Here is a 144179-nt window from a genome sequence, read left to right as displayed (position 1 = left end):
CTGCAGGACAGTGTGGGCAGCAGGCGGGCACTGGGTAGACTGAGCCTCACGTTCCTCCAGGGACCAGAGGGGGCTGGGAGTGTGGGATCAGGCTGCCCTGCCATCCCAGGTGCAGCCCACCTTGCTCCCTGGGCTGCCTGCCTGCTCGAGAGGCCCTGTCACCTGCCACCCCACCGCACACCTGCTGCCCACCGTGGGAACTCAGAAACCCCACTGGTCAAGGGCCAGAGCCAGCTGTCGAGGGTCACGTGTCAGCAGGGGGCCGATGGCATAGGGGTTAGTGGCAGACTATATGAGCTTGCTTGCGGAGGAAAGCAGAGGAGGGTGGGCAGGCCTGTTGGAAAAGCCATGGGCTCAGGGGACGGATGCCATGTGCAAATCAGTACCTTGGCACTGTCCACTTGGTGACCCGCAGACCCTGCTTGGCCGTGGAGTGGGAACCGGGGAGTGAGCTGGGCTCTCCGGCCTATGTGCTATTGGCACTCACCCCTGCACTGGCCTAGCCTGCACCCACAGCCCTCCCCCGAAAAAGGCACTGCCAAATTAACCCTCTTGTCCCTGCTTTGGATGAAGGTTGTGGCCACACCCCTGGGCAAGTGAGCCAGGTCTGCCTGGCTTAAGTACCAGTGCGCATGATGCAAGAAAGACATGTAGCAGTCACCCAGTCTGCCCCTCCAGTGATTGGAGAGGAAATGGAAGGATGGAGAGGACAGGGCCAGTAAGCGGAGGGTCAGCGGCTGGATCTGCTCCAGACACTGCACCTCCCAGAGGAAGTGACACCAGCAACTGATATTAATCATGTGCCAGCTATCTTTGTACATTTGTTCTTCTACGTCCTCACACTCCCCTCACACCTGTCTGTGGTATGTGTCACTTACATGCCCTTCTTATGGTGAGGGAGCTCAGGCTTGGAAGGCTTTAGGCACCAGCCATCAAGCGGCAGAACTGGAACATCTTGGTCAGCAGAACGTGGTCTTGCCTGTGATCAGGATGGGGACAGGGGGAGCATAGGGAGGGGCTGATGGTGGGGCGATGAGGGTTTGAGAACTCATGTCCCCAATTCTTGGGATCAGACTGGCAAGACATGTGTCTCTACTTCCCCAGGCTGGGCACCGGGGACACGAGACCTGGCACATAGTAGGTGCTCAGCATTCACTGACACAGCTGAACAGCACTCAGTTTGTGCCTTCTATGAGGTTTGTGAGGGTCTTCCTCTAAGTCTGTTCTCTGGGACCTCCAATTAGGCCACAGCTCTGGTGGGTAGAGTGAGGGTCTCCCATAGCAGGGGCATGGAGCTGGACATGAGTGCAGTGGGTGTTTGATGAACCCAGGCAACATATTCCAAATGACTCAGGAGTGTTCTCTTCTGGCCAGCTGTGTCCCACCACCCTTTCCTGTCCAGCTGATACTTGCTCAGGGAGTGCAAACCTATCCCCACAACTAGTCATTGGTATAAACTGCAGAGGTATAAACCCACCACAGGGGAGCTCTGGGCTCTGCCTGCCCACCCCAGCAGGAAAGGGACACAAACTAGTATGTGTTCAGCATTGTCCGTGGAGGAGCGAGTGGAGGCCTCAGCAGCTCCAGCACGGAAGAAAAGATGCCAGCCCAGGAGAGGCTGCTTGGGGCGGGGAGCAGTGGTGAGAAGAGGAGAAGATGATGGTGGTGGAGTGATCGGGAAAAGGGGCCATTGGGGACTGAACTGTGTCCCCTCCCATTCAGATGTTGAAGCCCTAACCCTCAAGATGACTGTGTTTGGAAATGGAGCCTTTAGGGAGGTGATTCAGGTTCCGTGAGGTTAGTAGAGTGGGGCCCTGGTCTGATAATATTAGTGTTCTTGTAAGAAGAGGAAGAGACACAGAGGACCCCTCTCCCTGTCCCCAAGTGCGCAGGGAGGAGAGGACACAGCAAGGAAGCAGCCATCTGCAAGACAGGAAGAGAGGCCTCGTCAGAAACCAACACTGCCAGCACCTCAATCCTGGGCTTCCAGTCCCCAGAACCATGAGGGGAGAAAGTCTGCTGTTTCAAGCCTGGTCTATGCAGTTGTGCTGTGGCAGCCCTAGTGGGAGGATACAGAAACAGCATCCCAAGATGGGAGGGTTGGGCTTGGCACACAGAGGGTGCTAGCAATGCAGATACTTCCACTTACAAATGCAGTTGAAAATAGAGAAAATGATTTTATTGTCCAGTTGTGAGAATCATGCTCGGCCTGTGTTATGAAGCTGCAGGTCTTAGAGCCAACACTTAAAAAGGCCTTAATGTGAGCGGGGGTGCCAGCTACCCGGAATGTGGGCTTCCAGGCGCCCAGGGCTGAGTGCAGCAAGCATGCCAGGCCACTGCAGGATGTGCCTCTGCCATGAAGCCGGGCCCTGTGCACTCCTGTTCCTCTCCCCTTCCCCAGCTCCCTTGGAGCTCATGGCAATGTCTTGGGAGTTAAAGCAGTCAGGCGTGTGTGTGTGGGGAGGGGCACGTCCTTCCCTAGAGCAGCAGTGGGTGGTCCAGAAGAAAGACTTTGTAAGAAAACCATCAATGCATCAAAAAGGAAACATGCAAGTCCTGTTGAGTGCAGTGCGTGGACAGGCCTGGCAATGACACTGTGAAGAGGAGATGAAGGTGCTCAGCAACCCACAGGCTATTTGGGCACAGGACATACACACACACACACACATGCAGAGTCAGGGAGTACCAGGCCTGGTGTGCTTCCCTCCAGAACCTTCCAAACCAGCTCTGCAAGCCCTTCCCAGGGGAGCTTCACAGCTGTCTTGAGCAACCGAGAGTGCCTTTGGAGTTGCTCAGCCTTTCCAGCACCTTTGGAGGGGAACATAATCCTTTGGGAGGGCATGTGTTCTACAGTAAATTAAAATCAACATCATAGTTGCATAAACGATGGAAGGGACACATGGGCCAGGGGGGTCTCTGGAAGGCGGAATCAGATGCCACATTGTATGCATGCCCTTGCATGGGAGCAGAGCAGAACACACCGAACGTCTTGTTTACTTGGGCATGTCCACATGTCCTCCTGAGGCCAGGGACAGAGCATGAAGCCAGGGCAGGCCACTTGTGGGTGGGGTCCTCACATTTCCGTTTCAGAGAAGCTGTGGGCGCGTGGGGCATGGCTCTGCTGTCCATCATGTATTGCTTAGAACATTCCAGGCAGAACTTTCCATAAATCAGGAGTGGAAGAGAAGAAGCAGTGAACCAAGTGTGTGAGGAAAGGGACTGCCAGAAAAATGACCGCTGTCACCTGCTGACCAGAGGCAACCCCCTCCGTTGGCAGGTAAGAATGTCAGAGCCAGACAGACCGGGACTCCAGTCCCTGGCACAGACCAGCCATGTAGCCTTGGGACTTCCTATCATCTTCAAGCTGCAGTTTCTCTCCCCATGAAATGGCAAGGGCCTCATCGAGCTGGGGAGGGATGTGGCACTGTAATGAGAATTCTCCCAATGTCTTGGAATGGCCCTACCACCCTTTGGACATTGCGTTGGCATTCATGGCCCTGCACGGCCAACATGTCCTACCCAGTGACTGTGTCGGGGGATCTTGCTGGGGTTCACACCGGATGGTGCCTGGATTTAATCGCAGTCCTCAAGGGTTTTTAATGCATCAAGAGATGCTAAAATAATTAAGTGGCCTTGGGGATACTGTTTTTCTTTAAGTGAATATGGCACAGTCTTTCCCTTGGCCACCCTCCCCTGGCGCTGGTATCGGGTGCTCAGAGACCCTAATGGAGGGGCAGCCGTCAGGGACAGAAAGAACCATTAGGTTGAGAACAGACGCGTCAACACAGCACAACCCATTAATGTGATCATTGTGGAGCTGCTCCACAGACTTTGCTGAGACACATAGATCTGGAAAGCAAACACTGGTGGGGGGCAGTGGGGACAACAGGAGAATGACATTAATTCAGAGGCTGCTGTATTGGGCTGCAGTTTTATTTGCTTCTTGAGATGGTGCTGACCAAATGCCCTACAGCTTACTACTGACCCGGACAGTTCTGGAGAGGGCTGGGAAGACAGAGGCACAGGGGTCTGGGGCACAGCAGGACAGGTGAGCGGGGGAGGCTTTCCTGCAAATACAAATCAAAGGGAAGGTTGACTGAAAACACGGCCATGAGAGAAGAGAGGGTTTCTAATGTCAAGAGGAAACCAGGCTTGGGCTGGCATTTCGGTTTGTGAGGTGCCTGGCAAAAGATGTTCAAGGAGAATACTACAAGCTTGAATGGCTGGAGACTGGCAGACAAAGTGCAGACAGTAGGACATGAGGTCAAGTGGGCAGGCAGGAGCCACATTGTTTAGGCTGTGTAAGGAGATTGGAGTCATATTGAGGGTGGAGGGTTACAGTGTGGGAGTGACATGATCTGATTCATGTGATTACAAGGTGACTGTCCCTCTGTGTGGAAAATGGACTGCACAGGGACAAGATGGCCGTGAGGATAACCATTAGGAGAATCTTGCAGAAGTCCAGATGAGGGATGAGGATGGAATGGCCAGGTGCTGCAGCAGCGTGCAGGGGGCAGAGGTGGCCCTGGACTAAACATTTTGGAGGTAGGAGAGAGGTGACCTCAGTGGCTGAGGGTGGGATCCAGGATAAGCCTTCGAATTTTTGTTTAGCCATGTGCAGAAATGGTGGTGTTATTTACCAAGATAGATTGTTCCAAGTGCTTTGAGATGTTCTCATGATTGTTAGGTATCCAGCAGTGGTTGTAGTGATAGTGATTTAAAACATGTATCAGTTGATGAATAGGATTCAGTTGTAAGATTATTAAGTCTTATTAAAGGCATGTGAAAACCTTTTGTAAAAATATGAAAACTATAACAATCTGAACTTGCCTATATTTATAAAAATATCTGGCATTTATTGAGCTGTTATTGTATGCCTTGCCCTTTTCTAGGTGTGTGGGTTTTTTTTAAGATTTTATTTATTTGACAGAGAGAGAGACAGCCAGCAAGAGAGGGAACACAAGCAGAGGAAGTGGGAGAGGAAGAAGCAGGCTCCCAGTGGAGCAGGGAGCCTGATGTGGGAATCGATCCCAGAACCCTGGGATCAGGCACTGAGCTGAAGGCAGACGCTTAACGACTGAGCCACCCAGGCGCCCCTCTAGGTGTGTTTATGTAGCAACTCAATAAATTCTCAAAATAACAACCAATGAGAAAGGATTGATTGTTTCCCCATTTTACAGGACAGGAAACTGAGGCACAGAGAAGTTCTTTCACTCTCCCTGGATTCAAAGAGAGCTACCTATCCCAATGTCTATGGAGTAGAATTTTAAATGTGCTGTGATTTCTGACCATTTATTTTTATAAAAGACAAAACACAAGGACATATTTTTGTTTTCAGTTTTCTCTTCTACAGTCCTATAAAATTGCAATTTTGCAGATGAGGCAATTGAGTAAGATAAAGTAAAATAATCAAACTCTCACTGTTTGTAAGTGAAGAACTAGGGTTTAGCCCAACTCTGTCTCCAGAGCCCACACTTGTAGCCAGTACACTAAGGAAGAAGAAAGAGACAACTGTGTCAGCCCAGCCCATGGTCGGTGATGTTAGTCCTGGCCTATATCTCTTTTGGTGGCGTGAAAATGAAAACTACAGGACTACAATGGAGCACTTATGCTGGGCCATCACCAAACTGGGCCTTAATACCTCATAGAATTACATTGTCAACCTCCCCCAGAAATGCTGTCTTAACTTGTGAGTCAGGAATTTTCTAGTCCAACAAGGTCAGAAGGGAACTAGAGTTGCTCATTGCTATTGGGTTGGTTGGTCATTGTTTCTTGTGCTCTTCAGGGCATGGGGCCTATAAATACGTATTACAATGTTTAAGAGAATATACATCGTCTCCTTCCATCCTGGCTGTTTCTCTGTCATCTTATAGGTAATCATTTTTATCAGTTTCTGTCTTAAACTTCCAGTTTAAAAAAATATAAGCAATTACAATACGTATATTAGTTTCCTCCCTGTTTATAGGTAAAAGGTGGTATATTATTCTACACTAGTGCCACGCAACAGGTATTTCTGCAGAAATAAAAATGTTCTGTATCTGTGTTGTCCGGCATGGCAGCCACTAGCTACCTGTGGGTGTTGAGCAGCTAAATTACAGCTACTGTGACTGAGGAAATAATTTTTAATTTCATTGAATTGTAAATAGCCCTCTGTTGCTATGGTTACTGCATTGGACAGCAGTTGTTCTACACATTTTAATGCACTTTGCTTTTCTCACTTAACAGTGTATCTTGGAAATCACTCCATAGCAGTATAGACAGGGAGTCCTCATTGCTTTTCTAGCTGCAAAGGATGCCAGGATGTAGATGTGCCATAGCTTACCACTCCAGCCCCCTGTTGGTGGACAGCTGTCTTCTTTCTATTCTGCCATTAGATATTTGTCTGCAAAGAATGACTTTGTATGTAAGCCATTTTATCTTCTGCATTGCATCTTTGGGATAGATTCTAAGGAAAGAGATTCCTGGTTCTACAGAGAAGTATACATATGTAATTTTATCAGATAAAATCAAGTCCTACCCAGAAGGTTTGTACCATTTTATATTACCTCCGGTAATGCATAGGAATGCTGATTTCCTCACAGGCTCTCATATTGGTAAGAAGAGGAAGTTATTTATTTTTTGTTACATGACTTAGGTTCAGCAATTTTTACATTTTTAAGGACCTTTTTTGTGATTCAGTGCCCTAGAATCTGATAGATTCTCTTGTTTCTAGCTTTGTTTATTTATTTGTACTTTTTTATGTAGACACTACACCCACCCCATGGGACTTGAACTCTCAACCCCAAGATCAGGAGTCGCATGCTGTCCTGACTGAGCTAGCCAGGCACTACTAAGGACCTTTTTTGGGTCAAATGCCTATTTGTATCTATCACTTTTATTTCTCCTCTGGTGTTATTGGGGGATTTTTGCATTCACTTTTTCATGACTCTCTATATATTAGCAGTCGAACCCTTTGTGATGTAAGTTGTAAATATTTTCCCCAACTTATAATTTTTCATTTTACTTTGGTTATGGTTTTTGTGATGTAAATGTAAGCATAACTAGGAAATAAAACTATGTGTATGTTTTTTCATTCTTTTTTATACTCATACAAATTTTTCAGAAGACATTGGGATCACACTCTAGTTATCGTTTCATAATCTGGTTTGAAGAAAAGTTTTTGTTTCTGTATCTAAAATTATGTATTTTCATTGGGAAAAAGTAACCTATAGAAAATCAAAGATGCCTCTCTTTAGATGTGTGTGACCCTATGGTAGGTCCTGTGTAAAATGGGCAGGCTGATACTTACTTCATAGAGCTATTTGAGGAGAAACGAACAAACCAAAGGAAAGTATCTGACATATAATACTGTAAAACTTCAGCAAATATATGTATGGTCACTCCTGTGTTCACCTTCTAACAAAAGGGGTGTGACTTTACCACAAACAACTCATAGAGATCATTGGGATTTTGTGGAGCAGGAAAGGAAATATACACGTATTTATATGCTGGAATAGCTTAGGTGCAATTTCTATGTACATAAGTTTCCTGATTATGGTGAGGAAGAGGAAATAAGTCATCCCCTCATTACCTTTTATTTGTGTGTGTTCAATGTAATAATTTGATATATATATATATATATATATATATATATATATATATATATATATATATAGTGAAATTACCACAATAAGTCTAGTTAGGCTCCATCACCTTACATAGCTGTAGATTTTCTGTGTGTGATGAGGACATGCAAGGTCTGTACTCTTAGACACTTTCAAATATGCAATATGGTATTATTAACTATAGTCACCATGCCGTACATGACATTCACATGACTATTTATAACTAGAGGTTTATACCTTTTGACACCATTTCTCACTTAGCCAAGCCTTCAGCCACTGTCTCAAATCACTATCAATTTGTTCTGTACATCCATCAGCTTATTTTTTCTGTTTGCTTCTGTTTGTTTTCTTAGATTCCACATGTGAGATCATATGCTATTTGTCTTTCCCTGTCTGACTTATTTCATTTGGTATAATGCTTCTAAGATCCTACCATGTTGTCTAAATGGCAAGATTTCATTCCCTTATGGATGAATTCCATTGTATATACATATCACATTTTCTTTATTCATTCCCCTATCAATGGACACTTAGGTTGTTTCCATATCTTGGCTGTTGTAAATAATACTGCAATAAACATAGGAGTACATATGTCACTGTGAATTAGTGCTTTCATTTTCTTTGAGTTAATACCCTGTGGTGGAATTACTGGATCAATGGTAATTCTATTTTCAATTTTTCAGTATTGGGCAATGAGAAGACAATAATAAATATCAATCATTGATGTCATTATATCTATCAAAATGGACCCAGGAGTTTGAACTGTCAATTTTATTATTATATTCATTCACACTGTATGGCATGGATTGAACTTCATAATGTAATATTTATCATTAAGAAAGCATTTTACAAAGCTGTAAGTAAAATATTTCATTTCTGTTCCTGAATATAGTTATATTTGCCTACTAAATTTTCTGTGAAATTATATATTCAAATGGAAAGAGTGCTTATCCATGAATAATTGACATTTAAGGGATCCTAATGATTTTTTCCTTCCTTGCATTTTCCATTTTTATTTAAAACAAAAGCACTTGAGTTTAGAAGTGAAAAATAATGAGAAAAAATAAATATCCCAAAGGGTTCCCAAAAGAAAATGAGTCCATATCCGAGGTAGAATATCCCTAAAGAGAGGGAATTAGGTAATAAGGTGGTTACAGCATTAATTTTTTTTTAATCTACCACATATCCCTATGAGTGGCTTCAGGGATACAAAAGACACCTAAGGAAAGGGCAAGTATGTCACTTAAACAAGCCTTACATTCTTCAGGCTTAGGATGTCTCCACTTTCCAGGAAAAAGTGAAAGTCATGAGATGATTGTATTTTCAAAACATGATTCCTTCCATTCTCTCCAAACAAAGGCCCCTTAAACGGAGAGCTGGCTTATGGATTTAACCTTTCTGTTAGCCAAGCAGTGAACCCACAGGGGAGAGAAAGGGTGAGAGTGCATGAGATTGCCCTCACTCAGCTCACAGCTTCCAGGGGGCAAATGTTTCAACAGCAAGATTCAGGGGAAAGTTTAGTCACAGGCTCCTTTAGCCCAGGGCCCAGGGAAACCAACACATGTAGATTAAAACGCCTCGGAAGTACCTTCCTTATGCAACTGAAATAGTAAAAGTAGAGGAAAATACATACATTCCCAGCTCTTAAAATACAAATCAGCTCAAGATAAAAAATGGGATGCATCCCTAAACCAACCCAGGGAATTGGGTGTTAGTCTGGGCACAGGAAAACAAATTCCCTGCAACATTGTCATCTCTCCACTCTACCACTTCCATACACTTTCAGGTTGCAGTTTAAACTCAGTATATACTGGCATGAGACCTCCAATCTCGGGTTTAGATATGCCCAAAAAGTGGTTTTTTAAGTCATAGAAAAGTGATGGACACAGACGGATTGTTACAGTTAAGTGAAAATTCAGAAAGATGGCAGATTCCATGAGTTTAAGCTCCCAACCTTCATCCTCCCTCCCCTTTGGGTGGTCCCCTGGTCTGAGACTCTCAAAGCTGCCATCCTAAATCTCACCACCAGGTGACATCACATTTATCTCCATTTTTTTTTTAATGAAAAAGAGTACATTTTACAAAGAGTATAAAAATATCATGAAATGGTTTGTTTACTATTTTAACGATTCTCCTGGGAAAATTCATAAGTATCTTAAAAGTAGATCCATTTCCTGTTGACCTCAAACAACATGGTCATCATTGATAGATCTAGCTGTCATCACTGTCAGCTGATGCACAATGTGGACTGTACAGAAGGTCCCTACTACAGAACAGGGCATTCAGTCTCCATCACACCACCCTTGTACAGGCTTTCCAGACCTTCTTCCACCCCGTCAGTCATCCCCTGTCTGTGACATCGGACACAGCAGCCCAGACCTTGTTCCAGTGCCCCAGTTTCTTTCAGTCACCTACCCCCTGTCTGACCTGTACCACTTTTGTAATACCTGCCAGTGACTGCTAAGATACACAACTGCTGCCAGGTGTTTCAATGTCTGCAGGCCACAGAGTATGTGTTTTCACACAGCTGAAAATCTTTTTTTATTCCTAAACGTTTTTTTTTTCCAGACAGAATTAGAATTATTTTATTTAGGCGCAAAACCTGGGTTTGGGGAGATTATTATTTTTTTAGTCCTGGCAGTCTCTTCATAGGCGAGAAGGTTGATGATGGTGGTACTTTGGTGCCATCTTTTGATAAAAGCCTGAACTGCTGCTTGAACATTGTGGCGAAACCAAGTGGGATGAACGGGATGTGACCCTAACCCACCAGACAGAGCTTTCTTCAAGTCAGGATGCAAAGGTGAGAATTTATTTGGTAAAGGATAGTGATGGTCTTTCCCTAAATATTTCATAAAAATTGAATCATACAATAGGTGGCCCTTTCATATTCTTTTTTTCTTAGCGTAATAGTTATATTTATAGCAAATGTATATAAAGACCAACTTCTTTCTCCAACTGGACAATTTATTGCTTTTCACTATAAAAGCATCACAGAGATGGGCATCAGGGCTACTAGACAGCATGCACCTGCTGGTGAAATGAAATTCCACTTGTTAAACCTCTTCTTCCATGATGAGTCAGAGTAGCTTCTCATAAATAATGTTTCATACATTCATGTCAAATAAAAGATAATTTAGAACTGTAAGTAAATGGGGGTGCCTGGGTAACTAAGTCGGTAAATTGTCCGACTCTTGATTTTGGCTCAGGTCATGATCTCAGAGTTGTGAGATCAAGCCCTTCTTGGGCTCCATGCTGGGTGTGGAGCTTGCTCAAAATCCTCTCCCTCCCTCTCCCTCTTGCTCTTTCTCTAAAAAAAAGAAAGAAAAGAAAAGAAATATAAATGAATGAATAAATGGCTGGACATGACAAGCCAGATGAATATAAAATGCAACCTCTATGATCCCACTGACTTAAGTTACAGGAGATCAAAACTAATCTGTTGAAAAAATATGAGTGGTTGCTTGGGGACAGGGCATGGTGAGGGAAACAGTGATTCATGAGTACAGAACTGAAAAAGTGATGTCGTAGGAATATAATCATACTGATATTTAACAATTTCTGATTTGTAAAAGGAACATTGCTAGGAATCATAACAGGACAAACATAGTGGTCATTATTATTACAAAAATTCCAAAGTCTTATAAGTTTTTAACTAACACTTGAAATTTTTCAGGCTCTTAAAAATTTTCTTTATAAAAAAAATTTTCTTTATAGAATGGATAAAGCCAAGGTTCCAGGAAATAATCCATGTTAACATCTCAAGTTGCTAGGAACCCTTCCAAATAACTGCATATTTTTACATTCTTCTGGGAAAGCATAGAATTTGTTAATTATCATTTATACAGTCAGAAAAGCATATGTACCCGTAGTAAGGAGGGCACGTATTGCATGGTGCACTGGGTGTTATAAACAACTAATGAATCATCGAACTTTACATCGGAAACCAGGGATGTACTATATGGTGACTAACATAATATAATAAAATAACATTAAAATTAAAAAAAGCATATGTATATTCATTGTAAGTGCATACTAAAGATAAGGTTTCTTTTTCAGCTCAACAATTCATTCCTTTCAGATAAGGGAGGACTTCTCTAAGATGTGCCTCAGGATGTTCAACACAGCATGTAGTTGCTGAGGGAATGACATTCCAAGCTAAACCTCTTCTCCCATGATGACATCAAAGCAGTTTCTCCACTTTTGGTCTAGTTTGTGAACCTCACAGGAGCTATTCCACAACATTTTTTCGTTCAGATCTATGAACTCACTTGTGTCAGGCATCATATCCCACCAGGAATGTGAAGTGCTGGGGTGCACCTGAGGACTACTGCCCTTGAATCTGAAGTAGACCTTTCAGCAGCCTGCAGGATACAGACCCTCAGAACCTGCCATCTTCATGAAGAGCTGCACAGGAATAGACTGGTCCAGCAGTCGCTGTACTTTACTGGAGTAACTATGTACTCTGCACCATGCTATGCACTAGGTTAGTGAAAGCGACACAGATACAATTAAGTCATAATCATAACAACCAAATGTTATAATGGATGTCTCACCAGGGAATTTTTTTTCCTCCTCATTTCCTCCTCTAACCCCTAAAAAAAAAGTTGAAAAAGAATAAAAAGTGCCTGAATTCATACAAGTATTCACGAACCTGCAGTAACCACAGGGCTATGGGCTTGCTCATGTGTATCACTGAATGTTCTCAGTGATCCTGTGGGTGAAGCGTTCTCATCCCCATTTTACAGAAGGGGAACCTGGGGCACAGAGATGTTACCTGTCTTACCTCTTATGCCCCTGCCTTTAGAGGAAAGCAGCTCCAGGAAATCCCTGGGGCAGGACCCATATGCTCTGGGGTTAGGCAGAACCCCAATGGCTCTAACTACATGAAAGCCAGGTCACTGAGCCCCATAACAGGAAAGAGGCGACTTAGATCTGGACCTTCTGTCTCACCACACTGCAGGAAGATTCAGCCCCCATCCAAGGGATGCATAGCCTTAGCTGAGTTCCAAACATCTGGAGGCAGGACCTACTATTAATGTCAAGTTGCAACTGTCTCTTAAATGTCATCATGGTAGCCACAAAAAGCCACCTTTCTAAGGCAGCTGCAACACCGGTTCCTTCACACCAAAAATGCCTCTCTTCTAGCATCCATTAGTTGCAGAGTCCTCAGATACTGCATTCTCTCAACCACCCAATACCACAGGTTCTGTCAGTTGCATGAAGAGCTCTGCTTTGGGATGTAAAAATCCGTGACTTCCCACCACATGTTTGATACCTCATGCATCCATCCATTCATTCATACATATGTACATACATACATGCATACATACATACATACATACATTCATCCAGTTAACTGGCATTAAGACCAAACTCTACATCATTTGATTAAATTTTAGGCTTCTCCAGAAGTGAAACAAGGAAGTAAGGTATGGAAAGGGTAGTGTGGAAAATTCAGATGTTAAATCCGAGAAGAGATGGCTCCTTCCCATTAAGATTTTAACATGCTCGACAATTTCATTTCTTAAAATTGATGATTTAAAAATATATCTTAATGCCCTGGACCCCTCTCCACATCTCTACTTAATGTCTTCTTTGCATATATTCTCACCTTTGCGCCAAAATTGTAAGAATTCTGTGTACTCAAATCACTCTCCCCTACATGTCCTCTCCAGCTAGGTCTCCATCCCTCATCTAAGAAAGCCACGGTCCCCCATGCTTCCATGTATATTATACTTGCTAATTCTACAACCACCCATTGGTCACATGTACAGATCAGGGATATTGAAATGATTGTTTAAATAGAGAGAAACCAGTATTTCCCCCAAGAGGAAAGATTTCCTTTCCCCAAGAAAGAATTCAATTGCTTGGGCATAGACAAAAGATTGTATTACAGTGTGATCAGTTACACTAAAGCTAGAGTGGTAAAATAACTTCCACAAAGTCAGAGTCAAAGAACTGGAAGGCTATGCTTTAGCCAACGAGCTTACAAATGAAACACACATTTTTTTCCTGACATAGCTCATACATTTGCTTCATTGAAAAAGATTTTGCCAATATGTTTTGTGCATGTTAGCAATAATTTTTTATGATAATTTCTTTTTTTAAGATTTTTACTTATTTATTTGACAGAGAGAGAGAGAGAAAGAGCAAGCACACGCAGGGGGAGTAGCAGAGGGAGAGGGAGAAGCAGGCTCCCTGGAGCCTGATGTGGGGCTTGATCCCAGGACCCTGAGATCATGACCCAAGCTGAAGGCAGACGCTTAACCAACTGAGCCACCCAGGTACCCCTAAGATACGTTCAATAATTTCTGTCTTATTTGTTTTTTTTCCTCGAGGAAACCAAGTATGGAATAAAATCTTGTGACATTATTATGTTTTTACAAATTCTGCCATGCTTAAATATATTGTCTTTAAGTGTTGTCTGATATACCATATTTAGACAATACCATGGTAGTGATATACAATGGTGGCCATAGGGAGCTCTTTTGTTGTTTCCTGAGTGTTCAGTCAACATTTTTATTCTGCACCATGGAAATCATAATGGTAGACCTTCTTTTGGGATATAGCCACTGAAAAACCTCTACAAAACAAGTGTGCACAAATTCATATTAATATAAATGTTTGAATTAACTAAAAATGAGGAACAAGTGAAAAACTGCTTTAAAATAATTTCAAATAATGTATATACTTACATACACTTCCTCTATTAGGTGAACTTTAATTTTGACTCCCACTCCTAAGGGCAGGGCAGAATTAGTGATTTACTTCTACAGAGTAGAATAGGTGAAAGGAAAATAGCTACTGTACACTAGAGAATTTAGACAATCACCACCTGAACCCCGTGATGAGGGTCAACATCTCCAGTGACAGTGATGTCAGGTGAGTTTCACGTCCCCCTCAACATGATGTGACAAGAAGGGCACTTCAACTCTACGGTATTCTTTCTCAAAACTCATAACAAGAGTCCAATCAGAAGAAAAACGACAGACTGTGCCTGTACTCCTCGACACTGTCAGGGTCATGAAAACAGTCTGGCAGTTCCTCAAACAGCTCAACGGAGAGTTACTAAATGACTCAGCAATTTCAGTCCTAGGCACACAGCCAGGACAAATGACAACACATATCTACATAAAAACTAGTTTAGTAATGTACATAGCATCACTATTCGTAATAGCCAAAAGTGATAACAACCCAAATGTCCACCAATTAATGAATGATTAAATGAAAGGTGGAATATTACTTGGTGACAAAGGAAATGAAGTACTGATGCACGCTGCAATATGGTTGAAACTTGCAAACGTTAAGCCAAGTGAAAGAAGCTGAATCCATAAATTGTATGATTCTATTTATATGAAGTGTGCAGAAAGAGGTCATCAATATACTGTATCCACGAAATCCCCTCTTTCTATCCTGACTTACAGAAAGTTCTGTCTCATGGGTTTGGGTCAAAGCCACTCCCTCCCACAATCCTGCTGAGAAATGTTCAAGCTACAGACAAGTTTTGACAAAAAGTGGTACCAATGAACCACCATCATCAAACTTCTCTCCTAAGAAGTGTCTACAAAGAGCACCAAAATTACAATAATCTACAAAAACCCAGGCTTTGTACCTAAACAGACTATTTCTAATTCTGTCTTAAAACAAAACAAAACAAAACAAAACAAAACAAAACAAAACAAAACAAAACAAACAAAAAAAACGCCTGGGTGGTTCAGTTGGTTAATCGTCTGTCAGGTCGTGATCCCGGGATCCTGGGATCCAGTCCCACTTCGGGCTCCTTGCTCAGCAGGGAGCCTGCTTCTCCTTCTGCCTGTCTCTCTCTCTCTCTCTTTGAAAAATAAATAAATAAAATCCTTTAAAAAATAAATTAAAAAAAATCCTGGTAGGTGTAATAGAAGATTGTGGAAAAGTATACTCTGGGACCTGCAGTAGTGGAAACACCAGGTGGCAGTGGTGCAGCGTGGCAGTTGGCGGATGTGCGAATGTTGACGCAGAGCAGAAAAGGAGGGGGTGACTGCGAGATGCGGGGACATCAGAGCAGGGTCTGGGCAGCTGTGTCCTGTGTCACAAACAGGGGATGGCGAAACGGTAGGTCGTAAAAGTTCTGGGCAGCCTGCCCAAGGGTTGGTGGGTTTCCTGTAGGCAACATATAATAGGTACTCTTTTTTTTTAAACTACTCTGATATCTCTGTCTTTTAATTACTGTATTTAGACCATTGATATTGAAATAATTATTGATATAGGGGAATTAATATGTAACCATATTTGTTGCTGTTTTCTCCTTATTGTTCTCTGTTTTTTCCTTCACTCTTTTTCTGTGATTGTGGTTTTTTAAATCAACATTTTTTTGTTCTATTTTTGTCTTTTCTGTTAGCATAGAAAGTACACCTTTTTTCTTCTTTGTTAGTGGCTGCCCTAGAGTTTGCAATACGCGTATACTAATCCATGTGCACTTTCAAATACTATATTGCTTCACAGATAGAGCAAATACCTTTAATAACAAAATAATCCAAATTCATTCCTCCCACCCCTGCTATCATTGCTGCTATTCATCTCATTTCACTTATACATAAAATATATTAGTGTATATACTTATATAAGACCATACATAATCAAATACATTCTTGATGTTCTAATTTCAAACAAAATTGTTTCCTGTTAAATCAGTTAAAAATAAGAAAAAGAAAAATTTTTATTTTACTCTCACTTATTCTTTCTTCAACGCTCTTCTTTATGTAAATCTGAGTTTCTGACCTATATTATTTTCTTTCTCTGCAAAGAACTCCTAATATTTCTTGCAAGCATGTCAACTGATAACACTGTTCCTCGATTTTTGGTTTTCTGAGAAGGTCTTTATTTCTCTGTCTCTTCTGAAGGATAATTTGACAGGTACAGATGTCAAGGTTGGTGGATTTTTTTCTCTTCTTGCTTGTATGTTTTCTGAGAAGTAAGATATGATTCTTATCTTTGCTCTTCTATAGGAAAGGTGTTTTGTTCTTTTGGCTTCTTCCAGCATATTTTCTTTACTTTTGATTTTCTGTAGTTTGAAAATGAGGTGGCAAGGTATAATTTTGGGGGGGAGTGTATATCAAGCTTGGTGTTCTCTGCTCTTCCTGGATCTCTGCTCTTCCTGGTGGCTTGTTGTCTGGTATTAAGGTGGGGAAAATATTATTAGTTTTTTCAAACATTTCTTCTGTTCTTTTTTTCCTTCTCTTTTTGGAATCCCATGACATGTATGTTACCCCTTTTGTAGTTGTCCCATAGTGCTTAGAGATTCTGTTCTGGTTTTGTCAGTCTTCCTTGTCCAACATAGTAGCCATTAGCTACTTATGGCTGTGGAATACCTGAAACGTGATAAATGGGACTGAGGACATCAATTTTTAATTTATTCTAAATTTAAATAATTTACATTTAAATAGCCATGTGTGGTCAGTGTTTACTGTATTGAACAGCAGCAGCTCCACTCAGTTTTCTGCCCCATGTTTTTATCACTAAAGAGTATATCCTGGAGATCACCACATAACGTTATAGGGAAAAAAATCTCATTGCTTCTTAGAACTGCATGGTACTCTAGGATGTAGACAACCTTATATTATTCAACCAGCTCCCTATCGGTGGACACTTGTCTTATTTCTTGTCTTTTACTGTTATGATTTGTTCTCTCAGAAATGGTTTTATGCTTATGCTTTTTTATCTTTTTACCTGGCATCTCTTGGATAGAGTCTTAGAAGTTCCTCATTCCAAGGGAAAATTCTTCTGTCCCAGAAAATTGAAAATTTGAAACAGAACGTGTCTGCAAATGTGGAAGCAAAAAGTAAGTTTTGGTCTTATCTCATCATTCCTCTCATTCCATGTACTTCTGGTCTCACGATCTTTCCAGTTTGACATGGGTAAAGCAATTTCTTATTGAGCCTCAGGAAGAAACAGTACCAAAAACCCCACAAAGAATAATAATGGGTCAGCTAGATAGATGATGAGAGTTATCAAACCTGTGTCTCAGTTGTCAGACCTTTTAACTGACCACAGGACCTTAGGTAAATCCCTCTCCTTTGTTGGTATGTGGCTTGACACAGAACACTTACTTGGAAATGGTGGTTAGGGGCATTCAGTTTGGGGTTTGAAGAATCAGGATTTGACACTGGAAGAATTACTTGCTGGTTCCATGGTCAAGAGCAAGCAATTTATTTCCTATATGCCCTGTAATCTTTGGTGTCTTTTATTATTGTTTATTACTAGTATTAGTAACAATATTCTTACCATCCAACCAACGTGTGATTACAGGAGGGAGATATACTTTGCCAGGTACAACAGTGTTCAATGAGACTATAATTTTATAAATTTTGGATAAAGTGGTTGACATACAGATAAAAGGAAGTCTATAGAGAGTTCAAGAGCAGACCCAAACATGTAACATTATTATACATGGTACAGGTATGGAATTTCCAATCAGATGCATTGATCAAGAATTGTTGTTGGAAACTATATGGCATTAAATAACATCCACTTTAAGCTGGATCACTGTGAAGTAAAAAAAAAAAAGAAAGAATTGTGGTTGGGTCAGCTGGTAAAGGGTTTGTTAAAAAGCAAAGTTTGATCATATCTCATCCCCATCATATAATCCGAAAGATCCGTCTGCTTGTTAGTACTTAAGATAAAAGTTAAAAGAAAAGCCAAAAATAACAAAAATTACAGGGTACTAACTTGTACATATGGTATCATAATACTATATGAATCATGTATGTAATGCATATAGTACATGTGTGTATGTCCATTAACATAAAACCAATACAATGACACAACATAATGTGAATTTCAGTGATGATGGGGTTGCTGGCTATTTATATTTAACCTCCTCACTTGGCTCAATGTTAAACATTTGCTAAAATGAGTATGGATTGGATTTATGATAAAAAGTGTATCTTCTAGAAACTCTGCTACTTATGAAATATCTGATCAACCAGTGAACTAAGTTGGTTAAGCATCTGCCTTCAGTTCAGGTCATAATCCCAGGGTCCTGGGGTCTAGCCTTGGGTTGGTCTCCCTGCTCAGCAGGGAGTCTGTTTCTCCCTCTGCCACTCCCCCTGCTCTCTCTCTCTCTTTTTCTCTCTCAAATGAAAAAAAACTTTAAAAACAAACAAACAAAAAAAACCATAGTGAACTAAGAAATTAACCCAGTTTATAAAAATATTTACATTTCCTTGTTTCTTCCATGGAGATAGTCACTAACTAGATGAGATGATTTTCATTCCTGCACACTACTTTGTGCTTTTACTCCAAATGAGAGTTTCCTTCAAACAAAATATAGTATTGTCTTGTATGCTTTCATTACACAAGCATACACACATACACACACATAAGCACAGTAGGTGTCCTCATCCTCCAACTTCTTAATTTAACATTGTGTATACAAACGTACATTCATGCAAATACATATATAATATGTGTATATATATAATGTGTATATGTGTACACTGTGCCTATAAATAATGTATATCTCTGTAGTATGTACACACACACAGAAACACAGGCACATGTATGTACATACACATACACAGAAAAACCTGATCCTTACTGTCAAAAAAGCCTTGTGAGGAGTTCAAAGGGAACCCTCCCTCTAGCCCCAGCACAGTATTTGGTGCATCACTCACGATGCCAGGTTTTGCTTTTTTTCCATCATGACTACTCTGAGCTTTAACAGGAATGCTATTTCTTTTTTTTTTTTTAAAGATTTATTTATTTATTTATTAGACAGAGAGAGACAGCCAGTGAGAGAGGGAACACAAGCAGGGGGAGTGGGAGAGGAAGAAGCAGGCTCCTAGTGGAGAAGCCTGACATGGGGCTCGATCCCGGAATGCCGGGATCACGCCCTGAGCCGAAGGCAGACGCTTAACTGCTGTGCCACCCAGGCGCCCCAGGAATGCTATTTCTTAACCCATTTATTTACCTTTATCTATTCTTTCCCCCTCTTTCTCATAGTTTAGATTGTGATCCTTTATCATGCTTTTTCAATTGAACAGCTAATTCATTTATTTTCATTTTTATTTATACAGGTTTTGTTTCATTTTCTCTAGTTTATTGAGATATAATTGAGAGATAACATGTGCTAAGTTTAAGGAGTACAACATGATATATATATATATACATATATGACATATACACACACACATATATATATATGTTGCAAAATGATTACTACAATAAGTTTAGTTAATATCCATAATCTCACACAGTTACAATTTTTGTGATGACTTTTAAGATCTGGTCTCTTAACAACTTTCAAATATACACTACAGCATTGTTAACTATAGTCAAAATGCTGTGCAATACATCTCCCAAATTATCTTATAACTAGAAGCTTGTAACTTTTGAGCACATCTACTCATTTCTTTTTTTATTGAAGTATAATTGACATATAACATTATGTTGGTTTTGGGTGTACACCATAATAATTCTATATTTGTATATTTTGTGAAATGGTCACCACAATAAGTCTAGTTAGCATCGATCACCATAGATAGGTACAAAGAATCTTTTTCTGATGCAAGCTTTTAAGATCCACTCTCTTAATAACCTTCCAATATACAATACAGTGTTACTAACTATAAACACCAGGCTGAACATTACATCCCTATGGCTTGTTTTTTTTAATAAATGGACATTTGTAGCTTTTGACCCCCTTCAGCCATTCTGCCCACTCTTCACCCTTCATATAGGTACCAAATGCTTCAAAATATCTTCTGACTGTTGCTTTAGCCAGGTTCTGATATGTTGTGTTTTCGTTATAATTATCCTCATCAAATTTGGCAATTTTAATCTCTATTTGCATTTAGACCCGAGATTTGTTCAACAGTGTCTCATAGAATACATTTTCATGAATATTCAATGTTCTTCTGAAAAGTGTCTTATCTAATAGGATTCACAATTTAGAATCTCTATCTGTAAGATCTGCCCTTGGGATTATGTTTTTCAGTTCTTCCCTATAATTACTAAATATTTCTCCACTTGACCATTTTGGATTAAGGGGAGTGTATTAGAATCATCTTTATTAGTGTGTTTCTTCCTGTTTCTCCTTGTATCTAATGTAGTTTTTGCTCTATGAATACTTTCTCTGTGTGATTGGGTGTATAAGTATTATCTCACATCTCCCTTGTGAATTTTAGACTTCAGCATAAGAAACTGTGCTTTTTATGCTTAACTCACACGTGGAACATAGGGAATAGCATGGAGGACCATAGGGGAAGGGAGGGAAACCTGAAGGGGAAGAAATCAGAGAGGGAGACAAACCATGAGAGACTCCGGACTCCAGGAAACAAGCTAAGGTTTACAGAAGGGAGGGCATGGGGGGATTGGGTAGCCAGGTGATGGGTATTAAGGAGGACACATGTTGTGATGAGCGCTGGGTGTTATAGGCAACTAATGAATCGTCGAACACTACATCAAAAACTAATGATGTACTATATGTTGGCTAACTGAATGTAATAAAAAAAAAGAAATTGCTTTTTTGGTCTTTTTAAATTCATTTTTTTTCAATTCTACTCACTAATATCAAGGTTATATATAACCCCTTGCTTCTTGTTGTTGGCAATTGCCTGATATATATTTCCTTTTTTAAAAAATTCTAACCTAACTGAACTATTTTGTGTTATGTATATGTCTGAAAAAAAGTATAGCTTTGGATTTTCTTTTAATAGGCAATTTGGAAAATTGTTTTTCTTTTACTATGTAATTCAGACATATTTATATTAACTTATATGATCAATGTATTCTGTCACTATAGATAAATTTTCTTTCCTATAATTTCATATGAATGGAATTATATGTGTATTCTTTTGTATCAGTCTTCTTTCCCTCAACCTAATTATCTCTAGATTTATCACTTTGTTGTATATATGAATATTTTCTTCTTTTTTATTGTTGACTAATGTTACATTATGTGGGTACACCACTATTTGGTCTTTCATTCACCTGATAATGGATATTTGGATTGTTTCTAATTTGGGACTGTTATAAATACAACTGTATGAACATTTAGATATAAGTTTTTGCTTGAACATATGCTTTCTTTCTCTAATACTTAGGAGTATTTACCTAGAAGGGTTATAAGATTAACCTTGTTAGAAACTGAAAAACTGTTTTCCTCAGCAGTCACATCATTCTTCATTGCCATCGATTGTGTATGAGAGTTCCATTTTCTACACCTTGCCACAACTTGGTACAGTCAGGTTTTTTCTATTTTAAGCATTCGTAGAGGGGTGTAGTGTTATTACATTTCCTTAATGACTAAGGATGTTCAGCATCTCTTCATGTGTTTAGTTCATGATTCCATATCTTCTTTAGTGAAGTATCTTCTCAGTTGCTCACTCATTTATTAGAGGGTTTGTTTTCTTCTTATTGACCTTTGTGAGATTGTTTTTTTTAATTCTGGATACAAGTCCTTTATCAGATATATGATTTACAAATATATTCTCCAAGTCAGTGACTTGTGTTTTAATTCTCTCAACAGTGTCCTTGGAAGAACTTTTTTTTTTAATTTTTAGGAAATCTGGTATTTCAATTTGTTTATTTACAGTTTGATTTTGACATTGATATCATATCTACAAAATATTCAGTTAAACTAAGATCATAAGGTTTTTTTCCCTGAGTTTTCCTCTAGAAGTTTTATACTTTTAACCTCATCCTATGTCTGTAATTCATATTGACTTGATTTTTTATATGGTGCGATGCATAGATCACAGTTGGTATTTGTGCATATGGAGATTCACTTGTCCTAGCACTTTTTTGTTGAAAAGACTATCATTTATGCACTGAATTGCCTTTGTGCCTTTGTCAAAGTCCAGTTTTCCATATATGTGTGGGTCCGTTTCTGGACTCTTCGTTTTGTTCCTCTGACACATGTTTCTACTTTCATCCTAACACTACACTGTTTTGTTGCTGTGAATTTATAATTAGTCTTGAAATAAGGTAGTGCTTATCCTTCAGCTTTATTCTTGTTTTTCAAAGTTTCTTTTCATAGTCTAGGCCCTTTGCATTTTCACATGACTTTTACGATAAACCTGTCATTTTTTAAAAAATATATGGTAGGTTTTTTACGGGGCTGGCATTGAATCTATAGATCAGTTTGGGGAGAATTGACATCTTAACAATATCGAATCTTCTTTTCCCTTGAAAATGGTATTTCCCTTTATTTATTTAGGTTTTTATTTTTTATTTTTATTTTTTTATAATAATTTTTTTATTATGTTATGTTAGTCACCATACAGTACATCCCTGGTTTCTGATGTAAAGTTCGATGATTCATTAGTTGTGTATAACACCCAGTGCACCATGCAATACGTGCCCTCCTTACTACCCATCACCGGCCTATCCCAATCCCCCACCCCCCTCCCCTCTGAAGCCCTCAGTTTGTTTCTCATAGTCCATAGTCTCTCATGTTTCATTCCCCCTTCTGATTACCCCCCCCTTTCTTTATCCCTTTCTTCCCCTACTGATCATCCTAGTTCTTATGTTCCATAGATGAGAGAAATCATATGATAATTGTCTTTCTCTGCTTGACTTATTTCACTTAGCATTATCTCCTCCAGTGCCGTCCATGTTGCAGCAAATGTTGAGAACTCGTTCTTTCTGATAGCTGAGTAATATTCCATTGTATATATGGACCACAACTTCTTTTTTTTTTTATAATGATTTTTTTATTATATTATGTTAGTCACCATACAGTACATCCCCGGTTTCCGATGTAAGGCTCGATGATTCATTAGTTGTGTATAACACCCAGTGCACCATGCAATACGTGCCCTCCTTAATACCCATCACCGGCCTATCCCAATCCCCCACCCCCCTCCCCTCTGAAGCCCTCAGTTTGTTTCCCAGAGTCCATAGTTTCTCATGATTCATTCCCCCTCTCCCCCCATTTAGGTTTTTAAAATTTCTCTCAGCAATGTTTCACAGTATTCAGAATACAGGCCTTGCACATCAGTGGACATAGATGTGATACATAGATTACCTCTGTGTAGTTCATACTTTTTATGCTATTGTTGATGGTGGTAATTTTTATTATAATTCCCAGATATTATGTTTTCACTGAACCATCAGTAGCTAGTTGCTGTGAATCTTTTTTTTTGAAAACACAAGTTACTCTAGGATGGAAAAGATAATTGCTGCTTAACACTTGTATTAGTCGTGTTCTCCAGAGAAACAGAAACAATAGGATATTGGCATATAGATAGAGCTTTATTTAATTGACTCTTGAGATTGTGGAGGGTTGGCAGAATCTGATAGGGGAGGCTAACCTATTGAAGACTCAGGAAAGAATTACAGTTGGGCTCTGAAAGCTATTTGTTAGACAACCACAAGGGCTGACGATGTAGTGGAGTCAAAGGCAAACTGCTTGAAAAATTCCCTTTGGCTTAGAGGAGATAATCCCTCCTTTCTAATAAGATCTTCACATGGTAAGATGAGTCCCACCAACTCTATAGTTAACTCCTTTACTCAAATTCTATACATTTGAGTGTAAGTCTCATCCAACAACTCTCTCACAGAAACATCCAGAATAATGTTTGATCAAATATCTGGGTGCTGTGGCCCTGCCAAAAGGATGCATATAACTTATCATCACAATATTCATTTGCCTAGATTTTAGATATGATTGGAACTGTACTAAATCCAGGGATGAAAATGACCTACAGAAAAATCTACAGGTCATCCTCAGAAAACCAGTCATTAATATGTAATAGTTTAGTAGCTTTCAACTTTGTTTGGTTAGAATTGAATTAAGGATTTTTGTTTATCCTTAAACAAATGCACCTCAATGAATTCCTGGGTTTTTTGGTGGCAAGAAAGACTGAGAGAGGGGCGCCTGGGTGGCTCAGTCATTTAGTGTCTGCCTTCGGCTCAGGTCATGATCCTGGTGTTCTAGGGTGTTCTGGAATCGAGCCCCACATCGGGCTCCAAGCTTGGAAGCGGGAAGCCTGCTTCTCCCTCTCCCACTCCCCTGCTTGTGTCCCCTCTCTCGCTGCCTCTCTCTCTGTCAAACAAATAAATAAAATCTTTAAAAAAAAAGAAAGAAAGAAAGAAAGACTGAGAGAGCATGTATGAGTGTGTGGGGGGGGTTGGTAAAGCTGTAATATTTCTTATGAGGAATATGTGAGGTGAGAGTTAAGATGGCGGAGGAGTAGGTGTCCCCTTTTTCAGCTGGTCCCCTAAGTCGAGCTGGAGAGGTACCAGACCATCCTGAAAACCCACGGAATCAGCCTGAGACACAGGAAGACACATCTGGATCTCTACAAACAAACATCTCCAGAGCTGAGTATTGAGGTACACAGCGGGAAGCTGTGAATCCACGCACAGATAATGGAAGATAAACGGAAGGGGGAGGGAGCCGCTGCGCTCGGGCGCCGGGAAGCAGTAGCCACCTACACTGGGGAGCGGGCTGGAGTTGCGGACCCAGCACCCACAAGAGAGAGCAGACTGAAACTGGGAGCTTGGGAGCCCATGCACAACCTGACTGATAACCGGAGCTCTGGAGCACACACTCAAACTAGACTGAAACCGAGAGCTTGGGAGCGCTGGCGCGACCAGACTGAAAACCGGCGCTCCGGGCGGTGCCCGAACCACACTGAAACAGAGAGCTCAGGAGTGCATGTGGAACGGTGGCGGCTGGTGGTGTTAGAAACACAAAGGACAGAGACAGACCGGCCCTGGAAGAGAGGGCTGGGACACCAGCTGTGGGGTGCACGACTAGGATGCTGCAGGGTTTTTAGCAACACCAACAGAAAGAGAGTTAAAGAGGTCAAGAGAGCTCAGTGGAGAGCACACTGTGATCTCTCTGTTCTGAGACAGAGGCTAGGATTAAGCCACTGCTGCTCTGACTCTCAGAAGAGCCACAGAAAACTGCCAGGGAAAGCCGCCAGAGAACAAAAGCCCAGAAATACCAGCTCACATTGTGCCCATCCCCATGCCCCCTCGCAGGGAACAGAGAGACTCTACCCAAACAGTGTTGCCTGAATAGCAGCACGGAAGACCCCTCCCCCAGAAGGCAGGCTGAAAAATCAAGAAGCCCACATCCCTAAGGTCCTTATAAAACAAATGCACACTGCCTGGGTCCTGGTCCATAATTTGGGCTCTGGGCAACGCCGCAACCTCTCCTCATCAGAATGACGAGGAGGAGAAATCCCCCCCCCCGGCAAAGAAAATATAATGAGTCTGTGGCCGCTGCCACAGAACTGATGGATATGGATATAACCAAATTGTCAGAAATGGAGTTCAGAGTAACAATGGTCAAGATGATGTGTAGACTTGAAAAAATTATTAACAAAAATATTAACGAGAATATAGAATCTCTAAGGGCAGAATGAGAGTGAATCTGGCAGAAATTAAAAACGCTATGAATCAAATGCAGTCAAAACTAGACGCTCTGACGGCCAGGGTAAATGAGGCAGAATAACGAATTAGTGAATTGGAGGATGGGATGGTAGAAGAGAAAGTTAAAACAGAAACTTGGCTCAAAAAAATCCAATCTCAGGAATGTAGGTTACAGGAGATTACTGATTCAATGAAACGTTCCAATGTCAGAATCATCGGCATCCCCTAAGGGGTAGAGAAAGAGAGAGGTCTAGAAGAGATATTTGAACAAATGGTAGCTGAAAACTTCCCTAATCTAGCAAAGGAAACAAGCATTCGTGTCCAAGAGGCAGAGAGGACCCCTCCCAAGTTCAACCACGACAAACCTACGCCATGTCACGTCATAGTGCAATTTGCAAATATTAGATCCAAGGATACAGTATTGAAAGAGGCCAGGGCAAAGGGATTTCTCATGTACAGAGGCAAAAATATCAGAATAATGTCAGACCTGTCTACACAGACCTGGAATGAGAGAAAGGGTTGGCAGGGCATTTTCAAAGCTCTTTTCGAGAAAAACATGCAGCCAAGGATCCTTTACCCAGCAAGTCTATCATTCAGAATTGATGGAGAGATAAGGACCTTCCAGGATTGCCAGACACTGACAAATTTCGAAACCACGAAACCAGCCCTACAGGAGATATTAATGGGGGTTCTATAAAAGTAAAAAGGCCCCAAGAGTGATACAGAACAGAAATTTACAATCTACAGAAACAAAGACTTCACAGGCCACATGACATCATTAAAATCATGTCTCTCAATAATCACTCTCAATGTGAATGGCCTAAATGCTCCCATAAAACACCACAGGGTTGCAGATTGGATAAAAAGACATGACCCATCCATTTCCTGTCTACAAGAGACTCATCTTGAACCTAAAGATACATCCAGACTGAAAGTGAAGGGATGGAAAACCATTTCTCATGCCAATGGACCTCAAAAGAAAGCTGGGGTAGCAATTCTCATATCAGACAGATTGGATTTTAAACTAAAGACTATAGTTAGAGACACAGAAGGGCACTATATTATTCTTAAAGGATGTATCCAACAAGTGGATATGACAATTATAAATATATATGCCCCCAACAGGGGAGCAGCAAGATACACAAGCCAACTCTTAACCACAAGAAAGAGACATATAGATAAAAATACACTAATAGTAGGGGACCTCAACACTCCACTATCAGCAATAGACAGATCACCTAAGCAAGAAATCAGCAAAGAAACAAGAGCTTTGAATGCCATACTCGACGAGTTGGACCTCATAGATATATATAGAACACTACACCCCAGAACCAAAGAATACTCATTCTATTCTAATGCCCATGGAACATTCTCAAGAATAGACCATGTTCTGGGTCACAAAACAGGTCTCAACTGATACCAAAAGACTGAAATTATTCCCTGCATATTCTCAGACCACAGTGCTTTGAAATTGGAACTCAATCACAAGCAAAAATTTGGAAGAAACTCAAACACTTGGAGACTAAGAACCATCTTGCTCAAGAATGATTGGATAAACCAGGAAATCAAAAATCAAATTAAACAATTTATGGAGCCCAACGAGAATGAAAACACATCAGTTCAAAACCTATGGGACACTGCAAAGGCAGTCCTGAGGGGAAAATACATAGCCATCCAAGCCTCACTCAAAAGAATAGAAAAATCTAAAATGCAGTTTTATATTCTCACCTCAAGAAGCTGGAACAGCAACAGAAGAACAGGCCTAACCCACGCACGAGAAAGCAGTTGATCAAGATTAGAGCAGAGATCAATGAATTAAAAACCAGGAGCACATTAGAGCAGATCAACAAAACTAGAAGCTGGTTCTTTGAAAGAATAAGGAAGATCGCTAAGCCACTGGGCAGACTTATTCAAAAGAATAGAGAAAGGACCCAAATTAATAAAATTATGAATGAAAGGGGAGAGGTCACAACCAACACCATGAAATAGGAAGGATCATTAGCAACTTTTGTCAACAGCTTTATGCCAATAAACAACCTGGAAGAAATGAATGCCTTCCTGGAAACCTATAAACTACCAAGCCTGAAACCGGAAGAAATTGATTATTTAAACAGACTGATTAATTATGAAGAGACTGAAGCAGTGATCAAAAACCTCCCCAAAAACAAGAGTGCAGGGCCTGACCGATTCCCCGGGGAATTCTACCAAACATTCAAAGAAGAAATAATACCTATTCTCCTGAAGCTGTTTCAAAAAATAGAAACAGAAGGAAAGCTACCAAACTCATTCTATGAGGCCAGTATTACCCTGATCCTCAAACCAGGCAAAGACCCTCAAAAAGGAGAATTACAGACCGACATCCCTGATGAATGTGGACACCAAAATTCTCAACAAGATCCTAGCTAATAGGATCCAACAGTACTTTAAAAGGATTATCCATCATGACCAAGTGGGATTCATCCCTGGGATGCAAGGTGGTTCAACATTCACAAATCGATCAGTGTGATAGATCACATCAACAAGAAAAGAGGCAAGAGCCATATGATCCTTTCAATTGATGCAGAAATAGCATTTGACAAAATATAGCATCCTTTCCTGATTAAAACCCTTCGGAGTGTAGGGATAGAGGGTACATTCCTCAATTTCATAAAAACCATCTATGAAAAGCCTACAGCAAATATCATTCTCAATGGGGAAAAGCTGGAAGCCTTTCCCTTAAGATCAGGAACACAACGAGGATGCCCACTTTCGCCATTATTATTCAACATAGTACTAGAAGTCCTTGCAACAACAATCAGACAACAAAAAGGGATAAAAGTTATCCAAATCAGGAAAGAAGAAGTCAAACTCTCTCTCTTCGCAGATGACATGATACTCTATATGGAAAACCCAAAAGACTCCACCCCAAACTACTAGAAGTTATAGAGCAATTCAGTAATGTGGCGGGATACAAAATCAATGCTCAGAAACCAGTTGCATTTCTATACATGAACAATGATACAGAAGAAAGAGAAATTAGGGAATCCATTCCATTTACAACAGCATCAAAAATCATACGTTATCTCGGAATTAACCAGAGAAGTAAAGGATCTATATTCTAGAAACTACAAATCACTCTTGAAAGACATTGAAGAAGACACAAAAAGATGGAAAAAGATTCCATGTTCATGGATTGGAAGAATTAATATAGTTAAAATGTCTATGCTACCCAGAGCAATCTACACTTTCAATGCCATCCCGATCAAATTCCAATGACATTTTTCAAAGAACTGGAACAAACAGCCCTTAAAGTTGTGTGGAACCAGAAAAGGCCCCGAATCGTCAAGGAATTGTTGAAAAGGAAAAACAAAGCTGGGGGCAACACAATGCCGGATTTCAAGCTATACTACAAAGCTGTGATCACCAAGACAGCATGGTACTGGCACAAAAACAGACACATAGACCAATGGAACAGAATAGAGAACCCAGAAATGGACCCTCGACTCTATGGGCAACTAATCTTTGACAAAGCAGGAAAAAACATCCAGTGGAAAAAAGACAGTCTCTTCAATAAATGGTGCTGGGAAAATTGGACAGCTACGTGCAAAAGGATGAAACTTGACCACTCTCTCACACCATGCACAAAGATAAACTCCAAATGGATGAAAGACCTTGATGTGAGACAGGAATCCATCAAAATGTAGAGGAGAACATAAGCAGCAACCTCTTTGACATCGGCCACAGCAACTTTTTTCATGACACATCTCCAAAGGCAAGAGAAACAAAAGAAAAAATGAACTTGTGGGACTTCATCAAGATAAAACACTTCTGCACAGCCAAGGAAACAGTTAGAAAAACTAAGAGGCAGCCCACGGAACGGGAGAATATATTTGCAAATGACACTACAGATAAAAGACTGGTATCCAAGATCTACAAAGAACTTCTCAAACTCAATACACGAGAAACAAATAAACAAATCAAAAAATGGGCATAAGATGTGAACAGACACATTTCCAATGAAGACATACAAATGGCTAACAGACACATGAAAAAATGTTCAGAATCATTAGCATTAAGGGAAATTCAAATCGAAACCACCTTGAGATAACACCTTACACCAGTTAGAATGGCAAAAATTGACAAGGTGGAAAACAACAAATGTTGGAGAGGATGTGGAGAAAGGGATTCCTCCTACATTGTTGGTGCGAATGCAAGTTGGTACAGCCACTTTGGAAAACAGTGTGGAGGTCCCTTAAAAAGTTAAAAATTGAGCTACCCTATGATCCAGCAATTGCGCTACTGGGTATTTACCCCAAAGATACAGACGTAGTGAAGAGAAGGGCCCTATGCACCCCAATGTTCACAGCAGCATTGTCCACAATAGCTAAATCGTGAAAGGAGCCAAGATGCCCTTCAACAGATGACTGGATTAAGAAGATGTGGTCCATATATACAATGGAATATTACTCAGCCATCGAAAAGAATGATTTCTCAACATTTGCTGCAACATGGACGGGACTGGACGAGATAATGCTAAGCGAAATAAGTCAAGCAGAGAAAGACAATTATCAGATGGTTTCACTCATTTATGGAACATAAGAAGTAGGAAGATTGATAGGAGAATAAAGGGAAGAAGAAAGGGGGGGTAAACAGAAGGGGGAATGAACCATGAGAGACTATGGACTCAGGGAAACAAACTGAGGGCTTCCGGAGGTGGGGGAATGGGATAGGCTGGTGATGGGTAGTAAGGAGGGCACGTATTGCATGGTGCACTGAGTGTTATACGCAAGTAATGAATCATGGAACTTTACATCAAAAACTAGGGATGTACTGTATGGTGACTAACATAATATAATTAAAAAATATTATTTAAAAAAAAGGAATATGTGAGGTGAATTACTGTGGGTTATGTCTGTCCTCCTCAGTTCCGAGCACGTTAGGAGACAAGTCAAGATGGTTGCTGTTTATTTTCTCTCAGCTTTCCTTGGCCAGCATGGTTACCATGGTGACTCAGTGACTGCAGTAAGATTTGGTGCAGACTGAAAATCCATTTATGGTTCTTGCCTGAATCACTCATTATTCTGATAGTTGTTAAGTGTTGCTTTTATAATGCTGTCATTCCTTCTAGATTTAAAAATTGACATTCAAGTGTTGAATAGAGCTTTTCATTTCTCCCCTATCATTTATTTATTCATATATTATTTTATTTGTATGATTCTTGGATTCTTATTTTGCTCAAACATTGACCATCTGACATTATATTTATGTATTTTGATGCTCAAATTGTCACAGACAAGTGGTATACACACACACACAATATTCATTTGCCTAGATTTTAGATATGATTGGCACTATACTAAATCCAGGGATGAAAATGACCTACAGAAAATTCTACAGGCCATCTTCAGAAAACCAGTCACTAACATGTAATAGTTTAGGAGACAAGTCAGGATGGTTGCTGTTTGTCTTCTCTCACCTTTTTCTTGGCCAGCATGACTACCATGGTGACTCAGTGACTGCTGTGGGACTTGGTACAGACTGAAAATCCATTTATGATTCTTGCTTGAATCACTCATTACTCTGATAATTGTTAAGTATTTCTTTTTTATAATGGTGTTGTCAGTCCTTCTAGATTTATTCATTGGCACTCGTGTTGGGTAGAGATTTTGTCTTCTCCCATATCATTTATTCATTTCTTCTTGCATTTCCTCTTTTAAAGTTTTTATTTAAATTACAGTTAGTTGACATACAGTGTAATATTAGTTTAAGGTGTGCGATATAGTGATTCAACACTTCTGTACAATACCTGGTGCTCGTGATGACAAGTGCACTCCTTAATCCCCATCACCTATTTCATCCATCCCCCACCCACCTCTGCTTTGGCAATCATCAGTTTGTTCTCTATAGTTAAGTGCCTGTTTCTTGGTTTGCCTCTCTCTTTTTTTCGCTTTGCTCATTTGTTTTGTTTCTTAAATTCTATGTATTTCTTTTATTAGTATGACTCATGGATTCTTATTGTGCTCAAATAGTTATCATCTGACATTATAATTATGTGTTTTGATGCTCAGATTGTCACAGAATTGGCCAGTATTAGCCCCTTCAAATTGGCTTCTATGCCCATTGTCACCTCCCTAAAATTCTTTGAGCATGCACTTTCCTCTGTGAGCCTGAGTATCCCCAAAACTGTATAAAGAAATTAATGTTGTGAGCTTCAGAGCAATGCTTTGAGGATATAAAGAAAAAAAGTCTGAAAATAGCAAACCTCACTGTGTGGCATCTAGAAAGCCCTCAAATTGTTAGCTGCCCATTCTAGCTTTGCCTCCTTCATTCTGTCAATGTGATGCCTCTGATATGAATATCATACCATAACTACCAGAGAGAATACTTGGACGTAGAACAACAAGAAGGGGTAAGCCCCATTTCCATGATGTGAGCTTCAGTGTCACTGCTGTGTGCAGGAAGGGATTGGGGGATGGAGCTGGGGAAAGGGCAGAGCCTCACTGCACAGCTTCCAGTGACTTGAGTGGGGACAGTTAAGCACATGCTTACCTTTTTCCCCTGTGTTTCATGTGTTTTCCCTTCCTTTCACTTTCCACTCTATTCCATGTGCTGTCTGATCTTCTTACTCTCTTTTCTAGTGGAACAGCAGAGCAGGTGTGCACCCAAAGCCCCAGAAATGAGCCAATAGAAAATCAAGTGTGACGTCCAGCGTGCTAGACATTTTTCTCAAGCAAGAGTGAAGAAATCAGGGTCCCATCATTTAAGTCACTGTCTTTTTTCCAGTGTATTCTATACAAGGGAATAACAATACCCAATTCTCTAACAACTCGGGGATATTGTGGAGTTTAGTGTGAATCCACATAGGAAAACAATCTGTGGTCATAATGGAGAGGTTAGAACATGAGAACTTTTGATTAATTATATTAACAGAGACATCCCACATAACACAGAACTGTGCATGGTAGACATTAAATTAATTGTACACAAACTACAGATGTTTAAGTGAGGAGTTTTCCAAGTGTGGTCCAAGGAACACTTCATCAAAATTGGTAGGAAGTGCTTGTTAAAATTGCAGCTGCATGGGCCCACATTAAGTCTGCTGTACCCAAAACTGGGAGGCTCGGTGGGAGGTATTTACATTTTGAATAATTTCTCTTGTGTATGGTGGTATTCATGCAAATTTGAAAATCACTGCTGTGAATTCGCAACAAGCTCTTCTTACTATTTTGAATCATTTAATGTCTTATTTTTGTGTCAATTTGCCCTGCAACTGAGCTTTAAATATCTATGTCTATTCCCAGTAGATCAAAAAGGGAATAATCTTTTATCTCCAGTCATGCTTTTTACTGCTTGATATGGGAGGGACTGAGATAATTTCCTAAGGGTCCCATAACAAAGTACCACAAACTAGGTGGCTTAAATACTAGAAATTTATTGTCTCAAATTTCTGAAGGCTAGAAGCCTGAAATCAAGGTGTTGCCAGGGACATCCTCTCTCAGAATACTATCGGAGTATCTATACATAACTTCTCCCTAACTTCTGGTGGTTGGCTGGCAATGTTTACATTTCTTGGCTTGCAGATGTTTGATTCCAATGTCTGCCTTCATCGTCACAAGGCATTATTTCTGTTCTGACTTCACATGGCTGTCTTCCTATAAAGACAGGAGTCACATTGGTTTAGGGACACACCCTACTTCAGTATGACCTTATCTTAACTAATTACATCTGCAATAACCACACTCCAAATAAGGTTTCTGATGTACTAGGGGATAAGACTTCAAGATATCTCCTTTGCAGTGATGCCGTTCAACCTATAGCAGTCACTGAACTAGTTCCTAGGGACCCAACACAGTGAACAAGACAAGGCAGCATCCATGGCACTTTGTTTCTAGCATGGGAAAACCGGCAATAAGCATATAAGCCAATCACTACTCATGAAAACCGTATATGAAAATGACTGCTGTACAGTAAATGAATCCATTGAGCAGGAAATAATGGGGATGGGATTATTATCTTTATTTTAGAGAGAAAGAGAAAGCACAAGTGGGGGGAGGGGCAGAGGGAGAGAGAGAGATGCAAACTCTCTGCTAAGTGCAGAGCCTGACATGGGGCTCAATCTCAAGATCCTGAGATCATAACCTGAGCCAAAACCAAGAGTTGGATGCTTAACCGACTGAGCCACCCAGGCACCCCAGGATGGGACTATTACATATGGGATTGTCAGCGAAGCTTTTTCTCAGGAAGTGACATTTCAGCTGAGTTCTGAAGATTGAGAGGAAACCAGGTCTGGGCTGGCCTTTGGTTTGTGATGTGCTTGACATAATTTGTTCCAGAGGCAGATGATGGGCTCCAGGGGCTGGAGCCCAGCAGACAAAGCGGATGGTAGGAGATGAGGTCAAAAGGGCAGACAGGAACCACATCGTTCTGGAGTCATTCCGAGGCTGGAGCGTTACAGTACGAGAGTGACATGATCTCATTCATGTGCTCAGATGACTCTGGCCACTGTTTGGAGAATAGAATGGACAGGGACAAGATGGCTGTGGGAATGACCATTAGGAGAATCTCGCAGAAATCAAGGGAGGGATGAGAGTTGATTGTCCCAGTGCTGCAACAGTGTACAGGGGACAGAAGTGGCCCTGGACTGAGTATGATGCAGATAGGACAGGCAGAAACTGCAATGGTGGATGCTAAGGGTTTGTGATAATGGAGTGAATCCAGGATGAGCCCTCGGCCTTTTCCTTAGTCAGGTGCAGAAATGGTGGTTCCGTTTCTTAAGATCTGTTGTTTCAAGTGCTTTTGAGATGTTCTGATGAGAATTAGAGTTCTTAGGCTCCAGGTAGCCCAAAATAGTGTCTCAACGTCTCCTGAACGTAAAACAATTTCCCTTTGTCCAGGTCTTATTTTCCAGCTTTCATTCACACTGTTACTCACCCTGGCCTGTACATCCAGATCATAATCTGTGCCATCCTGATGAGAGACAGAAATGATTGCATGGAGTTTGTTTTCCTCCTCCAGACTAACAGTCAAATCCCTAGGTCAGTTCAGGGGTTCATTCTATTTTGAACTTGAGCTGGTTCCTATTACAAGTGTTGGGCATGTGTACATTTTACTTTTTTTATTATTTTAGTCACACAAAGAAGATCTTCCAGAAATGTTTTAATCCATGTGTGTTGGTTGCCCTGGGCCCTGGACTGTAGAAGCCTGTGAGGAAACTTTACAATGAATCCCACTGTTGAAGCATCACCCCTCTAGGAGCTGTGGGCTGAGTGCTGGGCCATCTCATGCACCCCCCTTCCCTCCCCTATGGGTTCCCTGCTTGGCTAACTGGGAAATTAAACCCAAGAGCCAGCTTTCAGTTCAAGGGTCTTTATTTGAAGAGAACAGCAGGAGCATGTTGTGAAACTACTTTCTTCTCTTGCCCTTCACTAAAACTTAGGATTGGAGAGGTCACAGAACTAACTAAATATGCAACTAAATATGAGAGTGGAAACATCATAAGACTGGGAAATGTAAAGATTATTTGAGAGACATGGTTGCTCTTCCCCTCTGCATCTGTTGTGCCCATGAAGTTGGGACTGTCATGTGGTAGATTCAAAAATTTATGCAGTGGGGGCGCCTGGGTGGCTCAGCCGTTGAGCGTCTGCCTTCGGCTCAGGTCATGATCCCAGGGTCCTGGGATCGAGCCCCGCATAGGGCTTCCTGCTCAGCGGGAAGACTGCTTCTCCCTCTCACACTCCGCTTGCTTGTGTTCCCTCTCTCGCTGTCTTTCTCTGTCTGATAAATAAATAAAATCTTTTTTAAAAATTTGAAAAAATTTATGCAGTGACCTCCTTACTAATTCCCTTGCTTTAGGGTTGTTGTGCATGTGACAATGACTCACTCTCCTATGAGAACTGTTGGGGATATTTATTTTTATCTTGTTATCTTTGTTACTTCTAAACCCAAGTGCTTTTGTTTTTTAAAAAAGATTTACTTATTTATTCAAGAGAGAGAGCATAGGGGGGAGGGGGAGAGGGAGACAAGCAGACTTTCCACTGAGCAGGGAGCCAGATCATGACCTGAGCCGAAGTCAGACGCTTAACCAACTGAGCAACTCAGACTACCCTCAAGTCCTTTGGTTGTAAATAAAATTGGAAAATACAGGGAAGGAAGAAATTATTAGAAGCTATTAAATGTCTATGTCACACAGATAAGCACTGTTTCCATTTGCATATGTATTTTTCAGAAATTTTACTATGCAAATGTAACTATATTTAAGAAAAGAAGTAAAATAATATCCTACTTATAACTTTGTAAGCTGCTTTTTTATGACAAATATATTTTGCAGGTCAGTACATGCCATACAATATAAATGCACACGGTTAGCCCAGTGATGAGTATTAAGGAGGGTGTGTATTGCATGGAGCACTGGGTGTTATAAGCAAACAATGAGTCATGGAACACTACATCAAAAACTAATGATGTACTGTATGGTCACTAATATAACATAATAAATAAATAAATAAATAAATAAATAAATAAATAAAATCCACGTAACAATAAAAATGACACTCGAAATTTTAAAGGTCCATTGTAATATATTAATGATAATATGATTAGTATTTACTGCTGCCTCCCCCTTCCCAAATGCTGTTGTAAGTGCTAAAACTGTACTTAATAATTAATCCTCACCACAACCTATGAGGAGGAGCTATTGTTGCCTAGCTTCATACATAAGGGAACTGAGGTACAGTGAGGGCAAGACTAGCAAGTTTCGAGGCTTAGTTGTAAACACAGGCTGTGTGGCTCAGAAATAAATATATAATCAGTATATGCTATTGCTACATACATATGCATATCCTTAGACACTGCCTTATTGCTAATCACAACAAAGCAACAAATCCAACAAGGAAAGAAACAGAACTAAGGTACTGTAGCTGTTTCTGTGAACTGCTACAATAACCTACACAAATTAATGGCATAAAACATCAGATATTGAGTTTTTCACAGTTCTGGATATAAAAGACTGAAATCATGTCATACGCAACTAATGAATCTTTGAACACTACGTCAAAAACTAATGATGTACTATATGGTGACTAACTGAACATAAAAAAGCTGTACTTTTTAAAAATGAAGTTTTTTATATCTGTTAAAAAAAAAAGACTGAAATCAAGGTTTAGGAAGAATCCTCCTTGCCTCTTTCTGGCCTCTGGTGCTGACCATCAATCCCTGATGCTCCTTGCTTGCAGCAACATCACTCCAGTGTCTGTCTCTGTCGTCACATGTTCTCCCTGCACGTCCCTGTCTTCAATGGCATTATCACCTCTTTATAATGTCATAAAATATATGGGGTTAGGACCACCCTAATGACCTCAGCTTAACCTGATGTGTCGGCAAAGACAGTATTTCCACTCGAGGTCCCATTTTTATAGGTATCTGTAGTTAGAACCTTGACATACTTTTGACAGGACAGTACAACCAAGCAACAGGTATGACGATTTTTCCCATGTAACTAAACAGAAAATATTTCTTAAAAAACCCAGAAGATGAAGTTTTCAAAAATCTAAAAGGAAAGTAGTGCATAGTTTCCTCTGACTCATTCCACTATGCTTACAGACATGATGAAAAGCAATGTAATAAATGGTCTTTCTATAATTCTTTTATTTATTGATTGATTTTTTATTTATTTTATTGAAGTATAGTTGACATACAATGTTATATTAGTTTCATTTATACAACATATGAGGCAGTTTTATACATTACTCAATGCTCACCCAGGTAAGTGCAGTCACCACCTGTCACCATACAACGTTATTACAGTATTACTGATTACATTCCTTATGCTATACTTTCCTTCTTCATCACTTATTCATTTTAAAACTGGAACTTGGTAACTCTTAATCCCTTTTATCTATTTTGTCTATCCTTTCACCCACCTCCCCTCTGGCAACCACCAGTTTCTTCTCCATATTTAAATGTCTGTTTTGTTGTTGTTGTTGTTGTTGTCTTTTGTTTGCTTGTTCCTTTGTATTATTTTCTAGATCCACATCTAACTGAAATCATATGGTACTTATCTTTCTCTGTCTGACCTGTTTCATCTCAATCCACTCACATTCTCATACATGGCAAGATCTCATTCTCTTTTATTGCTGAGCAATATTCCATTATGTGTATATACCACATCTACTTCCCGTGATTCGTATCAGTGAATGGATCAATATGAAATTTTCAGACTTTGTCACAAGCAATGTCCCGTTACCACTGTTCTTCCCATTTAAGACTATGCTGCAACAAGGATTCAAACTATTCACATTAGATGCATCCTGTGTGAATTCTGAATCCTGGTACTTCTTAAATACATTTGGTCTTCAGAGCTTTTACTCTGATCCTGAGCCAAGATAATGCCACTGACCATTCACCAGTGATGCAGGAGCAGATGACTGGAGCCACCATGGCCGTGCCTGCAAATACCAGTGAAGCTTTCAAGAGAATGTGGGAAGCTTCAGAGCTGAGAGTTTGCCAATGGGTACTAGACGAAATGGAAGAGGAGCTCGGGGCTGAAGACTGGTGACTCCAGTAGTGAAAATTAGAAAAAAGAGAAAAAAACATAAGCTACTAATAACATACAAAACATAGCAAAAATTCAGTCTGTGGAAAAACAGTTGTCAATTATACCTAATTATTATGTGCACTCAGTATGACTTCTAACTACAAGAAACTCTTGATTTCATGGGATTCAAAGACCCTGCATTTTACTGTTAAGTTTTTGTTGGTGTTTTTATACCTTTCTTTACACAAATATGCATTTCATTATCAAACATGTAGCAACTATGGATATGCAAAACGAAGCTTTCTCTGTTGTTCATTTTGAGCCTACAGAATGACAGACAGAGGGGCGCCTGGGTGGCACAGCGGTTAATCGTCTGCCTTGGCTCAGGGCGTGATCCCGGTGATCTGGGATCGAGTCCCACATCAGGCTCTTCCGCTATGAGCCTGCTTCTTCCTCTCCCACTCCCCCTGCTTGTGTTCCCTCTCTCGCTGGCTGTCTCTCTCTGTCGAATAAATAAATAAAATCTTTAAAAAAAAAAAAAGAATGACAGACAGAACAGATGTGTCAAAACCTTATTCAAATGAGCTTTTTTCAGAGCAAATACCCAGAGCCAGCACAAACTTAGCAAACATTCTGTACTGTTTAATAGCATCCAGTGAAAATCAGTGACCTTGAGACCCTGCTGGATTCTCAAGTGCCTTTAGGATCATCAAAGACAGGTTAAACAATGTGAAGTCTTGATCTGGTGTTCAAAATATATCAAATCTATTGACAAGTCATTGGTGCTATACTGTGTATAGCTATTCAGTAAAAGAAAAGAGCTCAGTTCCCAGTTACTCTGCGTGAGACAGAGTTTACATATGTATGTAAGAAGGGAGAGAGGGTCATTGCTGGCTGACGCATAGTTAAGGGTTGCCCTGGAATAATTCTATTTGGATCATCTGTCCCAAGGAAAAGGCAGGGTGCTATTTCGGTACCAAGAGGAGAGTGTAATTTGCATGTTAAATGCTGTAATCAAGAACAAACAACTCTTAACTCTACAAATTAAACCAACTTTTTTTTCTCTTTAATATTTTTTTGTATTGACACTGCATGTATGTGTGTTTCCGTGTCCTCTTCCAGCTCTACCACCTCCATACACACTCACAGTTGCAGCTTTGCTCTTAGTCCGGACTGGAGCTGGACTTCCAATCTCAAGTTCAGATATCCCAGAAACAGTGTTTATGTTCTAGAAAAGTGATGCATACAGAGGGTTATTCCAATTAAGGGAAAATCAAGAAATCTAGCTGATTCCATGAGGCCAGCCTCCCAACCTCTATCCTCCCTCTTCCTTACTGTAACCCTTAGTCTGGGACTCTCTGAGCTGCCATCCTGGATCTGACCACCAGGTGCCATCTCATTTCTCTGCATTTTTATTGTTCTCTTTTCATTGAAAGGAGTACACATTACAAAGAGTAAAAAAAAAAATCATGAAGCGGTGTGTTTATTATGATACCAATTCTGCTTGGAACTTCATATGTATATTAAAGCAGTTCCATTTGCTGTTGACCCCAAACTTCAAACTTCATCATGTTCATTGATTTCTCTCTTCCCTCATCACTGTCAGCTGATGTGCAGTGTGGACTTTACATAGGGTCTCCACCAGAAAACAGGGCGTTCACCCTCCTTTACCCCACCCCTGTACCTGCTGGCCAGACCTTCTCCCACCCCGTCTGTCATCCCCTGTCCATGACACGGGACACAGCTGCCCAAATCCCGCTCTGATGGCACATCCCCTCTTAGTCACCTACCCCCTGTTCTGGCATGCACTGCCCTCACACACCTGCCACTCAATGCCAAGCCATGCCACTGACACCTGGAGTTTCAGCGTCTTCAGGATCTAGAGTGTATGTTTTCACAATCCTTTTTTCCACCTAAAAGTTCCTTCAGGCAGCGTTATAATCATTCTGTATACATACAAATCCTGGATTTTAAGGGAGTTTGTTTGGGTTTGTTGTTTTGTTTTTGTTTTTTTCTTTTACTCCTTGCAGACAATTCTTGAAGCAGAGTTTAATGATGGTGGTATTTTGGTGCCATCTGGTGACAAAAACAGGAACTACTGCTTGAACACTACGGAACAAAAAAATTGGGGGGGGGGGTGTTGAGACACAAACTCACCAGACAGAACTTTCCAGAAGTCAAGATGGAAAGTGACAAATTCCTTGAGTAAACCATATGGGTGAACTCATCCTGGACATTTTAAATGAAATCATACAATATGTGGTCTTTTGCATTTTTGGCCACTTTCACCTACCTTAACATTTTCAAGTTTCATCCATATTGTAGCACATATAAGTACTTCCTTTCTTTTTATCGCCATATAATAGACCACATTTTCTTTTTTCATTTATTAGTTGGTGGATATTTAAGCTGTTTCCACATTTGTGTACAAGTTTGTTTTTATGTAGACATATGTAGTTGTTTTTCCTGGCTGTGTACCTAGGAGCAGGATTGCTGTATCATATAATAACGCTGTTGAAGTGTTTGAGGAACTGCCAGACTGTTGTCATGACCGTGACAATGTTGAGGAGTGCAGCAGAGGCTGTTTTCTCCTTATTAGCTTGTAGTTATGAGTTTTGAGGGAAAAAATGATAGAGTTGAGGTGTCCTTCTCATTACTTCATATCTGAGAGAACATGATACCCATGAGACATCACTGGATCACTGGAAATGTTGACCCTCATGGCAGGGTTAAGACAGTGTTTGTCTACTTTCTCCAATGTACAATAACTATTACCCATTCACCTATTCTATTTTTTAGAAGGGGAACACTAAGTCTGCCTTGGGCTCAAGGGTGGGAGATGGAAATAAGGTTCACTTTATAGAGGCATGGTATATACATATATTATTTGGAATTATTTGATAAAGACAGTTTGTCTCTTATCACTCATTTTTATTCAGTTTTTAAATTTATATTTATTTATGTATTTAGATTCATGCATACTGTTTTGTTGATTTTCTTTTTCATGGATACATACCACAAGAAAGTCTAGCATCATGGTTTTTATGATGCAGAAAAAGAATTTTAACCAAACACTCAGAAAACTGCAAAAGTTCTCTATCTCCACCACTTTATATCACCATCATTGTACTGTCTGAATGTGGTATATTAAAAAATACATTTAGACAATATATTTAACCATGTCAGAGTTTGGAACAACATTATAATTTCACATGACTTTATTCCATACTTGGTAATCCCTTGAGAAAGAAAAAAGCAAACAACAACACACAGATAAGATGGGTGTTCCTAAAGTGACAAAAATTATTGCTAACATGAAAAAACATATTTACAAAATCCTTTTCAAGTGAAACAAAAGTATGAGATATGTTGGAGAAAATGTGTGCTTCATTTCAAAGCCCGTTGTCTAAAGCACAGCCTTCCAGTTATATGACTGACTCTACGGAAGATATTTTACAACTCTAGCTTTTATGTAACTCATCACACTGCATTACAATCTTTGTTTATTCTCAAATAATTAAATTTTGTTCTGGGGCAAGGAATTCTTTTTTCTTGTGGAAATGCTTGTTTGTCTTCATTTGAATTATAATTTCAACATTTCTGATCTGTACATGTGACAAAGAAGTGGTCGTTGAGCTGGCAAGTGTAATTTTCAATGAAGCATGGGGGACTATGGTCTCCATAGATGAGGGATGAAGACTGAGGTGGAGGGGGATGTGAATTAAGTATCTAGAATTCTTAGTATTTTGGTGCAAAGGTGAGAATATATGTAAAAAGGACAGCAATGTGGGGATGTTAGATGTTAGAGATGTGGAGAGGGGCCCAGGTCTTTAAAGCATATTATTAAATTATTAATTATAAGACACTTGAGCAGGTTGAAATCTTCACGGCAAGGAGCCATCTCTTCTTCAATTTAACATCTGAATTTACCACCCCACCCTATCCATACATTATGTCCTTCTTTCTATTTTGGAGAAACCTAAATCTTAACCAAAGGTATGGTGTAGAGTTTGGTCACAATGCCTGTAAACTGGATGGATGGATGGATTCAGGAGATGTCAAACACACCCTGGAAAGTCATGAATTTTTACGTCCCAGAGCAAAGCTCTTCATACAGCTGACTAAAGCCACACTGTTGCGTGCCTGAAAGGATACAGCTTCTCAGGACTCAACAACCAATGGTTACAAGATGGAGGACATTTCAAGTGTGGAAGACTGGCATGAGAGTCACATTTACCAGAGAAACCTGACATCATCGTGGAGACCTTGATGACTTTTTAGTCAAAACAGATGCAGCCTGGAAGAGCAACCTTTAGGTGTTTGGGACCCAACTGAGGGTGTGGGTCCCTACATTGGGGGCTGAACTATCCTGGGGTCTCAGGACACAAAGGGATGAAGATCCAAGTCACCTTTTTCATTCTTTGGCGCTCTGTGCCCAGGTAGTCTCCTAGGTGAAGACATTGAGGTCCTGCCCTGCCCCAGTGATTGTGGGTCATGCTCCGGGAATTTTCTGAAACTCTTTTCATCTAAAGGCGGGGGTACTAGAGGTATTACAGTTAATGACCCTCTCTGAGCCCCAGCTTTTCCCTCTGTAAGATGAGGATGGGAATGCTTCACCCACAGGATCGCTGAGAACAGTCAGTGATACACATGAGCAAATCCATGTCACTGTGGTTACTGTGGGATTGGGAATGCCTGAATAAATTCAGGCCACTTCTTACTTCTTTCAACTTTGCTGTTAGGGGGTAGACTTGGAAAGGAGGTTTAAAAAGACCTGTAATGAAGCCCATTGAAACATGTTTCAACCACGATGGAATCGTATCAATGTAATTGTCACTAACCTGGTGCCTCATGTGGTGCCAGACAGTTACTCCAGTAAATCATAGTGATTGCTGGATCTGTCGTTCCCAGTGCAGCTTTTCATTCTGGTGACTGAGCTCCAGTCTGGTGCCTGAAGGAGGCAGATTCTGTGGATCTGTGTTCTCATGGCTGCTGAAAGGTTTACTTCAGACGCAAGGGCAGCAGTCCTCAGGAAACACCAGCACCTCACATTCCTGGTGAAATATGATACCTGACACAAGTAAGTTAATAGGTCTGAACAAAAGCATGTTGTGGAATAGCTCCCATGAGGTTCACAAACTAGCATAAAAGTAGAGAAACTGCCTTGATCTCATCATGAGAAGAGAGATTTAGCAGATGGACTTCCAGTCCTTTAGCATGTAGATGCTGCGTAATAGCCCTGAAGCCCATCTTAGAGAAGTCCGCTTTTGTGTGAAAGCAATGAACAGTTCAGCTCGACATAGGCTTGCTCTTCAACAGGCACTTGCAATAAATACATATTTATATTTCTGAACATATAAATAAAAATAAATCATATATTCTCTCAGAAAGATGTGAAAATATGCAGTTAGAAGGGTTCCTAGTAATTTGAGATCATAACATGGATTTCCTCCTGGTAACCATGAGGTTTTATCCATTCTGTAATGAACATTTTTAAGAGCCTAAAATTTTCCAGGCGATGGGGTTTAAGGAGGGCACTTGTTGCGATGATGAGCACTGGGTGTTATATGCAAGTAATGAATCATGGAACATTGCATCAAGAACTGGGGATGTGGGGCACCTGGGTAGCGCAGTCGTTAAGCGTCTGCCTTCGGCTCAGGGCGTGATCCCGGCGATCCGGGATCGGGATCGAGTCCCACATCGGATTCCTCTGCTGGGAGCCTGCTTCTTCCTCTCCCACTCCCCTGCTGTGTTCCCTCTCTCGCTGCCTGTCTCTCTGTCACATAAATAAATAAAATCTTTAAAAAAAAAAGAACTGGGGATGTACTGTAGGGTGACTAATATAACAAAATAAATATTATTAAAAATTAAAAAATAAAAAATAAATTTTAAAGATCTGTGAAGGAAAGATAGGAAGCTGGCAGTGGAGTAGGAGGACCCTAGGCTCATTGGTTACCAGAGGGGAGGTGGGCAGGAGGAGGAGTGAAACAGGTGATGGGGATGAAGGAGTGCACTTGTCGTGATGAGCACCAGGTGGTATACGGAAGTGTTTCATCACGTTGTACACCTGAAACTAACATTACTCTGTATGTTAACTGGAATTTGAATAAAAACTTTTATAAATGAAAAAAATGATATTTACCTATCAGATAACAGATATTTTTAACACTTCCCATAATTTGGCTATTGTAGTTAATGCTGCTATAAACATCCAGATGCATGTATCCATTTGAATTAGTATTTTGTATTATTTGGGTAAATACCTACTAGTGCGATTGCTGGATAAAAGGGTTGTTCTATTTTTAACTTTTTGAGGAACCTCCATACTGTTTTCCACGTGTGGCTGTACCAGTTTGCATTCCCACCAACAGTGCAAGAGGATTCCCCTTTCTCCACATCCTCACCAGCACCTGTTGTTTCTTCTGTTGATTTTTTTTAATTTTAACCATTCTGACAGGTGTGAGGTGATATCTCGTAGTTTTGATTTGTATTTCCCTGATGATGAGTGATGTTGAGCATCTTTTCACATGTCTGTTAGAGATCCGTATGTCTTCTTTGGAAAAATATCAATTCATGTCTTCTGCCCATTTTTTAATTGGATTATTCATTTTGCTGGTTGTTGGGTTTTATGAGTTCTTTATATATTTTGGATGCTAACCCTTTATCAGATATGTCAATTGCAAATATCTTCTCCCATTCCATAGGTTGACTTTCAGTTTTGTTGATTGTTTCCTTCACTGTGCAGAAGCTTTTTATCTGGATGTTGTCCCAATCATTTACTTTTCCTTTTGTTTCCATTGCCTCAGGAGACCTATCTAGAAAGAAGTTGCTAAGGTCAATGTCAAAGAGGTTACTGCCTGTATTGTCCACTAGGACTTTTATGGTTTCAGGTCTCACATTTAGGTCTTTAATCCATTTTGAATTTATTTTTGTATTTGGTGTAAGAAAGTGTTCCAGTTTCATTCTTTTTCATGTTGGTGTCCAGTTCTCCCAACACCATTTGTTAAAGAGACTGTCTTTTTCCATTGGGTATTCTTTCCTGCTTTGTCAAAGACCAATTGACGATATAGGTGTGGGTTTATTTCTGAATTTTCTATTCTGTTCCATTGATCTATGTGTCTGTTTTTGTGCCAGTACCATACTGTCTTGATCACTACAGCTTTGTAATATAACTTTAAGTCCACAATAGTGATACCTCTAGCTTTTCTTTTCTTTTCTTTAATTTTTTTGAAGATTTATTTATTCATTAGAGAGAGAGAGCACAAGCAGGGGGAGGAGTAGAGGGAGAGGAAAAGAATTTCAAGCAGACTCCCTGCTGAGCATGGAGCCCTATATGGGGCTTTATCTCACAACCCTGAGATCATGACCTGAGCCAAAATCAAGAGTCAGACACAAACAACTGAGCCATCCAGAGACCCCTGCTTTTCTTTTTCAAGGTTGCTTTGGGTATTCAGGGTCCCTTGTGGTTCAATATAAATTTTAGGACTGCTTTTTCAAGCTCTGTGAAAAATGCTGTTGATATTTTTATACGAATTGCATTAAATGTGTAGATTGCTTTGGGTAATATAGACATTTATAGTATTTATTCTTCTTATCCAAGAGCATGAAATGTTTTTCCATTTCTTTGTGTCATCATCAATTTCTTTCATCAGTGTTTTATAGTTTTCAGCGTACAGGTCTTTCACCTCTTTGGTGAGGTTTCTCCCTAGGCATCTTATTATTTTTGGTACAGTTGTAAATGGGATTGATTCCTTGATTCCTCTTTCTGCTGCTTCATTATTGGTGTGTAGAAATGCAAGAGATTTCTGCACATTGATTTTGTATCTTGTGACTTTACTGAATTCATGTATCAGTTCTAGCAGTTTTTTGGTAGAGTTTTTCAAATTTTCTATATAGAGTACCATGTCACCTGCAAATAGTGAAAGTTTGACTTCTTCCTTGCTGATTTGGATGCCTTTTATTTCTTTCTCTTGTCCGATTACTGAGGCTAAGACTTTCGGTACTATGTTAACTAACAGTGGTGAGAGTAGACATCCCTGCTTGTGCCTGACCATAGAGGAAAAGCTCTCAGTTTTCCCCACCAAGGATGATATTAGCTGTGGGTTTTTCATATATGGCCTTTATTATATCTAGGTATGTTCCCTCTGATCTTACTTTGTTGATGGTTTTTATCATGAATGGGTATTGTACTTTGTCAAATGCCTTTTCTGCATCTATTGAAAGGATCATATGGTTTTTATCCTTTCCCTTATTGATGTGATGCACCATGTTGACTGATTTGCAAGTATTGAACCACCCTTGCATCCCAGGAATAAATCCCACTTGATTGTGGTTTTTGATTCTTCCAATGTATTGGTGGATTTAGTTTGATAGTATTTTGTTGAGAATTTTTGCATCCATGTTCATCGGTTATATTGGCCTGTAGTTCTCTTTTTTAATGATTCCTTTATCTGATTATGGTATCAGGATAATCCTGGCCTCATAGAACTAATTTGGAAGTTTTCCTTCCATTTCAATAGGGGTTTGTGCTGGTCTTCTTGAGGGAGAGGCTGGCTGTGCTGGGACTGAGACAAGCATGACTGACAAGGGCAGTCCCACCAGAGCTCGGGAGGGGGGTGAGACTTGGTGTAAGCAAGTTAAGCCGCCAGTGTGGGTGCTGGGCTGCTTTCCACAGGTGATTCTGTTCTTGTGCTAGGGGATGGTGGAGGGATATGGCACCAGCCACCCCCTTTTCCCCAGGGAGGCATCTTCATGAATGCTGCCCCTCAGGGATATGCTCTAAGAAGAGTAAATAATCTCCACACTGTGTGCTGCAGGCATTCTTCATATTGCTGTTTCCATGCCATCTGTGCCCAGGTTGTTTGCCTGCCTTCTCTCCAGAATCAGCACAGTGCCCTCCAGGCTCTATACCAACAAGGCCACTGACCTTTATAACTTCAGGCTTCAAGCCTCACTTGTCGCAAGAATTAGAGAAATTCAGCCCCTCTCCTTTTCCAAGACATAGGCTTTGGGGAAATGTTCTCCTTATGCATTCCCCTGTGTGCTCCTCTCTCTCCCACACTTCTCTGTGACCACAGATCCCTCCCTTCACAGCAGTTGTAATGTGTTTCTCCCTTCAACCTTGTCTCCACACTTTCTATCTTCTTCAGTGTGGCCTTTTCTGTCCCTTCAGTTATGGAGTTTGTTCTGTCAGTCTTCAGGTTGATTTCTAGGGTATTTAGGATGATTTGATAATTATCTAGGTGTGATCGTGGGACAAGATGAGCCTAGGGCCCTCCTACTCTGCTGCCATCTTCCAAATGCTCTTAACTATTCTTTTCCATCTCATTCTTATAGTTTAGGTTGTGATACTTCAACATGTTTTTTTTAATGGAATGTTTAATTCATTTATTTTCATATCTATTTATATAGGTTTTCTAGCTTTAATGTTTCTTCTAGTTGTATTAAGATAAAATTAACATGGGGCACCTGATTTGCTCAGTTGGAAAAGCATGCAACTCTTCATCTTGGGGTTGTGAGATTGAGCCCCACATTGGGTGTAGAGATTATTAAAAAAAAAACTTAAAAAAAGATAAAATTGACATGTAAAATTGTATAAGTTTAAGGATTATAACATAATAATTCGATATATGTATATATTACAAGATTATTACAAGAAATTTAGTTAATATCTATAATCTCAAATAGTTTTTTGTTTGTTTCTTGTCATAAGAACTTTTAAGATCTACTCTCTTTTAAGATCTACTCAACTTTCAAATATACAATGTATTATTTTTTTTAAAGATTTTATTTATTTATTTGACAGAGATAGAGACAGCCAGCGAGAGAGGGAACACAAGCAGGGGGAGTGGGAGAGGAAGAAGCAGGCTCATAGCGGAGGAGCCTGATGTGGGGCTCGATCCCATAATGCCGGGATCACGCCCTGAGCCGAAGGCAGACGCTTAACCGCTGTGCCACCCAGGCGCCCCACAATATATTATTTTTAACTATAATCACCATTACACCTCCAGAACTGGTCTGTCTTATAACTGGAAGTTTGTAGCTTTTGACCATTTCTACCCATTTCTCTTTTCTTTACTAAGGTATAATTGACATATAGCATTATACTAGTTTTAATTACATGCCATAATGATGCTATATTTGTATATTTTGCAAAATGATCACCACAATAAGTCTAGTAAACATCTATCACCATACATAAATATGAAACTATTTTTAATGATGAGACTTTTAAGATCCACTGTCTTAGTAACTTTCAAATATATAATACAATATTGTAGTCACCATGCTGTACATTACATCACCATGACTTATTTATTTTATAAGTGGAAGTTTGTACATTTTGACTCCACTCACCCATTTCACCCACTTCCCACCCTAAGGTAGGTATTTAATGCCTCAAAGTATCCTCTTGCAGTTGCTTTAGATAGATTCTGATATGTTTTGTTTTCATTATCATTATCCTCATCAAATTCAGCAATTTTAATCTGTATTTCCGTTGGGGCTCAAGATTAGTTTAACAACTTCTGACAGAATCCATTTATATGAATGTCCCATGCTTTTCTGAAAAGTAAGTTGTCTTGTCTAATGTTCAGTATCTCTGTCTTTAAGATCTGCCTTTGGGATTCTGTTGTTTAAGTCTTCTCTATAATAATTAAATATTTCTCCATATTGATATTTACCTCAGAGAACTATTGCAAGAAATGAACAAAACTTTAGAAGCATCTGATACATAACATTTCAGCGAGTATATGTATGGTTTTTCCAGTGTTCGTCTACCCACAAAAGATAAATAAATACAATTTACTTAAAAATAAATCTTGTAGCAATCTTTCAACTGAAACAGAAGGAAAGGAAATGTATACATGTTTATAAGATTGGTAAGCTTTGGTGGCATATCTTTCTAGAATGAGTTACCTGAAGATAGAAATAAATAATAATTTATTAAGATAGTGGAAGATTTGCTTCTTCATTTCTTCTATCTATGATCTTTTTACCTTCTATTTAATATTGGAATAGCAGCCTCCCATTGATCCCCAGAAAGGAGACAGTACAAAAGAACAGAGTACCAAGATGGGTCCACTGTACAATGGACTGAAATCAGGAAGCCTGGGTCCCAAATATCAGATGGGTCCTTGCCTATAGTACCATGTTGAGTCATACATGAAACCCACATCTAGTAAGTATACATTATATATGCGTGCATAGATAATATAATGGGAGGAAATGCACAAACATGAAAATATTTCCAAGAGAAATTTTCATGACATATGATTTTCATCCTCCTCTTGGAATTTAGAACTTTATTCCAATCCCTTTCCAAAAGAAGATCCTGCACTCAATCATGCATTTTCAGGGAATAGGAAGGTAGTTCTTCAAACTGCTTCCCAAGACATGGGAAGTCATTTCCTTAGAAGGTGGCTTGGTAAGTACACAATCAGAGTAAGGGATATTTATTTTGAGAAGTCTCCTCACAAAAGGTGTACTTAAATACTTTCTCCTGCTATAGGGATAGCTTTGCAAGGAAGCCACTTTCTTGGGGACACATAGAACTTCTTCATCATACAGTGGATACATATGGATTGCAGTCCTTGACCCTTCTGACTGTCCCTATGCAGCATAGCTGGGTGGAAAGTTCTGTCCAGTTCTGGGGTTCATTCATAGGAAGTTCACCTGCCTTGTGGCAAATCTAAGCCACTTTTTCCAACACCACCTTTAATACAACTAAAGTCAATGAATTTTTCTTCTTATTTTTTTGTCCTATATCTTAGTTGGTTCAGAGCCCAGATGTGGAGGAGGGGTTTATTTTGGGGGACCCTAAGGCTTAAGCATTTTTGAGCAAGACCATAGGAATAATTTGGGAGGCAGCATGATGTATGTAGAAAAGGGGAGAAGAGCAGTGGATGTATTTTTAGACCCAGCCCTGAAGGCAGAGGAAAACATGTGCTTCATAAGGGCAGCTTGCTATAAGAGTTTTGAAGGGAAAGTCCTGGACTGTGCAACCCATTTGTCCTTCTAACCCCACTAATCAGGTATTGATTCCCCAGGTAGAGGAGCAAGTATGTAGAGAGGTTAGATATGTCTCATTGTGGATGCCCTTACACCAGAAAGAAAATATCAGGAATGGAGGATAAGAATTCTCTGGGAATAACCAATGATGGTTCCGTTGAATAGGTTTCTGCCTTCTAACTCACTGGAATAGTATTGGCATGCCTCCCTGAAATAATTGAGACTTCTTTTTAAAAAGATTTTATTTATTTATTTGAGAGAGACAGAAAGAGAGAGGGAGAGAGCACAAGTGGGGAGGGGCAGGAGTGGAGGGAGGAAGAATCTGAAGCAGACTCCGCACTGAGCATGGACCCGGATACAGGGCTCAATCCCACGACCGCCAAGACCATGACCTGAGCTGAAACCAAGAGTCGGACGCTTAACCAACTGAGCCACCCAGGCCCTCCAATAACTGAAACTTCTTAAATAAGTTTTTGTGTGTATGTATCTAGATCACTCAGTTACATAATTATAGATAATCTCTTAGTTTTCTGCCACAGATGGCTAGCCACCTAGCATGTCTTTGATTTTACATGTTTATTCTCCAAGGACTAGCCCACCTCCAAGAACTTTAAGATATCGCCCTGCATCTCAGGATACGGATAATACTTTCTTACTGTCTCTTTAAGGCAAACAAAATTCCTGATGACAGAGACATTTTTTGTTCCACTGACTTGGGCATACTTCTGAAATATGAGAACAGGGCATTCACCCTCCACTACCTTACCCTTGTATAGGCTGCTGAGACCTACTCCCACCCCGTCTGTCATCCCCTGTCCATGACAAAGGACACAACTGCCCAAACCCAGATCTGGTGCCCCGGCCTCTCTCAGTCACCCACCCCTTCTTTTGCTCTGCACCGCTTTCACACACCTGCCACTGAATGCCACAGTACACCACTCCCACCATTTGTTTCATGGTCTGCAGGTCCCAGAACGTATGTGTTCAGAATCTTCTTTTTACATCTAACGGTGTTTTAGACAGAATTAGAATCATTCTTTTTAAGGAGAAAGATTTTATTTATGTATTTATTTATTTATCTATGAGAGAGAGAGAAAGCGAGAGAGAGAGAGAGAGAGAGGAGAGAGAGAGAGCACACCTGAAGGAGGAGGAGGAGCCGCAGGCAGAGGGAGAAGCAGACTCCCCACTGAGCAAGGAGCTGTATGCAAGACTCAGTTCTAGGACCCTGGGATCATGACCTGAGCAGAAGGCAGATACTTAACCGACTGAGCCACCCAGGCCTCCCTAGAATCATTCTGTATAAGTTCAAATCCTTGTTTTAAGGGAGATTATTGTCTTTTTTTTTAATGTTTTTTTATTATATTATGTTAGTCACCATACGGTACATCCCCGGTTTCCGATGTAAAGTTCGATGATTCATTAGTTGCATATAACACCCAGTGCACCATGCAATACGTGCCCTCCTTACTACCCATCACCGGTCTATCCCATTCCCCCACCCCCCCTCCCCTCTGAGGCCCTCAGTTTGTCGTCTTTTTTTTTTTTTTTAACTCCTTGCAGACCTTTCTTCGCGTTGAGCTTGACCAACGTGGTACTTTGCTGCCACCTTGTGACAAAATCCTGAACTCCAGCTTGAAATGAAAGGAAAGGGAGAGGGAGGATCTGTGACACAAACCCATCAGACAGAGCTTTCTGGAAGCCGCTGAAAGGAAAATACTCACTTTAGGCTATCACGTGAGAAAGCATACTAATTAGATGCACTAGACTGGGACCAGGGCAATTGAGGGAACTCTGCTCAAGTTGAAGAAACAAAGAATATCCCTGTTGTCAGGAATTGTGTTTGCTTTAAATAGACAGTGGAGGAATATTAACAGTATGCAGAGACCCAGGGAGTTACTCTAGGGTTCTTGGAGATGAACTAGCCTTCAGAGGGTGCACATATAAAATCAAGGTTATGGTAAGCAGTAAGCCATCTGTGGCTAAGTACTGTCTCTAACCATGTGACTGAATGACCTAGGTACATACACGCACATAAAATGTCATTTAAGAAGTCTCAGAATTACTTCAGGGAAGCAGGCCTAAACTATTACAGTCACTTAGTAGGCAGAAACCTAGCCAATTGAACCATACATTGGCTTTCCTGGGGAATTCTTTTTTGTGGGGGGAGTTTTATTATTATTATTATTATTATTATTATTATTATTATTATTATTATGTTCAGTTAGCCAACATACAGTACATCATTAGTTTTGGATGTAGTGTAGAGCAAGTTTTATTATTTTTATAATGTCTGTCTAAAATATTATATAACAAGTGATATTTTGATGAGATTTCATTCTGATTTTTAAAATATTCCATACTATGGGGCGCCTGGGTGGCACAGCGGTTAAGCGTCTGCCTTCGGCTCAGGGCGTGATCCCGGCATTACGGGATCGAGCCCCACATCAGGCTCCTCCGCTATGAGCCTGCTTCTTCCTCTCCCACTCCCCCTGCTTGTGTTCCCTCTCTCGCTGGCTGTCTCTATCTCTGTTGAATAAATAAATAAATAAAATCTTTAAAAAAATAAAATAAAAAAAATAAAATATTCCATACTAATTTAGAAACTGTGGAAAAATTATTAAGTCCAGAATAAAATATATAATTAAGAAGCAATCCTAACATGGATTAATTTTTTTTAAAGAATACCATATTCATGCATTTCCTCCTAATATTTTCTCTATATATGCATCTGTAATGTAAATTCACTACATGTGGGTTTCACATATGACTCAACATTTGCTAAAGATCACGAAACCAGCTATTAAATTTTCCCAAGTTGACAGCTCTATCTGAACCCAAATCTCCATCACTAGGCATTGGGAATTACAAGATTTTTTTCTGTGTTAGGGCTAAGGCCAGCATGGGGAAAGTGACTACCTATGGTACTATAAGCAAAAACCAATCTGATATTTGGGACCCAGGTCTCCTGATTCCAGTCTTTTGTACAGCAGTCCCATCCTTGTACTCTGATATTCTGTTCTGTCTCTTTTCTGTGACTCAAAGGAAGCTAGCTACTCCAGCCTCAAATGGAAGGTAAAAAGATCAGAATGGGCATAAGAATAAAATTAAGAGGTGATGATTAATTTCTTTGTTTACACTATCTTTAGGTAATTCATTTTGTAGAGAAATACCATAAAATCTTATCTGTGATATGAAAATGTATACATTTCCTTTCCTTTAGCTTCAATCTGATCAATCTGTATGGATGATCAATTTTAGGCCATCTCTTTTGTGAGTGGAAGAACACAGTGAAGACCATATATATATTTGCTGAAATATTATGTATCAGATGTTTTCTAAAGTTTTCCTCATTTCTCATAACAGCTCCTTGAGGTAAATATCAATACCCCATTTTACAGATGAACAAGTTCAAGGTCACTAATACTCCAGTGTCAAAAACATCTTTAGAGGCAACAATGCAGTTCTACGCATTTTATTTATATATGTACACACACATATATACAAAACAAAATATGTTCATTTACATATATACTTACATCAAAGTATTACATTATACATATTTTAAGCACCTTGTCTTTTTCAAGCATTTTTTAAAAATAGGCTCCACACCCCACATGGAGACCAACACAGGGCTTGAACTCACAGCCCTGAGATCAAGACCTGAGGTGAGGAGAATTAAAGATGGCGGAGAAGTAGGGGACCCCTTTTTCAGCCGGTCCCCTGAGTCGAGCTGGATAGGTACCAGACCATCCTGAACATCCACGGAATCAGCCTGAGACACAGGAAGATACATCTGGATCTCTACAAATGAACATCTCCAGCGCTGAGTATTGAGGTATGAAGAGGGGAGCCATGAAACCGTGCACAGATATCGGAAGATAAACGGAAGGGGGAGGGAGCCGCCGCGTTCGGGCGCTGGGAAGCGGCAGCCACCTGCACGGGGGAGAGGGCGGACTCATGGACGGCACCCGGAGAGCGGACTGAGACCCTGAACCGGGTGTGCGCACCACCAGGCTTCTCACGGAACTCCGGAATCCCGATGTGCTCACTGGGCATAGACTGAGACCTGGAGATCTGGGAGCGCACGGGGGCGGCTGGCGGCTTTAGAAACACAAAGGACAGAGACTCGCCGGCCCTAGAAGTGAGGGCTGGGACGCCGGGTGTGGGGCGCACATCCCGGGACGCTGCAGGGTTGAGCAGCACCAACAGTAACGGAGTTAAAGTGGCCAGAACATCAGTGGAGAACGGGCCGCAATCCCTCTGTTCTGTGACAATTCAGCCTCTGCTGCTCTGACTCTGAGAAGAGGCACAGCAGACCGCCAGGGATAGCCGCCAGAGAACAAAAGCCTGGAAATACCGGCTCACAGCGTGCCCATCCCCATCCCCCCTCGCAGGGGACACGGAGACTCTACCCAAACAGGGCTGCCTGAGTATCGGAGCGGCAGGCCCCTCCCCCAGAACACAGAAGGCAGGCTGAAAAATCAAGAAGCCCACAACCCGGGGTGCCTGGGTGGCGCAGTCATTGAGCGCCTGTCTTCAGCTTAGGGCGTGATCCCGGCGTTCCGGAAAGGAGTCCCTCATCGGGCTCCTCCGCTGGGAGCCTGCTTCTTCCTCTCCCACTCCCCTGCTTCTGTTCCCATTCTTGCTGACTGTCTGTCTCTCTCTCTCAGATAAATAAATAAATAAAATCTTTAAAGAAGAAGCCCACATCCCTAAGATCCCTATAAAACAAGGGGCACGGCCTGGGACCCAGTCAATAATTTGGGCTCTGGACAACCCCGCAACCTCTCCTCATCAGAATGACAAGAAGGAGAAGCCCCCCCAGCAAAGAAAAGACAGTGAGTCTGTGGCCTCTGCCACAGAAATAATGGATATGGATGTAACCAAATTATCAGAAATGGAATTCAGAGTAACGATGGTCAAAATGATGAGTAGAATTGAAAAAAGTATTAACGAAAAGGTTACTGAGAATATAGAATCCCTAAGGACAGAAATGAGAGCGAATCTGACAGAAATTAAAAATTCTATGAGCCAAATGCAGGCAAAACTAGAGGCTCTGACGGCCAGGGTCACAGAAGCAGAGGAACGGGTTAGTGAATTGGAGGATGGGTTAATAGAGGAAAAAACGAAAATAGAAGCTGCTCTTAAAAAAATCCAAGCCCACAAATGTAGGTTATGGGAGATTACTGACTCAATGAAACGATCCAATGTTAGAATCATCGGCATCCCCGAGGGGGTGGAGAAAAACAGAGGTCTAGAAGAGATATTTGAACAAATTGCAGCTGAAAACTTCCCTAATCTAGCAAGGGAAACAAACATTCGTGTCCAAGAGGCAGAGAGGACCCCTCCCAAGCTCAACCACGACAAACCTACACCACGTCATAGTGCATTTCGCAAATATTAGATGCAAGGATACAGTATTGAAAGCGGCCAGGGCAAAGAAATTCCTCACGTACCAAGGCAAAGGCATCAGAATTACCTCAGACCTGTCTACACAGACCTGGAATGAGAGAAAGGGTTGGGGGAGCATTTTTAAAGCTCTTTCAGAGAAAAACATGCAGCCAAGGATCCTTTATCCAGCAAGGCTGTCATTCAGAATTGATGGAGAAATAAAGACATTTCAGAATCGACAGTCACTAACCAATTTTGTAACCGCGAAACCAGCCCTACAGGAGATATTACGGGGGGTTCTATAAAAGTAAAAAGGCCCCAAGAGTGATACAGAACAGAAAGTCACAGCCAATACAAACAAAGACTTTACTGACAACATGGCAGCATTAAAAGCATATCTCTCAGTACTCAGTCTTAACATTAATGGTTTAAATTCTTCCTTAAAACGCCACAGGGTTGCAGATTGGATAAAAAGAAATGACCCATCCATTTGCTGTCTACAAGAGACTCATTTCGAACCCAAAGATACATTCAGACTGAGAGTAAGGGGATGGAGTACCATCTTTCACGCAAATGGACCTCAAAAGAAAGCTGGGGTAGCAATTCTCATATCAGATAAATTGGATTTTAAACTACAGACTATAGTTAGAGACGCAGAAGGGCACTATATTATTCTTAAAGGAAGTATTCAACAAGTGGATATGACAATTATAAATATATATGCCCCCAACAGGGGAGCAGCAAGATACACAAGCCAACTCTTAACCAGAATAAAGAGACATATAGATAAAAATACATTAATAGTAGGGGACCTCAACACTCCACTCTCAGAAATAGACAGAACACCCTGGCAAAAACTAAGCAAAGAATCAAAGGCTTTGAATGCCATACTCGACGAGTTGGACCTCTTAGATATATATAGAACACTACACCCCAGAACCAAAGAATACTCATTCTATTCTAATGCCCATGGAACATTTTCAAGAATAGACCATGTTCTGGGACACAAAACAGGTCTCAGCCGATACCAAAAGATTGAAATTATCCCCTGCATATTCTCAGACCACAACGCTCTGAAATTGGAACTCAACCACAAGGAAAAATTTGGAAGAAACTCAAACACTTGGAGACTAAGAACCATCCTGCTCAGGAATGACTCGATAAACCAGGAAATCAAAAATCAAATTAAACAATTTATGGAGACCAATGAGAATGAAAATACAACAGTCCAAAACCTATGGGATACTGCAAAGGCAGTCCTAAGGGGGAAATACATAGCCATCCAAGCCTCACTCAAAAGAATAGAAAAATCTAAAATGCAGTTTTTATATTCTCACCTCAAGAAGCTGGAACAGCAACAGAGGGACAGGCCTAATCCACGCACGAGGAAGCAGTTGACCAAAATTAGAACTGAAATCAATCAAGCAGAAACCAGAATTACAGTAGAGCAGATCAACAGGACTAGAAGCTGGTTCTTGGAGAGAATCAATAAAATTGACAGACCACTGGCAAGACTTATCCAAAAGAAAAGAGAAAGGACCCAGATTATTAAAATTATGAATGAAAAAGGAGAGGTCACGACGAACACCATTGAAATTGGAAGGATTATTAGAAATTTTTATCAACAGCTATATGCCAATAAACTAAGCAATCTGGAAGAGATGGAATCCTTCCTGGAAACCTATAAACTACCAAGATTGAAACAGGAAGAAATTGATTTCTTAAACAGGCCGATTAATTATGAAGAAATTGAGTCAGTGATAAACAACCTCCCAAATAACAAAACTCCAGGCCCGGACGGTTTTCCTGGGGAATTCTACCAAACATTCAAAGAAGAAATAATACCTATTCTCCTAAAGCTATTTCAAAAAATTGGACAGCTACATGCAAAAGAATGAAACTTGACCACTATCTCACACCATACACAAAAATAAACTCCAAATGGATGAAAGACCTCGATGTGAGACAGGAATCCATCAAAATCCTAGAGGAGAACATAGGCAGCAACCTCTACGACATCGGCCAAAGCAACCTTTTTCATGACACATCCCCAAAGGCAAAAGAAACAAAAGATAAAATGAATTTACGGGACTTCATCAAGATTAAAAGTTTCTGCACAGCCAAGGAAACAGTCAGAAAAACTAAGAGGCAGCCCACGGAATGGAAGAATATATTTGCAAATGACACTACAGATAAAGGACTGGTATCCAAGATCTACAAAGAACTTCTCAAACTCAGTACACGAGAAACAAACAAATCAAAAAATGGGCAGAAGATATGAACAGACACTTTTCCAATGAAGACATACAAATGGCTAACAGACACATGAAAAAATGTTCAAAATCGATTTTATTTTTTTACTTCTTGCAGACACAGCTTAGAAATTTGATGGTGGTGGTGTGTTGGTGCCGTCTTGTGACAGAAACCTGAACTGCAGTTTGAACACCACAGAGCAGGAAAATGGGAGAGGCTCTGACCCAAACCCACCAGAGCCTCCTGGAAGTAAGGGTGGAAAGGAGACATCACGGAACACTACATCAAAGACTAATGATGTACTGTATGGTGACTAACATAACATAATAAAAAGGGAAAGGAGACATTCTCAGCCTAATGGGATACTAACAGCTTTCTCAAAGTCTGGGTGGAAAGGGAGAATTCCTTCGGTTCAGCTATACTGATTGGCCTCTTTCTGGACATTTCATATAAATGGAATCATACAATATGTGGTATTTTTGCATATTCAGCTTCTTTCATTTGGCATCATGTTTTCAAGTTTCATCCATATTGTACCTTGTATCAATACTTCATTCCTTTCTACTGACAAATAATATATCACATTTTATTCATTCATTCATTGGTGGACATTTGGACTGTTTCCGCTTTTGGCTATCATGAATAATAATGCTCCATACATTCATGTACAAGTTTTTATGTAGACACATGTTGTCATTTCTCCTAGGAATGGCATTGCTGGGTCATTTGGTAACTCTCTCTTGAACCACTTGAGGAACTGTCAGACTGTTTTCATGCCTTTGACAGTGTTGAGGAGTGCAGGTATAGTCTGTTATTCTTCTCCTCATGAGACTATGGTTATTGGTTTTGAGAAAGAAAACCAGAGTTGAAGTACCCTTCTCATCACATATTTAGGAGGCTGTAACATTCATGTAACATCACTGGGTCATTGGAGATGTTGACCTTCATCACTGGGCTAAGATGATATTTGTCCAGTTTCCCCAGTGTACAGTAAGTATTTTCATTCCCCTACTCTGTTCCTTAGAAGCGAATCACTAAGTCTTCCCTGCCTTCAAGTGTGGGACGCAGAATGTTTCAACTCATGGAGGGAAGGTATTTATACGTATTATTTTGAATTGTCTGATAAAGAAAATGCATCTCCAGCAGCAAAAGGGAGTAACAATCTGATTAAAAGTGGACAGACGACCTAAAAGACTATTTTTCCAAAGACGACATCCAGATGGCCAACAGACACATGAAAAGATGTTCAACATCATCAATCATCAGGGAAATGCAAATCGAAACCACAATGAGTGGTTGAACCACCAGAATAGCTGGTTCAAAAAGACAAGGAACAGTAAGTGTGGATAAGGATATGGAAAAAAAAGAAAACTTTTGCACTTTTGGTGGGAATGTAAATTGGTGCAGCTACTGTGGAAGAGTATAGAGGTTCCTCAAAAAATTAAAGATAGAAATACCACACAATCCAGTTATTCCACTTCTCAGTAATTACCTGAAGAAAATGAAAACACTAATTTGAAAAGACACATGTACCCCTCTTTATTGCAGAATTATTTACAATAGCCAAGATTTGAAAGCAACCCAGGTGTCCATCAATAGATGGATGAATAAAGTTATGGTGTGTGTGCATATAATGGAATATTACTCAGCCATAAAAAAGGACTAAATCTTGCCATTTGCTACAACAGGAATGGACCAAGAGGGTATTATGCTAAGTGAAATAAGTCAGACAGAGAAAGACAAATATTATATGATTTCATGTGTATGTGGAATCTAAAAAATGAACAAACAAGCAAAAAAACAGTAATAGACACAAATACAGAAAACAAACAGGTGATTGCCCAGAGTGTGTGGTGGGGGAGAGGTATGGGCAAAATAGATGAAGGGGATAAAGAGGCACAAACTTCCAGTTGTAAAATAAATAAGGCCCAGGGTTGAAAAGTACAGTACAGGAAAATAGTCAATATCATAATAACTTTGTATGGGAACAGATGGTAACTACACTTCCTGTGGGGAGCATTTCATAATGTACAGAATTGTCAAATCACTGCTGTACACCTGAAACTAATATGTCAACTATACTTCAATAAAAAAGAAAATTTTTTACATCTCTCCCACTTATTAATTCATTTATATTAATATGGATTCATGTACATTTTTATTATAAAGGTGTTATTTTACTGAAAGGATATATGCCAAAAAAGTGATCTCTGTGGTGAAGTGAAGTGTAAGTATTTTAGAGTCAGGAACCTACAAAAGAGTTGTCACCACTATTATATTTCAGAACCATTATATTGTCTAATTGTGGTATATTAGACAATGTTTTTATTTTTTTATTTTCTTTTAAAGATTTTATTTATTTATTTATTTATTTGACAGAGAGAGAGACAGCCAGCGAGAGAGGGAACACAAGCAGGGGGAGTGGGAGAGGAAGAAGTAGGCTCATAGCGGAGGAGCCCGATGTGGGGCTCGATCCCATAACGCCAGGATCACGCCCTGAGCCGAAGGCAGATGCTTAACGACTGCGCCACCCAGGCGCCCCATAGACAATGTTTTTAGACAATACATTTAACCATGGCAGAGTCTGAGACATAATTTTAGATTATTTTATTGCATACTTGGAAATCAGTTGAGAAAGAAAGAATAGATAAGACAGTTTAATAAATGACCATAAAAATTATTGGGACATGTACTAAATTTATTAAAATCTATTTTAATGAAACAAAAATATGGGATGTGAGGAGTAGTTTGAAAAGCTTTTATTTAAAAGCCCACTGTCTAAAGCACAGCCTTCACATTATCTGACACTATGGAAGGTATTTTCCAACTTTTTTTGGTAACTGGTAGCCCTGCAATCCTGGTCTATACACAAGCAAATGAATTCTGTCCTTAGAACAGAAATACCTCCTGGAGAAGTACCTACTTGTCTCCTCTGAATCTTCATTTCAACAACCTTGATCTATAAATGTGACAAAGAGGTGGTTGTTGACCTTGCCAAGGTAATCTCTGTGGAAGCATGGTGGAACACAGCTCTGTTAGATGAGGGATAAAGATTGAATTGGAGGAAAAGTGTAGGGGCATGTAAATTGAGTATCAAGAATTCTTTGTAGAGGGGGCACCTGGGTAGCTCAATCCGTTAAGCATCCAACTCTTGATTTCAGCTCAGGACATTACCTCATGGGTTATAGGACCAAGCTCCGAGTCAGGTTCCGTGCTCAGCATGGAGTCTGCTTGAGATTCTCTCCATCTCCTTCTTCCCCTCCCCACCACGCCTGCACACGCACTCTCTCTCTTTCTCTAAAATCTTTAAAAAAAAAAAAAGAATTCTCTACAGAACTTTGTGGAAAAGGGGAGAATATATGTAAAGAGGACAGTAACTAGAGATATAGAGAGGGGTTCAAGGCATTAATTTGCATTTTGAAATCATCAATTATAGGAGACTTGAGCAGATTGAAAGCTTACTGGGAAGGAGCCATCTTTTCTTAAATTTACCATCTGAAGGGGTTCCTGGGTGGCTCAGTTGGTTAAGCGTCTGCCTTCAGCTCAGGTCATGATCCCAGGGTCCTGGGATTGAGCCCCACATAGGGCTCCTTACTCAATGGGGAGCCTGCTTCTCCCTCTCCCTCTGCTGCTCCCCCTGCTTGTGCTTTCTCTCGCTCTCTAATAAATAAATAAATTTTTTTTAAAAAAATTACCATCTGAATTTACCACTCAACGCTTTCCACATTTTACTTCCTTGTTTCTATTTTGGAGAAGCCTGAAACCAACCAAAGGAAAGATGTAGAGTTTAGTGTTAATGCCTGTTGACTGGATGCATGGATGGATGCAGGAGATGTTAAACATACGCTGGGAAGTTAGAGATTTTTGTCTCAGGATAGAACTCTTCATTCAACTGATGAACTGGTAGTGTTAGGTGCTGAGAGGATACAGCTTCTCATGACTCTACAAGTGATGGCTGCAAGATGGGAGCCCTCAGCTTCAGTGTTCTGGAGCAGATTTAGGCATACTGCCACACAAGTCCTGGAGGGATCCTATCCCAAACAAGAAGATAGGCTTGCTTTCCATCAAGGGTATGGGATTACAGTCTGCTCAGAAACATGTTGTGGCTCAGCTCTTGTGCCATTCAGAAGGTCTCAAGGAAGAGCAGATCCAGCTCCTCCCCAAACTTGAACTCAATATGCACCACAGAGAGATTTTCTCGATCTCCTTCTAGGCACACATACTGTAATTAGGAGCCCCCAGAGGCTACACAAACACTCACACACACATCCTTGGGTCTACAAACCAGCAGTAGTACTAGGAGAACCTGCAGGCTTATGTGGCTGTCACTCGTTGTTAGGCTGCATATGTAATTGGACCTGTTTGCATTAAAAAATAATGACAATAATGGTTAAGAGTCTTTTGTATAGTAGGAAAGCTTTTTAAATAACCTTAATGTTTGGGTAAACATGATGATGATAGATTTTCCATTTATTATGTCAGCAAAGTATAACAAACCGTTGAGGACTCCCAGTGTGGGTACGCATGTGGGGAAGCCTACAGTCCTGGTACTGCTTTGGGGATGTCAATAACTACAACCTCTTTTTGATTGAGTTGTCAATGTCCACTAAAAGTCTGTGTACTCCCAGGCTGTATGTATTTGGGGCTTGCTCCTTCAAGTATTCATCCTCAGCATGACACCTGTCCCTCTATTAGAGAATGCATATTCCTTACCATATAGGTTGCCCGAGGACTCTACCTTCAAAAAATGTCTTAAACATATTCCCTTGGGGTTTTTTAGCTTTATTAAGGTATAAATGATACATAAAAAATTATACACATTCAATGTGTACATTTTCATGAGCTTGGACCTATGCATATACCCACAGCACAATCACCACAACCAAGGTCCTAAAAATATCTAGCACTTCCAAAAATTTCCTTATGTTCCTTTCACACTCCCTTGTTTTTACTGAACAGGAAATTGAGGTTGAAACAGCTTTGCTGACTTGCAGAAATACAGACAGGACTAGCATCTTGCAATCAGAAATAAAAATACAGGTTTCAGAAGTGAAACAGATTAACAGGAAACCAAGATTTTCTTGATTGTGTGATGTGCAGCTGGGCATCACGTAGTCTGCATTTGGGCATATAAGGTGGCAATCTCTGCTTTTAGTCTCAGTAGCAGTGTGACCTCCAACCAGGTTACTTAACCTCTGTACAGTGTCATTTTACTACATCCAAAATGGTGTGGAAATCATATCCTCTGCCTCCTCAGAGTGCTGTGGGGGAATACATGAGACAAAATGGTAGCTTGCATTCAAGAACACTGAGTCCTCCATGGTTTCCTGAGGTCGGGAGTCCTGCTTTTTGTGAGAGTTTTAAGTTTCAACCACTCTGTGACCATGCACAAATGATCATTCAATTATAAAACACTACGAGAACTTTCTGAGTTCATCCAATACAGAGTATGATATTTAATAGCTGCTGTGAAGACTGGAAAGTACCTGGAAATCACTGTTCCTTCCTTCCCAACTAAGGTCTCAAAAGTGCTTTCCTTTAAAAAAAAAAAAGATTGTATTTATTTGACAGAGAGAGAGAGAGAGAGAAAACGAGCACGGGTAGCGGCAGGCAGAGGGAGAAGCAGACTCCCCACTGAGCAGGGAGCCCAATGCAGGACTTGATCCCAGGACCCCAGGATCATGACCTCAGCTGAAGACAGGTGCTTAACCGACTGAGCCACCCAGGTGCCCCAAAAGGGCTTTCCTAAATGGAATTCCATTTACCTCTATTCCTATCTGGAAGGTTTTATCCAAAAAAACAGCCAGCACAGGGGAAACGATTTACCTAGAGCTCCCACTGTTCTACTACAGGGTCCCTTTGCAGAGCCTCTTCTTTCAGGGTTATGCTGTACATACTATCCTTGAGAAACTAACACAGAAGATAAAAAGTGGGATGGGAGGGGCACCTGGGTGGCTCAGTTGGTTAAGCACCCAACTCTTGATTTCCGTTCAGGTCATGATCTCAGGGTTGTGAGATCGAGCCCTACATTGGGCTCCGCACTGGGTGTGGAGTCTGCTTAAGATTCTCTCTCTCCCTCTGTCCTTCCCCCAGCTTCCCTCTCTAAAAAAAAAAAAAAGTGGGATGGGAAAGTATATGAAATGAAGTGAAATGGGGTGATAGCTTTGATTTTGCTCTTTTGCTCCTCAACAATGATCTCATATCAGCTATAAAGGCTTTCCATTTTATAAGTGAGAAAAGGCAAACTCGGAAACATTACGTAATTTCTAAAAATCTTGCCATAAGTGTAAAGATCACAGAAATCCTAATCCTGAGGTGGTATTTTCCTCATATAACACAATGCATCCTTTTTACTTTGTAGCCATGCAAAGCTTAGAGATAAGTGTTTCTGGATTGTCTGCAGGTGCTCTCCTTGACAAGTTGTGCATGTATGGATGGGCACGAATACTTTCTCCAACTGGACATTTTTCAGTAAATATATACATTTAGATTTCAGATGAGGGATCTGGGACAAGGATTTTCACTTGAATTTCTGGCAAACAGTATTCACCCAATAAAAATTTATTGAAATCGTAAATCCATGAATCAGTACAGTAGTACCCTTAATGTATGGAGAGCTACTATAGCAAAATAGAAAATGGACAAAATGTATAAATAGTTCACAGATGAAATGCAAATGGTCAAAAATCACAAGAAAATATGTTCTAAATCACTAATAATTTAAAGAATGCAAATGAAATCATCTAAATATCCTTTTATTACCTACCATCTGAAATATATTAAATACAGGAAAAAAAAATTGTACCTCTTAATCCCCTTCATCTATTTTGCCCATCTCCCCATTCAGTTATAAAACTTCCAGTTATAAAATAACCTAAATGTGAGACAGGAACTCATTAAAAATTCTAGAGAAGAACACAGGCAGTAACCTCTTTGACACTGGCTGTAGCAACTTCTTGCAAGACACATCTCTAAAAGCAAGGGAAACAAAAGCAAAAATAAACTATTGGGACTTCATCAAGATAAAAAGCTTCTGGGGCACCTGGGTGGCACAGCGGTTGGGCGTCTGCCTTCGGCTCAGGGCGTGATCCCGGGGATCCGGGATCGAGCCCCACATCGGGCTCCTCCACTGTGAGCCTGCTTCTTCCTCTCCCACTCCCCGTGCTTGTGTTCCCTCTCTCGCTGGCTGTCTCTATCTCTGTCAAATAAATAAATAAATAAAAAAAATCTAAAAAAAAAAAAAAAAGATAAAAAGCTTCTGCATAGTGAAGGAAACAACTAACAAAACTAAAAGGCAGTCTACTGACTGGGAGAAGACATTTGCAAATGACATATCTGATAAGGGTTAGTATCCAAAATATATAAAGAATTTATAATACTCAACAACCAAAAAACAAATAATCCAGTTTAAAAAAATGGGCAGAAGACATGAACAGACATTTCTCCAAAGAAAACTTACAAATGGCCAAAAGACACATGAAAAGATGCTCAATATCACTCATCATCAGGGAAACACAAATCAAAACTACAATGACATATCACCTTATACCAGTCAGAATGGCTGAAATTAACAACACAGGAAATAACAGGTGTTGGCGAGGATGTGGAGAAAGGGGAGCCCTCCTACACTGTTGGTGACAGTACAAACTGGTGTAGCCACTCTGGAAAACAGTATGGCGTTTCCTTAAAAAGTTAAAAATAGAACTACCCTACAATCCAGCAATTGCACTAGTAGGTATTTACCCAAAGGACATAAAAATACAGATTGGAAGGGACACATGCACCCTGATGTTTATATCAGCATTATCAACACTAGCCTAACTTTGGAAAGAGCCCAGATGTTCGCTGACTGATGAATTGATAAAGAAGGTGAGGTGTATATATATACAATGGAATATTAATCAGCCATCAAAAAGAACAAAATCTTGCCATTTACAATAATGTGGACGGAGCTAAAGGCTATTTTGCTAAGTGAAATAAGTCAGTCAGAGAAAGACAAATACCATATGATTTCACTCATATGTGGAATTTAAGAAACAAAACAAATGAACATGGGGGAAAGAGAGGCAAACCAAGAAACAGACTTTTAACACAGAGGACAAACATGGTTGCTGGATGGGGGGATGAGTTAAATAGGTGATGGGGATTAAGGAGTGCATTTGCAATAAGCACTGGGTGTTGTATGTAAGTGATGAATCACTAAATTCTATACCTGAAACTAATATTATAGTGCATTGGAACTTAAATAAAAATTTGGAGAAAAAAACATAAAAACATTAAATAAAAGTCACAGAGATGAAAAGTACAGTATAGGGAATATAATCAATAATATTGCAATAATATTGTATGGTGACAGATGGTGACCACATTTAATGTAGTGAGCACTGCGTAATATATAGAATTGTGGAATCAATGTGTTGTATACCTGAAACTAATATAACATTGTGTGTCAATTATACTTCAATAATAAATAAAAAATAAAAGTAAAAATATATAGAGAAAAAAATGAACAAAAATTTAAAATTCACAAGTAAAATTTTGAAAACTGGCTGTGTGTGTGCGTGTGTATGCCTCTGACTCTTGGTTTCAGCTCAGGTTGTGATCTCAGGGTAGTGAGATGGAGTTCTGCCTCGGGCTCCGTGCAGGTCTGTTTGAGATTCTCTCTCCCTCTCCCTCTGCCCCTTCACCCTGAATGTGCTCTCTCTCTTAAATAAGTCTTCTAAAAAAAATAAGAAATGAGAACACTCAGACACTTTTTGAAGGAGTTTAAACTACTGAAATCAAATCCCAGGGAAGATCATTAAGCATGTAATGCAGAGAAATTTTTTCATATGGCAAAAGTAAGCAGGTAAGAGATTATTTGCTACAGCATTACATGAAATAGAAAAGAAAAAAAAAACTATAAGCAATCCAACTGTCCACCAATACAGAAAACCTATGCGAGTAAAGTTAACAAACCATTTATACTTCCCTATGGGCTAGGCAAAATGGAAAACTATTTTAATTCCAGAGTGAGCTGCTGATCAAGAGATAACAAAGTTATCTCCCTGACTAATGAGACTCCCCAAAATCAGTACCCTGATCTGAATAGTGGTCATAATGATAAGTAACTCGAATAGCTGTTAGGATTAAAGGAAATGAACTATAACGTGTATTTGCTTAATGCAGTTCCACACATATCACTTTCCTTCCCTCTAGATCGCCTGTCCCATCTATGCTTCTGCCCCAGCCTGATTCAGCACTTCACGGATTAGCCAATGTATGTAGCCTGACACCCAGATCTGTGGGCACAAGGGATGGGATTTCAACTCCTCCGTCATCTTCATTACCCAAAGGGGATGCTAATTGGGTTCCCCAGGGGTCACAATAGCAGGAAATTGTGACCAACCATTTCTCCAGCCCTAAAAGCCCATCTCCTAAGAGGGAGGCTGCTGTGTGTCCTTTAGGGAGGGTGAGGGATGGAACTTCATTCCCACCCTGCCACTGATCTGGGGTGATGACTTAGGCTCTGTCAGCCCGAGCTTGGTCATCTGTGAAATAAACTCATGATACCTGATTCCTTTGTCACAGAGCAGTCCCAAGGGGTGAGAAAATCTGCCCAGAGAATACAACATGTAGTGGGATTTCTCAACCCTTTAAATGTTGTGATTTGGCAACAGGAGTTGGCTGAGCCTCAGGGCTAAGGCAGGCTTCATGAAAAGTTGTTTCTCATGTTTCCCCTAATGAGGTTACAGACATGCAGAGGAGAGGAGCAAGTATGTCTCTGACATGGCTTGAGTTCAAAGGTTTGGGGACAGAAGGTGCTCTACTTTCCTGGATGTTTCTGAAGCTCATACCAGCTGCTCACCATCATGCTTGCGAGCAGACCCTACTGCAGCAGTTCCCCATGCTGGGAAGACAGGCTTGTCTGACTCACCTGGTGAGCTCAGTGGGCGATGGCACCAGCACAGCACGCTGCAGTGTTTGCCTAACTGCTGCTCCTGGACCACTCCATATCCTGATACATTGTGCAAAAATTCTGGACCCATCTTGAAGTCACCAGTGCATTATGCAGCCACACTACACCAAGATATCAGCCATTTACTGTTTTCCTAGGAGACAAAAATCCAAGAATTATTAGCATTTCTTTGACACACAGTTATCCTTTCCTCCATTCACTAATAACTAATAAATATATATTGAGCTTATGAGTATATGGGCAAACTCAAGGGTTAAATCTGAGATGAGATAGCTCCTTCACATTAACTTGCTCAAATTTCAGGGAATTGAAGATTTTTAAAAATCCCTCTTTGGACTCCTCATCAAATTTCCAGAAAGAGTTTCCTACATTTCTTGTTAACATCCTTTATTTCCCACTAACGCCTCCTTCCACGGCACTATGGCTCTGTCCCCATGATTGCAATGAACATGGTCTCACCGAGGTCGCAAGCCACTTTTGTCACTAGATCCACTAATTTTGTATAAAAATATAAATACATGCATATCACTTTTAATGACCACCTAAAACTCATGCTTGTGCAAACTGCTTCTGTCACTTCATAACAAATCTGACAGTTTCCAGGCTCTAGATAATGAGGTACTGTACGAATCCAAGCTGTACTACTCCCTAACTGTGCAGTCCTGGGCCGAATCCTTACTCTCTCTGTACCTCAGCTTTTCAACTGTAAAATGGGGATTAACACCGTATCTAACTCACAATAGTTCTGTGAGCACAAGTGACTCAATACATATAAAGTACTTGCTACATAATACCTTTCAGTCATTTTAATGTCTTTTGTCTCTATCTTTATTGGCCATTAGTATCTCTACTATCCCTATGATATACACTAATGTTTATTCACAATCAATGACCTTGGGGGTACATTGTTAGAAGATGAGCAGGTCACAAAACTAAATGCAGGATGCGACCTTATCTTTTGCACATAAATACATGCATATGTGCATAAATGTGTAAGTACCAGCATAAGAAAATTTCAGAAAGGATACAATACAGATTAAAACCTTAGCAGGGCTTTTCTTCTGGTGGTTATGTTTGAGGGTAAAATTATTCCCTTTTTATGCTAATTAATTTTTAGTATTTTTTATGTTATTTTTTACTATACTAAACACCTTGCAATAAATACTCTTGCAACAATGAAACAGCAGTAAAATTTAAGCATTCCCAGGCCACCTACAGGAAAGCCATCAGCTTTACAACAGGGACATCCCCAAGGCACAGGGCAGGAAAGAAGATACTGGGGGAGCCCCTTCCACAGTAAAACAGGACACAGTTCCCCAAATTCCAAACTACGATAATTATTATCAATACTTTAGATCTCTGCTTAGTTAACTGGGGAAAAACACGGTGCCCTAATTTGTTTCATTTTTCTTTACCCTGATTAAAGGGTTGATCAGCTTATCATCAGAGGCAGTATCATACACTGGTTAGATGAAGTGACTCAGGAGCCACAAGCCTGTGTTCTAATATAAGCCTAATGACTTACTAGCCCTGTCCCTGCTGTGCCTCAGTTCCCTGATTTCAAAGTCCAGCAACAATAGCTCCTCTTCACAGGCTGTGGTGAGGATGAAATAAGTGAAAGCTTAGCACTGACACCAGGGTGGGGCACTGAGGGAGTCAGAAATATTAACCTTTCTTATCATTATTATCATACCAGAATGTATTAGAGATTCTACTGCCATTTTTATTACTATATGGATGTACACTGATTGACATGGATTGATCTTCATAATATATTTGTTGTAAAAAAGCAGTTTATAAAACTGTTAAGTAGGATATTATTTCATTTCTGTTCTTAAATATACAGTGACATATAAAATTTCTGAAAAAAAACATATATTCAAATGATAACAGTGGTTATTCATGAGTAGGAGACATTTAAGGTTTCTCAGCAATCTTTATCTCCTGCATTTTGCATTTTAATCTACAACAAAAATGTCTTGAAGGGCGCCTGGGTGACTCAGTCGGTTAAGCATCCAACTCTTGATTTCGGCTCAGGTCATGATCTCAGGGTCGTGAAATCAAGCCCCAGGTTGGGCTCCACGCTCAGCAAGGAGTCTGCTTCTTTCTCTCTCTCTCTTTCTCTCCCTCCCTCCCTCTCCCTCTGCCCTGCCCCCCACTCACACTCTCCGTCTCTGTCTTTCTTTCTAAAATAAATAAATAAATCTTTTTTTTAAGTCTTGATTTTGGAAGTAAAAGAAATATATATCCTTAGCTCTTCCCATAAGAAAGTGGTTCAGGATCAGAATGGGTAATATCAGGGTGCCTGGGTGGCTCAGATGGTTAAGTGTCTGCCTTTGGCTCAGGTCATGATCCCAGGGTCCTGGGATTGAGCCCTGCATCGGGCTCCCTGCTCAGCGGGGAGCCTGCCTCTCCCTCTCCCTCTCTCTCTCCCTCTACTGTTCCCCCTGCTGTGCTCTCCCGCTCTCTCTGTCAAATAAATAAAAATCTTTAATAAAAAAAAAAGAATGGGTAATATCACTAAGCCAAGGGAATTAGGTAATAGGATGGTCTTAGAACTAATTTAGTAATCTACCACATGACAGTTCCAATTGGCTGTCTTTGGGAAAATTACAGATGCCTAGGGGAAGAGCAAACACGTTGCTCATATAAACCTTACATTTTACAGACAGACAATGTTCCTACTTCCCAGGATTTAGCAAAGGTCATGAGACAAAACTATTTTCAAAACATGCTTCTCTTATCTCCCAAATAAAGCCCCCTGAATGGAAAGCAGGCTCATGGGTTTAACCTCCCAGTTAGCCAAGCGTTAAAATAGTAAAAGGAAAGGAAAATATGCAGGTGGCCAGCACCTGTAATAGAAATCAGCTCAAGTTTGAAATGGGATGCATCCCTAAACCAACCTAGGGACTTGGTCATTAGCCTGTACACAGGACAACAAACACCCTACTATCACTGTCTTCTTTCAGCAGAGTGGCCCAGATTAGATTCCGGATCTACAGGCCTAGATAAGTAACTGTGAATGAAAGAGAAAATTAGGCCTGGATAAACAGGAAGATGCTTTGCCTTCAGGATGCTTTCAAGTATTGTTTCACAGTAGGTGGCACCTAACAAACTCTAAGACTTTGAACATAACACACGAAAATGTAACTGAAAATAGTATGTCCAAAATCTGTTTGTGCTCCTTATAACATACAAACTGAGAAAACTGGTGTGTCTATTTTAGAAGCTTGGAAAGAAAATACATATAGCAAGGAGGCTTATATGGCAGGTCACACTGTTGAAATGTGAATGTGGGTTTGTTTTTCTCATATTTCTTCCTTTTTACTTTCCATGAAATAGCCAAGCATCTATGGATAAACATATGCAACAAAATAATACCATATTTTTGTAAAGAATATGTACATATATAATAAAACTATAGAGAAATGTATTAAGAATGAAAAATCCAATGTTTTGTTAGTAGTTACCCCTAGGTAAGAAGGAGATTAATGCAATCAGAAAAGAATTCGAATGAGATATATAATGATTTATTTCTTAATATGAGTATACTAAACTCCATTATATAATTTCTATAACTTTTTATATGTGTGAAATACCATAACAATCACTGTTCGATGAGTTTATGTATGCTGTAAGCAATGATCCATACCAATGTGAAAATTTTGGAAAGCACGGTTAATTCCAGTGATACATACATAATTACTCAGCAAACCAAATACCCATTAATATAAAAAATATTGTCAGAGGAGCCTGGGTGACTCAGTGGGTTAAGTGTCTGACTCTTGATTTTGGCTCAGGTCATGAACTCAGGGTTGTGAGATTGAGCCCCACATCAGGCTCCATCCTGGACATGGAGCCTGCTTAAGATTCCCTCTCTGCCCTTCCCCCACCCTCTCTCTCTCCTCCATCTCTAAAAAAAGATACTGTCACATTTGTTCATTTCCTCCCATTATATTCTCTATGCATTCATATATAATGTATATACATCACATGTGGGGTTCATATATCTGAAGATTCATAATTTGCTTTATGAAGGTGATGAAACCAGCAATTAAACATGCCCAATCTTACATCACACTCCACAAAGCCCAGGTCCCTATCCATTAGGATATATAATCTTTTTCTGTGTCAGGGCTGAGGTCAGCAAAGAGGAAGTGACTACCCATGGTCCTGTAGGCAAGAATTTATCTGATATTTTGGATGCAGGGCTCCTGTTCCCAGTCTGTTGCATAGCAGACCCATCTTCATACTCTGTTATTCTGTACTGTTTCCTTTCTGGAGATCAATGGGGCCGGCTATTCCAACGTCAAAATAGACAATAAAAAAGAAGATCAGAAAGTAAAGATCAAATAAAAACTAGATGCGAAGATGAAGTAAAAAGTAAAGAGTAGATGATCTGCTTCCTCTTTCACATCATCCCCAGGTACTTATCCTACAAGAAGTGGTACCAAATCCTACACATAACATAAAGAAAATAAAAAATATTTCATTACTTCAAAAACCATGAAAATTTCAACTTGAATGAGAAATGACAGTCAACATATAAAAACAACAAGATGCCACAGATGTTGGAATTATCCGATAAGGATTTTAAGTAGTCATTCTCAAAATGCTTCAAAGAGTAATTACAATTACACTTGAAATAAATTAGGGAACAGAAATTCTCAGGAAAGGAACAGAAGATATATAGAAGAACAATATCAATATTTAGACCTGAAACACCCAATAACAGAAAAATTTAAAACTCAGTAGATGGACTCAACAACTGAATGGAGAGGAAAAAGAAAAGAATCAATGAACTTGAAAACAGAACAATAGAAAGTACCCAATTTGAGCAATGGAGAGAAAATAGACTACAAAAAAAAAAAAAAAAAGAAACAACAACAATGACAACTCAGGGACCTGTGGGACTATACCAAAAATCTGAAATTAGTGACACAGTTACCTTAGAAAGAAAGGAGAAAAGGTGCATGGATAAAAAGTATTTGAAGAAATAAAGGCTAATAACCATGTAAAATATTACAATTCATATTAAGGGGATTTGATACTATCTAGTAAAATTACTAAAATACTTACTCTTGGAACCAGAAATTTCTCTTCTAAGAATCTATCCCAAAGATACAATGCAAAAAGACAAAAAAGCTTAAGTACAAGGCCATTACTAGCAAAACAATCATAATAGGAGAAGATAAGAAGCAAGACAAATGTCTACCAATAGGGGACTGGTTGAATAACCTATAGTACATCTACATCCTAGAGTACTATGCAAGTATAAAAAACATGAGGGAAAGATGTGGTATATAAATATGTATATATATACACATGTATATATATGTATATATAATGGAATATTATTCAGCCATAGAAAAGAATGAAATCTTGGGGTTCTGGGGTGGCACAGTCGGTTAAGCATCCGACTCTTGGTTTCAGCTCAGGTCACAATCCCATGGTCATGAGTTTGAGCTTCTCGTCAGGCTCATGCTCAGCGCAGAGTCTGGTCCAGATTCTCTCTCCATCTCCCTCTGCCTCTCCCATTTGTGCTCTCTCTCTAAAATAAATAAACCTTTTTAAAAAAAGAATGAAATCTTGCTATTTGCAATAATGTGGATAGTGCTAGAGAGTATTATACTAAGCAAAATAGTCAGGGGAAGACAAATACCATATGATTTCACTCATACATGGAGTTGAAGAAACAAAACAAACAAGGAAAGGAAAAGAGAGAGAGAAAGAAAAACCAAGAAACAGACTCGACTATAAAGAACAAATTGATGGTTACCAGAGGGGATGTGGGGTGGGTGGATGAAATAGGTGATGGGGATTAAGAAGGGCACTTGTCATGATGAGTACTGGGTGATATATGGAATGGTTGAATCACTATACTGTACTACTGAAACTAATATAACGCTATATGTTAACTAACTGGAATTAAAATTAAAACTACATAAAAAATTTAAATAAAAAATAAAAAGCATGAGGGATTCCTCCTGGCGAAAGGTAACAGAAACAAAGCCCCAGACCTTGTTTCCCCACAGAGACAATAATGTAATAATATACAGTCCAAAAGGCCTTTATGAGAACCCCAGAAACCAGTTAAAAAGTTGTCATACCATAGGAAGCACAAAACCAAGAAGAGCTACATCAATCCAGTTAAGAAAGGCCACTGCATTTCACCCACATTAGACCCTCATCCAAGCCAGCACAGCCCAGAGCAACTGGGGGAAAGCACCCAATTTGCAGTTTCTCCTTCAAGAGCAAAAGAGAAGAGTGATATGTACATCCAAGGTTCTGGCTTTTGGGGGCTTCCCAAGGGATTGATTTCTGTATCATCTGACCCAAAATGCTGACAGGGGCCAATGAGAGCAAATGAGAGCTCTACAGCTTATTGAAGAACCAGAGAACCTACAGTACCACAGACCAGAAAGAACAAGAGATTCCGAGCTCAGTGAAAAAAAGCCAACAAATCATTCCGATTGGGAAATTATACGAACAAGCCCGGAGAATATGCATCCCCCAAAAAGATTTGAGAGATTCCCCACAATCTCTAGCCAGGCTGACTGGTAAAGATCTTCCTCTGTAAAAAAAAACAGTCCATAAAGACTGGGAAAGGATGCTGCTTTTTCAAAAGTATAAATCTCAACAAAAAGTAATAAGGCATACAGAGAAACAGAGAAATATGACCCAATCATATTTACAAAATAAATCTTGGAAACCAATCATAAATATATAAATATCTATGAATTATTTGACAAAAATCCAAATACTCATCCTAAGGAAGTTCAATGAGTTACAAGAGAACATAGACAACTAAATAAAATTAGAAAAAGAAACATGATCAAAATGAGAATATCAACAGAGAAACTATGCAAAAGAACCAAACCGAAATTCTGCAGCTGAAAAACACATTAATTGAATTGAATTGATTATGGTATTGCATAAATCTCCTTTAATTCTAGTATAGTATTTAAAAGATAAAAGCATAAAAATAATTATAACTATAACACTACATTAATGGATACAAAATATAAAAAGATGTAATTTGTGACATCAATAACAATGCAGGGGGATGTAAAGGAGTAGAGTTGTTATATGCAATTAAAGTTAAGTTTTTATCAGTTTAAAATAGACTGTTATAACTATAAAGTGTTTTATATAATCACCATAGTAAACACAAAGAAAAATACCTATAGAACATATACAAAAGGACAACAGAAAGCATATCACAATAAGAAAATAAACAAAACACAAAGAAAGCCTGGAAGACAGAAAAAGAGGAACAGGGGTGCCTGGGTGGCACAGCGGTTAAGCGTCTGCCTTCGGCTCAGGGCATGATACTGGCGTTATGGGATCGAGCCCCACATCAGGCTCCTCCACTATGAGCCTGCTTCTTCCTCTCCCACTCCCCCTGCTTGTGTTCCCCCTCTTGCTGGCTGTCTCTATCTCTGTCAGATAAATAAATAAAATCTTTAAAAAAAAAAAGAAAAGAAAAAGAGGAACAGAATAAATGTAAGACACAAACAGAAAACAATTAACAAAATGGCAATAGTAAGTCCTTCCCTATCAGTGATTATTTTTTTAAGATTTTATTTTTAAGTAATCTCTACACCCAATGTGGGGCTCAAACTTACAACCCTGAGCTCAAAATTCACACTCTCTACTAATGGAGCCAGCCAGGTGCCCCAGTGATTACTTTAAATGTAAATGGACTAAACCCCAAAAGATATAGAGCACCTGAACAGATTAAAAAAATAACACCCAACTGTATGCTGTCTTTAGATATAAGGATACACATAGGCAGAAAGTAAAAGGATGGAAAAAGATATTCTGTGCTAATTGTAACAAAAAGGGAGTAGGGATGACCACAGTTATGTAAGAAAAAATAGACCTTAAATCAAAAGTCACAAGAAATAAAGGATATTATATAAAGATAAAAGGGTCAATTCAACAGGATGTTATAACAATTATAAATATTTGTACCAAACATCAGAACACTCAAATATATGAAGCAAATGTTGACAAAATTAGAGGAAGAAATACACAGAAGCACAATAATAATAAGAGATTTCAATAGACCACTTTCAATAACGAATAGGAAAACCACAAAGATCAATACGGAAAGAGGATTTGAACACTATAGATTAACTGCACCTAACAGACATATAAAGAATACTCTAATCAACAACAGCAGAATACATATTCTTCTCAAGCACATATGAAATATTTTTCAAGACAGATTATGTGCTAGGGCACAAAACAATTTTTTAACAAGTTTAAGAAGATTGAAATCATACCAAATATCTTTTCTGATCACAATGGAATGAAACTACAAATCAATAGCAAAAGGAAAACTGGAAAATTCCCATTATGTGGAAATTAAACAATACACTCCTGAACAGCCAATATGCCAAAGAAGAAATCACAAAGGGAAGGAAATTAGGAGATATCTTGAGACAAATGACAATGAAAACAAAATACACCAAAATTTATGGGATGCAACAAAAGCAATACTAAGAGGGAGGTTTATGGGAATAAAGGTCTACTTCAAAAAAGAAGAAAGATCTCTAATCAACCACCTACTTTTACACTTCCAGGAAATAGAAAAAAAGGAACAAACTAAACCCAAAGTTAGCAGAAGGAAAGAAATAAAGATTAGAGCAGAGATCACTGAAACAGAAAATAGAAAAACAGTAAATCAGTAAACAGTAAAAAGACAATGAAACTAAGAGTTGGTGTTTTGAAAAAATTAGCAAAGTTGACAAACCCTTAGCTAAATCAACTAAGAAAAAAATAGAGAAGACTCAAATAAAAATCAGATATGAGAGACATTACAATCTATGCCACAGAAATAAAAACGATCACAAGAGACTTTTTTGAGAGAAAGTACGAGTAGGGGTGGAGGGGCAAAGGGAGAGAGAGAATCTTGCCGCAGAGCTTGATCTCACGACCCTGAGATCATGACTTGAGCTGAAATCAAGAGTCGGACATTTAACTGACTGAGCCACACAGGCACCCTGATCACAGAGACTTCTATGAACAATTATACAACAACAAATTGGATAACCTAGAAGAAACGGGTAAATTCCTAGAAATATACAAACTACCAAGACTGAATCATGAAGAAATAAAAAATTTAAACAGATCTATAAATAGTAAAGAGATTAAATCAGTAATCAAAAAACTCCCAACAGGGGCACCTGGGTGGCTTTGTTAAGTGTCTGCCTTTGGCTCAGGTCATGATCTCAGGGTTCTGAGACTGAGTCCCACATCCGGCTCTCTGCTTCTCCGTTTCCCTCTGCTTCCCACTCCTTCTGCTTGTGCGCTCTCTCTCTTGCTCTCTGTCAATTAAATAAATAAAATCTAAAAAAAAAAATTTCCCAACAACAACAAAAAGCTAGGACCAGATGGCTTTGCAGGATAATTCTACCAAATATTTAAAGAAAAATTAATACCAATCCTCCTCAAACTTTTCCAAAAAGTTGAAGAGGAGAGAATATTTCCGAAGTCATTGTATGAGTCCAGCATAACCCTGATACCAAAACAAGATACAGACACAAGAAAACTACAGAACAATATCTCTGATGAATATTGATGTAAAAATCCTCAACAAAATACTAACAAATGAAATTCAATAGCACATTAGAAAGAATATACACCATAGAGGAAATTATATATATATATATATAAAAACCAACTGGGATTTATTCCCAGAACACAAAGATGTTTCAACATATGATAATCAGTGTAATACACCACACATTAACAGAATAAAGGGGAAAAAAACCTCATGTGATCATCTCAATTGATGCACAAATAACATGAGAAAATCCAACCCTTTCGTGATAAACTCTCAACAAACTAGTAATAGAAAGAAATCACCTCAACATAAGAAAGGCTATAAATAAAAACCATACAGCTAACATTGAACTCAGCATTGAAAAACTGAAAGCTTTTCCTTCAATTATCAGGAAAAGGCATGGATGCCACCTATTACCACTTCTATTCAACACAGTATTAGAAGTAGTAGCCAGAGTAATTAGGCAAAAAGAAGAAGAAATAAAAGCCATCCAAATTGGAAAGAAAAATAAAATTATCTCTCCTCACAGATGACATAATCTTACATGTAGAAAATCCTAAAGATTTCACCAAAAAAAAAACCAACTGTGAGAATAAACAAATTCAGCAAGTTACAGGATATAAAATCAACACACGAAAGTCACTTGCATTTTTTATACATTTACAATAAACAATTAGAAGAAGAAATCAAGAAAACAACTTCATTTTAGATGGTATCAAAAAAGAATAAAATACTTAAGAATAAATTTAACCAAGGAGGTGGAAGACTTATACAATGAAAACTATAGGACATGGATGAAAGAAACTAAAGAGACAAATAAATGGAAAGACATCTCAGGTTCATGGAGAGGAAGACTTAAAATTGTTAAAATGTCCATACTTCCCAAAGTGACCTAAAGAATCAATGCAATCACTACCAAAATCTCAATGCCATCTTTTGCAGAAATAGAAAAAATAATCCTAAAATTCATTTGGAGTTTCAAAGGACCTGCTAATAGCCAAAACTTGGGAAAGCCTAGCTTGAGAAAGAAAAACAAAGCTGAAGGCCTCACACTTCCAGATTTTAAAACATATTACAAAGTTACAGTTCTCAAAATAGTATGGCGCTGGCCTAAATGCAGGCATATAGACCAAACAGACTAGAGAGCCCAGAAGTAAACCCTTGCATATATGGTTAAATGATCTTTGACAAGGATGTCAAGGTGACACAATGAGTAGAGGAGAGTCAATTCAACAAATGATGCTGGGAAAACAACATATACACATGCAAAAAAAAATGATGCTGGACCCTTAGCTTACACCATATAGAAAAATTAACTCAAAATGTATTAAAGACCTAAACTTAAGGCCTGAAACTATAAAGCTCCTAGAAGAAAATACAGGGGAATATCTTCATGACAATGGATTTGGCAATGATCTCTTAGACATGACACTGAAAGTACAGGCAATAAGCAAAAATAGACAAATGAGACTACATCAAATTTTAAAACTTCTGGGATACCCAGTTGGCTCAATTGGTGGAACATGACTCTTGATCTCGAGGTTGTAGTTTCAAGCCCCACATTGGGTGTAGAGATTACTTAAAAATAAAATCTTAAAAAATTTTAAAAACTTCTGTGCAACAAAGGAAATAACAGACTGAAAAGGTAACCTACTGAATGAGAGAAAATATTTTCAAATCATATATCTGATAATGAGTTAATATCCAGAATATATAAAGAGTTCCTACAAGTCAACAACAACAAAACAAATAACTAGATTTTTAAAATGGCCAAAGGACTTGAGTAGACATTTCTTCAAAGAAGATATACAAATGGCCAAGAAGTCTATGAAAAGATGTTCAACATCACTGATGATCAAGGTAATGCAAATCAAAGCCACAATGAGATATCACTTCACACTCATTAGGATGACCACTATTTTAAAAAAGCAGCAAATAACAAGTATCAATGCAGATGTAAAGAAATTAGAACCCTTGTGCACTGTTGGTGTGAATGTAAAATGGTGTAGTCCCTATTGTAAGCAGTACGGAGGTTCCTCAAAAATTAAAACATAAAATTAATATATGATCCATCGATTCTACTTCTGGGTATATACACAAAAGAATTCAAAACGAGGTCTTGAAGAGGTATTTGTACTCTTGTTCACTGAAGCAGTATTCACAATAACCATGAGGTAGAAGTAAACTATATGTCCATCTATGATGAATGGATAAACAAAATGTGACATATCCATACAACAGAATATTACTCAGCCTTAAAAAAGAAGGAAATCCTGTCATATGCTACTACAACATTGATGAACCTTAAAGACATTATGCTAAGTGAAATAAGCCAGTCACGAAAAGATAAAAATACTACATGATACCACAGGTATGAAGTGTCTAAAGTAGTCAAGTTCATAGAAACAGAACGTAGAATGGTGGTTGCTAGGGTCTTGGGAGAAGGAGAAAGCATTGTTCAATAGGAAGAGTTTCAGTTTTGTAAGATGAGGAAGTTCTACAGATCTGTTGCACAACAACATGCATATAGTTAACACTACTATACACTTAAAAATGGTTAAGGTGGTAAATATTATGTGTGTTTTAACTTAATTCAAAAAAAATTTTTTTAAATAAAGCAATGAAGACTCCCTCTCTGTAGGGCTATAGCATGATAGCCAAGATATATCATTAAGTGAAAAAAGTAAGGTGCATTTAGAGAGTTAAGATGGCAGAGGAATACAGGACCCTAAGTTCACCTGGTCCCTGGAATTTTGCTAGTTATCAAATCATCTTGAAGACCTGTGAAATCAATCAGAGATCTGAGAGAAGAAATGCTGCAATTCTACAAATAGAAAAGCGACCACTTTTTGCAAGGTAGGAGGTGTGGAGACGTGAATCCGGGGCAATATGTGGGAGGATACTGCAAGGAGTGGGAACCTTCTTAAGGAGGCTACCCCAAAGCAGTAGAGCGTAAAATCGGAACTTTTAGGTCTGCTACAGTGGAGGACGTCCCTGGCTTAAAGGTGCTCAGGTGGTGAGGCAGGGCAGAATACCAGGTGGGAAAGTGAGGTCTCAGGATCCCTGGGGTCACAAGAACGGGGCGGTGTGGGGGTTGCTGAGTGTGGCAGAGATCGAGGCATCAGAGTGGGGAAGCTGGCTGAAAACAGCAAGTCTAGGCACCAGCTTTCTGCTTCGTGTTGCCATAAACTGCGAACCAATGCATGGTCGTGGGACCGCTCTCAGAGCAGGGCCCTGGCAAAAGGCAGAAGCACAGTGAGATCCCTGTAGATCCCCCGGGAGGAATAGTGTGGGGCCATGCCACAGGAGTTGTAAAGTTTAGAGACTTGAAACTCAGTCATGTGCCTGAGATAAAAATGCTCGGTCACAGGCTGGGGAACACAGAGTTCGGACGGAAACCAGGGAGACAAGAGTGACTGACTGCTTTTCTGTGAGGGCTCACCGAAGAGTAGGGGGCACGAACTTTCAGCTTGAGGGCTAGAGACCAGGTCACCGCCATTTTCATTTCCCACATCAGCACTGAAAGCCTTCAGGCACCAAAACAGCACCACATACTGCAATCCGGACCACTTACACTGAGCCCAGCCCCCCGGCAAGGGGGATACAATTCCACCAGCGCAAGGACACTGAGAATCAGCACCCAGGCACCTCACCAGAAGGCCAGCAGGAACAACCAGCTAGCACCAAGTTTACCAACCACAGAAAACTGCAAAACTTCAGCTCTTGGGGAAAACAGCATATAGCATTCATGGTTTTTATTGGGTTTGGCCATCAAACCCTGAGACAGCAATGAAAAGATTACTCCAGACACCTAAGTAGGAGAAAGGAGAGGGCAAGGGGACCAGACGCTCTAGTGGCGAAAGGTCCCAAGCCAGACTCTGCCTCCACTTTTATTGTGAACATTATCAATACACTAAGGGAATAAGAGAAACAAAAAGGAGTGCGGAGCTTTAATAATCAGGACGGTGATATAGGGAGTATCGTGTGATTAGAAGGAGCTGTGCTCGTGATGCGCATGCAGGCTGGGAGTCCGTGGCCACCAAAGGGAAATGTTTCTCCTAAGCATTTACTCCCTGGATGAGTGCATTGAGCTGCAACAAGGATCCGGCAGTTTTCAACCCAGAAATCTTAAAGGAGGCCCAGTTTTCTGAAGACTCCTTCTTTGTTTTTCAACTAGTCTCACCGAGGGAGGTATATGTTTAATAAATCTTATCTAGCCAGGCATTACAAATTCCCACAGGTTTTATTATTCTTTAGTCTTTCAGTTTTATTTTTTCACCTTTATACTCACTTTACCAATTCTATTTCTTATTCTTTTTTAATTTTTATTTTTACATATATACTATATATATATTCTTTTATTTTTGGTTTCCTTTCATTGTATTTTTATTTTATTTTTGTGTATATATAAGTTTTACTTTCTTTCCTATTTTGAGATCAAGTTTCTTTTAACAAACAGACCAAAATACACCCAAGAATTAGTTTATTGTTTTGTTCTGTTTTACTTCACATTTGATTTTTTTCCTATTTTGTTTTGTTTCTGTTTTCTTCTAGTTAGTTTTGTTTGTTTTCTTCTGGTCTTGTTGTTGTTGTTTTTGTCTTTTATCTTTCTTCTATTATTTTCTGGACATAATAATGAGATAGAGAAACTCAACCCAAAAGAAAGAAAAGGTGGAAGTACTCACTGCCAGGGATTTGATCAATATGGATATAAGTAAGATGTCAGAACTAGAATTCAAAAAAATTCAAAACAACAATTAAAAAGATACTAGCTGGGCTGGGAAAAAAGCATAGAAGACACTAGAAAATCCCTTACTATAGAAATAAAAGAACTAATATCTAATCAGGCTGAAATTTAAAATGTTATTACTGAGATATAGTAAAAAATGGAAGCTCTAACAGCAAGGATACATGAGGCAGAAGAGTGAGTCAGTGATCTAGAAGGCAAAATGATGGCAAATAAGGAAGCTGAGAATAAAGGAGAAAAACAACTACTGGATCATGAAGGGTGATTGCAAGAAATCAGCAATACCATAAAGTGAAATAATATCCAGATAATAGGGGTCCCAGAAGATGAAGAGAGAGAGAGAGGAGCAGAAGGTTTATTTGAACAAATTATAGCTGAGAACTTCCCTAATATGGGGAAGAATACCGGTATTCAAGTCCAGGAGACACAGAGAGCCCCCTCAAAATCAATAAAAACAGGTCAAACAAAGACTAAAGGAATTCATGAGCACTAATCCATCCCTGGAAGAAATATTAAAGGGGATCCTTTGAACAAAAAGAGAGCCCAAAAGTTACAAAGACCAGAAAAGAACAGAGACAATCTACAGAAACAGCAATTTTATAGGTAATACAATGGCACTAAATTCATCTTTCAATAATCACTCTGAATGTAAGTGGACTAAATGCTCCAATCAAAAGACACAGGGTATCAGAATGGAAAAAAAAACAAGACCTATCTATATGCTGTCTACAAGAGACTCATTTTAGAGCCAAAGACACCTCCAGATTGCAAGTGAGGGGGTGGAGAGCCATATATCATGCCAATGGACATCAAAAGAAAGCTGAAACACCAATCCTTATATCAGACAAACTAGATTTTACACCAAAGACTGTATTAAGAGATGAAGGACACTATATCATAATAAAAGGGTCTAACAACAAGATCTAACAATTGTAAATATTTATGCCCCCAACTTGGGAGCAGCCAAATATATGAATCAATTAATAACAAACTTAAAGAAATTCATTGATAATAATACAGTAATAGTAGGGAACATTAACACCCCACTCACAGCAATAGACAGATCATCTAAGCAAAAGATCAACAAGGAAACAATGACTTTGAATGACACACTGGACCAGATGGACTTCACAGTTATATTCAGAGCATTTCATCCCAAAGCATCAGAATACACATTCTTTTTTTTTAAGATTTTATTTATTTATTTGACAGAGAGAGAGACAGCCAGTGAGAGAGGGAACAGAAGCAGGGGGAGTGGGAGAGGAAGAAGCAGGCTCCCAGTGGAGGAGCCCGATGTGGGGCTCGATCCCAGGACTCCGGGATCACACCCTGAACCAAAGGCAGACGCTTAATGACGGAGCCACCCAAGCACCCCCAGAATACACATTCTTTTTGAACGCAAACGGAACATTCTTCAGAACAGATCACATACTGGGTCATAAATCAGGTCTTCACCAGCCAAAAGACTGAGATTATACCAGGCACATTTTCAGACCACAGTGCTTTAAAACATGAACTCAATCACAAGAAAAAGTATGGAAGGAACACAAATACATGGAGGTTAACGAGCATCCTACTAAAGAATGAATGGGTCAACCAGGAAATTAAAGACTTTTAAAAATACATGGAAATATATGAAAGTGAAAACTCCACAGTTTAGAACCTTTGGGATGTAGCAAAGGCGGTCCTAAGAGGGAAATATATAGCATACAGGCCTTTCTCAAGAAAGAAAAAAGTCTCAAATACAAAACCTAAACTTATACCTAAAGGAGCTGGAGAAAGAATAGAAATTAAGCCTAAATCCAGCAGGAGAAGAGAAATAATAAAGATTAGAACAGAAATCAATGATACAGGGGTGCCTGGGTGGCTCAGTTGGTTGGCTGTCATGATCCCAGGGTTCTGGGATCAGCCCTGTGTTGGGCTCCCTGCTCAGCAGGGAATCTGCTTCTCCCTCTCCTTTTGCTCTTTCCCCCTGTTCATGGTCTCTCACTCTCTCTCACTCTATCTGAAATAAATAAATAAAATCTTTTAAAAAAAGAAATCAATGATACAGAAATAAAAAAAAACAGTAGAACAGATTAACGAAACTAGGAGATGGTTGTTTGAAAGAATTAATAAGATTGATAAACCCTTAGCCAGATTTCTCAAAAAGAAAAGAGGAAGGGGGGTGCCTGGGTGGCTCAGTCGTTAAGCGTCAGCCTTCGGCTCAGGGCGTGATCCCAGTGTTCTGGGATCGAGCCCCACATCAGGCTCCTCCAATAGGAGCCTGCTTCTTCCTCTCCCACTCCCCCAGCTTGTGTTCCCTCTCTCGCTGGCTGTCTCTATCTCTGTCAAATAAATAAATAAAATCTTAAAAAAAAAAAAGAAAAGAGGAAGGACCCAGATAAATAAAATCATAAATGAAAGAGGAGGGATCACAACCAACACCAAAGAAACACAAGCAATTATAAGAGAATATTAAGAGCAATTATATGCCAACAAATTAAGCAACCTAGAAGAAAGGGATGCTTTCCTAGAAACATATAACCTACTAAAATTGAAACAGGAAGAAATAGAAAACCTGAATAGACCAGTAACCAGCAAAGAAATTGAACCAGTAATCAAAAATCTCCCAATAAACAAGAGTTCAGTACCAGATGGCCTCCCAGTGGAATTCTACCAAACATTTAAAGAAGAATTAATACCTATTTATTCTTCTGAAGCTGTTTCAAAAATAGAAATGGAAGGAAAACTTCCAAATGCTTTCCATGAGGCCAGTATTACCTTGATCCCAAAATCAGACAAAGACCCCACCAAAAAGGAGAATTACAGATCAATATCTTTGATGAACATGGATGCAAAAATTCTCACCAAGACACTAGCTAATACGATCTAACAGTACATTAAAAGGATTATTCACCATGACCAAGTGGGATTTATTCCTGGGCTGCAAGGGTAGTTCGACATCTGAAAATCAATCCATGTGATACACTACATAAATAAAAGAAAGGATGAGATCCTCTCAATAGATGCGGAAAAAGCATTTGACAAAGTACAGCATTCTTTCTTGATTAAAATTCTTCACAGTGTTGGAATAGAGGGCACATACCTCAATATCATAATGCCACATATGAAAAGACCCACAGTGAATATCATCCTCAATGGGGAAAAACTGAGAGCTTTTCTCCTAAGGTCTGGAACACAGCAGGGATATCCACTCTTACCACTGTTTCTCAACACAGTACTAGAAGTCATAGCCTCAGCAATCCAAAAACAAAAATAAAATAAAATAAAATAAAATAAAATAAAATAAAAGGCATCCAAATCAGCGAAGTAGAAGTCGAACTTTCACTCTTTGCAGATGACATGATGCTCTATGTAGAAAACCTGAAAGACTCCACCAAAAAATTGCTAAAAGTGATACAGGAATTCAGCAAAGTCGAAGGATATAAAATCGATGCACAGAAGTCAGTTGCACTTCTACACACTAACAATGAGGCAGAAGAAAGAGAAATTAAGGAATCTGTCCCATTTACAATTGCACAAAAAACCATAAGATACCTAGGAATAAACCTAACCCAAGAGGCAAAGGATCTGTACTCAGAAAACTACAGAACACTCAGGAAAGAAATTGAGGAAGATGCAAAGAAATGAAAAAACATTCCATGCCCATTGATCAGAAGGACAAATATTGTTAAAATATCTATGCTACCCAAAGCAATCTATACATTCAGTGCAATCCCTATCGACATACCATCAACATTTTTCACAGAGCTGGAACAAACAATCCTAAAATTTGTATGGAACCAGAAAAGACCCCAAATAGTCAAAGGAATGTTCAAAAAGAAAACTAGAGCTAGAGGCATCACAATTCCAGACTTCAAGCTGTACTACAAAACTGTAATCATCAAGACAGTATGGTACTGGCACAAAAACAGACACATAGATTAATGGAACAGAATAGAGAACCCAAAAATGGACCCTCAACTCTATGGTCAACTAATCTTCAACAAAGCAGAAAAAAATGCCCAAAGGAGGGGTGCCTGGGTGCCTCAGTCAGTTAAAGCGTCTGCCTTTGGCTCAGGTCATAATCCCAGGGTCCTGGGATTGAGCCCTATGTTGGGTTCCCTGCTCAGGGAGAGTCTGCTTCTTCCTCTGCCCCTCCCCCTGCTCGTGATCTCTCTCTCTCTCTAGTAAATAAATAAAAATCTTTTTAAAAAAAGAAAACCCAATGGAAAAAAGACAATCTCTTCAACAAATGGTGCTGGGAAAATTGGACAGCCACATGTAGAAGAATGAAACTGGACCACTTTCTCACACCATAAAAAAAAATATACTCAAAATGGATGAAAGACCTAAATGTGATACAGGAATCCATCAAAATCCTAGAGGAGAACGCAGGCAGCAACCTCTTTGACCTTGGCCACAACAACTTCTTGCTAGACATGTCTTCAACGCCAAGGGAAACAAAAGCAAAAATGAACTACTGGAACTTCATCAAGATAAAAAGCTTTTGCACAGCAAAGGAAACAGTCGACAAAACTAAAAGGCAACCTACAGAATGGGAGATGATATTTGCAAACGTCTCATCAGATAAAGGGCTAGTATCCAAAATGTATAAAGAATTTATCAAACTCAACACCCCAACATAAGAAATCCAATTAAGAAATGAGCAGACAGCATGAACAGACATTTCTCCAAAGAAGACATACAAATGGCCAACAGACACACTTGGCATCATGGAAATACAAATCAAAACCACAATGAGATACCACCTCTCACACCAGTCAGAATGGCTAAAATTAACAACAGCAGAAACAACAGATGTTGGTGAGGATGTGGAGAAAGGGGACCCTCTTACACTGTTGGTGGGAATGCAGGCTGGTGCAGCCACTCTGGAAAACGATAGGGAGGTTCCTCACAAAGTTAAAAACAGAACTACCCTATGACCCAGCAACTGCACTAGTAGGTATTTAACCTAAGGATACCAACATAGTGATTCAAAGGTGTACATGCACCCCAATGTTTATAGCAGCAATGTCCAAAATAGCTAAGAATGGATAGAGTCCAGATGTCTATGGACTGATGAATGGATAAAGAAGAAGTGGTATATATATACAATGGAATATTACTCAGCCACCAAAAAGAATGAAATTTTGCCATTTGCAACATCATGGATGCAACTAGAGAGTTGCTAAGTGAAATAAGTCAGTGAGAGAAAGACAAATATCATAAAATGCCACTCTTATGTGGAATTTAAGAAACAAAACAGATGAACATAGGGGAAGGGGAGGAAAAATAAATTAAGATAAAAACAGAGAAGGAGGGGGGGCACCTGGGTGGCGCAGTCGTTAAAGCGTCTGCCTTCAGCTCAGGGCGTGATCCTGGCGTTCCGGGATCGAGTCCCACATCGGGCTCCTCTGCTGGGAGCCTGCTTCTTCCTCTCTCACTCGCCTGCTCTGTTCCCTCTCTCGCTGGCTGTCTCTCTGTCACATAAATAAAAATAAAATCTTTAAAAAAAAAAAAACAGAGAAGGAGGCAAACCATAAGAGATTCTTAACTATAGTAACAAATTGAGATTGCTGGAGGGGAGGTAAGTGGGAGGATGGGGTAACTGGGTGATGGACATTAAGGAGGGCACTTGATGTAACGAGCACTGGGTGTTATATGCAACTGATAAATCACTAAATTCTACCTCTAAAACTAATAATACACTGTATATTAATTAAATTGAATTTAAATTAAAATTAAAAAAAAAATAAAGGTCAGAAAAATGTGTAGAGTCACTGTTGTCCTATACAGTAGGCACCAGCCACACATGGCTATTCAAATTTAATTTAAATCAAATTAAAATGGAGTTCCTCATTCACACTCACCAGGTTTCAGGAGTTCAACAGGTATCTAATGGCTACTTTATTGGAAAATGTAGATACAGAATATTTTTTCATTTCCGCAGAAATTTTTATTGGACTTTACTTGTGTAGAACATGCCACATATTACCTATGAAGTGGGAGAAAAAAATACATGTTATATTTGCTTGTATTTTAAAAACTGGAAAGTTAGAAAGTGATAAAAATCTAAATGGAAATGGTTAGCAGCCCAGGATGGAAGCTAATGAGGTACATCCTCTCAAAAATATTGTATTTACTGACTTCATATAAAAATGACAAGAAACAATGACCAAATAACAATGCATGATTCTAGCACCCAGACTGAATACTCTAAACACATTTCCCACTAAAAAGATCCAGACTCCTCTAGAGAAATGACTGATTCTAGCTCCACAGAAGAAATTGTACCACGTGTCTTGACCAAACTCTCCTATGAGAAAACATGTCAAAATGACTCAGAATCCAATTTGAAGTGTCTCACATAGGCCAGATAGAACAATTTGATGCTAAGTAAAATAATGACTACAATGGACTAGTTAGTATACATCAAATATATAAACATCTATGAGTCATGATGACATTCTAAAAGGAAAGCAACTGAAATCTAAAAGGTTAAGCAGCTGACTCTTGATTTCAGCTCAGGTCATATCTCAGGGTCCTGGGATGGAGCCCTGCATCGGGTTCTGTACTCAGCGGGAAGTCTGCTTGAGATTCTCTCTCTCCCTCTCCTTTTGCCCCTCCCATCGCTCTCTCTCTAAAATAAATAAATAAATCTTAAAAAAATAAAAGGAACGCAAAACACAAACAAAACCAACTCATTCTCACCTTTGAATAATCCTAGGGAAACTCATTATTTTGAAAGGTGGAAATACTGCAAAGGAATTAAACATTCCTCCTTCCCTTACTGTGCAAACCATACCTCAGCATAGTGTAATTGTTGATGAGGGGGAGTTCCTCTTATAGAAGAATTCCAGCTAATAAATGCAGAAGAAATTATAGAATTAGAACATCACCCCTTTAGAATCTTTAATGAAATGCAGATCTAGGCAATGATCTTCAAGGCTGGAAAAAATATGAGGTAAAAAGCAGATGAGGGACGCTTGGGTGGCTCAGTCAGTTAAGCACCTGCCTTTGGCTCAGATCGTGATCCCAGGGTCCTGGGATCAAGCCCCATGTTGCACTCCCTGCTCAGCTTGGCAGGGTGGGGGGCTGCTTCTCCCTCTCAGGCTCCTCCTGTTTGTGCTCTCTCTCTCTGTCAAATAAATAAATAAAATCTTAAAAAAAAAGCAGATGAAAAATTTTGTCATGGATAGATCAGGCTAATACCACCTGAACTCAGTGATCAATCTTATTATCGTAAGAGAGACAATTAGACACAATGAGTCTCTTGGTGCAATGCTATGAGAAGTATAATACCACATCTGAGGTACTGTTGCCAAAAAATATTAATTAGATCAAGCCCCTAAATCTACTCAATTTAAAGGAAATAGGGAAGAGGGAGCAAAAATACATAAACAACACAATAGGGATACAATCAACACAATCTAGAACGAAAACTTCACAAAACGAAAGATGCAATTTCTTTTTTTTTAAGATTTTGTTTATTTATTTGACAATGAGAGAGACAGCCAGTGAGAGAGGGAACACAAGCAGGGGGAGTGGGAGAGGGAGAATCAGGCTTCCCACCAAGCTGGGAGCCCAATGCGGGGCTCAATCCCAGGACCCTGGGATCACACCCTGAGCCGAAGGCAGATGCTTTTTTTTTTTTTAAGATTTTATTAATTTATTTAACAGAGATAGAGACAGCCAGCGAGAGAGGGAACACAAGCAGGGGGAGTGGGAGAGGAAGAAGCAGGCTCATAGCGGAGGAGCCTGATGTGGGGCTCGATCCCATAACGCTGGGATCACGCCCTGAGCTGAAGGCAGACGCTTAACGACTGCGCCACCCAGGCACCCCCCAAAGGCAGATGCTTAACAACTGAGCCACCCAGGCACCCCAAAAGATGCAATTTCTTAAGCAGATAAAAAGGAAGAAGAAGAAGAAGGGGACCTTCTTTACATTAAAAGCCACCAAAGACTTCAGAGAATTAAGATTAAAACCACAATGAGATACTACCACATGCTTACCTAAACAACAAAAATGAAAAAGATGGAAGATACCAAGTGTTGGTGAGATTGGGAATATAACCTGAAACAACCACTTTGAAAAAGTGTTTGGCAGTATCTACTGAGCTCAGCATACACACACACACTATGACTCAGAAATGTCTGTCTTAGGTACGTGCCCAAGAGAAATGAAAATAAGTATCCATCCAAAAGGTAGGTACAAGTATGAACATTCACAGCAACAGTAGTAAGTAAAAAACTAGAAAATACCCAAATCCCCATAACAGATATATATTAAGATATCTATAATGTAATACTATACACCAATGAGAATGACCTGCAACTATAGACAATGATGATGTAAATCTCTCTCACACACACACACACACACACACACACACACACACACACACACACGTACACTCACACACACATAATATGTTGATTTGAGGAAGCCAGACACAAAAGAGTACATGCTGCATGATTCCAGAAATTTTTTCTTCTAATCTCCCAACTGAGTTTAAGAAAGAAGAGGAAAATCAACATCTCATTTCCTTTCATTTGAAGGTATTTAGTGTCCCTTTATATTACCTTCAGAAAAACCTCAGAGAAGCACATATCCTCCGAGCTCTTGAAAGGTGGTTCACTATATATAGTACCATATTTGATGGACAGAAAACTGAGTATAAGACAGGAGAGATACCTGGCCCTGCCCCACACCTAACCCACTAACTCCAGGTGACCTTGAGTAAGTCACCACACTTCTGCTCGCCTCACCTGTCAAAAGAGGTCAGATCATACCTGCCACCCAACAGCGAGGCCTCAAACACACAATAATGTCATTCTCATCTGAAGAGCACTCTGAGTTCATAAAAAGAATTCATAGTGGAAGTCCAAGGAATTATTTTAAGAGACAAGTTGTCTAATGCATAGTAACTGTGATAATTATTTTTTTGTCTTTTATAATTACCTTCTCATTTTTCTTAAAAAAATACCCTCTGTATATTTTAAAAAAATGCATACTGAAGCATAGCTTTCACCCAAAAAGATATGGCCCTGGGGGCACCTGGCTGGCTCAGTCAGTAGAGCATGTGATTCTTGATCTCGGGGTCATGATTTTGAGTCCCACGCCAGGCATAGAGATTACTTAAAAATATAAATAAATAAATAAATAAATAAATAAATAAATAAATAAATAAAGTTTAAAAAATATGGCCTCAGCCTAACATCACCCACTGTGGGCTGACATAGTTCAACACATGTTTTTTTGTTGTTTTTTTTAAAGATTTTATTTATTCATTTGAGAGAGAGAGCACAAGCGGTGGTTGGGTGGGGGGGCAGAGGAGCAGAGGGAGAAACAGACTCCCCACTGAGCAGGGAGCCCAACGCGGGGCTCAATCCCAGGCCCCAGAGAACATGACCTGAGCCAAAGGCAGACGCTTAACCATCTGAGCCACCCAGGCACCCTCAACACATGCTTTTTAATTCTTTCTAAATGTACTGGTTAGGAATGTGGCCTCTGGAGACAGACTAGGGCCAAACCCTAGTTCTGCCACTTTCAAAGTGTGTGAGTGTGAATATTTCACTTCTTCTTAGAGTCACTGGATTGGCTTCCATCTGCCCTTTTGACCTCATTTCCTACCATCTGTACTCTGTCTGCCAGGCTCCAGCCACTCACACTCATCATCTGCTCCTCAAACAACTGATGCCACACACATCACAAATCAAAAGGCCAGCCCAGGCCTAGTTGCCTCTTGTCCTTCAGGACTCAGCTCAAATGTCACTTCCTGAGAAAGAACTTTACGGACAGCCCAATCTAAGTAATCTCTGACCCATCATTTTCTATTCTATTTATGTGTTTATTTTCCTAAAGCCCACATGGAATTGATCCACTTATGATTTAACTGCTTATTGCCAGTTTTCCCAAACCTGAATGAAAGCTCCAGGGTTTCTGCCTGTCTTGTTCTCTGTTCCCAATACCTAGTTCAGGGCCTCACATATAAATCACTAAAAATGTCTGACCTAAATGAAGGAATTATTACCTATTTGACACACAGGAGCAGACACAGATATTTGACAAAGAAATTAGATGCCAAAGACTCAAAATTTTAAGAACACTATGTTGCCAATCTAGAGTTCTTTTCAAATTGGAATGAGCCAGAACCAACTATTTGAACCAAATTATTCAAAATGTAAACCCTTCCCACCTACCTCCCTGTTTGGGATACAGCAGACCTAGGGTAAGCCCAGGAGTCTGCAGTTTCCACAAATACTCCTTGATGAAATATTTTGATGAAGTGGTCCATGAACCACACTTGGCAAAATCCTGACCTAAACATCTGACATCTGTGTGACATTAACTTAATGCCTACCATGCAGACTTATGTGATACAAGGGGCATCTCCATTAATATAATTACTCAAAGGGAGCACTGGTCCTCCCCTACCACCTGTGACCACAGATTGCTTTCCCACATGGAATCACACTTAAACTCAACAATATTCCTGTGTAGTGGAAGGAACTGTTTATCACTTTACTACTGTATAGATGAGGCTGGTGGAAGGGTAGTGACTTAGCTAATGTTTCCCAATGATGGGAACCTAATGTCTTCATCATTGCTCCAGGAAACTGTCTAGCACACTGGACATTATACTTGGTTCTTCCCTATCAGCTCCTGTTTGGAGGGCTCACAGTCCATGCCCTTCTCTGATGTTCTACTAGAAGGGAAAGTCAGGGGATCAGAGAGCAGTTGGAATAGAGAGGAAAGTGAGAGGAAGGGAAAGCACATGAAACACAGGGGAAATGGGTGAGCATGTGCTTGCCTGTCCCCACTCAGGTAACAGAAAGCTGTGCAGTGACACCGTGCTCCTTCCCAGCTCCATCCCACAGCTCCCTCCCACACACAGCAGTGACACCGAAGCTCTCACATCATGGAAATGTGCGCTCATGCCTGCTTGCTGCTCCATATCTAAGTATTCTCTCTGGTCGTCATGATGGAATGTTCATGTCAGAAGCAGCACAGTGACAGAATGAAGGAGGAAAAGTTGGAACAGGCAACTAGCATTTTGAGGGCCTACTAAATGCCACACAGTATAAGTTGTTATTTTCAGACTTTTTTTTCTTTAAATCCTCAAAGTATTGCTCTGATGTGGGCAAGATTACTTACAGACTGGCTCAGAAAGTAAAAGGTCCACACCCAAAGAACTCTAGGGAAGTGACAAATGGACAGAGAAGCCAACCTGAAGGAGCTTCTGCTAGCGGGACCTCAGCTTCAGCAACTTGCAAGCAGACCACTGCACAACATGCTGCCCAAAATAAGCAAAGAGAGCCTCTGCTGACAACTGGACTGATGGAAAAAGAGGCCAAGACTCAATAGCAGAACACATGCAACACACATAGGAGACACTCCCTGAAGCGACAGGCCCTGGGGAACAGGGGACACTGCACTGCAGGGCACTGCAGGACCTCTTCTTTTTAAGGCTATTTATCGTTCAGAGCAAGAGAATTAGTGGACTTTCCTAACACACAGACACAGATACAGAAAGTCAGACAAAATGAGGAGATAAACACCTCCCCCCAAATGAAAGTACAGGACCAAACCACAGCAAGAGACCAAACGGAAACAAGATACACATAATATGCCTGATAGAGAATTTCAAGTAATGATCATAAAGATACTCACCAGAATGGAGAAAAGAGTAGAGGACATCAGTAAGACCCTTAACTCAGAGATAAAAAAGAATCAATCAGAGATCAAGTGCACAATAAATGAAATTAAAATTAAAAATACACTTGATGGAATAAATAGCAAGCAAGGTGAAGCACAGGAACAAATGAATTAATGACCTGGGAGACAGAGTAACAGAAAATAACCAAACTGAGCAAAGGAGAGGAAAGAAAATTACGCAAATTGAGAATGGTCTTAGGGAACTCAGTGGCTCCGTCGAGCGTAATAACATCCTCATTTTTAGGATCTCAGAAGAAGGAGAGAGAGACAAGGGGGCAGAAATTTTATTTAAAGAAATAATAGCTGAAACGTTCACTAATCTGGGGAAGGAAGCACATATCTAGATCCAGGAGGCACAGAGATCGGCCCCATCCCAAATTCAACCCAAGGAGGTCCACACCAAGACATATAGTAATTAAAAGGTCAAAAAGGAGCAATAAAGAAAAAATGTTAAAAGCAGCAAGAGAAGACAGTTACATAAAAGGGAATCCCCATAAGGTTATCAGTGGATTTTTTCAACGGAAACTTTCCAGGCTAGAAGGGAGTGTTATGATATATTCAAAGTGCTGAATGGGAAAAATCTGCCGAATGCAGCAAGGCTGTCATTCGGAATAGTAGAGATAAAGAGTTTCTCAGACAAACAAAAACTAAAGGAGTTCATGACTACTAAACCAGCCCTTCAGCAAATACTAAAGGGGACTCTGAGTAGAAAGGAAAGCCCTAAGTGAGAGTATGAAAAGTAAAAAACACCAAAGCAATAAAAATAAATATTTCTGTAAAAATCAGTCAAGGAATTCATAAAAGGAAGTAAAATGTGACACCACATACCTAAAACATGGGAGGAAGAGGAGTAAAGAATGAGTTTAAACTTAAGCAATCATCAACTTAATATAGACTGCTATATGCAGAAGATCTCATATACAAACCTAATTGCAAGCACAAATCAAAAACCAGTAATAGATACATGAAAAATGCAGAGAAAGGAATCCAGTTATATCACTAAAGAAAGCCAACAAAGCATGAAAGAGAGCAAGAGAAGAATCAGAGAAAATCTACAGAAAAAATCCACAAAACACGTAATAAAATGGCAATAGGTACATATCTATAGACAATTACTTTGAATGAAAATGGACTAAACACTCCAGTCAAAAGACATAGGGTGACAGAGTGGATAAATAAAACAAGACCTGGGGTGTCTGGGTGGCTCAGTCGGTTGAGTGTCTGACTCTCTTTTTTTTTTTAATGATTTTTTATTATATTATGTTAGTCACCATACAGTACATCCCCGGTTTCCGATGTAAGGCTCGATGATTCATTAGTTGTGTATAACACCCAGTGCACCATGCAATACGTGCCCTCCTTACTACCCATCACCGGTCTATCCCATTCCCCCACCCCTCTCCCCTCTGAGGCCTTCAGTTTGTTTCTCATAGTCCATAGTCTCTCATGTTTCATTCCATTTTAAAAAAGAGAGAGGACTCAAACAAAATTACTAATGAAAGAGGAGAAATAACAACCAATAATACAAAAATACAAACAACTGTAATATGAAATTATGAAAACCTATATGCCAACAAATTGGACAACTATGAAAAAATGGATAAATTCCTAGAAACATATAAACTACCAAGACTAAAGCAGGAAGAAATAGAAAATTAGAACAGAAAAATTGAATTACTAATCAGAAAACTCCCAAAAAATAAAAATCCAGGACCAGACAGCTTCACAGGCAAATTCTACCAAACATTTAAAGAAGAGTTAATACCCATTCTTCTCAAACTATCCCAAAACACAAAAAAGGAAGGAAAACTTCCAAACTCATTCTATGAGGCAAGCATTACCAAAAACCAGATAAAGACACCACCAAAAAAAAGAGACTACAGGCCAATATCTCTGACAAACATAGATGCAAAAATCCTTAACAACATACTAGCAAACCAAATCCAACAACATATTTCAAAAAATCATTCACCACGATCAAGTGGGATTTATTCCTGGGTTGCAAGGCTGTTTCAATATTCATAAATCAATCAACGTGATACATCACATCAATAAGAGAAAGGATAAGACCATATGATCATTTTAATAGATGCAGAAAAAGCATTTGACAAAATACAATATCATTCATGATACAAACCCTCAACAAAGTCAGTTTACAGGGAACATACCTCAACATAATAAAGGCCATCTATGAAAAACCTAAAGCAAACATCATACTTAATGGGGGAAAACTGAGAACTTTTCCCCTAAGGTCAGGAACAAGACAAGGATGTCCACTCTGACCACTGTTATTTAACAATAGTACTGGAAGTCTCAGCCGCAGCAATCAGACAACGAAAAGAAATAAAAGGCATCCAAAGGTAAGAAGGAAGTAAAACTTTCACCATTTGCAGATGACATGATATTATATATAGAAAACCCTAAAGACTTCACCAAAAAACTGCTAGAACTGATAAATGAATTAAGTAAAGTCACAGAACACAAAATCGGTGTACAGAAATCGGTTTCATTTCTATACACCAAAAACAAAGCAGCAGAAAGAGAAATTAAGAAAACAATCCCATCTACAATTGTACCCAAAATAATAAGATACCTAGAAATAAACCTAACCAAAGAGGTAGAGGATCTGTACTCTGAAAACTATAAAACACTGATGAAAGAATTGAAGATGACACAAAGAAATGGGAAGACATCCTTATGCTCATGGATTGGAAGAATATTGTTAAAATGTCTACATTATCCCAAGCAATGTACACATTTCATGCAATCCCTATTAAAATACCAACAGCATTTTTCACAGAACAAGAACAAATAATCCTAAAATTTGTATCGAACCACAAAAGATCCCAAAGAGCCAAAACAACCTGGAAAAAGAAAAGCAAAGCTGGAGGCATCACAATTCCAGACCTCAAGCTATATTACAAAGCTATACTAATCAAGACAGTATGGTACTGGGGAGCACCTAGCTGACTCCATCAGGAGAGTGTGGGACTCTTGATCTCAAGGTCATGAGTTCAAGCCCCATGTTGGGCATGGAGCCTACATAAAAAAAAAAAGATATGGTACTGGCACAAAAATAGATACACAGATCAAAGGAACAGAATAGAAAACCCAGAAATAAACCCACAATTCCATGGTCAATTAGTCTTCAACAAAGCAGGAAAGAATATCCAGTGGAAAAAGACAGTCTCTTCAACAAATGGTGTTGGGAAAACTGGACAGCAACATCCAAAACAATGAAACTGGACCACTTTCTTATACCGTACACAAAAATAAATTTAAAGTGGATTAAAGACCTAAATGTGAGACTTGAAACCATAAAAATTCTAGAAGAGAACACAGGCAGTAACTTCTTTGACACGGGCTATAGCAGTTTCTTTCTAGATATGTCTCCTGAGGCAAGGAAACAAAAGTAAAAATAAACTATCGGGACTACATCAAAATAAAAAGCTTCTGCACAGTGAAGGAAAAAAATCAACAAAACTAAAAGGCAACCAATGGAATGGGAGAAGATATTTGCAAATGACATATCTGATAAAGGGTTAGTGTCCAAAATATATAAAAAACATATAAAACTTGAGACCAGAAAAACAAATACTCCAATTAAAAAATGAGCAGAAGACATGAAAAGACATTTCTCCAAAGAAGACATACAGATGGCCAACAGACACATGAAAAGATGCTCAACGTCACTCATCATCAGGGAAATGCAAATCAAAACTACAATGAGATATCACCACACACCTGTCACAATGCCTAAAATCAAAAACAGAAGAAACAAGTATTGGTGAGGATATGGAGAAAAGGGAACCCTCCTGCACTATTGGTGGGAGTGCAAACTGGTATAGCCACTGTGGAAAACAGTATGAAGGTTCCTCAAAAAATTAAAAATAGAACTAACCTACAATCTAGGGATCACACTACTGGGTATTTCCCCCAAAAAATACAAAAACAGGGGTGTCTGGCTGGCTCAGTCAGTAGATCATCCGACTCTTGATCTCAGTGTTGTGAGTTCAAGCCCCACGTTGGGCATGGAGCCTACTTAAAAAGTAAAAACAAAACAAAAAAAACCCACACTAATTCAAAGGAATACATGCACCCCCTACGTTTATTGCTGCACTATTTACAAAACCAAACCATGGAAGTGGCCCAAGCATCCCTCAATATATGAATGGATAAAGAAGATGTGATATATACATACATATACCAATGGATATTATTCAGCCATAAAAAGGAATGAAATTTGCCATTTGATACAGCTAAAGAGTATAACCCTGAGCAACGTAAGTCAGAGAAAGACAAATACCATATGATCTCAATAATATGTGCAGTTTAAGAAACAAAACAAGAGGGGCATCTGGGTGGCTCAGATGGTTAAGCGTCTGCCTTTGGCTCAGGTCATGATCTCCAGGTCCTGGGATTAAGTCCCACGTCGGGCTCCCAGCTCAGCAGGGAGTCTGCTTCTCCCTCTCCCTCTGCCTCTCCCTCTGCTTGTGCTCTGTCTCTCTCTCACTCTCTCTCTCTCAAATGAATAAATAAAATCTTAAAAAAAAAGAAACAAATGAGCAAAGGAAGAAAAAAGTGAGAGAAACAAACCAAGAAATAAACTTGTAAGTATAAAGAACAATTTGATGGTTACTAGAGGGGAGGTGGATGGGGGGTGGGGGAAATAGGGGATGGAGATTAAAAAGTACACTTATCAGATGAAAAAAAATGAAATGATAAAAAAGATAAGGTTTATATAATGTATGAAATGAATAAAATTTAGTTTGTAAAAACAAGGAAAACAACACTTAATACCTATCATAGTAACAAATGATTCACCCAACAGATCTGAGTGCATCAGTCTGCACCAAACCCCACAGCAGTCACTGAGTCACCATGGTAAACATACTGGCCAAGGAAAGCTTGGAAAAAACAAGTAGCAACCACCCTGATTTGGTCTGAACATGTGGTAGGAACTGAGCAGGACTGACATAACACACAGTAATTCACCCCTCCAGTATTCCTGACAATATATTCCTAGCAGCTTTAGCAATATATATATATATGTGCATACATACGTACTCACATTCATATATGCTTCTTCCTCTTCTCTCCCCACTCAAGATCCCAGGAATTCATTATAGTGGAATAGCTGGGGAGTAAAAAAGAAAAACACTACAATCCAATGGATTCAATTCTAAACACACATATAAACTTGAAAACTACTAAACTATTTTAGTGATGGAATTTTGTTTTTGAGATGAACTGTAGACTTGCCTCTGGGACATTTTTCTCCCTAGTTTCAATACATTGCCAATAACCTCCAAAAGCTGATACAGAAATATAAACAAATGCATGTTATGCATCAAGTACTTTTTCCATTGTAGAGTAAGTAGTCTGAGCTTTCAACCAAAAAGATTCCTCAATGGCTATTTTTTGACATTTTGGCTGCTGACAGTTTAGTGAAAATATACGTGCAAATTGCAATTAAAAAATACCATCATTCATGATAGCACCAAAAAGTATAAAATACTTAGGAATAATCTCTCCACATATGTGTAAGGTAGGTACATTGAACACTACAAAACACTGCTGACAGAAATTAAAGATCTAACTAAATGGAGGGACATACCATCTTCATGTGTCAGAGCACTCGTATTGTTAAGATGTCTGTTCTCCTCAAACTGATCTATAGATTCAGTGTCATCCTAATAAAAATCCTAGCACACATCTTGTTTGTTAAGAAACTAAGAGTCTGGGGCGCCTGGGTGGCACAGCGGTTAAGCGTCTGCCTTCGGCTCAGGGCGTGATCCCAGCGATATGGGATCGAGCCCCACGTGAGGCTCTTCTGCTAAGAGCCTGCTTCTTCCTCTCCCACTCCCCCTGCTTGTGTTCCTTCTCTCGCTGGCTGTCTCTATCTCTGTCGAATAAATAAATAAAATCTTTAAAAAAAAAGAAACTAAGAGGCTGATTCTAAAATTCATGTTGAAATGCAAAGGATCTAGATGATAAAAACAACTTTGAAAAAGAACAAATCTGATTGTGCTATTCAGAGCGTGGATGGACCCAGAGGGTATTATGGTAAGTGAAATAAGTCAGACTAAGACAGACAAATACCATATGATTTTACTCATATGTGGAATCTAAAAAAGCAAATGAATAAACAAAAAGCAGAATCAGACCTATATATACAGAGAACAAACTGATGGTTGCCAGAGGGGAAGGGGATGTGGGATGGGCAAAATGGGGGAAGGGGAGTGGGAGATACAGGCTTCCAACTATGGAATGAATAAGTCTTAGGAATAAAAAGCACAGCGTAGGAAATATAGTCAATGGCTTTGTAATAGTGTCGTATGGTGACAGATGGTAGCTAAGCTTGTGATGAACACAGCATAACGTAAAAACTTCTCGAACCACTATGTTGTACACCTGAAACTAATGTAACATTGTGTGTCAACTACTCAAAAATTTTTTTTAAAAAAAGAACAAAGTTGGAGGATCAAAACTACCTGATTTCAAGAGTTATGATAAACCTTCAGTAATTAAAACAGTGTGGTATTGGCATCAAGGCAGACGGTAAGTAGATCAAAGGAACAGAATAAAGAGTCCAGAAATTTCGCACCTATAAGAACAACTGATTTTTGACAAAAATGCAAAGGCAATTCAGTGGAGAAAGAACAGTCTTTTCAACAAATGGTGCAGAAACAGGTGAGTAACCATATGCACAAACATAAACTGTGATCCATGTATCATACCATATACAAAAGTCAACTCAAAATGGATTGTAGACCTAAATATAAAACCTAAAACTTCTAAAAGAAAACAAAGGAGAAAATCTTGTGACCTTGGATTAGGTAAAGATTTCATAGATGCAAAATCAAAACTATAATTGCTAAGTGAACAAATCAATAAACTGGACTTCCTCAAAGTTAAAAATGTCTGCTCTTCCAAAGACACTGTTGAGAGAATTCAAAGACAAGCCACTGACGGGGATAAAATATTTGCAAATCAGAACTCTGATAAAGGACTTACATGCAGAATACAGAACATCTCACAAAGGCCAATAACAAGAAAACAGTTACTCCAATAAATAAATGGGCAAAAAATTTGAATAGACACTCCATTAGAAAGGATATATAAATGTTAAATAAGCACATGAAAAGATGCTAAACACCTTTTCTCAAATATTCAAAGTCGTTAGGGAAATGTAAATAAAAACTACAAGATACCACCATACCCCTTTAAGAATAGCCAACACTAAAGAATGACCATAGCAAGTCCTGGCAGGGCTGTGGAGGATGGAACTCTCATACACTGTTAGTGGCAATGAAAAATGATGCCAACACTTTGGAAAACAGTTTGGCAGTTTCTTAAAATGTCAACCTTACAACTACTATATGTCCCAGCCATTGCACTCCTAAGTATTTACCCTAGAGAAAGAGAACATATGTCCAAATGAAGACTCATGTACAAATATTCATAGCAGCTTTATTTATAAGAGCCCCAAACTGGAAACAACCCAAATATCCATGACCAGGTAAATAGATAGAACAAATTGTGATATGTCCATATAATGGAATATTAGTCAATGATAAAAAAGAAGGAACTATTCATACATGCAACAAATGGATAAATCTAGAAATAATTAGGTTGCAGGAAACAAGACACAAAAACTACACACTGTATATTCCATTCACATAAAATTATAAGAAAAGAAAACCAACCCATACTGACAGAAGATCAGTAGTTGCCTGGGAATGAGGCAGGGTGATGTGGAAAGAGGCTAGAGAGAGGTAGATGGGGGCATTACCACGGAGCACAATGTTTTTAAGGTGATGAGTATGTTCATTATCTTAACTGTAGTATTAGATTCACAGGTGCATACAAATATCAAAACTTATCAAGGGTGCCTGGGTGGCTCAGTCATTTAGCGTCTGCCTTCGGCTCAGGTCATGATCCCAGGGTCCTGAGATCGAGCCCCGCATTGGGCTCCCTGCTCAGCAGGAAGTCTGCTTCTCCTTCTTCCACTCCCTCTCCTTGTGTTCCCTCTCTTGCTGTGTCTCTCTCTGTCAAATAAATAAAATCGTTAAAAAAAACTTATCAAAGTATATACTTTATGCAGCGTATTATATGTTAATCATACATCAATAAAGTATTTTATATATTTTTATATATTCATAATTCTCTGATGCAATTAAATAAATCAGGTGAAAGATTCCCACAATTGTGTGTTCTTGTAGCATTAGCAGATCCATGCTATGTCTTATCATATTGGTCTATGCTACATATAACCAAAACAGAAATAATCATTTCCAATGAAATATATCCAAATATTTAGGGAAAGGTAATGCCCATTTCCTTCTAAAGTATGGAAATAAAAATATTCTATTCTAGGAAAATAATCATGATGATATTTAAGAGTAACCAGTTATTTTAGGGAACATAGCTGAGTATCATTATAAGAGGACAAATGCTAGGGTAATAATTATTTTTTTATGTTAAGTTCTAGGGGCACCTGAGTGACTCAGTCAGCTGGGCATCTGACTCTTGGTTTCACCTGGGGTCCGAGTCTCGGGGTCCTGGGATCAAGCCCCACGTTGGGCTCCGTGCTAGGTGAGGAGTCTGCTTGTCCCTCTCCCTCTGCTACTCTCCATGCTCTTCTCTCTCTGGAATAAATGGATAAAAATCTTAAAAATAACAATAATAATTGTTATTATTATTATCATTATTATTTCTAGTCACTGATATCTTTTTTTTAAGATTTTTTATTTATTTATTTGACAGAGAGAGAGAGACAGCCAGCGAGAGAGGGAACACAAGCAGGGGGAGTGGGAGAGGAAGAAGCAGGCTCCCAGCGGAGCAAGAAGCCCGATGCAGGGCTCGATCCCAGAACCCTGGGATCACGCCCTGAGCCAAAGGCAGACACTTAACGACTGAGCCACCCAGGTGCCCCTAGTCACTGATATCTTTAACACTTGGAAATTTTCTGGCTCTTTTAAAAAATTTCATTATATAATGGGAAAAAATCATGGGTACCAGAGAAGAATCTGTTACAATGTCAAATTACTAGGAAGATCTAACAACTGCACAGTTCCACACCCATCTGAAAGACATGGGAATTTCTGATTATTATTTATATGGTGAGAACAATTTAGGTATATTTATTGCAAATGTATGTTAAAGACCAAGTAAGTTCCTTCCTAAACTGGATGATTCATTACTTTTCAGGGAAAAAAAAAGTATCTCTAAGATGGGCCTCAGGGGCTACTACACAGGCTATAGTTGCTGATGAAATAAAATTCCACCTGCTAAACCTCTTCTCCCATGATGACATCAAAGCAGCTTCTCTACTTTTAGGCTAGTTTGTGAACCTCACAGGAGCTATTCCACAATATGCTTTTGTTCAGATCTATGCACTCACTTCAGCCAGGTACCAGATTCCACCAAGGATGTAAGGTGACGGGCTCTCCTGAGGACTGCTGCCCTTGAATCTGGAGTAGAAGCTTCAGCAGCCATCTGGACACAGATCCTCAGAATCTGCCTCCTTCAGGCACCTGATATGAACTCGGCCACCACCATGAAGAGCTGTACAGGGAGAGACAGATCCAGCAATCACTGTGTTTTACTGGAGCAACTATGTGCCTAATAGAACACTAGGTCCCCTTTTGCCAAAAGCAAAACACCTTCACTCTTCAGACCACCACCACTAGCCTCTGATCACCCTTCCAATGGAGCAAGCCTGGGGAAATGAGCAATCATATTAACAATAAAGACATAAGATGGTAATACCTGGTGTTGGAGGAACGAAGGTGAAATAGACACTCACATACAGTGTTATGTCAAATGGGCATATCTGTTTTCTAATGCCCATGTTATTACAGCTGAGTAACTGGAATGGCCTTTGATACAGAAGTTCCATTTCCCCTAAGCAGAGAGTTTCAGGTGAGAGTTTAGAAAAGGATTCCAAGGTGATTCTGACCTGTGTCCAGGTTCAGGGGCCCTATCTGAGGGCACAGATAAAGGAGCTACATGAGTTATCTGATCTAGGGGATACAGACAGCTAATATTTATGTAGCATTTAGTTAAACAGGGCCTAGGAATAGGTTCTTCATGTTGTTGACTAGATTTAGTTCTTCACCAAAAACTTGCTATGAGGTGTTGCTATCCTCTCTTCATGGATGTTTGCAACTCCAAGCATGTGTTCCCAACCAGATGAAAGTCCAGGTTCCCCACTCAGCCTCCACTGACATGGGGGAAGTGGGTGCACATGGGAGTGGAAGGGAAGAGGTGCCTTGTTACTGCTTGGTAGAAGCAGGATTTCACACCCCACCAGGCCTCCACTGATACCACCCTGGCAGGTGGGGAAGATACCTCCTTACTGTCTTCCATGTGGTCCCCCTGACACTGTGGAGGGGAGGAGGTCTCCTCCTCATTGGATGGTCATGAAACTTCCAAGAGAAGAGAAGAAGGGGCCTAATTACCACTGAGTGTGGGCGGAAGGTAGGCTCCCACATGGTCTCCACTAACACCATGTGAAGCGGTGCTCATTTCCCCCACGTTGGGATAAAGTCATTGTTCTACATGCTGTCTTCTCATATCCCCCAAGGGTAAGGATGGGTGCCTAATTACAATCATGTGGGCACGGAATTCATGCTCCCCACTCAGCCTTAGCTGGCATGGTGGAGGTTATGCTTCATTCTGTGGTGTTAGAGAAGTTATTGTCTAAACACTTCCTTTCTTGCTAGGTTTCCTTTCTCTGGTTCTTTGTCCAGAGAAAAGATTTTTTGGGGGTTCTTCTTGTTTTTTCCTGTTGGCATTATTATTATTATTATTTTTTTTTTTTGGTTCCCTACTCCTCCAGCACCCGGTCTGGCGTATATGAGGCAAAATACAACCAAGAGAATTCACTGTGTGTCATTACTTGGGTCCCAAAGTCCCGAGTCAGTCTGCCTTTTTCCTCTCCACCTTTCAGAGTCTTGTATTTGTTGCCCATATAATATTCAAAGATTTCAGCTGCACCTAAAAGGAGTAACAGAGAGAAGTGTATCTACTCCTTCCGGTCCTGAAAAGAGAAGTCCTTTTACTTTTAATTGAAGTAAAACATTTTAATTTTGGCATTTCCCCTTTCCTAGATAAAAAGTACCATGCTATTTACATCTTTACACTGACTTTTTCACTTAACATTATATTCTGGAGATTCCTCCACAGCCCTATGTGGAGATTTTTCATCAGTCTTCTTTACACCATACTTAGTGTACACTTTGTGTGACTGTGTGATAGTTTATTCATCCATTACACAACTGATGAATATTTAATTTGTTCCCATTTTCTGCTATTCAAATAGCACCAGAGTGAATATCTGTATCTATATTTATTATTATATCTATATCAAAAATCGTTTTGTGTCATTACCAGTATATCTTTAGGATAGTTCTGGAAATAGGATTTTTGAGTCAAAAAGTAAGGCCACATATAAAATTGCAAGATATTTTCAAATTCCCCACCGTAATGATTATATTAGTTCCCTATGGTTACTGCAAAAAATTACCACATACTCAGCATCATTAAACAGAAATATTCTCTCACAGTTTTGGAGGCTAAAAGTCCAAAATTTGTTTTATGGGGCCAAAATCAAGGTATTAGCAGTGCTTCACTCCTGGAGACTCCGGGGAAGCTTCCCTGCCTCTTACAGCTTTTGACATCTACCAACATTCTCCGGCTGTGTCTTCATGACTCCAACCTCCGCATCCTTCATCACACTGCCTTCCCTTCTTCTGTCTGTGTCAACTCTCCCTCTGTCTCTCTCTTATGAAGACACTTGGGTTTGCATCTAGGGCCGATTTTGATAATCCAGGATAACCCCCCCCCCCATTAGGTTGTTCCTATTCTTTTGCTATTCAAATAGTGCCAGTGTGAATAGCTGTATCTATATTTATTATTATACTAAAAGCATCAACTTAATCACATCTGCAAAGAACCTTTTCCATATAAGCAACATTTATAGGTTCCAGGGATTAGCGCCTAGTATCTTTGGGGACCACTATTAAGTCTACTCCAGTGATTATACCATTTTGCACCCCTGTGAGCAGGGAGTGAAAGGACAAGTTTTTCCACATTCTCACCAACTGAGTACACTGACAAACATTTGGATCTTTGTCAATCTAATAGTTAAGAAACAATATCTTAGTATAGTTTTAATTGCACCTCTCTTAAAGCAAGCTGCAGACTTTTCATACGCTTAAAGACAATTTTTTTTCTGTTAACTGTTAATTTCTTACATGTCTTTGACAGGGCTGTTGTCTTTTCATGCCTCCATATTGATAAGCATTTATACAGGAGGGATATCAATGCTTTGCTAAAGATGTTAGCTGCAAAGTTTTCTTCCAGTGTCTTTACTTGGCTAGCATATTTTTGCCACGCAGAGTTGTCATTGTTATTTTTATGTTGTCAAATATATGGATCTTTTTCCTTAATGCTCCTGGATATTGATTTATATTGAGGAAACTTTCCTCCACTCAGGCTATAGAATAATTCACCTATGTTTTCTTCTAATACTCATACGGATTTTTTTTACATTTCATTCAGAATCATTTGGAATTTATCCTACTATTTCAAGATAGAGAAATGGGCCCCTATTTATTTTTTAACCTTATAAAGTTATCTAGCTGTCTCGGTATCACTTCTTAATCGTCCTGTATCTCCACAGATTTGAAATGCTGCTTTAGTCATATTCTAATTTTTTAAATGTAACTGGGCCTATGTCACTATTTTCTATTGTTACATTAATCTTTCTGTCAATTCATGGGCCAATAAAATAAAAATTAAAAGGATCTTTTACCTCCACTCATATAGAGCTTTTTCTTTAACACAGGAGGCTACACTTTCTGTCCAAAGGTCCTCAGTACCCCCATACCTTGGAAATGTCCCCTTTCCACCCAGATTTCCAGAAGGCTCTGTCTGGTTGGTTTGGGCCACAGCCCCTCCTTCTACCTTCCTGCTCCGCGAAGTTCAAGCTGCAGTGCAGGTTTTGTCACAAGATGGCACCAACTCACCACCATCATTAAACTTCTCTACAAAGAAAGGTCAGCTAGGAGCAAAAAAACACAATACCCTCATTTAAAATACAGCCTTTGAATCCATGTTCGGAATGATTCTAATTCTGAGAAACTGATGGATGTAAAAGATTCTAAAAACATATACTTCGGGGCCTGCAGACGATGAAACCTAGGTGGCAGTAGCGTGCCTTGGCAGGGGGCAGTGCGCGAAGTGGCGGCTGGGGAAGGAGGGAGGAAACTGTGAGGATGGGGCCTCTGGGCAGGGTCTGCACAGCTGTGTACTGTGTCACGGACAGACAACAGGGGGTGGGAGAAGGCCTGGCAGCCTGTACAATGATAGGCTAATGGAGGGTGAATGCCTGCCCTGCTCTCTGGAAAAGACCCTCTACAGAATGGACATGTCAAGCCACACTGAGGAGGGAAGAAATAGATCAATGAACACAAAGTAGATTTAGGGTAAACTGTGGATGGAATTGCTTTAGTATTCATATGAATTTTCCAAACAGAATTGGTATGTCTTAGTAAACAAACCATCTTATATTTCTTCCCCTTTGCTAAATGCACTCCTTTCCTTAAAAAAGAAAAATGGAGATGGATGCCACCAGGTAGCCAGGTCCAGATGTCAGCTCTGAGAGTCTCAAACCTGGGGGCTCGGCAAGGGGAAGGAAGGGATGGAAGTCTGGATCTCGGTGTAATGGTTTCAGCCAGAGTTTAATGGAATTTTTTTAACCCTCTAGCGGCCACCCAGCTGTATCACCATCATTTTCTGGGCTGTCTAAACCTGAGATTGGCTGTCCAGCCTTGGTTTGAACTGAAGATAAAGATGCACTTGTGAATGTGAGTATTTGGGGTGATAGAGCTAGAGAGACATATAAACACACACACATATGGGGAGAAACACTTTCAATTCTACCTTTTCCTACCTTGTTTTTCTAAATAATTTAATAAAATGAATGTTTTTCCAAAGTAACGAATACATGTGTACAATACTTTTCTGAATCTGTTTATAAGTATATTTGCTTTCAAATTGTCATCAAAATACTTTTTTCCTGAACACAATATTTCAAACGTATGAAAGTACATTTATAAATTGAAATTGTCCTGCATTTCTCACCAGCTGCCTGACTCAAAGGGGTCTGTTGTCATAGAATGGTGCCTCCTCTCCAGATGCGTCCCTGTAGGTGAAGGGTACATGAAAATAGATGCTTACACACACACACACACACACACACACACACACACACACACACGTGTGCAGTCTTTTCCAAAAAAGGAATCACATTTCTCATCTTTTGCATATTATATTTTCCATTCAATATGAATCTAAGCTTTTATACTTGCATATTATTAATGCTTGTGGTTTGGGCATATTTTGACATGTTTATTAATCATTTATAATTTTATATGAATTTGCTGTTTAAATTATAAGCCAGTTTTTGTTTGTTACTATGTGTGTTTCCCAAACTATGGATACTAATCCAGCAGATGAGTTGTACTTTGCAAATGATTTCTCCCTTGTTTTCACACAATTCTCAGTACATTCTCCATTTATCATGTTTTAAATTTCAATAATATTGTGACAAAAACTATGTAGCTCACAATTCTGAAAATTAAGTAACACATGTAAGGCAGCCCCTGGGGTTTAAGTCATTCAAAGCCCAGGAGGATTCAAGACAAAAAGTGAAAAACTTTAAAATAATACCACAGTTAGCTGTTGATCCTAAGAAAATAAATTGTTTCCCTAGTTTATTTAAATTCCCTTAAAGTCAGTACCCTGATTTGAATAATGTATATTTTGGATAGCTGTTACGATTAAAGGAAATTAAATATAAAATGCATTTGCTTAAAATAGCTCTGTACATATTGCTTTCCTTCCCTTTAGATCACCTGTCTGATCTGTGCTTCTGCCCCAAGCCTAAGTCAGCACTTCAAGGATCAGCCAACACATGTGGCCCGATACCCAGGTCTCTTAGCACAAAGGGTGAGATTTCATCTCCTCTGTTATCTTCATCAACCAGAGGGGTTGCTTAGTGAGTACCTGCCACAATTGTACGGGAGCTGATCCAATCAGTTCTCCAGCCCTGGAAGCCCATCTTCTGAAAGCGAGGCTGCTCTGTGTCCTCTAGGGAGGGCAGAGAATGGAACCTCATTCCCATCCTGCCACTTCTCTAGAGAGATGACTTAGGTAGGCTCTGTCAGTCTAAGCTTGGTCACCTATGAAATGGGACTCACCAGACCTTTGTCACAGAGCTGTCCCAATGAGTAAATAAGAAAACTTGCCTAATTAAGGAGGGCACGTGATCTGATGAGCACTGGGTATTATGCAACTAATGAATCGTTGAACACTACATCAAAAACTAATGATGTACTACATGTTGGCTAATTGAACTTAATAAAAAAAAAAAGAAAAAGAAAACCTGCCTAGAGTATATGGCATGTAGTGTGACTTCAATGGCCCTTTAAATGTAATCAACAGTGAGATTGAGGGTCAATGCACACTGGTTAAATGTAGGGCCTCAGCAGCCACACAGAATCTGTTCAAATCTTGGTCTGACTTGCTAGCCCTGCCCTCACTTCGCCTCAGTTTCCTGATATTTAAAGTCAAGCAACAGTGGCTCTTCCTCATAGGCTGTGGTGATGATCGAGTAAGTATAGGTTTATCACGTGCAACAGTATGGGGCACAAAGGGAGTCAGTAATAATATTGACCTTTTTTATCATTATTATCATGCCAGAATAGATCATTAGAGATTTTAGGGTCACTTTTATTATTATGTGGGCTTATACTGATTGGCTCGAACTGACTTTAATAATATGGTATTCATCATAAAAAAGTAATTCACAAAGCTTTAAGTAGATGGTCATGTCATTGCTAATCTTAAAAATGCATGATTATACATGTATAGTAAAATTTCTGAAAAAAATATACAAATGATCACAGTGCTTATCCATGGGAAATAGACTTTCAAGGGTATTTAATGATTTTTTTTCCTTTTGAGCAGTATCCATTTTTAAACTCCCATAAAAGTGTCCTGGTTTTGAAAGTCAAAAAATAAAAAGAATGAATAAATATCCCTAGACCTCCCCACAGAAAGTGGCTCAGCATCAGAATGGTAACATCACTAAACCAAGGGAATTATGTACTAGGTGGTCTCAGAACTAATTTTTGAATCTACATGACAGTGTCATGGACGCTACAGATGCCTAGGGGAAGGGCAAGCATGGTGCTCAAATAAATCTTACACTGGAGAAGTCCTCTGATGTCTCCACTTCCCAGGACTTAGTAAAGGTCATGGGAGGAAAGTAGTTTCACAACATGCTTCTTTCTCTTCCCTCCAAATAAAGCCTGTTGAACTGAAAGCAGGCTCATGGGCCTAACCTCCCAGTTAGCCAAGCAGGGAACCTGCAGTGGAGGGAATGTGGGAGGGAACATGAGATGGCCCACTGCTCTCAGCCCACAGGGAGAAGGGAGATGCTTCAAAGCAGGATTCAGGGGGAAGTTTGGTCACAGGCTCTTTCAGCCCAGGGCCCAGGGCAACCAGCACACGTGGATTAAAAAAAACTCTAAAGCACCTTCCTTGTGCAATGAAAATAGTAAAAGGAAAGGAAAATATATACAGCCCAGGATGTGTAATACAAATCAGCTCAAGTTCAAAATGGGATGGATCCCTCAATAAACATAGGGATGCAGATGTTAGTCTGGACACAAGAAAATGAACTCCCTGCAGTCATTGTCATCTCTCACCAGGATGGCCCAGATCAGGTTCCAGATGTACAGGTCTAGATGAGTAACAGTGTGAATAAAAGCCAGAAAATTAGGCCTGGGAAAAGGGAAGATGTTTCAGGTTCAGAAGACACCTGACAATATTCTGGGCTAGCTGGAGCCTGGGAACTCTAAGACTAAACATAGCTGATAAAAAAAAATGACTGAAAATAGTATTCTGTCTGCTGATTCTGTTAGACATCCTACAGCTTGTAAAGTGAGGAAATGGGTGTGTCTATTTTAGAAACTCTGAGAAAGAATACATACCGGATATATACTCATAACATATATATTTGCTTTCCTGTTCCCTCAAATCCCAGTGGTCTCTATGAGTTGTTCATGGTAAAGTCATCTCCTCTGTTGGGGAGAGAACACAGGAGACATTACACACATATGTGCCAAAGTTTTACAGTATTACATGTCAGATACTTGCTGTTGGTTTGTTCATTTCTCCTCACAGCAGCTCTGCGAGGTAAGTACCAACTTGCCCATTTTACAGATGACATGCTACAGGGTCACACGCATCTACTGAGAGGCATCTTTCTTCATTTTCTACAGGTTTTTCTTTCCCAATGAAAAGTCATAATTTTTAGAAACAGAAACAAAATGTTTTCTTCACAGCAGATTACAAAATCAGTCACTGTGGTGTGCTCCCAATGCTCCTTGAAAAACATTTATATAAAAACAATGAAAGGACATATCCATCATTTAATATCCTACTTATGCCTCTATATCTACATCTCCTGTTTATCAAATGTGAAGCAGATGTCTGCTATGTGATAGGCACTGTCCAGCCAATACACATCTGCATCCACATCTTCCTTCTCTTGATATCTAGACTGGAGATCTAGAAATATCCACAGGCTACAAGATGAATATTAGTGTCTGATCCAGGGATGGTGAGGTATGACCTTAAAAAGACTCCATTCCAAGCAACTTTACTCAACCTTGACCCTGAGTCAAAATGGAAACCCAGCATCTAAGCAGGAAATAAGGAGGTTGAGCAGGGAGAGGCTATACCCTGGGAAACTGAGGCAGCTTGTGACACACACATCCATCGTCTTGAATAGCACTAAGAGGCAATGACCTTCTCCTGAGGAGCCCTCATTCCTAGAAAGAGAGTGAAAGACAAGGTAACAATTGTATGGTTTCAGTCTTAGTTCTCTCATGGTTGCCAACTAAAGGTTTTACTTTCTCTTTAGTCTGTGGCCAAGTTATGTGGAAGATTTTGGAAATGATTTTGTGTTTCTCCTTATCACTAGGAGGGTGGTCCTCTCATTTAGACCTGTGAGGGATCCATCCAAGGTGGCATGGAATTTCCGCTTCATTAAAGACTTCGTCTCCCAGTTGTGTGGGTCTGGACTCACACCTACAGAAGAAAGAAGGGAGACTGAGTTCTCAAACACAAGCCCAAGACCAGGATCTTGACCTCACCATCTAATTCTCCTGACTTAGTGACATGGTTTTCACAGATTTCTTACAATATGGTCACCTCGCCAACTGTTCCTCCTATGCCTGACTGATACCCCAATATGATCCACTTCTCTCATCTCTCTCCTGTCCACAGAAGCACACCCACTCAAATTCCTCTATAACCTAGAGGTGGAGGAAACTTTTCCAGCTATGCCTAAAAATCTAGAAGCAATTAGGGAAAGAGTGATGTATTTGATTTCATTTAAAAATTACATGGCAGAAACAAAAATAAATAAATAAGCAAAGCAAAATGAAAAACTCCAAATTGGGAAAAATATTTACAACTTACATCACAAATGGTTATATCCATAATATACAGAGTAATGAAAAAAATGAAGGCAAAAATGCCCCCAAAAAACACCAGGAAAGAAAAAGGGGCAATACATACAAACAAGTATTTCACACACACACACAAAAAAGTGCCTTAAACATGTAAAAATTGGGGCTCCTGGGTGGCTCATTCAGTTAAGTGTCTGCCTTGGATTGGGGTCATGATCCTGGGATCCTGGGATCGTGCCCCACCCCACCTCCAGCTCCCTGCTCGGCGGGAGGCCTGCTCCTCCCTCTCCCTTTGCCAGCCGCTCCCCCTGCTTGTGTTCTCTCTCTGTGTCAAATAAATGGATAGAATCTTTAAAAAAAAACATGTAAAAATTGCTCAGCCTAACTCATGATAAGACATTCAAAGGAAAAAAAAAAACTACTTCTCACCAATTAGACAGTCTGTGAGGAAATCAGCATTCCCATGCATCACTGAAAGTAATATGAAATGGTTCAAACCCTGTGGATGAGATTTGATGCTATCTAGTAAAATTACATTTCTATTTCCTCTTGGAACCAGTAATCTCTCTTTTAAGAATCTATCCTAAAGAAATAATACAAAAAATGAAAAGGTACAAGTACAAGGTCATTCCTTAAAGAAAAATTCATAGCAATAGAAAACTAGAAACAAGACAGCTGTCCACCAATAGGGGGCTGGATGAAGAAGCTATGGCACATCTACATCCTGGCATCCTAGGCAGCTTGAAAAGCAATGAGAAAAAAAAGAAAAGCAATGAGGACTCCCTCTCTGCACTGCTTTGACTACATTGTTTCGTGAAAAAAGCGAGGTACAGAAAAATGTATAGAGCTGTTTCTGTCCAAAACGATAGTCACAGACACATGGGACGATTTAAGTTTTTTTTTTTGGATTTATTTATTTTAGAGAGAAAGAGCAAGAGCAGGGGGTGGGGCAGAGGGAAAGAGAGAAGGGAAACAGACTCCCCACTGGACCTGGGGTTTGATCCCAGGACCCTGAGATCATGACCAGAGCCAAAACCAAGAGTCAGACATTTAACCAACGGAGCTACCCAGCAGCCCCTAAATTTAAAGTAGTTATATTAAATGAAATAAAAAATTCAGGGGCGCCTGGGTGGCTCAGTCATTAAGTGTCTGCCTTCGGCTCAGGGCGTGACCCCAGCCTTCTGGGATCGAGCCCTGCATCAGACTCCTCCGCTGGGAGCCTGCTTCTTCCTCTCCCACTCCCCCTGCTTGTGTTCCCTCTCTCTGGCTGTCTCTCTCTCTGTCAAATAAATAAATGAAATCTTTAAAAAAAAATTCAGTCCCTCAGTTGCAGTAGCCACATTTTAGATGCCGAACACCCACATGTAGCTACTGACTCCCAAGCTGGATAGCACAGATACATTTTCACTTCTGCAGACATTTTCATTACAGAGCACTGGTGTAGAATATGCCACCTTTTACAAATGAGCAGGAGAGAAAACTAATATACATATATTGTAAATTAGTATATGTTTTAAAATTGGAAGGTTAAAACCCAACTGATAAAAATGATTACCTGTAAGGCGACAGAGGAACCTATAAGCCCCGGATGGAAGAAAATGATGTACATTCCCACAAAAAATATAATACATATTTACAGGCTCCAGGTAGTAAAAAGGACAATCAGCAGTGACAGACCCAGTAGCAACGACCGTCTCTAGTTTCCAGACTGAATCCTCTAAAAAAATATTTCCCCCTAAAAGAACCAGGCTTCCCTGAAGAAACAGCTGATGCCGGGGCTGAGTAGGGATTGTACCAGATGACCCTGGACCAAACAGCTCATACCAGAAAGCATATCAAAGACACAAAAGCCAACCCAAAGGGACTCCCACAGGCCTAAGATAGACCAACTGAACATCAAATACATTAATAGCTGCAGATTACAGCCTCAAGTATATAAACATCTAGAGCTCATGATGACACTCTTAAAGAAAAACAAAAAACACACAAAACAAACCCACACTTCATCTTTGGAGGATCCAAGGGAAACAACTCATTATTTTAAAAAGCGGAAATAGTGCAAAAGAAGTAAACATTCATTCTTGCCTTCTGGGTGGACCATACCTCAGTGTAACCATGTAGTTGTTGAGAGGAAGTTTGTTTTATAGAAGGATTCTAACTAATAAATGCAGAAGAAATTAGAATTAAAACATCACTCCTTACATCTGTTAAAGAAAGGTAGGGTGCCTGGGTGGCTCGGTCATTAAGCGTCTGCCTCTGGCTCAGGTCATGATCCCAGGGTCCTGGGATGGAGCACCGCAGGGCTCCCTGCTTGGCGAGACTGCTTCTCCCTCTCCCTCTGCCTGCTGTTCCCCGTGCTGTGCTCTCGCTCTCTCTCTCCCTCCCCCTCTCTCTCTCAAATAAACAAATAAAATCTTTTTTAAAAAATGTAAATCTAGGCAATTATCCTTAAGAAGCAACAAAAACCTGAGTTAAAAGATGGATTGGAAATTTAATAATGGGTGGATCAGGCTGACAACACCTGACAGACAGCACATGGAACAGAGAGGAAAGTGAGAGGAAGGGAAAGCACAGGAAACACAGGGGAAATGGATGAGCATGTGCTTGCCTGTCCCCACTCAGGTCACTGGAACCTGTGCAGTTGACGCTGTGCTCTTTCCCAGCTCCATCCCACAGCCCCCTTCTGCACACAGCAGTGACACTGAAACTCTCACATCATGGAAATGTGGGCTCATGCCTGCTTGCTGTTCCATGTCCAAGTATTCTCTCTCTGGTAGTCATGATAGAATGTTCATGTCAGAGGCATTACGTTGACAGAATAAAGGAGGCAAAAATTAGAATGGGAAACTAACATTTTGAGGGCCTACTAGATGTCCCATGCTATACACTGTTATTTTCAGACTTTTTTTCTTTAAATCCTCAAAGCAATGCTCTGAGGGACACCATTACTTCTTTTCTACAGACTGGGAGGTATTCAAGCTCACAGAACAAAGTCCATGCTCAAAGAATTCTAGGAAGGTGACAAATGGACACAGAAGCCAACCTGAAGGGGCAAACACTGGCCAATTTTGTGACAATGTGACCAACAAAATAAATAATTATAATGTTAGGTGGTAACCCTTTCAGCAAAATAGGAATCTATGAGTCATAGTAGTTAAATAAATGGATGAATAAATAAATAAACCATAGGGGAGAGTGGGAAGCTCTAGCCAACATTTGAATATCAATTAATAATTCTAAAAGGAATAACAATTATAAAAGCAACACTTCATAGCTATCATAGTAATGAGTGATTCAGACAAGAATCATAAATGGATTTTCAGGCTATACCAAGTCCCACAGCAGTCACTGAGTCACCATGGTAACCATGCTGGCCAAGGAAACCTGGGAAAAAACATATAGCAGCCATCCTGATTTGTCTCCTAACATGTGCTAGGAACTGAGGAGGACTGGCACAGCTCACAATAACTCACCACACATATTCCTCACAAGAAATTTTCCTTCCAGCTTCAACAACACACACACACACACACACACACACACACACACACACACACACACACACGGTGTTATACATACTCTCTCCCTCTTCTCACTACCCAAGAACCCAGGAATTCATCGAGGTGGATTTATTTGGGGATTAAGAAGGAAAACTCCACAATTCAATTTTAACCACATATATAAGGTTGAACGCTACTAATCTATTTCATTTTAGTGACTATTTTTCTGGAAATGACCTATAGAATTTTCTCTGGAACATTATTCTCCCTAGTTTAAGTACTTTGTCAATAATATCTAAAAGCTAATATGGAAATCTAGGCAAATAAATATTGTGGCGATAAATTTTATGCATCAACTTCACAAGGTCCCAATGACCAAATATTTGATCAAACATTATTCTGGTTGGTTCTGTAAGACTACTTTTGAATGAGATACACATTTAAATGGGTAGTCTTTCAGTAAAGCAGCCAGTCATAAAGGTGGGTGGTCCTCATTCAATCACGTGAAGGCCTGAATAGCATAAAGGGCTGATCTCCCATGAGCCAGAGGGAATTCTGCCAGGAGACTTGCCTTTGGAATTTATCCACAACATCAGCATCTCATGTTTCTCTAGCAGACAGCCTTCAGACTCCAACTGTAACTCATTCCGGAGTCTACAGCCTGCCAGCCTCCCCTATCAGATTTTGAACCCGCCAAGCCTCCACAATCTCATGAGTCAATTCATTAAAATAAATCTCTGTCTATATATAAATATGCTATTGGTTCCGTTCCTCTGGAGAACCCTGACTAATACATGTGTTAAGCACCAAGTATCTTTTCCATCCCAGAGTAACTTGTGCTTTCAACTGAAAAGATTCCTGGCAACACTTGGCTACTGACGGTGTAGTGAAAATATAATACTTAAAAAGTATAATAAAAATATTACCATTGGGGTCCCTGGGTGGCTCAGTCGGTTAAACATCCGCCTTCGGCTCAGGTCATGAACCCAGTCCAGGGATCAAGTCCTGCATTGGGCTCCTCGCTCAGCGGGGAGCCTGCCTCTCCCTCTGCCTGCTGCTCCCCCCTGCTTGTGCTCTCTCTCTCTGACAAATAAATAAATAAAATCTTTAAAAAAATATTACCATTGGGGGCACCTGGGTGGCACAGCGGTTAAGCGTCTGCCTTCGGCTCAGGGCGTGATCCTGGCGTTATGGGATCGAGCTCCACATCAGGCTCCTCTGCTATGAGCCTGCTTCTTCCTCTCCCACTCCTCCTGCTTGTGCTCCCTCTCTCGCTGGCTGTCTCTATCTCTGTCGAATAAATAAATAAATAAATCTTAAAAAAAAAATATTACCATTGAGGAGCGCCTAGGTGGCTCAGTCCGTTAAGCATCTGCCTTCAGCTCAGGTCATGATCCTGGGGTCCTGGCAGCAAGACACCCATGTTTGGCTCCCTGCTCAGCAGGGAGTCTGCTTCTTCTTCTCCCTCTGCTCCTCCCCCTGGCTTGTGCTTTTCTTGCGCTCTCTCTCACTCTCTTTCTCAAATAAACAAAATCTTTAAAAAAAAATTACCATTGAGACAATCAACTGAATGGAAGGAGATATTTGCAAATGATATATCTGATAAGGGGTTAATATCCAAAATATATAAAGAACTTATATAACTCAACAGCAAAAACAAAAACAAATAATTCAATTAAAAAACAGGCAGAGGACCTGAAAAGACATTTTTCCAAAGAAGACATACCGACGACCAACAGACACATCAAAAGATACTTAAAATCATTAAACATCAGGTGCGCCTGGGTGGCTCAGTCGGTTAAGCGTCTGCCTTCGGCTCAGGTCATGATCCCAGGGTCCTGGGATCAAGCCCTACGTCGGGCTCCCTGCTCGTGGGGAGCCTGTTTCTCCCTCTCCTCCCCACTCGTGCTCTCTCTTATTCTCTCTCTCTCCCAAATAAATAAAATCTTTAAGAAAAAAAATTATTAATCGTCAGGAAAATGCAAATCAAAACCACAATGCGGTATCACCTCACATCCATCAGAATGCCTAGTATCAAAAAGACAAGAAATAACAAGTGTTGACAAGGATATGGAGAAAAACGAACCTTTGTGCACTGTTGGTCGGAATGTAAATTAGCGCAGCCACTGTGGAAAATTGTATGAAGGATCCTCAAAAAATTAAAAACAGATCTGCCATAAAATCCAGTAATTCCTCTACTGGGTATTTATACTCCTGAATGAAAATCCTAATTCGAAAAGATATATATCCCTATGTTTACTGCAGCATTACTTACAATAGCCAAGGTATGAAAGCAACCTAAGTGTCCATTGATAGATGAATGGATAAAGAATATGTGGTATACAGAAACACACATACACACACACACACACACACAAACACACACTCAATGGAATATTACTTGGCCATAAAAAAGAATGAGATCTTGCCGTTTGTCAAAACATGGATGGACCTACAGAGCACTATGCTAAGCGAAATAAGTCAGAGAAAGACAAATACTGTATGATTTCACTTATATGTGGAATATAAAAAACAAATGAACAAACAAACAAAAGAAGCAGAAACAGACCCATAAATCCAAAGAAAAAAACTGGTGGTTGCCAGAGGGGAGATGGATGAGGGCATAGGCAAAATTGGTTTAAAAAATACTGCCACTGTGCCTGGGTAGCGCAGTGGTTAAGTGTCTGCCTTCGGCTCAGGGCGTGATCCTGGCGTTCCGGGATCGAGCCCCACATCAGGCTCCTCCACTGGGAGCCTGCTTCTTCCTCTCCCACTCCCCCTGCTTGTGTTCCCTCTCTCGCTGGCTGTCTCTCTCTGTCAAATAAATGAATAAAATCTTTAAAAAAAATACTGCCACTGACAACAGTATCAGAAAGCATGAACTACACAGACATAATCTATGTAGCACAGCTATGTCCATAGATGTGTAAGGACTACACCCTGAACAGTGTAAAACATTGCTGAGACAAATTTAAAAAAGTCTAAATAAAGAAGGAACACATCATCTTCAGGGGTCAGAAGACTCAGTATTGTTAAAATGTCTATTCTCCCCATGGTGATCTATAGATTCAATGCAATTCTAAAAAATCCTAGCATATATTTTTTTTGAAGAAATTGACAGGCTTTTCCTAAAAGTCATGTGGAAATGCAAAGGGCCTAGACTATGAAAATTATGTTGAAAAAGAAGAAAATTGGAAAATAAGCACTACCTTATTTCAAGACTCATTATGAATCTACAGTCATCAATATAGTGTGATATTGGGACAAAGGTAGAAATGTATATCAAAGGAACAAAGGAACAAAATACCCACACTTATATATATAACCTGTTTTCGACAAAACTACAAAGGCAATTCTAGAAGAAAGGATAGTCTTTTCAACAAATAGTTCTGGGACAAGTATGTATCCATATATACAAACATAAACTGTGATCCATATATTATACCATATGCAAAAGTCAACTCAAAATGAATCACTAACAAAAGTACAAGAGCTAAAACTATAAAACTATAAAAATTCTTGTGGTCTTAGGTTAGGTGAAGATTTCCTACATATGACATCAAAAGCACAATCAAAACCATAAATGAAAAATTAAAAACTAGACATCTTCAAAATCTTCAAAAAAGAACTCCTGTTCTTTCAAAGACACTATTGAGAGAATTATAAGACAAGCTTCTGACTGCAAGAAAATATTTGCAAATCTAATATCTGATAAAGGACTTGTACCCATAATAAAAAACCTTGCAAAGTCAATAAGAAAACAGACATTCCAATAAATAAGTGGGCAAAAGATTTGAAAAGATGTTCCACCAAAGAAGGAATACAAAAGTCAAATAATAAATAAGCAATGAAATAAATTGCTTAAAAAAAAAAGTCAAATAATAAATAAGCAAATGAAAAGATGTTGAACATCATTAGTCATTAGGGAACTGTAATCTCACTACACCCCTCTGAAAATGGCTAAAATAAAAACAGAAACCATACCAAGTCCTGATAGAGTTGTGGAGGATGAACTCTCATACACTACTGGTGACGATGTAACACTGGGCAACCACGCTGGGAAAAGTTTAGCACTCTTACGAAGTTAATTTTACAAATTCTTTAAGTAAATACACCTCAGTATTAGAGAAAGAAAACATATGTCCAAGCAAAGACTTACTATACCCAAATATTCATAGCAGCTTTATTTATAAGATTGAAAATACCAAATATCCATTACCAGGTGAACAGACAGAACAAATTGTGGTATATCCATAAAGCAGAATATTAGGCAACAAAAAAGAAGGAAATATTAACACATGTAACAAATGGATAAATCTAGAAATAATTAGGTTGAAGGAAAGAAGATTGGCAAAAAAGAATACACGATATATGATTCCATAAAATTATAGGGGAAAAAAAACTAATCCATAGTGACAGAAGATCAGTGGTTGCCTGGGAATGGGGTAGAGTAACAAGGACAGAAATACTGGAGAGAGGTGGATGGGGCACTACAAAGGGGTATGAAGAAGCTTTTTAAGGTGATGGATATGCTCATTATCTTGATGGAAGTATTAGATTTACAGGTGCATACATATTGAAACTTATTAAAGCAAAAACTTTAAATATGTATGTATATTGCATGTTAATCATACCTGAATTATTTGTAGAATATTTATATATTCATAATTCTGTGATTCAATTAATTAGATGAAAGATTCCCGCCATTATGTTCTTACAGTATTAACAGATCTACACTATGTCTTTTCAAATTGGTCCATGGTACATAGAACCAAAGCAGAAAAAATCATTTTCAATGAAATATATCCAAATATTTAGGGAAAGTTGATGTCCATTTCCTCCCAAAATACGGAAAAAAATATATATTAAGAAAATGATCATAATAATATCTAAAAGTAACTGGTTATTTTAGGGAACATTGCATGGCTGTGTATCATTATAATAGGGCAAACTCTACGGTAACAAATAATTTTTAAAATATTAAGTTCTAGGGGCTCCCGGCTGGCTCAGTTGGTGGAGCATGCAATTCTTGATCTTAGGGTGGTGAATTCAAGCCCCACATTGGGTTTGGAGCCTACTTAAAAAACAAAACAGGGGCACCTGGGTGGCTCAGTCTGTTAAGCATACAACTCTTTTTTTTTAAAGGAATTTATTTTTAATACCAATCTCTTACAATCACTTGAATTTATTCTGAATTGGATACCAAAGACAACAGCAATATGTTATCAAAATTACTTTCAATAATCTGTAATCATTATAGGTTCTTTTTCAATTTTGTTGAGACAGGGAATTGTGAAAGAATTTATAAAATCATCTTTTATACTTAGTTTCTGAATTCCTAGTGAGCATAACAAAAGCATTTCAGGGAGACTCATCAAGTAACTGTTAACTGTACTTGTTTCTCTTTCATTTAGAGGCACTTTAAAAAAAATCTGATATATTCAGAAACAAGCATACAACTCTTGATTTCAGCTCAGGTCATGATCTCAGGGTTGTGAGATCAAGCCACCCTAGAAGTATAGCCTGCTTAAGATTCTTTCTCTCCTTCACTGCCCCTCCCCCTGTTCACACTCTCTCTCTCAAAAACAAAACACAAAAAAATAAAATATTACATTCTAGTCACTGACATTTTATTTTTTTTAAAGATTTTTTTTATTTATTTGACAGAGAGAGACACAGCGAGAGAGGGAACACAAGCAGGGGGAGTGAGAGAGGGAGAAGCAGGCTTCCACCCAGCAGGGAGCCCAATGCGGGGCTCGATCCCAAGACCCCAAGATCATGACCCGAGCTGAAGGCAGATGCTTAACGACTGAGCCACCCAGGCGCCCCGTAGTCCCTGCCATTTTAAAATAACACTTGGAAAATTTCTGGTTTCTGGTCCCTTAAAAAATGTCATTATATAATGGGAAAAAAAACTATAGTCACCAGGGGGGAAAAAATCTATATTACGATGTCAAATTGCTATAAAGATCTAACAACTGCACATTTCCACACCCATCTATGAGGTACATGGGAATTGCCAATTATTTATATGATGAGAAAAATATGTGTATATTTATTGCAAATGCATGTTAAAGACCAACTTCCACCTACAATTATATGGTCAATCTTCGACAAAGCAGAAAAGAATATCCAATGGAAAAAAGTCCCCTCAACAAATGGTGTTGGGAAAACTAGACAGCTGCATGCAGAAGAATCAAAATGGACCACTTTCTTACACCATACACAAAAATACGTTCAAAATGGATGAAAGACCTAAATGTGAGACAGGGAACTATCAAAATCCTAGAGGAGAACACAGGCAGCAACCTCTTTGACCTTGGCTATAGCAACTTCTTACTAGACAGTCTCAGGAGGCAAGGGAAACAAGAGCAAAAATGAACTATTAGGACTTTATCAAGATAAAAAGCTAAAGTGAAGGAAACAATCAACAAAACTAAAAGGCAGCCTGGTGAATGGAAGAAGATATTTGCAAATGACATATCAGATAAAGGGTTAGTATCCAAAATTGATAAAGAACTTATCAAATGCGATACCCCAAAAATAAATAATCCAGTTAAGAAATGGGCAGAAGACATGAATAGACATTTTTCCAAAGAAGACATCCAGATGGCCAACACACATATGAAAAGATGCTCAACATCACTCATCATCAGAAAAATGCAAATCAAAACTACAATGAGCTATCACTTCACCCCAGCCAGAATGGCTAAAATTAACAACACAGGAAACAACAAATGTTGGCAAGGATGCAGAGAAAGGGAAACCCTCTTACACTGTTGGTGGGAATGCAAACTGGTGCAGCCACTCTGGAAAACAGTATGGAAGTTCCTCAAAAAGTTAAAAATCGAACTACCCTGCTGAGATCCAGCAATTGCCCTACTAAGTAATTATCCAACAGATACAAAAATATGGATTCAAAGGTGTACATGCACCCCAGTGTTTAGAGCAGCATTATCAACAATAGCCAAACTATGGAAATAACCCAAGTGTCCATCAACTGATGAATGGATAAAGAAGATGTGGCATATATACACAATGGGATATTACACAGCCATCAAAAAGAATGAAATCTTGCCATTTGCAATGACATGGATGGAGCTACAGTGTATTATGCTAAGTGAAATAAGTCAGTGAGAAAAAGACATATACCATATGATTTCACTCACATGTGGAATTTAAGAAACAAAACAGATGAGCATAAAGGAAGGGGAAAAAAAAGAGAGGGAAGCAAACCATAAGAGACTCTTAATGGTAGAGAACAAACTGAGGGTTGCTGGAGGGAGGTGGGTGAGGGATGAGCTATATGGGTGAAGGATATTAAGGAGGGCACTTGTTGTGATGAGCACTGGGTGTTGTTTCTAAGTGATGAATCACTAAATTCTACTCCTGAAATCAATACTACATGTTAACAACTAGAATTTAAGTAAAAATTTGAAAAAAAAAAAGACCAACTTCCTTCACCAACTAGACAATTATTTTTCAGCAAAAACTTCTCTAAAATGAACCTCAAGAGTTACTACACAGCATGTAGACACAGAAGGAATAAAATTCCACCTGCTAAACCTCTTCTGCCATGATGAGATCAAAATAGCTTTCTATTTTTAGACTAGTTTGTGAACCTCACAAGAGCTATTCCACATCATGCTTTTGTTCAGATCTATGCACTCACTTGAACCAGGCATCAATTTCCACCAGGAGAGTGAAGTGTTGCAGTCTCCTGAGGACTGCTGCCCTTGAATCTGGAGTAGAAGCTTCAGCAGCCATCAGGACACAGATCCTCAGAATCTGCCTTCTTCAAGCACCTGCTATGAGTTGGATGAAGAGCTGCACAGGGAGAGACAGATCCAGCAATCTCTATGATTTACTGGCCTAAGTATGTGCCCAGCACCATGCCAGGCACTGGGTTAGTGGCAATGACACTGATAAAAACTGCATCATGTTCATAACAACCACGTTTCAATGGGCTTCTCACAGAGTCTTTTTCTCCTCCTTTCCTAGTTTATCCTCCTTTCCTAGTTTATCCTCCAACAACAAAGCTTAAAAGCAATAAGAAGTGGCCTGAATTCATAAAGACATTCATGATCCCACAGTAACCACGGGGCCATGGGCTTGCTCCTGTTTATCACTGTTCTCAGCAATCCTGTGGGTGAATCATTCTCATCCCCATTTTACAAACGGGAAAGCTGGGGCTCAGGGTCGTTATTTGTCTTGCCTCCCGCGCCCCTGTCTTTAAAGGAAAGCATCTCCAGGATCCCCTCGAGCAGGACCCACGCTAACTGGGGCTGGGCGAGATCCCAATGGTTTTACCTACGAGACAGCCGTGGCACCGACTCCCAACGCGGGGAAGAATCAGCTTGGATCTGGATCCCTTTGTCTCCTCACACCGCATGGCGGTTCAGCCCCCACCGCGGGGACCCACACCTTCAACAGAGTCCCAAACACCTGAAGGTGGAACCCTGCTCTTCTATCGAGGGCCCTTCTGTCTCTATTAAAAAGTCGTCACGGTCGCCATATTGACGTCAGGTTTCTATGGCAACCGCGAAGCGTGGGCTGGTCTTCCACACCTGCGTTGCTTCTACACACTCTTCCACCGCCTCGCGCATAGTTGCAAGCTAGCACCTGACTCTTCAGGCCACAACGTGAGAAAAAATAGTAATTAGAGGCACCAGACTGGGACTCGAGCAATTCATGGACCTCTTCCGTTGTTGATGGAACAAAACATATTCCTCTCTTCAAGAATTTTGCTTCTTTTGAAGAAACACTGGGGGAGTATTATCAGTACACAGAGCCCCCAGGGAGATATCCTAGGGTTCTTGAAGATAAGCTAGACCTTGGAGGGTGAACGTGAAAATCAGGGCCATGTTAAGCGGTTAGCCATCTGTGGCAGAAAACTGAAAGATTGTCTATGATAATGTGACTGAATGATCTGGATACAAATGCGAATAATGGCATTTCAGAAATCACAGTAATTTCAGGGAGGCAGGCCTAAACTATTAGAGTCAGTTAGTAGGCAGACACCTAGTCAGTTGTACCATGCATTGTTTTTTCCTGGAGAATTCTTATCCTCCATTTCCCATATTTTCTTCCAGGTGTAGGGACATCTATAACCAAACACGCTCGCTTCCGTCTCAAGAGAATCACTTACCTGATTAATGAGGTTGGAGGGACAAATGGGTTGCACAGCCCAAGCCCACTCCCTTCAAGACTCTTGTAGCAAGCTGCCCTTATGGAGCACATGTTTTCCTCTGCCCCCAGGGATGGATCTAAAAATAGACTCCTAGCACTTCTCCCCTTTTCTGTGTCTTGTTGTCTCCCCAAGTGTTCTTATGGTATTGTTCCAAAATGTTTGGGCCTTTAAGGGATCCCCAAAACACACCCCCTTCTCCACATCTGGGTTCTAAACCACCCTAAAAAATATGAAAAAAAAAAGAATAAGGAGAAAAGTATATCTACTTTATTTTTTATAAAAATGATATTGGAGAATTTGGCTTAGATTTGCCATAAGGGAATTATGCTTCCTATTAATGAACCGCAGAATTGGGCAAACATTACTATCCAGCAGTGCTGCACAGGGACAGTCAAAAAGGTCAAGGGCTGCAAGGCATATGTATCTGCTGTCTGAAGAAGGAGTTCTATTTGTATTCAAGAAGAGTGGCTTCCTTGCAAGGCTATCTCTATAGCAGGAAAAAGTATTTCAGGACAGTTTCTTTGAGAAAACTCCTTGAAATGACTAAATAGTCCTTGTTCTAATTACGTACTCACCAAGTCACCTTCTGAGGTAGGGTTTTCCATGTGTCTCAGGGAGCAGCTTGAAGCACTACCCTATCATTTCCTTGACAAACATGATTGCAGGGGAGTCTGTTCTTGTAGAAGGGGATTGGAATGAATTCTAAATTCCAAGAATAGGATGAAAATCATATATCATGAAAATTTTTGTTGGAAATCCTTTCAAGAAGGAATTGAGGAAATGTTCAAAATCTATACCCACACTTAAACTCACACACTAGCCATAGCCAAAATTATAACTAAGTCCTACCAAACTTTCAAGAATAAGCAAATCCCTGTCTTATCCAATGATTACAGACCACAAAAAAGAGAGTTCACCAAAAATACGTGTTTTGGATATCCATTTATGTTTAACAAACACCGCCAATAGCGAATTTTTGTCCCTCAGGATTCTGTGGGCTGACTGGGCTCAGCTAGGTTGTTTTCTGCTCCGTGTGATATTTGTCACCTGGGGCTGCAGTCATCTGGAGGCTGCACTCAGCTAGGACATCCAATCACTCACGTGGTGTTCATTGTTGCTGGGGATTCAGCTGGAGCTGTTCACTGGGACACCTTGGTTCTCCCCCACAGAGTCTTACTTGTGTACGGTTGCCAGATAAAATCAGGACACCAAGTTAAATTTGAATTATAGATAACTAACAAATAATTTTTAGTGTAAGTATTTCACATGCAATGTCACTTTGTTTATCTGAAATTCAAGTTCAACTGGGCATCCTGTACATTATTTGCTAAATTTGGCAACCCTAGGAGAGGAGCCTATGAATCTATCAAATAAGCATGTTCATTTTCTGAGGTCCTTATTACTATGGCTTAATGATTTGAATGGCCTTAATACAGAAGTTTTATTTTTACCAACAAGGGAAATTTGTATGAGGGTTTAGAAAAGGATCCCCAAAGTGATTCTGAGGTACAATCTGGTTAAGGGGCCCTGGTTGACAGGGAAGTTCAGGACCACATGAATTCCCTGATTCAAAGAGGAAAGATAGCTACTATTTATGGGACAGATTATTTAGAGGGTTCCAGATCCAGGTTCTTCATGCTAGTGGTAGGATTTAATTTCACAACAGCCCTGCTATTGAGGTATCACTATTCTCTCATCATAGATGTATGTTACTCCAAAGCACATGCTCCTAAGCAATCTCTGACAAAGAGATTGCTCCCCATGCCCACTGCCAGAGTCAGGGATGGGAACTGGCAGTCTGGGCACTGTTAGCTGCTGGTGGCAAGTTTCAGCAAAGGTATCAGGACATGTTCTGTTGAGGTGGTTAATCTCTGTTCTCCTGGTGTTTACCCTCGCTGCTGCAGGGAGCCAGGATTGGTGCCTCTTCCCCTACTTCAGGGGAGGTTGGAGAGGAGATTGGAAGCAGAAGCTGTCTGAAGCCTGTGTTTCTTTCATCCTTTGTGAAAACTTCAATTTTTAGAAATGATTGGGCTGCTTGTACCTTGTAGGGAGGAAAGGGCCTTTTAGGACACAGAGAAGGAAGTATTCTCTCAGAGAGGGATGAGGTCGGAGGTCTACAGGTCTTCTCAGGAGTACGTACAGAAGCAGTGCTCCATAAACACTGGGTGTGACTCCGTGGGTGGCCTGTCAAGGCTAGGAATCTAGATGTGATTGATTTTCTAGTACGGATCCAGAGATGGATGAAGAAAGAATGGGATTCCAGCTTTTGCCCTAATTACATCATGCATTCTCAACAGAGGTGACATCACCCCCAAGGAGCTGAAGATTGGTTCTTGGGGGTAGAGTTTTCATAGATATTACGATGGTCTGTGAACTTTCAAAGGACCACAGTATACAAACAGATAAACTACATTTGTGGTCTTAAAAATGTCATATTGCACTGGGGAGTAGGGTTGGAGGTGATTCAGCAAAAAAAATGTCTGAAAAGGCTCCTTGAAGGGGGCGATAATGAAAGAAACTTGACAAACATTTTGTATACAGTGACCTTTTATGTATCTGGTGGGCCACCAGGTGTTAGGGACAGGTCACTTAAATTTCCCCATGGGTACTCACTCAATAATCACTCTTGGTGGTGACAGTGATGGTGATGGTGATGATGATGATGATTATTATAGAAATGCAATCCTGCACCTGAAGTCAAGAGAACTGGGTACGTGAATTGTTGGTTTTTAAGATGATAAATAGAAAAGGATCAGTAAGAATAGGTGTTTTCTCTGGGGAAGAGGATATGGAGGGTAGGAAATTAATGTTTATAAAATTAATGTAAACAAGTGATATTCTAAGTTGTAATCTCCTTTCATCTTTTTTTAAGGGGGCTCTACACCCAATATGGAGCTTGAACTCAAGATCCCAGGATCAAGACGGAGCCTGCCAGGCACCCTGTAGTCTCTCCTTTTATCTTAACACATATTCAAGTTATGTATTTAATCCTATAATTCAGATCATGATAGGAAGTCAGGGGAGGTTAAGTAAATCAGGGAAACTGCCCCGAAAGCCTGCTCAGTAGTGGAAACTGGAATTACTCTAAAATTTTTCCCATTGTGTCCTGAAGCTGCCAAGGCTCTGAATGCCCTAATCTCTCTGGGCATTGACATTTGATGCTGCCCAAAGTGTTGTTTAGCTTATTAATAATGACCTCTGTTATTTTCAATTATACTATTATTGTGAATTTTATTTATTTTTTAATTTTTTGAAAGATTTTATTTATGGGGCGCCTGAGTGGCTCAGTCATTAAGCGTCTGCCTTTGGCTCAGGGCGTGATCCCGGCCTTCTGGGATTGAGCCCCGTATCAGGCTCCTCCGCTGGGAGCCTGCTTCTTCCTCTCCCACTCACCCTGCTTGTATTCCCTCTCTCACTGGCTGTCTCTCTCTCTCTCTCTCTGTCTCTTTTTTTAAAAGATTTTGTTTATTTATTTGACAGAGAGAGAAAGAGAGAGATCACAAGTAGGCAGACTGGCAGGCAGAGAGAGAGGGAGAAGCAGGTGATAGGGTGCTTGAGCAGGGAGCCCGACACGGGACTCAATCCCAGGACCCTGGGATCATGACCTGAGCCCAAGGCAGACGCCACCCAGGAGCCCCAGATATTATTGTGAATTTTAAACCACGGTGAAAGGCAATTCATTTCCACTTTTTTCTATCCCAGTTGGGGTCTCCTGGAGATCTAGGGAGGAAGTGAATGTGAAGATACTGCACCACGGGCTTCAAAAAGCGTGGTAAATATTAGAAAACCACAGCAAACTATAACACTGAGGAGTTTTCAATAATGTAGGTATAATTGATAACTGTAGATTTCAGTGCAGATATAATAAATAAAGCTAATATAGCATAAAGGGGGGAGGGTAAGGGGACCTATTAAGGTGAGGTTTCTACATATCAATTGAAGTGGTAAAGTATTGATTCTAAATAGATTGTGAGAAATTAAGTAGGTAGTTTGTAATCCATAGAACAGCCACAAAAATGTTATATGAAAATATGTTCAACATCACAATGGAAAAATTAAAGTGAAGTACTAAAAAGCATTCAAATAAGCCAAAGGAAGGCAAGAAAGCAGAAACAGGTTAATGAAAAACAGAGGGGACAAACAAAAAAAATAATGTAGTAGATCTAAATTGAAACATCAATAATTACATTATTTGTCAGGGTGCCTGGGTCGCTTGGTCAGTTGGGCATCTGCCTTCGGCTCAGGTCATGATCTTGGGGTCCTGGGATCGGCCGCTCATCGGGCTCCATGCTCAGCCACCTCCTTCTGCCTACTGCTCCCTTGACTTGTGCTCTCTCTCTCTTTCTCTCCAAATAAACAAATAATTTTTTTAATTACATTATTTGTCAGTGGTCTAAATATATAACCAAGTAACTGAGATTGTCAGAATGGATTTAAACAACAGCATAAACAAAAAAGGCCCGACTATATGTTGTCTACAAGAAACTTGAAATATAATGATACAGATAACTTAAAAGTAAGAGGATGAATGAAAATGTACCATGCAAACACTGATCAAAAGGAAGTAGGAGCATCTACATTATCAGACAATTTAGACTTGAAAGCATAGACAATTACCAGACATAAAGAGGGTCAGTCAATTCACCAAGGAGATATAATAATTTTAAATGTGTACTGTATTATATCTAACAACAATCTCAAAATCTTTGCAGCAAAAGTGATGGAATAAACACATCCACAGTTATAATTGGGGTCTTCAACACTCCTCTCTCAGAATTAGTAGGCAAACATCAGCAAGGTTATAAATGAACTGAACACCACCATCAACCAACTGGATCTAATTGATATTTATAGAACAGTTCACCCCAAAACAGCAGAATACACACTCTTTTCAAATGCACATGGAACAGGCAGCAAGATTGACTATATCCTGGATCACAAAACAAACCTTAACAAATTTAAAGAACTGAAACCAAACAGAATGTGTTATCTGACAATAATGAAATAAAACTCTAGAAATTAATAACAGAAAGATCACAGGAAAATCTTTAAGAACTTGGAAACTATGCAGCACATATCTAATTAATTCATGGGTCAAACAGGAAGTCTCAAGAAAAATCAAAAATATATAGAACAAAATTTAAATGAAAAGACAAAATGAAAACCTACGGCTATCAAAATTTCAGGGTCTGAAAACAAATTGTCAGGGTTGGGATGGGGAGAATGGGTGACTACAAAGGGAACAGGGGAATTTTTTGACAAGATGGAACTCTTGTATATCTTGATTGTGATGGCGGTTACACAACTGTATGAATTTTTCAAGACTCACAGAATTGTATTCTAAAAGGAGCAAATTTTTCTTCTAAATCATAACTTAATGAAAATAACTTTAAAAACATTCATTTATTAAATGAAGAACATAACTAGATCAGTGTTATTCTGTGATTACAATTTCATATCTGAAAAACAAATCAGTTGATGAAAAGAGCAATGTGGGGTGCCTGGGTGGCTCAGTCGTTAAGCCTCTGCCTTTGGCTCAGGGCATGATCCCAGGGTCCTGGGATCGAGCCCTGCATCGGGCTCCCTGTTCTGCTGGGAGCCTGCTTCTTCCTCTCCCACTCCCCCTGCTTGTGTTCCCTCTCTCACTGTGTCTCTCTCTGTCAAATAAATAAATAAAATCTTAAAAAAATATATTAAAAGAAAAAGAAAAGAGCAATGTAACTATTCATGTATGTATATTTCAGTGTGCATAGAGAAATGAATGCCAAGTAAAACCAAATGATAGCAGTAGTTATCTTTGGGGAACAGAATGGAGGAATATTTGTCAGGGAAAAGACTTTCACTGTGGCTGTGAGGCATTTTAAACTGCACATAAATTATTTCAATTTATAATCCATTATGAAATAGCATATATGGAAGATATTCTGATAGGCACTAAAGGTACTGAGGAGAAGTATAAAAATGACATTCAATATACTCTTAAAACATTTGTCTAACTCTTTGTTCCACTAAAATTAATGTAGGAATGATAACTAGCTTCATATGGTGTATGATAGAAAAAAACGCAAAAAATAAAATGTTCAGTGGATACAGCTAAAATTTAAATAAGTGTGATCTATATTCCTTCTGAATTATAGTTCATTAAGGGAAAATGTTATGCCCCGAGTGAATAATAATAGTATCTCTTAAAGAACATCAAATGATCAGGAACTGTGCCTGAGTAGTATTATAATAGAAAAGAAGTCATAGAGGAATATGGGTCTCTTGTCATGAACATAACAATTTCTAGGTGTTTCAGGGGCACCTCGATGGCTCAGACGGTTGAGAGTCCAACTCTTGATTTCGGTTCAGGTCATAATCTCAGGGTCATGGGACTGAGCCCCACTTGGGGCTCCACACTCAGCAGAGAGTTGCCTTGGGAATTCTTTCTCTCCCTCTGCGCCTCCCCACCTCCCCCCCCCTCAAATAAATAATCTTTTTTTGAAAAAAGAACTTCTAGGTGTTTCAGACCCAGACAAGGAAAGTGGGCTGGGTGTCTCAGTGACCTCTGTTCTCCCTTAGCAAGGCTTATAGACTGATGAAGGATTAGCTGCCCCCCAGCCCTCTTTACCTTATGCAATACATTTCAGCTGCCTCCCAGCCCTCTTTATTTTGTGCAATACTTTCACAGATGTGGGAGAATCAGGAGTCTCACTTGCCAGCCCACGGCATGTCACATATCATCACCAGCCACTAGCCATACATCAGATTTCCATAGTAACAAGGACACAGTCCTGTCACCTCAGCAACAGAGGCTCTATCTACAAGGCTGCTCTTCATGGCTGTTCTGCTCTGTTTGCAAGGAAGGGTGATATTTCTACTCTCAGAGTCCAACACCTTCCTGGCTACCAAAAGCAAGTGGACTCTCACCTGTTTACAAACTCTCTAGTGCTTTGCCAGAGTTCTGTAGGTAAAATGCAAACTCCTGACCATGGCCTAGAGGGCCCTGTGTGCTCTGGCCCCTGCCTTCCTTACTAGTCCTATCTGCGGCCACTCCCTCTCTCACATTCACTCGGCTACACTGGCCTCACTCCATTCCCAAAGGGCCAAACTACTTCCCACCCCAGGGTCTTTGCCCATGCTACCCCTCCCCCACCTGGGATTCTCTCCCACCCTACCTCTCTCCTGCTCACACTTCAGGTTACTCTTTAAATGTAATTTCTCAGAGAAAATTTCTTTACCTCCTTGCCATCTAAATTAGATCCCCAATATTGTCCCTTCACAGGATGCTGGATTTTGCACCTCGAAGGCCACTTGAGCAAAAGTGCATGACAAAAAGGGAAAAATGCAAGTAAAGCAGATGGCATAGTGCCTGGAATATGGTTGTTACTCAATCCAAGTACCATAACTTCTTTGACCTGGCTCCCTGGTACAATTTGCTTTGGTAGCTGAGGAGAGAAGAGAGGAGATGACTCACCCACAGTCCTGTCAACAGTGAAGGCTCAGGCACTGAGACTCAGGCAGTACTTCTGACTCTTGCTCCAGTGTCCCTCCCTGTAGATGCATAGCCACCAAATGCCTCATCTTTCTGGAGCTCCAAGAAGGTCCCAGCCTCTCAGCTCATGAATACACCTGAATTGAACCTACTGGACCCAAAAAGGCCACAGCAAAGGCATAATCATTCAGTAGAAAATACGAAGTCTTTTTCTCCAACCCCACTCTAACAGACAACTCATTCTATAGCATTCTTTAAACAGAAATGACTCTGAATCTGTTACATAATGTAACTGAGGGTGCCTGTTTTCCTTCTTCTTTTAACATTCTCAAAATTTTCTCTAAGACATAATGACAATCTGAGGAAAATGAAATCTCTCTTAAAGAGGGGAAAAGACAGAATGAGAAGGAAACAAACATTTGCTGCCAGTCTTTTCTACACATTCTAGATATTCTGCTTGGTATCAGGATATCGTCTTACGGATTATAAGAGTGAGGCTCAGAGAGGTTAAATATGTGCCAGGGTCACAAACCTACTAAGATAAAGAAATGCTATCATAATCCCCATGTGCTTGATTCAAAGTCCTGTGTTTGTCGCCAAGGAACTGTTGAAAAGGAAAAACAAAGCTGGGGGCATCACAATGCCGGATTTCGAGCTGTACTACAAAGCTGGGATCACAAAGACAGCATGGTACTGGCACAAAAACAGACACATAGACCAATGGAACAGAATAGAGGACCCAGAAATGGACCCTCGGCTCTTTGGGCAACCAATCGTTGATAAAGCAGGAAAAAACATCCAGTGGAAAAAAGACAGTCTCTTCAATAAATGGTGCTGGGAAAATTGGACAGCTACATGCAAAAGAATGAAACTTGACCACTCTCTCACACCATACACAAAGATAAACTCCAAATGGTTGAAAGACCTCGATGTGAGACAGGAATCCATCAAAATCCTAGAGGAGAACATAGGCAGCAACCTCTATGACATCGGCCAAAGCAACCTTTTTCATGACACATCTCCAAAGGCAAGAGAAACAAAAGATAAAATGAACTTGTGGGACTTCCTCAAGATAAAAAGCTTCTGCACAGCCAAGGAAACAGTCAAAAAAACTAAGAGGCAGCCCACGGAATGGGAGAATATATTTGCAAATGATGCTACAGATAAAAGACTGGTATCCAAGATCTACAAAGAACTTCTCAAACTCAGTACGCGAGAAACAAATAATCAAAGAAAAAAATGGGCAGAAGATATGAATGGACACTTTTCCAATGATGACATACAAATGGCTAACAGACACATGAAAAAATGTTCAAAATCATTAGCCATCAGGGAAATTCAAATCAAAACCACACTTAGATACCACCTTACGCCAGTTAGAATGGCAAAAATTGACAAGGCAAGAAACAACAATTGCTGGAGAGGATGTGGAGAAAGGGGATCCCTCCTACATTGTTGGTGGGAATGTGAGTTGGTACAGCCACTCTGGAAAACAGTGTGGAGGTCCCTTAAAAACCTAAAAATTGAGATACCCTATGACCCAGCCATTGCACTACTGAGTATTTACCCCAAAGATACAGACATAGTGAGGAGAAGGGCCATATGCACCCCAATGTTCATAGCAGCATTGTCCACAATAGCCAAATCGTGGAAGGAACTGAGAGGCCCTTCAACAGATGAATGGATTAAGAAGTTGTGGTCCATATATACAATGGAATATTACTCAGCTATCAGAAAGAACGAGTTCTCAACATTTGCTGCAACATGGATGGCACTGGAGGAGATAATGCTAAGTGAAATAAGTCAAGCAGAGAAAGACAATTATATGATTTCTCTCATCTATGGAACATAAGAACTAGGATGATCGGTAGGGGAAGAAAGGGATAAAGAAAGGGGGGGTAATCAGAAGGGGGAATGAAGCATGAGAGACTATGGACTATGAGAAACAAACTGAGGGCCTCAGAGGGGAGGCGGGGTGGGGGAATGGGATAGACCGGTGATGGGTAGTAAGGAGGGCACGTATTGCATGGTGCACTGGGTGTTATACGCAACTAATGAATCATTGAACTTTACATCAGAAACCAGGGATGTACTGTATGGTGACTAACATAATATAATAAAAAAATATTAAAATAAAAAAAATAATTAAACAAATGATCACTCTCTAGAATGGAAAATTTTAAAAAGGATTGCTAATCATGAATAATAAAACAGGAATATTTAATACATAAAATTTTAAAGTATGTATAACTCAGGTCAACTAGATTATATAATGATAAAAATCTTCTGTACACCTACATTTATCATACAAATTATGAAAGACCACTGGATGAAGAAATAAAGAAGCCAGAATTTGTAAGTGTAAAAGAAAAAAAAACAAAGTCCTGTGTTTGGAACCAGGCATTCCTCCTCCTCTTTAGATGGGCTACGCAGAGCAATGGGCACTCTCATAAAAGTTTGTTGGATTTTAACCTTGCATCCACTTACAGAGCAACTTGATCATATCTAGCAGATTGTGCCTACCTGATGACACCTCAAATGGACCCACAGGTATATACCCAGAACCACTGTCAGGTGTGCCCTAGGAGGCCTGTACAGGAAAGGCCTTTGCACCACTCTTTTTAAAAATGCAAATCTGAAAATAACTCACACATCCATCAACAGATTATTCTGGATAAATAAATCATGGTACAATCATACAGTGAAATACAATATACCAGTCAAAAATAGAGTGTAGATGAATCTCAGAAACAAAACATGTGGTAGAAACTGCAAGTTATGCAATGATACCTAGGTAAACCCACATACGTATGTTACCAAAACTCAAACTTGTCTGTATACCTGATGTGCGTTATGCCAATGTTTGAGGCACTGGTTTTGAAGTAAAAAAAAAAAAACTTTATTATCAGAAGACAGCCCAATGAGGGGCGCCTGGGTGGCTCAGTCGTTAAGCATCTGCCTTCGGCTCAGGGCGTGATCCTGGAGTTCTGGGATCGAGCCCCACGTCAGGCTCTTCCCCTGGGAGCCTGCTTCTTCCTCTCCCACTCCCCCTGCTTGTGTTCCCTCTCTCGCTGGCTGTCTCTCTCTGTCAAATGAATAAATAAAATCTTTAAAAAAAAAAAAAAAAGAAGACAGCCCAATGAGAAGGCAGGGGATCATCCCCTAAGCTGCCTTGCCCTGAGCCTAGGGACAGCTTATATACATGAGAGGAGGGTAAGGGGTTTCTTGAAAATTTGAGGCGGAGGGGAGACCTTGAAACAATCTGGAGGTAAGCATTCTTCCAGACAATGGAGTGATATTTGGGACCTGGTACTATCAGATTTGTCAAGACAGATGTTACCGTCCAGTCGCCACTAGGTTTCTACGATCAGCGGGTAAACAGGGACTAGGGGTAAAAAAGGCAAAAGTAATGATGGGTTGTGCATGAGGTTAAGAGGTGCATAAAGCATACTGAGGGAGCAAAACAAAATGTGGAGCTAGGTTAATGATGCAACTAATACAGCTATAGCTCTGCTTATGCTTTCAAAACAGATTCAGGAACTAAGCGTCAGGTCTCACATGTAGTGAGGAATGTAAAGACTTTCTTATGATGTTTTATTAAAATATAGATGTTTAAGACCTACTCTAGACTTACGGGTTCTCTTTCTCTATTTGACATCCCTTTGGTGTATATTCTTACTGCATGCTTGGTATATTCATGGTATATTGTGTATGTATGTCCTGGGATTATTATATATCTTTTTTGAGAGAGAGAGAGAGAGATTGAGAACATTTGCTCTAGCGGGAGTGCAGGTATGGGGGAGGGGCAGAAGGAGAGAGAGAGAGAGAATCCCAAGCAGGCTCCACACCACCTAGTGTGGAGCCTGACACAGGCTTGATCTCCCAACTCTGAGATCATGACCTGAGCTGAAATCAAGAGTCGGACACTTAACCTACTGAGTCAACCAGGTGCCCTGGATTATTATAAATCTTGAGATTTTTGTTCCTTTATAAAAACTATGTTCATCTATTTTTTGCAAATGAGATGTAGCATTCATTGTCTTCATTGAAAATATGCATAATAATATCCTTAAACACATTTTGTCTAAAACTTTGTAAATTGTCTTTGTTATCGTTGTTTTGTATGCCACAGAAACAAAATTTCCTTGTCAATTTTATTATTCTTGTTATAAGCTCCTCAACTTTTTCACTTTAGAAAATTAACCACAGGGGCATTTAGGTGACTCAGTCAGTTGAGCGTCAGACTCTTAGTTTCAGCTCAGGTCCTAATCTCAGGGTCCTGGGATGGAGCCCCACATCAGGCTCCCCGCTCAGTGCAGAGCCTGCTTGGGATTCTCTCTCTCTCTCTCTCCCTCTGCCCCTTGTCCCACTCACACCTTCTCTAAAATAAATAAGTAAAAATCTTTTAAAAAAATAAATAAAAGGAGTTAACCACAGCCATTTTAAGCCTCTGTCATCTACTCCAATTCCGACTCCAATTCCTGTGTTTTTTTCCACACCATGAAACAATTCTCCAACACCAGCTGGGTGTCCTACATTTCAATTCAATTCTGACACTATCTACCTAGAATAGATAGCCCCCCCCCACTTCAGACATCAACCTCAAGTCCAGGTTGTCACCTATGCCTCTGACTGATTAGTTATAGATTTGGAGGTTCCAACCACCCCCTCCTTGTGATGAGAGAACAGAAGGCAAGCTGAGGACAAAGCAGAAGCTGAAACCCTGCAAACCGCCCCCCCCCCATGTATGCAACATTCCTCAGGCACTGCTGGCGGCCCTAAAGCTAAGGAAAGGAAAAAACAAATAGTTAACTAACAGAGATCACAATCCTGCAAGACCTGAGTCTCCCTCAGTTTACACATGTCCTAGTAATTTACAAGGAAGAAGCTTTCTTATCAATAGCCTAACTTCCAGAGACCCATAATTCAGTTTCCTGGAGCCCTAACATTACCATCCCCTCCATAAAATTGAGGGAGGCTGAGGCAGAAGGAAATGTAAATAAAATGGTATTTCTTTTAAACCTGAAGCCCATTGACAAGGACATGTGATAGAAGGAAAGTAACATTCTCCTGGGATCTCCCAACTATCTTACTATTAACACCTTCTAGAGGGGTCAACAACCTTAACTTGACAATGGCAAGGCCTCCAGTGTCCTGCGAGTCTTCTCTAACATATAAAAGTACTTTCTCCTGGGGTGCCTGGGTGGCACAGCGGTTAAGCATCTGCCTTCGGCTGAGGGTGTGATCCCGGCGTTGTGGGATCGAGCCCCGCATCAGGCTCCTCCGCTGTGAGCCTGCTTCTTCCTCTCCCACTCCCCCTGCTTGTGTTCCCTCTCTCGCTGGCTGTCTCTATCTCTGTCGAATAAATAAATAAAATCTTTAAAAAAAAAAGTACTTTCTCAACCTCCCTTTTTCCTTACCTCCCCCAACCCCATAGTATATAAACAGCCACCCCTCACAAACCCGGAGCAGCAGCTCTTTCTGCCTGCGGGTCTTGTCCCTGTGCTTTAATACACCACCATTTTGCACCAAAGACGTCTCAAGAACTCCTTGGTCATCGGCTCCAGACTCCACGCCACTGAACCTCACCTATATTCCACAACCTCATCACTTGGGTTTGATGAATTTGCTACAATGGCTCACAAAAGTCAGAGAAACATCTTATTTACTTATTTTACTTTCCCATTGTACTTACTAGATTACTGGTTTATTATAAAAGGATGTAACTCAGGAACAGCCAGATGGAAGAGATGCATAAGGGAAGGTATAGAGAAAGGGGTGCAGAGCTTTTGTACCATCGCCAAGTACACCACCCTTTCCAAATCCCCTTGTGTTCACCAACCCAGAACAGCTCTGGGCCCCATCTTTTTGGGTTTTCATGGAGGCTTCATTATGTAAGCATGATTGATTAAATCATTAGCCATTAGTTATTTTTTAAGTTTTTTTTTTTCAGTAATCTTTATGCACAATGTGGAGCTCGAACTCACAACCCTAAGATCAAGAACTTCTTGCCCTACTGACCAAGCCAGCCAGCAGCCCCTGGCCAAGGGTTATTGAACTCCATCTCCAGTCCCTCTCCCTTCCCCAAAGGGTGGTGTGGGGTGGGACAGAAAGTTTCAACTCTCTAATCACAAGATTGGTTCCCCTAGCAACCGGCCTACCCTTAGGTTACCTCAGGTCTTGCCAAATTGCCTCATTAACATAACAAAAGATACTGTTACCTCTCTCTTCGCTTAGGAAATTCCAAGAGTTTTAGGAGCTCTGTGCTACGAGACACAAAGACCAAATACCTATTTCTTATTATAAATCAAAATGTCATATCTATAAATAGGTTTCGTTTTACTCTGATGCTTGCCCAAAGACTGAAATCAGCTACAGGCCAGAGTTTATGTCTTCAGGAAAGAATGACTGCTTCAGAGCCCTGCAGAAATCGATTTCAACACAAAGAGGATGAAAATTTGCCTAGTAAAGAAAACAATGAGTGAGCCCCTTTAAGATTCAGACAGTGCATTACTTACCTAGACGTTAAAAGGATGAGTAGCCAAAGGTAACAGTTCTCGTCCCTAGCACTGGGAAACCCCAAAAAGGGCCAGAAGACTGCAACATGGATTATAGGACACCCTGTTTCTGGGGAGTCAATACAGTCCTGCGGCTCAACAGTTCTATAGCCTATAGCTGTACCTCAAAAGAGAAAGACTCAAACCCATCAGAATCCAGGAGGCAACAAGAAACTCTTAGGATAACCTCCTGCTAGATAAGAAGGCAAGTGGGAAATGCTGTGGTAACAGCTTTTCAGAAGGCTTCCAGGCTCCTGTCTGGAAAGCTAACAAAGGGCATTCTTCTGTGACTCAGATAAGCTGAGGCTTGAGTCTAGCCTACATGGCCAATGTGGATACATGCAAAGTTGTTGTGGTGCTAGAAAGGAGCTGTTTCCCCAAAAAGGAGTATGCTAGATGTTTTAGTCTGACTCTTGAAAGAGTACATTTATGGATATGGACTTCTGAAGTCTTTGCTTCAGCAACTTAAACCAGACCAATGGACTGAGTCATGATTTCCAGGATGCTTTTTTAGTTCAGAAGCAGATGGGTCCATGAGACTACTAACCTAAGATCCAGCAGAACAAGAGTTAATTATATAGGACTGAATGACCTGATGAGGGATGATTGTAATTTTTGTTTGGAATATTGTTGATACTGTTTTAATCTATGTTCTGGATATATAATGTGGCCCTACATCTTTCTGACACTATCTATAACCCATAACAATTTACTACTTACTGCATTTGTAAATTGAAATAAAACATTTGTAAATGACTTTTTTTCTCACTGACCCACAACCCTCTGTAGAATTTACAAACTCTAATTGGTCTTCTTGCTTTTAATTGCAATATAATGATTTGCACAGATTCAGTAATAATGTGTGCTCCTTGGAGCATGGTAACAATGAAGGTGAAATTGGACATGTCCCTGCCCGGGGAGGCGGCGGGGGGGCATGGCCCCATCAACTACAGGTGGAACCTGTCGGACTACAGGATGTTTGCTGTGGGCATTGGGACATTGCTCTTAAGATACTAGAGCAAGATGAAGTGGAACCACGAAGGCAGGAGAATGCAGATTGAGGACTTGGAGGCCTGCGTCGTGCTGATGCCACTGTTGCAAACAGAGAAGGATGGGAGAGTGCTGAAGATGGAGAAGGAGGCCATCAGCATGAAGAACATGCCTGACCGGAAGGTGGGCAAGCCTGTGTTCCACACAGTGCACTGGGTGACCCCCATGATGGGTGAGCTCATGAGCTGTACATGAACAAGGAGATACTCAATGCTAACTATGGCTTCATGTGGTACATGTAGGGGCCTGGACCCCTCAGACCACTGGACCCCTGTACCCTCCCTACTGGGAAAGAATAAATGCTCTGGAAACCAGCCAAAAAATGTGTGCTCCTTTTTAACAGGATATAATTAGAAACTTTGGTTATGCAACTAAGGCCTTGCCTGAAATACCATATTTGAGAATGATTTTCATTTAATCAGGTATGACCAGCTATAGTTAGAGAATTAAAGTTGACTCTAAAGAACACACTGAAGAAAACTGGTTTGATACTTGGCTAACAGGGTCTCCAGTCTTTTAGGTGAGAAAGGAACTCTGCCTTATAGGTTGGCCAGGAACTCTGAGGTAGTTTGGTAACCTTGAGAAAAGAATTTCCCCAATTTATGCATCTTGGAGGTGAAATCTGGGGGATAGAGTTTCTTGGCTTTTCTTGCTAGCCTTAGGATAGGTAAATAATAAGAGGCTTTTAAAAGTACAATGTGAAAAACCCACAGCTGACATCATACTTAATGGTGAAAGACTAAAACCTTTCCTCTCAGATCAGGAACAAGACAAGTTTGCCCACTTTCACCACTTCAATTAGACATAAAGTTCTATCCAGGGCAGTTAGATAAGAAAAATAAATTAAAAGCACCCAAATTGGAAAGTAAAAAGTAAGATCATCTCTGTTCACAAATTACATGCTCTAATATGTAGAAAAACCTAAAGATTCCACAAAAAACCTTTTGGAACTAATAAACTAATTCAGCAAAGTTGTAGGATATGAAATCAATACATAAAAATCAGGTTTGGAAGACTTAATGTAGCTAAGATGTCAATACTACCGGAAGTGAACTATAGATTGATGAGATCCCTGTCAAAATTCCAACGATGTTTTTTGCAGAAATAGAAAAATTTATCCCAAAATTCATATGGAATTTCAAGGGACCCTGAAGAACCAAAATAATCTGGAAAAAAAAGTTGGTCTCACACTTCCTGATTTTAAAACTTAGTACAAAGCTACAATAATCAATGTGGTGTTGGCAAAAAGACAGACCTTTAGATCAATAGAATAGAACAGAGAACCCAGAAATAAACCTCTGCACAGATGATCAATTGATTTTTGACAGGAATGCCAAAACCATTCAATAAGAATAGTCTTTTCAACAAATTGTTCTGGGGAAACTGGATATCCATATGCAAAAAAATGAAGTTGGACCCCTACCCTATACCACATACAAAAATTAAGTCAAAATGGATTTAAGACCCAAATTTAAGACCTGATATTATAAAACTCCTAGAAGAAAACATAGGAGAATATCTTCATTACACAGATTTGGCAATTATTTCTTAGACATGACACTAAAAGTACAAGCGACAAAAGCAAAAATAGACAAATGAGCCTACATCAAACTTAAAAATTGTGGAGCAAAGGAAGCAATCAACAGGGTGAAAAGGCAACCTACTGAATGGGAAATAATATCTGCAAACCATATATATAAGAGGATAATATCCAGGATATATAAAGAGCTCTTACAACTTGGGACGTCTGGGTGGCTCCAATGGTTAACTGTCTGCCTTTGTCTCTGGTCATGATCCCAGGGTCCTGGGATGGAGCCCATCTCGGGCTCCCTGCTTAGCAGGGAGCCTGCTTCTCCCTCTCAGTCTACTGTTCCCCCTGCTCATGCTCTCTCACTCTCTCTGTCAAATAAAGAAAGAAAATCTAAAAAACAAACAAACAAAAACTCTTACAACTCAACAACAAAAAACAAGTAACCAGATTTAAAAATAGGCAAAGGACTTGAACAGACATTTCTCTGAAGAAAATATACAGATGATCAATAAACACATGAAAAAATGTGCATTACAAATCATGGGGGAAATGCAAATCAGAACCATAATGAGATACCACTTCCTACCCATTAGGATGGCTATTATCAAAAAAAAAGAAAAACGGATAATAACAAGTATTGTTGAGGATGTGAAGAAATTGGAAACCTTGTGCATTGCTTATGGGAATGTAAAATGGTGCAGCTACTACGGAAAACATGATGTTTCCTCAAAAATTAAACATACAGGGGCACCTGGGTGGCTCAGATAGTTAAGTGTCTGCCTTCAGCTCAGGTTGTGATCTCCAGGTCCTGGTATCGAGCCCCACGTCCGGCTCCCAGCTCAGAGGTGAATCTGCTTCTCTTTCTCCCTCTGCCTCTCCCCCTGCTTGTGCTCTCTCTATCTCTCTCTCCCTCAAATGAATAAATAAAATCTTTTAAAAAATTAAACATACAATTAATATATGATCCAGCAACTCCACTTCTAGGTACATGCCCAAAAGAATTGAAAGCAGGGGTTTGAAAAGATATTTATACACTGATGTTTACAGCAGCATTATCCACAATAGCAAAAAGGTGGAAACAACCCAACTATCTATCAAGGAATGAATGGATAAACAAAATGTGGTATATACATATTATAGAATATTATTCAGCCTTAAAAAGGAATAAAATTCTGACATATAATACAATATAGATGAATCTTGAAGACATTATGATAAATGAAATAAGCCAGACACAGAAGGAAAAATATTGTGTATTTGTATACCACTTATATTGCATATTGTGTACCACTTACACATGGTACCCAGAGTAGTAAAATTCATAGAGATAGAAAGTAAAAAAGTGGTTACCAGGAGCTGGAAGGGGGGATAACAGGAAGTTACAGTTTCAGTTTGGGAAGATGAACAAGTTTTGGTGATGGATGGTGGTGATGGTTTTTCAACAATGTGAATGTTCTTTTTTTTTTTTAAGATTTTATTTATTTGGCAGAGAGAGACACAGTGAGAGAGGGAACACAAGCAGGGGGAATGGGATAGGGAGAAGCAGGCTCCCCACCAAGCAGTGAGCCCGATGTGGGGCTTGATCCCAGGACCCTAGGATCATGACCTGAGCCAAAGGAAGACGCTTAACAACTGAGCCACCCAGGCGCCCCCAGCAATGTGAATGTTCTCAATGCCACTGAACTGTACACCAAAAAAATGGGTAAAATGTTAAATTTTATATTATGTTTATTTTACCACAATAAAAAATATCTAATGTGATAATTAGTATGAAAACTTTCAGCAAAGATAACTAAAGAAGGGCTACATAGTAAATTACCATTCTTGTAGCAACTAAGTAAACAATAAAGTCAAATCTAATCAGGTCAGCTTTATTTTGTGATCAAGAATAATTTTTGAGGGGCGACTGGGTGCCTCAGTCGTTAAGCATCTGCCTTCGGCTCAGGGCATGATCCCGGCTTCCTGGGATCGAGCCCCACATCAGGCTCCTCTGCTAGGAGCCTGCTTCTTCCTCTCCCACTCCCCCTGCCTGTGTTCCCTCTCTCGCTGGTTGTCTCTCTCTCCGTCAAATAAATAAATAAAATCTTAAAAAAAAAAGAATAATTTTTGAGGTTATTGTTTATCAAAACTGGAGAGATGATAGGGAAAATTATTCTTCAAAGGAAAACTATGTGCACACCATTCTGTATGAATTGATTCTGATTCTATG

General features: G+C 39.8%; 1 long non-coding RNA gene across 12 annotated transcripts; it reads right to left on the bottom strand.

The window, feature by feature from the left end:
* Positions 1 to 62764: 62764 nt before the first annotated feature.
* On the bottom strand, positions 62765 to 124683 carry LOC123780474 (uncharacterized). 12 transcript variants are annotated; one of them, XR_006776425.2, is made up of 10 exons: positions 124479 to 124683; positions 123841 to 123995; positions 117291 to 117458; positions 105021 to 112285; positions 103521 to 103684; positions 99186 to 99251; positions 88266 to 88390; positions 87725 to 87875; positions 68048 to 68222; positions 62765 to 65329 (listed from the first exon to the last, which is right to left on the bottom strand). It is a non-coding gene; the product is annotated as an uncharacterized LOC123780474 (long non-coding RNA). The 12 variants fall into 12 exon arrangements; XR_015723466.1 differs by lacking the exons at positions 62765 to 65329; positions 68048 to 68222; positions 87725 to 87875; ... (1 more) ...; positions 99186 to 99251; positions 117291 to 117458 and adding exons at positions 99259 to 102165; positions 102657 to 102765 and having other exon boundaries at positions 105021 to 108329; positions 111184 to 111273; positions 111937 to 112026; positions 112202 to 112285; XR_015723467.1 differs by lacking the exons at positions 62765 to 65329; positions 68048 to 68222; positions 87725 to 87875; ... (1 more) ...; positions 99186 to 99251; positions 117291 to 117458 and adding exons at positions 99259 to 102165; positions 102657 to 102765 and having other exon boundaries at positions 105021 to 107186; positions 111184 to 111273; positions 111937 to 112026; positions 112202 to 112285.
* Positions 124684 to 144179: the final 19496 nt, after the last annotated feature.

This window comes from Ursus americanus, chromosome X (genome assembly GCF_024610735.1).
Source record: "Ursus americanus isolate L20-20 chromosome X, mUrsAme1.1.p, whole genome shotgun sequence".
Taxonomy (NCBI): domain Eukaryota; kingdom Metazoa; phylum Chordata; class Mammalia; order Carnivora; family Ursidae; genus Ursus; species Ursus americanus.
Note: the sequence above shows the minus strand (reverse complement) of the source record. Positions and strands in the feature narration are given on the sequence as shown.